This window comes from Centruroides vittatus, unplaced genomic scaffold, assembly GCF_030686945.1.
Source record: "Centruroides vittatus isolate TY-2023 unplaced genomic scaffold, ASM3068694v2 contig_89, whole genome shotgun sequence".
In the NCBI taxonomy this organism is placed as follows: Eukaryota; Metazoa; Arthropoda; class Arachnida; order Scorpiones; family Buthidae; genus Centruroides; species Centruroides vittatus.
Window position 1 is genome coordinate 456786 of NW_027122580.1, and position 141735 is coordinate 598520.

The following is a 141735-nucleotide window of genomic DNA, read 5'->3' on the forward strand; positions in this document are numbered from 1 at the left end:
TGTAATTCATCTGGGAGATAAAAATTATAAATTATTTTCAAGGCGATAAGATTGTTACAAAATGGCATCCTTTTATATTATAATTTATAAAAAATATTTTACCCGTTATCCTATAACCAGCCGCGTCGTTTAGAGCCAGTTAGCCGCTGGATTGTGCGCCCCAAACACGGTTAAACACCGCCGACTTCCGAACCACTTAAGAGTTTGTCTGTCACGCAAAATCCCAAGAGGTTCGAAATTTCTTTAATGCATCTACGAAAACGATTTGATTTGGCACGCAGCAGTGGACGATCCGACTCTGGACGTATTTCTACGGGAAAATGGCTGCTATTTAGGTGTTACCGACCACAACGATTAAAAGCGTAGCGACTAAGAATACGAAATGCGGGAGAAATTTTTGTTTACTCTTTCCATTGTGTGTGCAGTAAGAAGAGCTTCCAGTGGGTAATGGGTTGGAGCGGGCCCGCGATACAACGGGACACACCATCCCCGGTCCCCCACAGAGGGAGGGTGACGCCTTAACACTAGCCATCCGGCCGGCCAGACACATTTCTCTTATTCGATTCCTGCTTTAAAATATGGAAATTAAAAATTTCAACAATGATTTTTTTATATTAATGACATTTTTCTTTTTACCGGCGTACGAATTGATTGTCATTTTTTCCATTAAGAATTACAAATCATCCGACGAGTCGGTGCCATTTTATTTTTGCAAAACGCGTTAAATTAAAAAATTCTAGGCTTTGAACTGCGAATCCATATTTTCCGAATGCACGGACGTGCACGGACATTTTGTAGGAGGCACTTCGGATAGACTTCGGTCGCTCGGCTGTGGCTACGAACGGCAAAATAAAAAATACCCTTTACGTCGAACGTTTCTCGTCAGATTTTCAAAGAAATAATATTACGAAACTTAAATCCCCGGTGCGCAATCAATTTTCGCCAGGTTTGAGGAAATATTTGACAGAATATCTGGCTAAAAATAGCAATTGTGATGAAATAATTAATCGAATTTCAAAACGTTTTGCTAGTTTATGGACGAAAACCAACGATTCGTCAATGCGAACGTAGTTGGCGCGTAATCGCGTACTGCGATATAAAAGTGAAGACAATCGGCCGAAAAGCGAAATTAAATTTGCCTTTACGGGTTTTCTCTTCCACCCGTACGCGGGAGGGCCCAAAAATCAATTAACCACTAAAGACTTCGGCCTGGCATTTTCGCGCGTACGGGCCTAACCGCACTACCGCGTGCCCGGCGCCTACCGGACGGCTGCGAATTTCGTAATTACGATCTTAAACCGACTCGTTACGTGCCGATTTACAATCGTAATTCGCATCGTGGTTTAGACGCGGGAAACCCGCAGGTAATACACACGAAAACGTGGCTAATGGTAGCTTTTATCGCGTTTCCGCTTACGTACAGTACGTTACGATTCGTATCGACAAACGTACTCGGAATACGGCCCACCGGTGCCCGAGTGGAAAGAACTGGTAGTCGGCGTTAAATAGGGGCCAGTTTCTTACGGAGGCATTGTCTACTTCCGTCGATCTTACCGTATGGGGTTAGCCGATTTTTGGGCCAGTCCGTAACGTCGGAAATGTTCGGGTTACGGAATAAAAATACGTTTGAAAGACAGACAGACGCACGTCGGCGTGAAATTGGCGGCAGCGGAGGAGTCTGTCGAGTGTACCGGGGAAGATAATCGAGATCGAAGACAAGTAACGACGATATTTCCGATGGAAAAAAATCACTTATAGATTTATAACTGGTATTTGAATGAAATTTCTTGGTATTAATAGAATAGTGTTTCTTGTCAGTAGAAAATAAATGCGATAAGTTATATATACGTAATAGAATTTTCCATCAGAATTGATGGATGCTGATCTGTATAATATTACTGCGTAGAATCAGAACATATGGACATGTCTGGACATCCGCAAGGATGTAAGGACGAATAAATATGGAGAAAATGGCCCGAGGTATAGGAAATCGTAAATACGAATAGCCGCAGACGAAATCGGTTATAAGGCAAGATTATTGCGCGATAGTCAGGTTAAAAATCCGACGGAAGACGTCCGGGCAACCGACTATCGTTAACGAGTACCGTTTAGATATTTATTGGCTTTTTTCCGACGAGAAAGCCGTGTTTATTTATTCCTATGGAAGAAAATATCTGGAAAATATTGATCCTACTTATAAATATTTACTGTAAATAAAGTAAAAATGAAGTTAAGATGTGCCGTGTGATTTATGCCCGAGGAGGGTTTAGAAAGAGTCGAATTTCTACACACGGATGAGTTTGAGGGACTGTTCGAGAGTAAATAAAATTTCTCCTCTCTTATTTTAACTTAAAATAATAAAATAAACGCCATAAATAACCTATGTATTACTATGTATTATTCGATCGATAACGCGATAGAATCGTAATTTTAATGAAAAAAGCGCCGGAGAAGTAGGTATGTGCGAAGGAAAGAAAATACTTTCCGATATAATTAATACACCTCGTCGTTTAAATCCGAGAAAACAATATCGAAAAAGGATATAAACCGAAATTTAAATATTCAAAAACACGTGCCGTTGCGTAAATGATGACGTTTCAAACACAAGAAAATGATTTATTCGCTTTCGTGTATTCGAATGTCGTATCAAAATATCGTAATAACTTAATTGTGTTTGTATTTAAATCGGTGTTTTCTCGAATTGCGACGATTATTTGCCGTTTTCGACCTTTTCCACCGGAGTACGGTTTGGCGGCACCAACCCATCCCCCGGGGATACGCGTACCACCGGTTGAGAGTTACTTCTTTATACCCGTATAAATTAATTTAAGAAATATTTCGATAGAATTTTTTGAAAGTTGCGAAAGTAAAATTATTTATTAAAAGATTCTATAAATATTTTCAACTTATTTATGAATGGCATTATGTAATTCTAGAAGTAAAGGACCTACGAAAAATACGATATATTCAAATAAAATCGATATAAATATATACATATATATGCCAATAAATGTCCGATTTGGATTATTTATTGTATTATTTTTCCTTCTTTATTCCATTTTATTTTCCTCGATTTCGATAAACAAATATTATTATATATTTTTTTACTTTTATAAAAATGCAATTTCTTTTAAAGAGTTTACAAAATAAGTAATAACGACAATCGAGTGACGACTCCAAAAATAAAACGAGTCGAATAATGCCTGAAATTCGAGATAAAGTTTCAAATTTTGACCAGGTTCGGTAGTCCAATTCTTCGATGAACACTTGGTCTTAACCCAAGTAGAAAGTGGATATCGAATTCCGTGTTATACGCTATTGATTAAAGCAGTTTTACAACTTGGCAAACCGAGCATGAATTGCCTATTAAACCTCTTAAACTGTAATTAATCTACCCTTAAAACTTTACAGTAAAGACTCGCGTAACATTTTTATAATTGTTTCTTCGGTCTAAAAGTCTTTCTTTACATCGTATATATCCCGTTTATGCGCCGACATACGGGCACGGGATTGGATTGATGGGATGCCATCCGGAAGGATCTTATAGGGAAAACTGGTCCCTAATTATGTGTTACGCACGAATAGAAAATCTGGAAAATCTTTACGGGCCCGTTGGTCGGGCGCCAACCCACGGTGTTCGGTAATTTTAACCAATTGGCCATTGGTAAGTGGAGGGACACTTTGGTGGTTAAGGGGCAGAGAGGATCGATCTTTCCGAAATTTTACACAAAAAAAATACAAATAGACTAGCAATTTTTAATCTCCATCACCGATAATTTGTTAATCTTTGCGCTTTCTCTGGTTGATACTTTGTCTTTGCTCGGTCCAAATTTGAGGAGGCAGTTTCCTTCTCGCTCCCTCGACTCGTACGCCCAACTTTAAAAAACATCTAAAAGATAGGATCCTATTTTATATAGATTTACTCGAATAAGTAAATCTATATAAAATGATACGTATCGGAATTTAGATCCCATACCAGATCCAGTTAGGCGACGTATCTGGATCTCTACGCTACGGTTACCCGTCTGGATCCAGTTACAGGCGAAAGAATCTTACAAGAATAAGAACAAATCCGTTTTCCCGTACAACTCTAGGTATACGCATAAGGGAGCGTGATATTTTTTAACTATCCAGTTAACAACTCGTGTATGTCGCATTAAAGATAGAGAAGTAGGAAAATTTCGCGTAGCAATAACGTTTGATAGTGGGTTTTAAAGGAAATACCCAGAGGACATTCTGTAGTAGATGCGAACGGAGACGGTTACGAAGAGAAAAAACAAAAAAATAAAAAAATGACACTACTCTGACCTATCGGAACATATTGGGCCGATAACAGACCTCCCGAAAAATCCATTATGTCGTCTACGGACTATTTCTTTGGTGATGTTGTTTTTCCGTCTGCCTGCAGCACTAAACTCGACTCGAAAAAGGAAATTGCTTCGCTTTCGATTATGGCTTCAAATAAAATGTACGAGCCTGTCTTTGATATAGATTCATCGTGACGTCAAGAGATTTTGATTACGTCAAAAATACCTAAATGAGAAGACACGCTTCATTTAACGTCATTCTACTCCCTTCCCAAGAAAAATAAATAGCAAAAAAAACGGAGGATTAATCGAATTTTGTTCTCGAAATTAACTCTTCCAAATCTAAAAAGCAGTATATTTTCATTTTCTTATCCATATAAATCACTAACCACACCGGAAAAATACAGTAAACAAATATATATATATATTTTTTACTGTTACACAGATGAATGGGAGTGATGCATTTCCATCCCCTTCGGATGAGTTTTATGCTTGAGAAATAAAATACTGAAGAGGAGTTTTTGGCATCGAAGACAATTATGAAAGATGGTAGCAGATGGAGGGGTGAGAAAGATGCCGCTTCTGTTATGTTAAAGAGGCATTTGCATAACTAAACTACCAATGTTAGCTTTGTCATAAAGTAACCTTTAAATTCGGTTTGCACCCTTTAGCCTCGGGATTTTCTAATAAACGTATTTAGAATTTGTAGAAAAATCCTCCACGACACTAATTAACTGTATTTTGCCTAAAGATATTTTTCCAAATCATTACAATGGCTTCTATTGTCGAGCTGTCTCTGGTCGAACTATCTTTTCAACAAACCGTTTTAAGATATTAATGAGATTTCAAAAGGTTTGCAATCCTGACTAAATATAAAGTATACATAACACCCCTTTGTATCTCTTTCTGTTTTTGAGAAATTACCGGCCGACTCCAGAGGAAATATTTTTCTGCCCAGTATTTAGTGAAGACGGTTACTAATAAATTTTTCTTATAATCTCGAGAGGTTGCAGATAATTACCGAAGAATAAACATGCGGTCGATACGCCGAGAAGACGATTTGACTACTCTTCTTGTTTACTGCAGAAAGAGACGTGTCGTTTCCAGCAATCTTCTCCAATAACCAGAGGGACATTTTTCAAAAAAATTATTAATCCAAGGGCACTTTTACCCGCCTTATTCACCAATAAAAGGAGCGAAATAAAGTAAAATTCCAGGTAAAAATCCGTTTAGCAAACGATAAAGTAATCTCCGAATGAATAAAATTGCAAAATATACACGTCACGGGTGTTAGAAATGAACAGGTAAAGGTAGAAATTAATTGTAGTTATTTACTTTGCTGAATTGCAATTTACGGGCAGCGAATATTTTTAAAAAAATATTTAAAAATTTAAATGTAAACTTGCTAATAAAATCGAACTCTGAGAAATTTCAAAAATGGCGGATCGGACGGCCGGTGCGTTCGAAATCGGTCTACCTGTCGGGGGTCCAGAAAGGAATCCGGAGAGCCACCCCGAAATTTTTGGGGGTTGTCCCCGACTGCGGGCCTGGCCGAACTGGCGCGGATCCCGAGTAAAGGCCTACACAGCCGATATACACGGCAAAAATGAATATAATGTTAGTTAAAAATGAATGTTGGAAAATGAATCGCAGCTACGAGTTTATTTACGTTGCACCCGATGTATTTATAAAAATTTGTAATAAATTTAAAATTCTGAAAGAAAATAAGTTACAAAATAAACACTCGACAAATGTATTAAAAATGAACACAACAAAGTAATTAATTTTGAATTGCAAAGTTTATTTACAATTGCGAATTGAAATTCACAACGGGAAAATATTCAACTTTAAACACGGGCAATCGGTATTAAATGCGTTAATATTTTATTTTAAAAAACGTAGGCTTAGGGCATATTACTTACCGTTTGTACGGCGTTAGATGCTGCGCACGAAATGCGTTTGGCGCAGTTGCGAATTTTCGTTACGACAAGACCGCACTTTTTACTATTTCTACTTAAAGTCTGGAGGATTTTTGCCTCTATCCGAAAATCCACCCCTCTACGCAAAGGCACTGAAAATTTCGTTACGGTTCCTCTATTAACCGACATTAAAACCAAAAAATCGCCAAAGAATGACTAATATAGAAGAAATGAGGATCGGGGCCTGGCCTGGCCAGTCTACAGTTTACGGCCCGACATTTTTACCCGTAAATACCAGGTCCTAGCGTGTATCATTCGGTGGAGAAAGGCCTTTTATGTGTTATAGCGTAGAGACACGACTGCCCAGGGGTGAAGTTAACGGAGCGAATACTTCAATCGTCTCCTCTCCTTTCGAATCCTGTTTATAAACGAAATAAATCGATAAGTATATTTTACGTACGAAACATTTATAAAAGATAATTAACTCTATTATTCATTCGACATAAACCAATTAGCGTATGAAAGATTAGAAGAAGATAATTACTAAATGAATTGATGTAATCGAATCCAACAACCGACTTCCTTATCGTTAGCGAATATTCTAAATGATTCTTTAACAAATAATTAAAGAAAAAGTCTTTTTATCATTTTACGCAGCTTTTAAAGCGGTTTTAGGTAAAATGTTAGGAGATAACTGAGATATAAATGCGCACTATCCGTTTAATTTGAATAATTTTTTAATGGTAATTGTTTACAATATATTTGTGTGTAGAGAGAGAAAAAAAGAAATAAAACAAAAACGGGTTTTTCGTTTCTAATGCTTTTAAGGAAAAGCGGAAAAGGAGGAAAGAAGCACTTTGCAAGATTTGTTGATTGCTTTATTCCACGGGGACAGGAAAGAGAAATCATTTTGTTTAAGATATTATTGTTTTACTATTTGTTTTCCACATGACGTCAATATCAGAAAAGAGAAAGCTGTTTCCTTATTTCCATTTAAGCTGATTTGTCGCCATTGTATCAACGGAATAAATTTCAAATTGGCTTTTCCCTACCCAAACCGAAACGGCAGTTTTCTTTCCCCTGCTTTTTATTTTTCATACTGTATACGGATAATACATTTATATAATTTCTTTCTTTCTTCCCGACGTAAAATGCGTAACGAAGAAAATAGTAAATAAGGAGGTGTGAAAAATAGACGGAAAGACGAGAAAATAAAATTAAAAACGTGGGAAAATAAATTGAACGAGAAAAACTGTTAAAAACTAAATAAAACGGCGTGGAGATTGGGAAAACAAAGAGGAAAATTCGTGGCAATTAAATAAAATATCAAAAGGGAACATTTCAAAAATGGAGGTTATTTTACAGGCAGTTGCCGAAAACGTCTGATCAAACAGTCCCCGTCGGCGGGGGTTGGTTATTACCCGTTCGACCGCGTTTAAAAAATGGCAAAACATCAGAATATCATTTGCGTTACGATCGAGTCGATTCTTTAATTACGTTATCAAACGAAAGATCGGACGAGGAAAAGAGAAAGGGAAAAATGGGAGTGGGGATAACGACAAATTTATTATTGACACTAGTACAATATTCAAATGAAGAGACGATTCGCCTGTGACCTTGTAGCTCATAAATGTTAGTTACGACACCGTGCCAATGGCAAAAGCGAAGCTAATTGAGGAAAACTTCCCTCCCTTAGATTATTACCTATTTGCTATTGTGTAGCAGTAATTAAAAAGGCGAAAAAGGAACTAAATCTTTTCCTCTCGCGCACACAGATTTACGTTCCTATTTTTGCCAAAGAACTTACGAATGATTTCTGGTTGACAGACGTTTTTTGGTCGATCGTCATCGATTTTACATTTTGCCCCTTTATTAATATTATTATTTTATTTTTCCTTACAGATCGAATACGTGTAAACGTTTGGCGGCCAAGTAGGGTCCGTCCAGTGTTGACTGGGAAAATTCTTAATTAAATCAGCCTCTATCCTCGTAAATTTTTGGATTATTAATCCGGTATTCGAGATAATTCGGTAGGTGGGAAGGGGAAAAAAGCCAGAGGGAAATAATAAGAAACGTGTGGCACATTCTTTCCGGTAATGCTATGGTCATTGAATAGGGTCGTAAATTTTAGAGTTTACTGTTCCCAATATCGTTTTGGGCCATTTACAGTTAAGAAGTGTCATCATCTAAATCAGATGATGGCATTTAGCCAAACAATCATCTCGGAAGGCATCGTTGTCTTTCCACTCGCTGCATTTATTATTTAAAATCAAGTATCATTAACGTCTCGGCCATCGTAAAAGCTGAAATTTTCACTGCTGCGGTCACAGTAATGCTTTAATCAAAATTAACATTTACGAAAAAATACATTTTCCTTTCTAATTTGTCATTGGCATAAATTTCAAATATAATATTCCATCGACGATGCCAAGGTGTGCCACACGACGAGGATACGGTCTTGTTTACACGGGCAACAATCACTCTTTTATGTTATGAATGTTAATTACCAGATGAGAAAACTGTTAACTCGCAGAAACGATAATAAATGAGTTCATTAAGTGCAGGAATGTTCACGGCTTGTAAACATTCTTGTAAGATTCGCCGTTCCTAACAATTCTGTTCCCATTCAATCTTCTTACGCTTCGACTTGGCCAATCGAAACGCCACTGCCAAAAATAAAACCTTCGGAACTAATACGCCTAGAAAATTGCCAACGTCTTCCAATTTAGTCCTTTTCTTTGTCACACCATCAGATTTTGACTCGCGCTCTTACCTCTACCTCTTATATTGCCCATTATTATTTAGCCAAGGAGCACTTTGTACGTTCTAGGTCTAATACCAGAGGCCTTTTCGATAAATAATAATGGGTAATGTGTATAAACTGCCTTCGAGAGTAGAAAAAGACCCCCTAGTCGGTTCGGTGGGATACCAAACGCGGACGCAACAAATGGGCAATTTTCCAAGGGGGAAATGCCTCCCGGGAGGACTTTTTACGGAAAACTGGCCTCTATTTAGGTATTAGGCGCGTAAAGAAAACCCGGAAAACTGCGCGTGACCAGCCCATTGGTCGGGTGCGAACCCGCGACCGAGTGTTCGGTGGCTTTATCCACTCCGATATCGGCGGGCACACGAAATCCCTCGTAACTCGAGGCGGCACTAAGCCGTAATTTCTTTAGTTTATACAGTAAAACCCGTGTAAACCGGTATGGCGCAGGTTTTTATTCGGATTACGTTTTAGACAGTTTTTACTGCACATAAATGTGGTTAGGAAATGAATTTCCCGGTTGGTAACTTTTCATTCCTTTTAACTCGGGTTCTCTCGCACCAGGTCAAAATCCAATTTATAAACACGGAAACTCTTGCCAAAATAATTTCCAACGTGTTTAACATAATGATATGCGTACGAGACTCTACGAAAGAAGAAAAATTCTCATTGGAGAAAAGTAGAAAGTGTAACGGAAGAGAGCGAATCAGTGACGTGTTTGATCTTTGACCAAAACATGTTTTGTTTTCCTTAATTTGGAAACTTCTAGAAAGCGAAATTGTCCGGAGAAAGTCGAAGATGGAGGAAAACCTGTATTTACTCTTAAATATAGAAAATAAATAACGAACAGAGGAGCGCAACCTTGAACGTTTCTTTCGAAAAACAAGGAAGCCTTTTCTATTTTTACTTTCTTTCACATGCAAGAACACGGTGCGTGTATATCAGTAATTAATAATAACGTGATCGATATTTTCGCTAATTAATTATAAGAGAGTATATTATTAAAAGAGCGTGTTGTTTAAATTAAAAATATTTGCCCCACTGTTTACTATTTTTCATCTTTTTCTAAGCCAAAAAGATGCAAAATAATCATTCTTCTTACTGAATTATTGCGTAAAAGTGGAAATACTTGGAAAAAATCGGCACTTTTAAATATTTCAGACAAGGAAAATATTCAAATCTTTTGCTGTGTAATTTAGATGCAATCGTTTATTGGTAATATATATATTTTAATGCTTAATTTTTATTTAAATTGTTATACAATAATAAGTTATATAAATCATTTTGTTTGTGATCTAACTTATTCGTTGTATCTAACCTGTGTTTTGTTTTTCCAGAGATGGTTTTGCTCCCCGCATCGAGGAGTGTATCCGGTATGCGTAATAAATAAATATATATAGAGAGAGATTCAAACCGACAACAGCCAACACCCACCTCTACACGGTGCCATTTTTCGGGAACTTGTTTCTTTTTGAACAAAATTGCATACGAAATAACCTTCGGACAACGGCCAATTTTACGTCCCCGTCAGTGGCCGTTGTTCGGAGGTTTGACCCAATCGATTAAGAGTATAAGTTAACCGTTAACGAGCTTCTATTATATTGCGTTACGAGTGTGTTATCGACAGACGTTTCTTAATATTTATCGCCGGAGGAAAGATTTCCAACAAAAAAAAAGAAATTTTTAAATTAATTTTCTGAAAGAACATTCCTCTTTTTAAGTGCTAGATATAGTTTCTGAGTATTTAATACTGATGTACGAGAAATTTTAAAGACGTTGTATAGAAAACTTGTATTTATTCTTGTACAGGAGGTGCGATTACAATATATTTATACGCGAGAGCGGTATTAGCATCCGTTTATCCGTAGGAGCTATTGTTTAATACGTAGTGCATTATATACTGGAGCTATACTACCTATAGCTCCCGTACACAATACACTGTTGCTACACGCATCACACGCTAAATTATTGCCACAATATACGCTAAATCGTGCACCTGTACAGAAGCTTCGATTACTATCACACTCCAGCGATTATTAAAGTCACAGCTCCCGTACACGAATATACACGGGAGATTCGATTTTAAGAAGAATAATTAGAGTAAGAAACAGCGTAGTTAAGCATTCAAACTACATGCCCGAGTAGATTTGAGAGGAAAGAAGCCAGAAACATTCCAGGCGGGACGACAGAGTGAATAACAAGACGAAAGACGATATCGTACACAAAATGGACCCGGAATGTTTTCAACGACTGGAGCTACGGCAGAACGAAGCGATCATCCAGTCACACCGTCTCCGAAGGAGCCAATGGAAGATAACGAAACCGAAATTCCGCCTTTATATCTGTGGTTAAAGGTTCTTACCTTTAACCACAGATGCCGCTTTCTGCGATTAAAACCAAGGTAGCAATGCTTTTTTTATAATTTTATAATTAATAACGCGTGTAGAGAGTTGTAATTCTTGCGCAGCATTGTAGTTTTATGAAATTACGCGTTACGAAATGGTAGAATTATATAAATTTTAAATCGATGTCGATGCGAACAAATTAAAATATTAAAAGCATTTCAAACCATTTATTTCCTTTTTATGACGTTTCGTAATACGCTAATTGCGTATTACGAAACGTCATAAAAAGGAACATAACGCGCATCTATTTTATATATTTTTCTACTTTGAAAAATGCAAGTAATGCATAAAAATTCTACGAGTGTATTTCTAAACGTTGTTTTTATCTTTACGCTTTATTAATGTATTATTTTAGTTTAACAATAGAATGCGACGAATAAAAAGGCAGTGAAAACGAATCGGTTGTCGTAGGCGATGCCGGAGTGGATTTACGGAGTAAGGCCATCTCCCCTTTCTACGGAAAACTGGTAGCTATTGGGGCAAAGGAAATTGGGGAAACCGCCCGAAGACCGCCTAACTTAAGACCAACGTCGGCCACCGTCACGGCTGTAGCGCTAACGCATCCTCCGAGGATAATCGTAAGAATTTCCTCTCTTCTTATCTTATCTTATTATTATTATCTATTTATCGGCATCCCTTCTTAAACCCAACCTTTCATTTTACATTTTGAATATTTAATTACAAAAAGAGTTTATTTTTGTTTATATATAACGTCCTTGTTTATTTACTTAGCCAACGAAGATATAATATTACAGAAAAATAAATATTTACTTAAATTTTACCTTTATTATTTCGAAACTAGAAAACGAAAAGATTCTCGAATTATCCGACAGTTTAAAAATTCAATTAAGAAAATCAAAAAATCAAATATTCTAGTAAATAAACGAGCGAAAAAAGCACAAGATTAATTAAAAGTCGTAATAAAGTAATACTTTATTGTCTGCCAGGAGCGCGACCGGGAAGACGGCGATTTGTGGACAGGCATTCGATTATTTCGGTTTGCTTCGGACAATAAGCGGACACTCGCAGTTTATAATGTAGGCCTATATAAATATAAAAAAAGAGGAAAAGGGGACGATTTCGTCGAGAAGATCATTTTTGGAATTCTGCGGCCGACAGAAAGTGGAAATAAATCGATTTCTGCAGAGAAGGAAAAGCGTTGTACTAATGGCGCGAATGCGCTTATATCCGAATAAAACTTTACCGCACACTCTTCGTTTTGTGCCACTTCTACGTCCGTATTCCATCTGGAAACATTTTGATAAATTCGAAATATTTCCATCCTCCTCTCTTTTGTGTTTTGTCTCTCCTTTTTTTCTTCGCCTTAATCTTGAATATTTAACCTTATCGCCAGTAAGGAGATTAATAAATAAAAACTCTTCTTTTGTAATGCTTCGCTCGCTATTTAAATTATGATATGTATGTAGGCCCTATATACAGAATATTTTATATCTTTTTCCAGAAAGTTATATAAAGTAAATAAGGAAAACATGCGCCGTATTGTCTTCTCGAATATTCTAAATCTCTTATCGACGTCGTAGACGAGTAAAGTTTAAAAATTAACTGGTACGTCTCCCTGTCTAGCCCCGCGCGTGCCGGTCTACGACTCTAGAAAATTGCGAGGATGCGGAGCTCGATCGATGAAGATGAGGATGATGATGTTTTCCCGCTGTAATTAATCGACATAAGCTAAGCTCCGGTAACTTTATCGGGATAAGGAGTGTCGTAACTTCGATAATTACAAAGGATGAATTAGATACGTGTATTAAAGCGCCGACTACTTCCTTGTAATTGAATTATCGTGAGTCGCCAGCTCCCGTCAATCGTCAAAATTTGGTAGGTTGTAAAGAGGTTGGAAATTAAAAAGAAGCGTACGAGTATTTTTTAACCTATACTCGGTGCGTATATGCCGTATAACCGGGTCGTATTTAGGCGAATAAACAACGTGTTCGTCGCTTCTTAACCAATTTTGACCCGATTCTACCTTATAAAATGTATTAAGAACCCGCAATAACGGCCGCCTTTAAAGAGCAAAATAACCTCCGAATAACGAGTTTAAGAAGGATTTTCGAACTGCAAAATTCGAATTGGACAGAAATAAAATTTAATTGCATTTTTGAAGATTATAAATTTTAAAAAATCGAGTAAGAACAATGTAAAAATGAAAATAAACGGCCACTCGAACAAGTTTCCTGCGAATATTTTAAAGCGTTACGTAAGAAAAGAGAGCAATTTCTATTAAACATCGGGTGAAAAATCCCAAAAATGTAAAGTTTTTCGACGTTTAAAAGTCATTTAATGCGCTCGACGTAACTGCCCGTTTATAGCCGCGGTTACTCGAAATTGTATTGTGTAACTTCGAATCTAACGAGCATTATTACGTAGAAATTTGGAAGAGCAATTAATGGTTATTTTGATTTATGATAACTTTTAATTTAGATACTAATGATTCGTAATAATATATACATCTATATATGTTTTTTCGGCAGCCATTTGGCAGCATCGCCATGCCGAAAATAACTCTCTCCTTTCTTAAAATTAGAAACTGCGATGAAAAACAATTAATTTAATTTAATCTAAACAAATTTAACGGGAAAAATAATTATATTTTATACGAAATTACTCCAGAGAATTTTTATTGTAGCCACAGATGCGACTATGGACATTGGTGCAATAAAGATTTCTTCGTTCTTCTTCTACCTTCTCTCCCGCCTATTCGGCCCTCGCTATTCCGCATTAGAGTCTACGGTTTGGCTTTTCGAATCAAATTTATCAGGATTTAAACCAATTGAAAAAATATGCACCCGCTAAATCCGTCGTTTTAACCAATTTTGGTGAATTTCCGCGTTAAAATCCGTTAAAAATGCCAGTTAAATATACTAGAACCTTCAATAACGGACACCTCTGGAAATTTTCTTCGGCAAAAAATGCGTATAAAATAACTGCAACCCCTAAGTCGCGATTCTTTCGGGAACTTGTTCGCCGACAAATATACGTATATAATTAATTACCTGTAAACAACGGTCACTTTTAAATGTTCCCGTCGGTGGCCGTACTCGTAAACGCTTCCGCGCGGATCCGGCATTAAACATTGGTTTAGTTTGGTTCGATGGCCCTCCCAAGGGGACTTTCTATGGAAAACTCACCCTTATTCGAGTGTTAGACGTGAGGTAAACTCGTGCCAGGCTATTGGCCAGGCCCGAACCCGCCATTAGCTATCGGTATTCGGTGTTTTTATCCACGCGGCCGACGACTCCAAAAGTGGCCAAAAATCCCTCGGGTATAATACTTTTGCCCCAAAATTGGTGTTATTAGATTTTCCAAAATAAAGAGCAAAATTAAGAGTTAAATACTAACGTAAACGATGTAGACGAAGTAAAGTTACGCTATCGTCAACACTCTTAACGTTATATTAATGGGAAACAAAAGAAATTATTAAATGCAAATGTACACAGTTCTGAAAATATAGCAAATCGTCTTTATAGTTATAAAATAACTTTAAAATAAACTACAATTCATTTTTGAATACAATTAACCGCATAAATTAAAATCTAATGACTTAATAACGCCATCAACACAATATAATTATAAAAATTAGTTTCTCGTTAACATTAAAAAATTATCTAAAAAATCTATCTATAAAAATTTATAATTTTTACGAAATTAAATTCTAATTAAATTTTTAAGGAAAAAAGTATATTAAGAGGTTATTTCGTAGGTATTTTCGTAAAAAACTTGCCCAATAAGTGGCCGCCATTCGCGGGTAGCCGTTGTATGGAAGTTATCGGCCAGTTTGAGGCCGAAGTTTTCGACGCGAAAACGCGAACGTCGGACGTCGGGCGCCGCTTTCCCGTAAGCCCGGAAGTTTGACCATGGCGTTTGGAACGTCGAGCGCGATTCCACCGACTTTACGTCCGTCCGACGTTCACCTTTTCGCGTCGATAACTTCGGCCTCGACCCGGCTATTTCGTGTACATTTTGTTAAAAGAAGTTGGCGAAAAAAATGTCCTCGATCGTTGTGGGAAACGACACGTTCGACCGTAATATATCAGAAAATTATTACGATAGTTAATTAAATTGTTTACATTCGATTATATTATTTAAAAATTGATTGACGATGACGATTTAAAGAAAAATTGCAAACGATCAAAGTCGACGATTAATTATCTTCATTCATAATTACGCAAGTTGAATGAAAGAGTAGGGGATAAACAGTAAACAATGGATGTTTAGAAGCGGAACACTAGAATGGCCTTGATCTTTGTGTTTAAAACACTACTTCTTTAAAGACAATGTTACTAATATTAAATAATTCTCTAAAATTAGCTTCTGACTTTAAAATAAACCTCTTCCATTATAAATGACAACGACGATGACCTACTTAAACTATATATTTATATATAATAAAAATATACCTTTATATATACATATATAAAACATATTAACGACTGAAAAATTAAGCCATTTATAACGAATACTCTAAAATATTAATTGTTTTTACAAAATATATATATTTAAAAGAAGAGAGAGAGAGAGAGAAAATAAGAGTTTTCAATATTTTATTAAGTTTATAAATAATAAAAAAATAAGAAAAGGGAGCGGAATTAAAAAATTTCAATGTAAAAAAATGTATAATTTGAAAAAAACATTGAGATTTAATATTAAATTTCTCATTTTTAAGTTTACTTTTTTAAATTATTCATAAAAATTCGACTTGGACTGGCGTACTTTATTTAAACACACTCAGTGCGTGTAGATGCGCCCAACATTCAACAGATAACACCCCGAGTAGAAGAAAAAGAAATTCAAAAACACGGCTGAAAAAAGATCAAATGTCTTAAGTACACTACCAGCGAAATGCGTACAGTCGATAAATAAGTAACACGGGCATAATTCCGAAAAACACGTGAATAAATAATAAAGATATCAATTTAATCATTTGTGTGTTTTTCGTAGGATAAAACTTCGATAGACACTCGCTTAATTACATCGGATCCGATCCGATCCCATGTAAATATTCAATTTTAATTATAAAAAAGGAGTTTTTAGACAATTAACCTCACGCCGTTTGGTTAAAGTTACAGTATAGCCCGACACGAAAATCGGCTAACCGTCATCCGGCTTCTGGGCCAAACCGAGGTTAATTAAATTACACTTTGTATGTATATACACACGTGCATACATACATATATGACTCCTTATCTTTTATCCTACGATAATAAATGAATATCTGAACATGCGACGAATTTATATAACGGCGAGGTGAAGTATAAAGTGCGTTGTGATGAAATAAACTAGCTGAAAAAATCGAGTTTATATTTTGGAGAACTGACAGACAGATAAACGAGACTCGAATTTCAATGAGAAAATATATTTTACGCTCTCAATTTATTGTTTTAATATTTTTGGGGAATTTTATTTGATAAATTTCGCGTGTTTACGTGTTAAAAAGTTGGAGAAAATATTTTAAAAATGTGTTATACATAAGTGGCGACCAAGTGCGGACGATAAGCTAATAAATTTCATGGGCAAAAATTCAAAAAAGAAAAAATATATATTTAAAGATTTAATTCTAAATCAAAATAGCGCGGGCGAAATTCCACAGTCGTGTGAAAATGGAGATTTTAAATAAGTTTAAATACGCAAATGCCAACCCGAATACTGTAGATCCCGCGTATATAATAATGTTCCCGATACGATAAAGACGGGTGGAAAGACGACAGAAACCGGATTTACACCGGATAAAAGATAAACGCAAAATTACGGCTTAGGGCCTCGGGATTTAAATTACTATTAGTGGAAAGGCCCCTCTTATCAATCCGCGGCCCGGAGGCCGGATGCCCCGGGTGGTTAAGACGTCGTTTTACCGCTCCGGGGGCCCGGGATCGAATGCGGGAATTTTTGGGGCGGGCACTCTCGGATTTGTCGACTCCGTCCCCTCGAAACCCCGTCTCCCCCATTGTCGACCTTACCGAACCCACCATCGATACGATTAAAAGATGCGGGTGTCCGAGTGGCGGGAGAAATCGAAAAGTTCGTAGCCCTAAAGGGTATCGATTCCGATAGAGCTCGGCCACGAGTTTTTTGGAACAATTAAAGACACGACCGACCTCCGATAACGGCCGGCTTTAAACGGCTAAAAAGCGCATAGAAAATAACCTCCCAACAACGGTTATTTTTTGTCTTCCCTTTACTGGCCGTCGTTTAAAGGTTTCGCTCACCTTTATTCCAATAGGCATTTAAAAAAATGAAAATATACTAGAACCCGCGTAAGCCGTACCGAAATTTTTTCTGTTTCGGTAGGTTTCCGTTTTAATCCGTTTTAGACAGTTTTTTACCGTATAAAGGAAAATGTACTATAATTAATCAATGAGAACATTTAGGAAAAAAATCATTTTAATTTAGCTCCAAATTAAGATGGGTTAATTCAAAAAACAAAAATAATAGTAATAATTATAAATGCCAAAAATATATTTTATTACCCGAGAAGAAATAAAAACAAAAATAAAAAACCCGCCATTTTGAAAAATGACGAATTATTTTTGATTTATTTACATTTTTCTCTCGCCCTCGGATACATCTAAAAGAGAAATAACGGACTAAATCTGTTCGAATTTATTTAACTGGACAGAAAATTCTTTTTAAATAACAAGGTTCAAATTATTTTCTATATTTATAAACACAAATTTGCAAAAAATATTTCGTTATATAAAAGTGTGCGCGGCGTGGGAGAATTTGGAAAAAATTCGCGTTTTAAAAGAATTATTTACTCAATCGCTTAACCGTCACTTTTCAAATTTTTTATCTACAAAAAGAAATAAATAATTAGAAATTCGAATACGGTCGAAGCCGCCCACCGCGGTGGCCGCCATCGGCAGGTTATTTTCTAGGCGTTTTAATAGGCGTTCCCGAAAACGTGGCCTTTTGCGGAAAAAGTTTTGTAGATTTTTACAATCGAATTTTAATTGTAAAAAAATTCAATTTAAGCCAGATATATTTATCTCGATCTTGCGATAAAAATAAACAGACCGACGATGTCGTATCGTCGATCCCGAATGGAAAATAGCCAGAAAAATCGATTAACCTCGAGCCGGATCCGAAAAATCATTTATTTTTCGAGTTTTTTGAATCGAATACCCCGATTACGGCATCTATTTTCGTTAAGGTACGATTAACGGATAACCCGCGACCAAAATAGGAAATATTTGGATGTTTTTAGAATTGAAAAATTGGAGAAAAATATATCGGACTGTTACCTATTACGTATATACGATGTATTTTAATTACTGTCATAAAAATAGTAAGAGAGGGGAAGTATCATTCAAAAGTCACAAATGGATAAGATAATAAAGTATCAAAGTATTTAAGTCTAAAGTTCGAAAGTATAAAAGTCAAAACTTTATCAACGGTTTATTCAGTAACTGTTGACCATTTTTCATCGTATCAACCGATGCAACTTTTATACGCACTCTTTAAATCATCCTCTTTTTTCTAACCGCTCAAAATCCACTGGCTTTTTCTTACTTTTGTTAGCCAAACTTGTCGGTTTATAAACGCCCCACTCGAACACACATTTTTAAAACTTTCTAACCCGTGTAAATATATTTTTTACGGTTTAACAAACGGACAGACTCCTTTTTTTATTTGTTTATAAATCTCCAAGATCTGGTTTAAAGAACAGACAAACTTATAATTTTTCGTAGCCTGTAAAGGCAATTCTTTCGGCTTCCTTTCATTTAAAAAGAAATTGTACTTTTACCTCCCAAGCCGATATAAATACATTTTTCTGACAGCTTAACAAACAGGCAGATTATATATATATATATACATATATACATATACAATTCTCTTACAGTGCAGTCTAATAGACGGACAAACTTTTGTAGTTTTTAAAGAAACTGTCTTTTATTCTAAGAAGACATCGAGGAATCCAACTGTACCGCAAACGGAACAAAAAAATCCACAAATTTACGTCGTCGTCGACCGAGTAGATAGTCTATAGATGTGTTTTTTAGATTCCGAAACATACATATATAAATACGTAGCTTACGGAGAGTCAAAGAATTGGCTCTTTCTGGCTCCTTAAGTTGCGATTATAACGAGTTTAAACTGACCGAACGATTAGGGTAGCGGCCAACCGTTCCGAAGGATCCGGAATCGAATCCGGACGAGCCAAAAAATGCTAAGAATTTTTCGGAAAGTGGTCCGTCCGAATATGTCGGCCTCGTCCCTCACCACCCGGCTACCCTATCGTGGGTCTGGCCAAACCCATAACGGGCTTGCCTAAAAGGCCCTCTTAGCGCTGGCGGGGTCAAAAACGGGTTTAAACCGCCCCTTTTCGGCTATTAAAAACGAGTTAGAACCCGAGAAAGACGCCATGTAAAAAAACACACTGGATTTCCCTCTCTTCTGTTTTCGTTTTTGTTTTTTTTCTTTGGTTGTCAAAACAAAGTTTTGATGACATTTATTTTGTATTTTTATCAAAGAATTTGACCCATTTGATTGTACTAGAAAGATGGTATTGAGAAGATAAGTATCCGATAGAGAACGACACAAAAATCTGTTATAAAAATAGTTTTTCCTTTTTTTATTTACCTATTTTATCTCCAATAAAAGAAACAAACAGTAAATAAAAACAGCGAATTATTTAAAAAAGCGTCAATTTATGTATTTTATTTCCGTTTAATTAGAAAAGTTAAACGAGTTACAGCTTAGGGCCTCGCATATTTACAAATATCGTTATTTGGTGGAGAGAAAGGGCCCGTTATACGTTATAGCTTAGGACCACGAGTCAAAGTGCAGCCATCGTCTAACGGTGCGATAAATTTCGACGAGAACTCGACTTTTTGGACGTTTTATTAATATTCCAAGAAGATAAAAAAAGAGTAGAAATGTAGAATAAACTCCGAGTATATAAAATAAGAACTTTTACGATACTTTTATGTTGTTTAGCCTTATAATTTAAAAAAGTATACATCTTTGGCTCTCCGACGTCCTTGCAACGGGACAATGAACCGGACGACTCATTTGTTAACATTTAGGGGAAAAAACTGTCTAAAAAACAAGAACGGACTGTAAGAACACATCCAGAAAAAGAGCGATGCCGGGAATTATTGGAAGAATCGATCGAATGTCGAATTGCCAATTCCGTCGGTCGTAAACATGTCTGCGAAGTTGGGATTCGGACAACAAAACTGTCACCTTCCGCAGACGATACGACCGGGATAGATAAAAAGATTGTCTACAAAGGATTTCTCTAAGAAAAATGGACTCTTCTTTTATTTAGCTCCCTTTATTACCTACGGTGTAACAACTTTACCGAAAATAATCAAAAATTGGCTCCATAAAACTACGTAAATATTCCTTTCTGCCATTTAAGAAAGCGCGGCAATTTGTAGTGTTTAATTACGAGAAAAGTTCGGGGCCAACGAGCGGATTTGGTGCAAAAACGTTGCCGCAAACGGGTTAAAAAGAAAGTCATTTTCGAAGTCGACGTCGGACGAGAAAAAGTCGAAAAGGGAGCAAACTTTAGCATTTAAGTTGCAGGGAATATCTTTAAGCGCCTTAAAAGAGTCGAGACGTTGGCCGCTGCCCTTTTGGTATCGATCGCGAATCGGCAAAGATTATATATCTTCTTCGGATCTATCGATTTCTTTGATGTTGATATTGGAGTAAAAGCAACCTTTGACATTCCATTAAAGCGACGTAATTTTGGAATTAATTTCTTCAATTAAAGATAAAAAGAAACGTTCTTCTTAATTAAAACGGTTCTAACTGATGGTGGCTCCTCGGAAAGAAAGCGTTTTTTCGTATTATCCAAATGGAATTTTTTCCTTCTCCCCGCATCAATTAGACTCCGGCACGGTTTTTACTTGGGAAATTTCGTGGAAAACGGTTGTCGATTCGGTTTAGAGTAGAATCCCGACAAGAAAACGACCGTTAAACACCGGCCGAGATAAATGGCGGTGTCGGAGCGAAAGGGAAATTGTTCCCTCGTTTCCCGAAACACGGAGTCGTCGGAAGCGATTCGTCTCTTTGCACACCTATTAAGATTAGGACTAAAAGAAAATATAATTTATTTCCCCAAAGATTTCGAATAGCAAATCCTCCGGAATCACTTTCTGGCCGCACGACCGGGCGAAACGTGTCGGCTTACGTCAAATTCGGACAATAAGTCCGTCGGTAACGTAAACACAAAATAAGAAGACAAATATCCTCGGCTCAGATTTTTCTCCTTCGTCTTCCAAAGATAAGAATGGAGCGCTTCGATAGAACGATTAAAAGCCATAAATACTTTTAAAAATTTTCTATTTTCCCTCGCTCCGACTTTAATATAAACCTGTAAATATTCTATACCCGCACCTGGTTTTTGTTCCGTTTTATATTATCGCCGGGTATCGATGTCAATGCGCAATAATACCCGGCCCGTTCTCTTTCTTATCGCATTGCCCGGGCAAAATGAACTTTAAACTACCAAAAAAATGGAATTATAAATAATATATATGGCTAAATTATCGTCATTTTTTCCCGGCTACCGGGCAGAGAGAATCGCCGTGCTCCCGAACAACCATTTTTCCCGCAAAGATTAGATTCGGTAAAATTCGATTTATTTGTAAATATAAAATTTTATCGTTATTTCTTTATATTCGACGCGACTTTCTCGTATAATATCGAAGTTTCTCGGCGGGGACCAAAAGAAAAACCTTTATATAATCCGCATTCTTCCGAAAAGAGTGTTGGCTACAAAATAGCGTTAATCCACTTGACTCGATTAGCGAAAACAAATTACTAGAACATTTACGTCGACTAAAAAATGCATCGCCGAGCGCCGTGCAAAGAAAAAAGTTTCTGCCGGAAAGCCGGCTGCGAGCGTCTTCAACAAGTGGATTACGGCCGGGTTTTTGTCGACAAAAATGAAAAATAATCCAAGACCGGTCGATTAATGTCACTCGACCGAGTCCGATCGTTGCGGGTTATTGTTTTTTTACAAGTTCATTTATTTGCCAAGAAACGAATCGTCATTTGTCGAGGATTTGTTTCGTATAACGGCTCCCATTTTTAAATATTCCACTCGTTTGTTATCCCGAGAGTTTTTCTTTCTTCGTCCGGCAATCTCTCGCCGGTAAAAAATTCGGTTTTACAAAAATTGAACGATATAAATAATAATTTTCGACTTTAAATGACGATAGAAATCCGGAAAAACACGGAATTTGATCGAATTTCTGTATTGTGTAACATCGATCGATAAGGGAATTTGTCGGCAGGCGGCGCTTTGATTTTTGTTTTCGACCAATAAAATAATTTTTTCCATTTCCCCGATGACCGTCGCCGCGTGAAAATAAAACCGAGACAAAACTTACCTTTAGAAAAATTTTTAATCGGCCGCCATCGAATTTTCGGTCCGGAAATTACCCGAGCAATCAATTTTTAAATGACGTATCGCGCAGTGCGCGCACACAGATCTACGGCGGTCATTTTTAGGCCATTTTTTTCCAGATGCGAAAATCTAATGATCGTTCGGTAATTTGCTTTAATTAAATTAGCTCGTCGACGTTATCCGACTGCAAAATTTCCGTGTTTATGTTGTGTCTGCCGCCGATTTATCTCTTAAAAATAATATCTTTAATCTAAACACCGTCTAAAAAACACTTTATAACCGACAAAACTACGACTGGGTTTTCGCGGATAATTCTTAGACGACGAAGCCGTAAACGGGGACCGTTTCTCACCTTGGCGGGTTGACTGTATATTAAAGCGTTACTCGAATCCTGGAAAAAATCTCCCTTTTTTCAAAATTTATATTCTTTTTAATGTAAATTTAATGCTACTTAAAGCAACTTTTAATAATGGGGTTGATTTTTTTAAGCTTTTCGACATTAAGGTCATTTGTAAGGCTTTTTTTATTTTAAAATATTAAAACACAATTTAAGGCCTTTATAGGGCATCTGTTTTTAAATTTTAAAAGAGTCGAATAAAATGTAAGGACTCGCGACGATTTTTTTCAAAGTTTAAGGCACAATTTGCCTTTCTGGAACGTTTTATGGCTTAAAAGCCTTTGTAGTTTATATTTTCTGTAAAAAACGAAGAGCGTAGTTTAAGGCTGGGATGCCGTTTTTAGAACCCGTAGAAAAAAATCATCGGGCGTGACGTTTATTGTTATTGAAGCATTCAATTTTCAGTTAATTTAGTCAAAGATGCGTTTCCTGCTGTCAAACACGCTCGAAAGAAATCTCGATAAACCCACTAAATCGACATCCACACTAATAAATCTGGAAGCGACGCGCAACGTCGATTATAAAAAATAAATATTTATTAGTTTATTTTTCTTTAAAGCGTAAAAGAATTTCGTTAACGATCCACAAGTGAGCGACTGGATCGAATGGAAAACCCGGCTACAGACTAATTGACGCCGATGTGACATCACCGCCAGACTACGGAAAGCGTTATTTTAATTGGTTCGGACGCCGGAATACGTCACCGACGTAGAAATTAAAGTTTAATAATTTAAACGAACACACAATTTGAAGACCGTCTAATTGTTATTATTATATTATGTTAATTATTGCGCAAATTATTGTCGTTATTAATATTACCGAAATATTGTCGGAAGGCACGAAAATGGCGGCATTGTAAAGACGGAATTAAGAGTTATTTTTATTTCCAGGGGAAAACGCGATAAATAAGTTTAAAAATTAACGAGGACGTTATTTAATTTCTTAATTAAATTTCGTTAGCGAAAACAAAATGGCAATTCTTTCCGCACATTCGCTTTTTAAAAAGAAAATTATATCCCAGTCGTTTTAAACGCGTTTATGGATTTTTGTAGATGGCGCGATGATCGAGATTTAAATTATTTATTTTTGACACAAAATTACGAAATCTTTCCAATTTTTTTTATTCGAATGCAATAATAAAAATAACGTCTAAAATTTCAAATGGATTCTACGCGAGATTTAAATTGTCACGATTTTCTTTTAAAAATATTCCTTTTATATACACGCGTGTATAAGTTGGCATAAAACAATGTTTCCGTATCACCATTTTAAAAATAGCAAACAATTACAGAACCGAATCGTCAGCTGTTTCTGGAGTGAGATGCGGCATAAAAAATTTCGTGGCGTTCTTATTGGCAAAAGAAACAAACAAAATTAAACGGTTCGATTTAAAAAAATAATAAATAATCAAATTTTGTTTTAAAATTTAATAAACATTTAAATCAATTTCGTAATGGAGATTTTCCGATGTTTATACTTTCCTTCGGCAGATGGCGCCAGCCAACTTCCATTACTAACGGTTTTAAAACGTTAAATTAAAATTCTCTATAAACGATTTATCTTTTTTATTTTTTAAACTTTTTCCAAGTAAAAATTCCAGCAGGAAATTTCCTGCATTAATTTTTAATTAGTCTTTCACGAAATTCCGATTTTCGTGTAATTAATCCACTAACTTTAATTACTATCGACAGAAACAGCTATAAATAAAGGAAGTTGAACAAGTTTTCGTTTCTCCAAATCAAAGAAATGTTGGTAAATTAAATACATAATTATTACTACAAAAAATCTTGCTTAATTTGAATAATTAGACAAGGTACATTTTTTAATTACGCCTTAGAAAAAGCATACGCCCGTCTATTAATACTACTTTAAAAAATCGTCTTAAATTACGGAATTTCAAAATTTTTTCCCAGACAATTTAACCGAAGAGTTTGTTTTTGCTTAATCAGAAAGTCGTCCGACATTTATATATTTAAATTTCGTAATCGATGACGTCGACAACCCAAGGCACGTGATCGATTTATAAGAAAGATCGACCAATTACGTTTAATCGGGTCAGTGGACTAACTTAAACTTCCCAGTGTTGCCGGAAACTGTCGGTTCGATAACGAAAATAGCAACCGGCTAAAACTACAAACGTTACTAATTACGGTTACATAGTCACATACCATTTTCTAGACGTAATTTTGGAAGCGAATAGCTTCTTTGACGTAACGATGTACGTCGTCCAGAAATAGCAAAAAAAAGAAAAATAAATAAAAATTCCTTCCGTTTGGCGACGGTGGCGCCATCTAAGAAAGGCAAATCATAAAATTAAAACTTTTTAAATTTTCTTAAAAATACATTAATAATAATAATTTGGTTTTAGTTTAATGAAATTTACTTTTTAAATCTAACACTTCGACAGTCGCCAGTCTGACAAGCACGTGGTACACTCGTACGGCATTTCCTTATTTAGCAGTGTCACGATCTCGTCAGTGTATTATGTAAAGATTATCGCACTCGATCCTCCCCTATACTGAGATTTTATTGTAAATTTCTGATAACAGAATGCCTCCATTATCGATATCAACTCACCCTTTGTCAACAATAGTTGGAGTTACGGCCTGCAAAATGTTAACTTTAGTAGGGGGAGGACAAAATAAAATAACGCCCAAACCGTGACCAAAATGAGAAAAGTTATCGTCGGAAAATCTAATTATCTCGCAACTATTGTTAAGAATCAACACCTTTATTTGACATTACATATACTCGTAAAGATAAATGCACCTTTATCTTGTTATACTCAATGAGTTAGGTGTATTTCACACACCCATCTGTAGAAATATTGCAATCTTCGAATTTTAAGAAATTGCTTGCAATCTAGATGCAACTTAAATATTTACAATTTTGAAACGGTGCATGCTTCGGTATTAAATGTGTACGTAATTTGATGATTTGCCAACGTCGTGTCCTTTGTATTGCAGAATTCGATCAATTCGCTTACTAATACGTTCGAGTTTGTTAGTTATAGAAGGAACTCGTCAGTGTTTATAGTTTCCAAATTTATAGTTACATTTTGCGAGTTAAATAGGTACTACGTCGTACGCAACCGATATTCGAGCTTAATAGCGAGGATTGAGTCTAATTAATACCCCAAAAATGAAGCATCTTTAAGATGCTAAAAATCTGACACCTTCACTATTTTTCTACTTAACTGTTGAGAAAACAATACTTTTTTTTTGGCTATTTTATGTAGTAATCCTGTTTGATAACTAAAACCACTTTCTCTTTTTTTTGTATCTGTATAGGTACTGTACATTCTGGGGAAGTGAGAAAAGTAGCCTCAAAATTACTATACAATATTTTTAAATCTGAATTTTAAACTTTTCAAAAAAACTTTTTGATTTATCTTGATTATACTTAGTAATATCTTTGAATTGCTATTGTTAACAACTTGAAAAATTACAAGAATCAAAGATAAGTCAACATTAATTTGGATTAAATACAACATGTAATGATGACACTCGCTTTTAGTTTATTGATTTCTTCCTACAATACAGTACCTGACAACTTGCATTTAAACACGAATGTTTGTTAAATATGTTTTCGGTAATATTATCCTACTTATAAACTTCTGCCTTCTTGATTTTAAGGAACGGTTATATATATTCAATTCAAATCACTTTTAAATATTATTATAAATTGTAGATGCTACATAATACTAAACACCCTTGTAAGAAGAAATAATTTATAAAAAATACAAAATTTATATATATAACTGTAGATATATTTCTTTGAAAGGTTACTATTTGAAATATTTTTGGCAATTTCTTAATTTGCTACGAAGTGGAGGCCAAACGGTAGCTTGGATTTTTAAGGTATATCGTGTTAAATTATTATATCTATTATAAAGCAATATTAATCTCGATTACTGTACGACACGAAACTTCTTACAGAAAAATTAAACGGCACGTTCGAACGAACAATTATTTTTTTAAAAATCTTCCAAAAAAGTGAAATACTGTATTTTAGATATTATATGTTAAAATTCTTCATAGAAAGCCATATCCATTTGGTTAATTAGCTTAAGCACCATCTGCTGGATATAGTGTGTGTCGTGAAATCTGCAAAATTTCCAAGCTTCCTCTTCCTCCTGTTATATGAAGATTTTGCGGGAAAGTATAAGCATTTAACAAAAGGAGTACAAGGATTCTAAAAATCAGATATTGATATGCAAAAGCTGCCATTTTATATTATTTTCTTTTCTGGTTACATTTGCATTTAAAACGACACTCTCAAACAATAAAAGTACATTGTGTATGAGAATTTTACTCCTTTTTGTCGAGCACCGACGATTTCCTGCAAGTCAAAAGGGGCGCCGTGTGGATTTCGTGACAAACTTTACATATATTAAACCGACTAAAGTTAAAACTATTAATTTATTTTTTATTATTTAGTTATTTAATATATATGAAATTAATATTCTTTATATAAAGAATCATTAAAGATATAAAAAGATGGAATTAAACTATCAGAATCAGTTGGGGAAACCCTTAGCAAATATCCAATATTTCAAAAATAAAGATATTTTATTGCAAATGCACTATAATGATGTTTAATATTTATTAAAAATAACCTTCTACATTAAAATTGACATTTCATTCATAGTAAAAACATATATTTGACTAAAAATCACTTTCAGTTTAATTATATTTGTTGACAAAAGATATTAAAGGCCACATGGGGTGAGATCTGCCCATAATGAGGTCAGCCAGTACAAATGAGAGAACAAACACTGACTCAAACTATCTACAAAAAATTAGGAGGATCAATATTAGGTTCAAGTCCAGATTTCATGCAGCTATAGTCCAAAAAGGCATCTGTTTGACTTGATAATTACAAGTGAAATGGTATTGACAATTTTGTTACTGAATAAATTCATTTTTAAAAATAATACTTTATTTTCATTATAAACAGAATGATGCAAATTAAGTTCAATGTTTATCAATAAAAATTCAAAAATGGTTTAATAAACAATTCAAAATATTTCAATACACCTAGTTTCCTGTTTATTAGAAATAATTTAAAAAATTGAAACTAACTACAATTAATATAAACACAATATTATTAAATAAAATTAATTTACACATTTGAAAACGTGAATGGAAAAATGTTTTTAAGTTTTAAAATATACCAAATAATTTGGTGTTTCCGTGTATTTTTCAACAAACTGTCTTCCGTCAATGGTCGGATCCAAAAATGCAAAATCATCCACATTTAATAAATATCCATATATAAAATTGCATCTAGAATGTAATAAAATCAAATAAATTAATTATAAATTATAACTAATTTATGTCTATATGAAGTAAATATATTAAATTTGATAGTAAACAATTTTAATTTCACTACAAAATCAAACAATATTCTAATAAGGAAGGCTCCTTAATGCCGAATGAGAAAATTAGATTTGTAGTCAAGTAATTATTCTCACTATTTATTGATTATAATATAGACTAGGACTGGCCAAACCTTGTCACGATAGAATACGGCGGGTGACCGGTTAACGAACACTTTCGCGAAAGATTTTTATGTTCGGACAACACGAGAGGAAGCGACGTAAAATAACGAATATCGATCGGTCTTCCCTTGTCTTCGGGCAACGATTCGAAACCTTTCGGAGCGCGGGAGACGTCGGCGCCGACCCGGTATATACGGATCGATTAGTATTCCTCCAAACTCCGAAACTCTCCCTCGTAATTCCAGCCTTTTATTTTTCCGACAGAAACAATTCTTTTATAATATTCGCAAGAGTGGGTTTTTATTTTTGAAAGGTAAGAGTATAATAGCAAAGGTAGAGAGTGGGCAGAAGATGTCCGACGTTGCTAGGCGGTGTGGCTCGAACGGATCTACAGTAGGCCACGGTTCAATCTTATCCGAGAAAGACACAATATAATCGAGATGATTCGAGCAGCTAAAGAAGTAACAAAAATCACACCCGAGGAATAAAGAACGTCGAAGAGCTCATAATCGAACCCAAAACTAATCCGACGACAGAAAAACGACAAGTAGTCCGGAACGAAGAACACCGAGAAACTCGGCGAGATACGTTTTCTTCCGAAAAAGACGATTAATGCCGATATCTGCTATTAAAGAAGTGGGAGGATGTCAGAACAACAGTCTTAGAATGGCATCCAAACCAGGTCGAGGTTAATAGGCTTAGAGATCTGTACGGTTACGATGCTATTAATCACGTCCGAAAAATTCCGAAGAAGAGAAAAGCAATCGACATTACGCAGATTCTTTAACAACCACAAATGGGAAAAACGTGAGTAATAAAAATGCAAGACTGTGTATATATGTATTTTTATTATTACATATAAATAAACATAGTAAGAAAGTATATATTTTTTATTTTTTGGGGTCTCCCGAACGAATTAATTAAATTCCCATTAAAACCTACGGTAAGTCGATAATCGGTTAACAAAAAGTCTCGGAAAGGATTACGTTCGTTAACCGATCACCCGCCGTACGCGCCATTTTGGATTTGAAGCAATATTATTTTATTACATTACCTTTTTTCTACACCTTTCCTTCCCTGCTTTAAAAATCTTTTTGTGTGACAGTTTTAATTCATGGAATTATTTGTATTTGAGTATTTTGAGTTTTACTTAGGATATAGCATTTTAAAGTATTCACGATAAATAGGATATATATACCATATGGTAATACATCCATAATGTCCTTATATTTTTCCGACGTAATTGTTCTAGTTTTTTTATACAAAAAAATTTTATATTTCCGAAATTACTCGATCTTTCTCATTGTAATGATAAATTGAGAATTTTAAATGACTTTTACTCTCCTATATGTATACTATTTAAATCAAATGGAGAAATATTCAAATATTATACAATTTTTAGGTTTTTTCAGTATTGCTAAATTTTACTGAAGCTAAAAAACACAGTAAAATATTGTATTCAATCAAAAATGGATTGCACTACTTTCAAATAAACAGCTCATATAAGCACTGAAAAATAGTTATTTACAAACAGCATAATAAAACTTCAAGAATGAAATATGTTGTTAATTTTTAACTTATCCTGCATCTCCTCACACATCTGTCCGATGCACTTGTCATAGGAACAACATTTTCTCAATTCTCCGATCAAGACGTGATTAGGACATTTAAAATCCTCTATTAAAATTCAATAATAATAATAATATATTTAATCACAATCACTGCTATGATTATTATCAGAATTCAATACATTGTGGATACTCAATTACTTCTGCTAGTTTTTTCATTGAATATTTACACTTAAAATGATTTGAAAAATGTCGTTTTGGTTCATTTTCCAGGGTCAAAGAAAAACGATTATTGCGGTATCTGAAATTGGATACCAGTGACACAAGATTAAAAAGAAAAAAATGAAATAGTTGATTAAAAATTGACTGACCGTATTTACATATTAAAAATATGAAAATATATTTGTTTTCACAAGTGATTGTGAACAATGGACTTGTAAAGACAAATCTTGTATCTTCAATACATTTTTAATATGCTTTTAGATGGTATAGGATGATTAAGAACAAATAAAAGGTTATAAAGAGAAGTCAAAAACAAACAATATGCTAAAGATATTACAGGAATTTTCCAGACTTATATGTAAAGGCAAAATCAATACATACCTTACAGAAATATCTCAATGATTAACTAATATGTATAAAAATTAATCTACTTTCATCCTACTAATCTAATATTCCATTGCAAAACTATATAAATATTTGATACTTTCGTTCATTAAAATATAAAATTCACTCAATCAAAATAGTATCATTTGAATTATTTAACTCCACTGAAAATCTTGAATATAACCAAATAATTAGCTTGTTTTAATAAGTTTCTAGTGAAGACATGAATTATTTTTGTTTTAGAAATGATGTCATTTGCATGATAAGCATATGCATTTCCAAATTTATTACATGTTATAACTAAACTGTAAATTCCAAGTTATATGATGAAAGGGATATATATTTCATATTTTAAAACTTACAATTAAGAACCTATAATTATAAACAAGTTAAAAATGTCTATTATAAATTAAAGTTAAAACTTTGATTAATTGTTAGTGTCAATGTACTGTACCTCAAACAATCAAGTATTCTTGTAGCAACTTTCTGCCGGCGATACATTGGAGCAGTCCATAATCTACAGATTCCACATAAGGCTTGAACTGATTCAGATTCAGAATGAAGAATCTTCTTGGGTGACCCAATTTGACTAGGAACTGAAGAAGGGATGACACGATGTGCCTAAATGAAAACAATTTAAACTTATTACATATTTTTACTTCAAAATCGTTGAATAATTTAGAACAAACACAATAAATATTTGATTCTCTTCTCGTTAATTTCAGACATTTAAAAATATCGCATCCGCTCGGCAGTGAGGGACATATATATGTTCGCCGAGGGCGATCGCGTGGCAGTGGCGAGGGACGTATATATACGTTAAATTCTTTTGGGGGCACGCCAAAAACTACCGCAAAAAAAAAAAAATTCACATAAAAAATGAATTATGTAACAATAAAAAAAACTTTTCTTTACTAGACATAACTGCTTACAAAATCTTTTTCCAAAATGGCAATGAGAAAAAACATGTCAAAAAATACTTTAAAAATTTTCCACGTTTATTCTCCACTACTTTGAAGTAGCACCATACCTAACTATCCTATGGTTGAAAGGTTATCATTTGCAATTATTACAAACAACAAAAACAAAATTATCTATTTTTATTCAAATAAATAAATACATATAAACACTACCAATAAAAAATTTAAGAGAATCAATAAAATATAATATGGTAATTTAAGTTAATTAATTTATTGTTTAGGTTTTTAAAGGTGTCAACAGCAACCAAGCACAGGAATTTAACATAAAAATTGTTGCGCTTTGCTTTCATCAAAGTACAGCAAGACTCCGCTTAACGCGGAGGATGTATTCCTAGACGACAAAGTGCTAAGCGAAATGGCGTTAAATGAGGTCACTTTAACATAGAGTAAATAGGGATAGGTGAACATGCAACCAAAAATAAACAGATTTTATTTTAATTTTAAGTTATTTTTATATTAATTTGCATAATAATATATGTTAAATAATAACACACAAAAATGTAAAGTTCATTTTTTGTGACGAAGGTCCTGGCTCTTCTGAAATTCGTTTTTTTTTGCAATAAAGTCGTGAAGTTTTATTTGTAATTTTTTTCTTTCTTTAATCAAATGTTGGTAGCAGAAGATCGCATCCAAAACTTTTCATTTTGCTTTTGCACTCCTTTCAAAATTTGGATCATTTGCTACAGTTTAATCAACAATTTCGGTTATTGTGACCAAACTTTTACTATGGAAATCTGTAGCAAGTTCTTTGAGTTCTTCGTTTTCAGAATCTCTATTTTCCAGTTTTACATGAATTTCTTCTGCCAGTTCTTGAATGTCGTCGCCGGTAAGGCTCTCACCGGAAATCTGCAGTAACTCCTCAATATCCTGCTTGTCTACATCTCCTAGTCCTGCTGTATTGATTAGGTTGACAATTTGGTCAACCTAATGATACAACGATGGGCTCTTCTCATTGAGAATTCTTGGATACCTTTGCCATAATGTCTTCCACACACTGTTCACACACTTGTCGGTTAATTCTTGCCAAGCTTAGTCAATATTGCCTATGCCCTATGGCAACCATGATTTCCAAAATTGAACCAAACAAACATAATTTAAAGAAAGTACACCTTTTTGCCACCTTTTGCCGATCGGTTCGTGTTCGTAAATAATCTTATTTTATACGAATCGACGAAATGCCGCAATAATTAAAATCGACGTAAATTTTGAGCCTTTTTTTCCCGGCTTCAAGCAGACCGCGTTATTTCGAATCGGCGTTAAGCAAGGCAGTGTTAAACGGGGTCTTACTGTATCTGCCACGAGCTTTAATGACGACCACACAAACTTGTGGTATAAACTCCAACAATTTGTTGAGGTAAGTAGAAGGGAGGCTATGCCATGCAACTTGTATAGATGCCCAGAGTCTTTGGACACCATTATGTGTCTTTTGTCAAATTTGTCTATCCACAAAGTCCCAAAGCAATTCAGAAAGTTCCCAAAGCAGCAGGTGACTGTGGCATCCAGTCCATGAATTGTAGCATACTTACTGCTTCCTTTAGTTCTAAATACTGCTAACATAAGTTGGATGTTGCTTAGGGATATTATTTTGTTAAAAGATAAAATGATCTCCAACAAGACATTGACCAGAGCATGGCAGAAAAATATTTGGTGATAGCCTTTTTTGTTGTAAAACTAATAACTGGATAAAACTATAGTATAACACAAGCATAAAAACCAAAAATCTAGTAAAAAATAAATTAATGAGAAACAAACATTTTAATTGCTTTCAACAATCATTGTCAAGTTACATGCTGTTCAAAAAAGAACAAAACATAGAACAAATACTTAAAAGTGGAGCTGGCATCTGATTGAACAATGAAGTGTGAATTTTGGTGTTTACAAATTATAAAATTAATAATAATTTTATTTGCATTAAGGCCAAGCCTTGTTACAGGGGGTTTAATGATTACAATATTTATTAGTGTACATTTTATACCCGACAAAAACAATATGCATATTCATTATAGTCATCCATAACGTTACATTAATAAATTTAGAAGAACATTAGTTTCTTGTAAACTGTTTTATTTTGAGTAACATAATTGGTAATCAATAATTTTAATTCTAATAATTTAACATATATTTTTTAGTTCTTTTGCAATTTGAATAAAAAAATCCGTTAATTTTAAACATTTGACTTAACATAAGGTTGTTTAAGTTAGTTCTAAAGTCTTGATTTTTCCTTGTATATAATGTTTTTTTAATTTCATATTTTTGATAGTATGTATTTAGTCCTTCAGTCTCTTAGTAAGCAATTCAAAGAATATTCAATTGAGTTGCACCAATGATATCCGTTTTTTTTTTTTTTTTTGTAAAATCGAAATAAGTATTATTAATATAAAGTGAATATTTATTGAGTTTTAATTGGATTAGTAATCATTTTATATTCATATTGATATTAGCAGTTGTGATATTCGAATAAGACGGGATTTTTAAAACGTCGATATACCGTGGATGGTATGCCGAATGATATAGCGAGTTTTGGTCCATTATAATTGATTGGGAAAATGCCGATTCGATCGTTAACGAGTAGCCGTATTGCCAATCCAGTTCAGAATTATCAAATAAACTATTGGATACACCATAGGATTGTAGTAATTTATTAAATTTATATTGCCATAAATTTTTATTCTTGTCAGAGTTAGTAGTTTGATTTAGCATTATTTGATGTAAGAATCGTATATTATCTTCATTAGTATTTTTTAATCTATAATAAAATTTAATAAGTCTCTTTAAATAAAACGGAAACAGTTGAAATCTATTTGTTTCGGCTCGAATTGCATATCCAGGAACAGATCTTTCTATTTTATATAGTTTTCTTAAGTAAATAACATGGAATTTTTCTAAATTATGTAATAAATCTAGAGCCCATATTGGGCTTGCATAGTATATTGAAGGAATAATCAGCAGGTTAAATAGTTTCATCTGTAGTTTTATATTCGTAATTTTTAGAGTTGCACATAAATTTATAACATTGTCTATTAAAGTAGTGATTTTTTTGAATAATTTCTTCAAGTGCGGTTGAAAATTACAATTCCAATTAAATGATATTCCTAAATAATTTATTTCATTTACTAAGGAGAGAGATTGGTTGTTTAAATAGAATGATTTTTCTTGCTTTGGAAGTTTGACATTGTTTCTAAATATAACAACATTGGATTTAGAGATATTAATCTTTAAAAACAGCGAATTCAGATAGTTGTTAATAATATTTAACTTGCGTTGTAAAGCGATTTTATTTGGTGCTAATAATACCAGATCATCTGCATATAATATATAGTGATAGGATTTTCCGGAGATTTGAATTCCTTCGGTATCATGCAGAAATAATTTATCGATATCATGTAAATAAAAATTAAACAGGTATGGCAATAGCGGTTCTCCTTGTAATAATCCACGGTTTAAGTTTAGTTCTGGAAATATTTGGTTATCGTGACTAATAGTAATTCTGTAGATTGAAAACAGTTTTGCAATAGTATCTGAGAATTTTTTTTCCAGAGCCACAGATTTGTGGTTTATTTATCAGAGTTGGAACATTGACTGAATCGAAAGCTTTGAATACATCGATGAATGCCGAGTAGATTTTTCTATGCCTTTTTATTAAGTAGATTTGTATTATTGATATTAAGAAGAATAATGCCATTTCGGTTCCTTTTGATTTTTTAAATGCAAATTGAAATCTCGAGTTCAAATTAAGTTCCTCTGTACAACGTTGGAATCGTAAAGCCAGTATAGAACTAATTATAAAATTCACTCACAGGATTTCAAAATAAAGTCTTCCCATTTGTGAAAATGTTATTGTCCTTGTAATTAATGGCCTGTCTTTCCTGCATGCTTTGCATATCTCCAGTCTCTCTTTATGTGGTTGATCTCTCTGGAATGGTGAATGAAATGTCTATAGCCTATTTATTGTGGCACTTTGAGTCAAATAACCTACTGAGTAATAATCAGTATGGTTTTAGAAAGCAAAGATCAACTGCTCATGCAATCACAATAGCAGTCAACAAAATCAAAGGACTACTTGACAGAAATAAATGTGTTTTGACACTTAGCATAGACATTCAGAAAGCATTCAACAATGCACGGTGGCCACTGATTCTTTATAGACTCAGGCAACTACAATGCCCCACAAACATTAACTACTGATGAAACAATACCTTCATGAAAGAACTACAGTAGAACCTCGACTATCCGGACTAATTGGGAATGAAAGTAGTCCGAATAAGGAAAAATCCGGATAAAAAATAATACTGTAGTGTATTTAAATCGTGATCAAATTTTCAAGAAACAAACATTCGTTTTGAATTTGGACTACTACTGACCACTAACACTGCCTATTGTTTAAAGATCCTCTGGTGGCGCAATAAAATGGATTTTATAAAATAAAAAGCAGTTAAAACTGTCAAATTTTTATTCATAAAAATGCAAACTATCGTTTTATGACGAGTAAAATTTTTTTGTCGAGTTCACGGTTTTTAAGTACCGTAATGCATAAACCTTTGAGGCGCGAGGCCGTAGCCCACGTCGCCCAAGCCTTACACCGCCCTTGGTCATAGAAATGATGTAATTTGAATATAAATTATTTATAAATATGTATGTCAAGTTATATTTTTAATACGACGCAAAATGTATTAAAAAGTTTAGGACCACTGTGCTGGGTGATATGTTGTTGGAACAAAAAGTTATGCATTCCATCACGTCATAAACAGTGTCGCAATTGCCAAGTGCAAATCAGCAAATTTGTAAAATTTTTGGTTTTTTTTAACAATCCGGATAATTGAGGTCCTACTGTATTGCCATCAAAACAGAAAATATTACTTTTGAGAATGAGTATAATAGGCACTGTCCACAGGGCTTAGCCTGTGAACTTCTTCTATGGTGTGTCCTTTTCAATGATTTTTTGACCCAGGACGTTGGGAAAGACAAAATTATTGCATATGTGGATGACACTCTCACGCTGTTGACGGGTAACTCTGGAGTAGAACTCAAAAGGAAGGACAGCAGGCTATGTCAAAAATAAGCAAATGGGGAGGGAAAAACAAGCTGATCTTCAATCCAGGAAAATGACAGGAATTGTCTTGAACAAGCCAAGCACTCAAAACTTGTACAAGAGAGTACCGACAATTCGGATGGGTCAGAAAGTATAAAAATAAAAAAAAACATTAAATATTTAGGGATTACACTTGATTTTAAGCTTCTTTGGACCACACATTGAGAACATTCGTAAGAAAACAGGATTAATCTTTCAATCTTTTCTAAGGCCGCTAAAAGCAACTGGGGGCTTGATTCTCATGCTATGGACTCAATTTATAACATGATATTTATTCCAATAATTACCTACTCCTGCCCAGTTTGGGAGGAAGCCACTCACAAAATACATAATAAAAAGAAACTAACATCAGCCCAAAGGAAAGCACTACTGATTCTCACTAAAGGTTACAGAACGATTCCTATTAATAGCCTCCAGATAATTGCTAGAAAAGCCCCCATGGATCTCGAAATCAAATATCACACATTAAAATGGAAACTAAAACATGATAACGACATCATCATCGGGGATGAGAGACTTAAAAAAGAAGACTTTGAATGGAAGATCCCTTACGCACTTATCCATAACCCAAGTAAAGAAAATATTTTTACTCTGAACCATTGACAGACAATCATATAGATGTATACACAGATGGGTCTAAAATCAACAACAACATTGGTGCCAGTTATGTAATATATATAAATACATAACTTTATATTCCTATATCCTGATGAGTATATAATAAATTACCAACAATCGTCTTAATATATCAATCATTTAATTAGCCAGATTATAGCCCAATATTTAAGGAGATTGTTGGTAATTCATTATATAATATATCATAAATATATGGAAATTGAAGTAAACTTCTCAAATTAGACGATATATGCAGTGTTACACAAGCAGTGTTATGCAAAACACTGTAGATTTTCACCCCAACATTACCACCGTGTACCTCCCTCCGAACAAGACGTTCTTATACAACCAACGGATCAAGGAATCATTGCAATCTTCAAGCGTTACCATATAAAGCGTATGTTGCAGCAAGCAGTAGCTGCAACTGATCTTGATGAGTCACGCACACTTTGTGACTTTTGGAAGGAGTATGACATATATAAGGCTGTACAAAGCATAGCAGTGGCATGGAATGATGTTCAGAACATGACTATGAATGGTGTGTGGAAAAAACTATGCCCACAATTCGTGAATGATTTCAAGGGGTTTGATAATGTTGATATCAACAAAACATTGATGACCATGAGCAAAGAGCTGGAAATGGATTTGGAGGAGGAGGATTTCATAGATTTATTTGAAAAAGACAAGCAGCCCCAACGAATGAGGATTTGATAAAGCTCAACAAGCAGGAAAAAAAAAAAAAAAAAAAGCAGCAGCTGTCGAACCTGAGCCACGTCACTTTTCCCTAAAGATTATGCAGGGAGCATTTGCTTTTATTAAAAAAGGACTTCAAATCTTCGAGGATACGGACCCAAATGGTCAACACTTTTCAAAAGTTATGCATGCTTGTCACAAATCTTTTGCTCCTTATCATGTAATCCTTGAAGAAGAGAACACAGTTCAAGGAACTCTTGACCAGTTTGTTATTAAAAAGCATATTGAACAACAACAGCCAGAATCAGCTGTTGATGCTGACGATCGACGGCCATCTATGTCCACAATGTAAATAAACAAACTGAATGCAAATATTGGTAAATTTAACATCAATTAGTTTATTTTCTACTATCGCAAAATCGTCTTATTTTATAATGTCTAAGAGCAAACTGCATTCACAAATAAAGAGTCTGTGATCGCCAAATTGTAAACATGTACATTTACAAGTATGTATGTACTGTACAGTACATGTATTTGTAAATTTAGATTACTTTTTTCCCTGAACTATATTAAAAACTAAAATTTATTTGTTTGTAAGCTTAACACAAATTCTTATTAACCATATATTATTAAAAATGCCTTTATAAATAAAATACTGAACCAGAAATGGTTATTTGTGGTTTTAGCCTAATGACAAGTAAATTCGACTTAAGTCACCTCTCCTGGAACCAATTATCGATCTAAGGTGAGGTAGACCAGTATTGCTAAATACCCACATCATAATGTTAATATCTATTCTGACAGCCAAGCAACTATTTACATAATTCAGAACAATGATTATAAATAATAATACTACTATGCTACAAAATTCAAATGGTACCTTCTCCCTTAATTGGCTGAGAGGACACTAGGAAAATATTGGCAACTAGAGTTGATGAATTAGCAAAGAAGGCAGCCACCAACCAAGAAAACACCATAATATACAGCAAATTACCACCTGTGACAGGATTCAATGCTATATAAAACTATACTTTAAAAGAATAGCAAATGTTTTGGGACAACTTTCATAATGAAACAACTTACTCATACTTACCAGACATTAAAAGTATCTACAAGCTGAATTGGCTCGAAATCGATCACAATACAACCTAATTTATAAGGAACCATGGCTGCTTTCAAAACTACTTACACAGGTTCAAAATTATTGATAGTGATAAGTGCTCTATTTGTGACAAAACCGACGGAAGTGACCACTACCTGTTCGACTGCTCTATAGTCGAAAAAGAAAAAAAGGACTTGCAGCAAATTTTAGGCTATAAACATATAGATTAGCCATGTAATAAAAGTCCTCTCCTGAAAGATGAAGAAATTTGCAAGTCCTTCAAAACTCTTATTGACTTATATTTCAAATGGACTTTAGTGCAAAAATTATACTGAACACTGTCGGTTTTTTGGAAAGCTACCAGCCCTTTACTGTGTTAAGTCCCACGCGTTGCGAGTTGTGACAGAGTCCATTCTTGCCCATACCATTCATTTACTGTTACATGCACTTAACATCTCTTTTGTACAATGATGACTCTATGTAGTTTGCCATCCAGTTGTGCTGAGCAGTACTGGGTATGTTCATATCACTTGTATCTGATTTAAAAAAAAAGTATATTTATAAGTGGGCACCTACTGTAAACAAACTAATGCACACCCCCCTTTGTTTTTTGGTTTAAACCTACATCCATGATTTAGAAACCATGTTGCATCTCATTTGTCCACAGAAAATAGTTCCTCGTTATTTATAAAATACCGATCACTTAGCAATGATTATAAATGTAGTTATTTCATATTTGTTAAATGGGTATTTTTAATGAATATCTGCATATTCTGAATCATTAAAAATAAACATTTTCTGGTTCTGCACATTATAATGTTTTGATTTTGTTTTTCATTCATTAAAATAATTACTGTTGTTTCAAACTTCTGATGCAGATGATTGATGAGATAAGTTAACACTATAATTTTTTAAAAACAATTTTAATTATATAAATATCTGTGTGTACCGTCCTTGTAATCCAAAAAAATGATTCTTGGTAGACGACCTTATATCAATGGTTAGAAAATTCATGGTTTATTTTAAAAGGTTTTTGATCAAATGCATTTCGGGTTGATTTACGTTTCCAACTCCTCTTCCGTGCTGTTAAAAATACAAATCCTAGTAAGGTTCGTGACATTATTATTTATCACATAAAAAAAGGGGAATACAATAACATAAAACTTACACATTATATGATGGTACATCTTAAAATTATGTTTACATATATTTTTATATCACATAGATGTATAATCATTCTCTATAATATAAAAAATATGTAAATTATTGCAGTTTAATACTATTTGATAAAATATATAGTTATTCATTTTAGATTTTCTATGAAATCTTACATTTGCAGTAAATATGCATTATTTCCAACATCGGGTGTTTATCCGGTCTTAATAGACTAACAGTATACCGACAAGTAAAGTTATCCAATTCATTCCTAACATTCCATACAACAGGGTATGCTTTTTAAACAATGTTTAACGCGTGGAGGTGCCTTCTATTAATTTATACCATCGGGGATCAATTGACATGCCTTCTGAAATATTAATTAGATTCTATTTAGGGTGTTTTTTAATTTCTATATGTTCTTTAAATTTCCTTTTGTATGGGTCCTTTTCTGAATGTAAAACTTTTATATTGTTTTTATTAATTTAACAATTATTTTCTTTTGCATGATTGTTCCAAGGGGTGGTGTTATGTTTCAGGCGAATAGCAGCTTTGTGTTCTTTAATTCTTGTTTCTAATAACTGGTCCGTTTCACCAATGTAAGTTTTTGGTTTACGACAGTTGCATTCTAGTCTGTAAACTGTTCCTACATTTTTAAGAATGTTTATTTTATTGTTGTGTTGTTTATTAATGCTATTATGGATGTATGCGATATTTTGTTGGTCAAAGATGGTGCAAACTGATGTTGTCTTTTTTAAGGATCTTATTACAGCCCTCAAAAACGTTTTTTATATATGAAAAAATTTTATATTTTTTGTCTGATTTGTATTTCGTATTATATCCATTTTTCCAGTATTGTTTTGCCATGTGTTTAATTTCGATTTAGGATAGTTGTTAAGTAAAAATTTAATTTCTAATTCCCTTACTTTAATTTTTTTCCATTTATTATCTGATATTCTCGTATATATGTTCTTTAACTCCATGATATAAATATTAACCAGCTGTTTGCGCTGTACTCCCATTGGAGTAAGTGTCAATTTTTTTTCGTAATTAACTTGTTGGCGGCGATTTAAGCACTGACTGGCTTTTACCTACAAAGACTAAGTCCGTTTCAATGAATAAGATATTTGTAACCACCCTGTATTTTTAAATTTACTAACAAAACTCTTCCTTTCCATGTTAAGTCTACGGGAGACCCTTCTTTTGTTCATTTGACAATAAAATCCTAGTTAGCATGCCTGTTGGGCTCTAATTGGTATATTGTAGCTAAATGACTATCCTTTAACCAATAAGCATCGACTTGGATTTGTGGAGTGGGAACTTTCTTGGAAAAAGTTATACCAACTCGGAGCTACATTGTCAGCTACAAACGTAAACAAACAATTATAAATCATTATTCTTATTTATTTTTAGCTTAAATTTAATAAATTTTTATGTATATTTATTCTATTTAACAAATAAGCATGTTTTTTAAACCACTCAGCCATAAATCTTTCAAAAAACAATGTACTTCCAGTTATTGTGGTACTTCCGTAATACATAAGAAATACACGTATAGTCGTTAATATAATAAAGTAATAATCGCTTATTATAGTCTATTATTAGTACAATAATGTAAATAGTGTATAAATAGAATCAAATACACATCATCAATAATAAAAGTGTATTGACCTAGATTTAGAAAGGCCACCCCCCTGCCGTATTATTTCTCTGTTGATTTAGAAAGCTGCATTATTTTTATTTGACAGAAAATAGACATATCTAAGTAACGTATATAACAAATTAATGAAATATTTTAAAATCTTAAATTTTATTAATTTTTTAAAACATACATAATATTTTGAAGTTAACAATCGTAAAGTGTAATATGTACGTGATAGAAAACCGAAAACAGATCATATCTACAACAATTTTTAAGTAAGATATCGCAAATTGAAAAACCACTTTAAAAATCACAAAACATCTACGCAACAGCAGTGTTGTTTCGAATTATCGAGATGCACAGCTGACAGGTTAATTATAAATATAAAACACTAGTTAACAACTAAGTAACTGTTTAATTTCAACAAAAAGTAGTACATGATACGATATGTAATATATATCGAATTATATTGACTTAGCCTATCTATCTAGTGATCACGTGAGAGAGTTCACGACATTTGGTGGGGATAAATACCTTGTAGAGAATGGATATCTGATACGTGTTGGTTGGGTCGAACGAAAGAAAGTTCTAGACGACAGCTGTTATTCTGTGTGTACAATAGATAATATGGCCATAGGTGAGAAGGATGACATACCTGTAGATATAATTAAAATGATGTATCTGAAATTTGAGGCACGGAGAAAACGAGTGGCCCAGTTAAGGAACTGGCGATGATTATTGTTAGGGACCGGGTGGCAACTTCTTGCCTTGGGGAGAATTAGGCAGCAACTGCCTCTTTTGGCCACCAATTACGATATTCAAATTGGTAACGCATGGCCGAGAGGTCAAGGGATCCCGGGAAAGCATTGCTTTCACCGCCGAGAAAATGTAAATCGAGACGTTCTCGGGTAGTAAGTAGGTGACGACAATTATAGAGTAGGCATGACAAAATCGACAACCGATTTTTCTTAAAGTTCAGATTCTGAACTTACCATTTTAACTCCAAATTTCCTTTTATAAGAACCAAGTAACTTGTGACCTCTCACTATATTTGCATAAGAAGGAACAGGCAAAGAAAACATATTAAAACTAAATTTTTCAGAATTCTAGCCTAATATCTAATGTGATAGTTATGCCTGCATCTGGGCAACCAGCTTCCAAAATTTGCAGCTGAATGTTTGTTAAAGTCAATTTCACATCATCCTCAGCAGTAGGTCTGTTTCTTATTTTGATGTGAAAAAATGCTGAAAATACACTCTCACAGATATGTATGTAGAAGCAAATAAAAGTAAAACTCCAAAAGGCAAGCATTGTAACATTTGGATACGAATACTAGTTGAATATGGCAGTGTAGTGATAATGAAATAAATACACGTTGAAAACTTTCATGGTGATTCCCAGATGGCTAAGGCAGTTAAGGCATCAGGCTCCTCTCAGGGAACCTGGAACCAAATCCAGGCAAACAACCTCCCAGAAATTTTTCACAGATAGTCCTGTCCTTCACCACATGGCTCCCACCACAGGCCTGGCCAAACTCATAACAGATATGGAAAAAAAAACCTTTGTAGTGTCCATAAGATGGAGAGACAAAAAACAAACAACCTTGGTGAAATTTTCTATAAAAATAATCAATTGCTACAAATTTTCTAGTATCATTTTCAGATGGTGTAGAACTTATCTGAGAGAAATTAAGTCAAAACAGAATTATTTAATTTTTCCATTATTACATTTTTTGTTTTCAAACAGTATAAAACTAAAGTCATATAGGAGGGATAAATAAATTTTGTACACTCTAAGAAGTGATTAGTTCTTAAAGTGAGTTCCCACTGTACAATTTTCTCCATTGTAATCGTCCAATACAAGTTAAAACTGAGATTGCACATACTAGCCACTTTCTATCATATGTATTCCTTCCAATAACAGATAAGACTAATTATATACATAACCTATGCAATAATAGAAAAGTATACTTTACTTTAAAAGTTTAAAAGATAGAAAACAATTTGCTTTGTTAGCAATTATGCAAGGATAAACTTTCAATATATTGTTTAATACATGGCTAAAATAACTTCACTATGAATTATCATTAATGCACAAAAGAACAATAGTACTATGTAATGATTTTAGATTGGAATAAGCTGTTGGGTTTTACTACTTTGACATTTTCATCTATATATTACTTTTTAAATGTTTATATTTTCCTAAAGATCAACCTTATAAAATGAATATTTCCACACTAACTGGAAAAGATACTTATTCATACCACTATAACTTTTGAAAAGAAAACATTTTCAATTGGCAACTGCTTTGACAATGTTATATCATATTGAATAAAAAGGATTGAGACCTACTTGTTCTGACCTGTGATTTCAACACCTGCAAATCAGTTGTTGCTAAGTAGTGATTTATACAATTTGTTTTGCTAGACAAACTCAAACAGTGAAAATGCATCTTTAATTGATGTGTCATTTTTATTGTTTTTGAAACTGCTCAGAAAAATAATGGGACAGCACTGTATCATGTTCAAGATAAAATGGCTGTAAAAATCAAAAATCAGTTCAAGTGGATATTTTGGTGAGTCAAAATTGGCCCAATGTTAAAAATATTAATCTGTGTTAAGTAAAAAACAATAATTTACATACTAAGTGCAAGCAAGAACAAACACTAGTACATATATCTAATTTTTAAATCATTATATATATTGTTACTTAATTTAACATACCTTGAATTTTAAATTTTATTAAAAAAACATTTATGCTTTTATTAAAATTGATGTAAAACTTAAACATAGATTTCAAAGATTTAAATATTGTATTTATTGTTAAACCTATATGAGAAAAAACAATTTAAAATTATTGAAATAATTATTATATTTAGCCTTACTTGACTAATTTTTTCTACAATTGCACAACCACCAACTTTATTTTCAGTAGAAATAAACAATATATATGTCATATTCATTTTTGTTTGCATTTCACTAGTCACACCAAGATCCCTAGAATTATAAATAAATAAATTAGTAAATCACAGTATATTTTAAATACAGTAGAGCATCGATTATCCGACTCAATCGGGGACTGGGGTTGGTCGGATAACCGAAAAGTATGAAAAAATACATTATTAGTATAGTGTATTAGGCCTGGTTTAAATACTAGCCTCCCTTTTGTGGTCGAGCCAGTGCTGCCAGCTAAAACATGCAAAAATTTAACAAAAATAATATTAAAGTAGCCAAGACATAACCAAATATTGTAGCGCCACGTCACTAGCGGACATTTGAATTTGCCGACTAGAACGCGGTCGGTTAACCAATAAGTCGGTTAAACGATGCTCTACTGTATTAAACATTAAAGTAATTTTTAATTCATCTGTATGCAATTGTATTTTATTTTTAAATACAAGAAGACAATCATAATAAATTTCAGCGCCAATGTTTAACAAAGTTGAAGAACATTTTCGGCCTCATTAAACAGGCATCTTCAAATTAACTAGAGTTAGCTTGAAGATGCCCATTTAACAGTCAAAAACATTAGCTTTCACATAATTTTTGTGTTGGAAATTGATTTAGTTTGCTTTGTTCATTAAGTATACCCAGTTTTGTGTTGTTGACTAAAAGTAAATTTAATTTAGTATATTCTGGAAGAAAAGATTGGCCCAGAATGGGACTCTAACCCTGTGTTTTTCAACCTGTGGGTCGCGACCCCCAGGGGGGTCGCAAAGCCTTACACGGGGGTCGCAGGTAAAAGAAAAAGACAAGTGTTTGTAGGTCCTACACTACAATAAAAAGAAAAAAACGTTACTATTTGCAGGGCTCTTGAGACTTCTTTGCACAGTACAATTGGGTTTTCGATCGATAGTTAGGCCTCAACAGAAAGAAAATCAAATACGTAGTTTTTAAAATCACCGGCATAGTTTTAATACGGCCCTAGGGGGTCGCCAGAATTTTTTAACTTGTAAAGGGGTCGCGTATTCAAAAAGGTTGAAAAACACTGCTCTAACCCATAATTCCTGCCTACTATGCAGATGTGCTACCAATTACTAATATGTAAATTTAACAAGAGATAGCTGCTATCTCTTGTTAAATTTACATATTAGTAATTGCTATCAGTCCAAATTAATATCTTAATAATTAGCCATATTACAGCTTATTAAGATCCTACTGTATTGTTTGATTATTAACAAATATTGGTTTTAGTTTTATATGTAAAATAGTAGATATGTCTGACACTGCCTGGGCAAAACGAATAACAAACATGAAAATGAAAAGCATATTAAAAGTTTTGTTATTTTAGCCTAACATTGTCATATTTATCACAAAGTATTAAATAAATTATAAGAAGAAAAAACTTTAACAAAACAGAATATAAACAACAAAACTCTACTTTAAATAGAAAAAACAAAGTGAACATATTTAAATTTAAATAAGATCAATTTTTATATATCAAAATATCAAAGATCAAAATAAGAACAAAAATTAAAACTGAATAATCAGATTTTGAGGCAAATAGACCAAAGATTTACACCTGGCATCTTAAAAAACCCAAGTACATGTTTTTGTGCTTACTTAAAATGTGATGCTTGGATGGTACAGAATGGTGCAATCTTTTTGGTCAGGCAGATAGAAACTGATGATTTTCAGCTGAAAATAGTCACTGATTTCCATCCACACGAGACGGTAATTCAAGACATCAAATTTTTTCTAATGTTAACTCTGACATACTGTTTACAGTCAAATATCAAATGGTAATCAACCAATCAAATTTTTCAAAAAATGGATAAAATATTTAAACTCAGCACCCTCAAAAACATATTTTGTGCTTGCTGGTAATTTTGTGTTAAGTAATTTTCCTATTTGAATGCCACCATCCTGCTTGTCAGACAGAAAAGGGGGCTGTTTCAGGCAAGGGGTTAAAGCTTAAACTTTAAATATATAAAACCGATAAAAATTTAATATTCAAACCTTGAAACCCTTAAATTGTGATACAAAAACACGAGAATTTCATCACTTTCGAGGCATAGCCTATTTCTTGCCGGCACATAAATGTTACCTCCGGTGCCGAGAATTCTTCCACTTTCGATGGAAAATGCCGGGGCACTTAGATATTTCATAGTATTTTGCTAAAATTAGGAAAAAGTTCTTCTGAACTTCACCACAAAAATGGGTCGCTATGTCTTTGTATAAGAGGTAAATGTAAATGTGTTTCTAATTCTTGATCGAAACGTTTGTTCGTTCTTAAAAACATGCTATTATTCATTTTTTCGTTTACCGGAAGCTAATTTATCAAATAAATTAGAAAAATGTAGAGATTCTCCTCAATCTTGATCATCTCCAGAAATAGAAGCTTCAGGATTTAATTCTTGAGATTTTGAATTATCAACATTATCTAAGCTATTGATTATCCATTTTTTTTATTTCCTCTACCATATCTTTTTTTTTTGAAATTTTATTTTGAATCTTGAATCTAATAAAGATGACAAGCTTAAAGACTTGTTTCCTATATATGTTGAAAATCTTTTTTTTTTTATTGAATTTTCTAGTCCTATTGTGGTATTAATGCCACTAAAGGAACTACTACCCTTTGCTTTTGATAATAAGAATAATTTTAGAGTCTCTATTGTGTGAATTATTGAAGATGAGACAGTTTCTCAGTTGCTGGCTTCCACAGTAATTTCTTCGAATGGTTTTAAAAGTATAACAATTTTTTCAACGAGAGACCACTAATATGTGCTCAACGTGGAAATTTTATTATCTATATCAGGGGTGGCAAACCTACGGCACGTAAGAGAAATCATCTGGCACATAATGTATCATATGATTTCTGTCCTTTTCAATCATTCTTTCTGTTTATCACCCGATCATCCTTTTTTCAATCAGATTTTTTACATTTATTCAAATTAAAGCGTATTTGTTTAATTTCTTTAAATATCATTATTCGAAGTCTAAGACTTTGGCATGCGGACTCAAAAAGCTTTACCATCTCCTGATCTATATCATACGTGACAAGGACTTTTCGCTGTTCCAAGTTTTTTGCAACATGTAGTATGTAGAATTCCAGCGAGCAGAAACATCTTGAATTAATTTGTATTTCTGCAAACCTAACTTGTCTTGCAAATCTTCCAATTTGCTTATAGCTACAACAGAACGATTAAAATGTGTGACAATATTTCTATTAACTGTGATTATAGTTTTCACATCTTGTTGAGAACATTTGCATTCGTTTATTGTCGGCTGCAGCGTACGTGTAACGCATGATAATGCCTCTAAGTTGCAATTCCTGATTCCAGCTACGATATTTGCTCCAGAATCTCTCAGTACTAAGAATATCTTCTCACTTTTCAACTTATACTGTTCAAGAACAATGTTTATCTGTTCACTGATTTGTATAGCTTGTGGGAACCTTCAAAGGTAATAATTTGCAAAACAGCTCTTTCTTGCTGAAAATCATCCTTGAACCAGTGAGGCTGTTACATTTAAAAATAAAGAATTATTTGTAGTTGCTGTCCAAATATCAGTGGTTAAAGAAATATATTTTGTATCATCAATAGCTTGCTGAATTTTTGAAATATATCAGGGGTGATATTTTAAGAAACATATTTTTTGTTGGGAATATTGTAATTAGGAACGATTTTTCTAGTAATCTTTGAAATCCCAAATCAGAACAACAGAGTATAACTGTATATCTACACTTATCATTTCTCCAATCAAGTATTGAACTTCTTTGGATGGTTGATCATTTATATCCCACAGTGTTTTCTTCTCTATTAATTGAGTTAAAGTAGCTTGTCTTTGGATATGAGTTTCCGTTGTTACTGATAAACATCCAGCTTCTTTCGTGTCGGAACTTTCTCTTTTCATCTTTTAAGTTTATTTTAAAAAGTTTTTATGATGACATTTTTTCATATGATTTATCATGTTTTTAGTGGTAAAAGCTTTAGCATTATTTCCACCTCTCGATATAGAAGCCTGGTACAAACTGAACTCGGAAATCTTCTCGTTTTTATCTTTCCTAAAAATTTTCCAAGCAATACTGGAAGCCATGAGGGTTTGATTTGGCTAATAATTAAAATTAAAAAGTTTTCCAAAATAATAATTTATCATTTTAATTTAATACATAAATCTGAAAAAGAAAAAAATAGCCTTCGTATTGAAAATTATTTTTATAACAAATTATTATAAAATTATTTTTATCGTATAAAATTTTATATTTTTATTAAGAATATATTAATATAATTTCATGCGATAATAATTACCTATTAATACAATAAATTATTAACACTAATGCATGACCGATTGATTGGTAATAGGCCATTTTGCTTATCGGTGCATCCTTAATGAAAGCTATAAACTGAAACTCTACAAAATGATTTGCAATCCTTATTTTATCTATGTTGGGCTATTTCATTGCTTGATATTGTCCTTTTTGAAGAATTCTTTCACCCATTTTTTAAATCATAAAATGACTCCTGTCCCTCTACAACTTTTGAGAATTTGAACATTGCTCTAAGGAAACTTTCCATTAAGCCATTGGCTTTTGCCCCAGAACCAGTACAGTGGGTGATCGGTTAACGAACAAATCGGATAACAAACACTTTCGCGGAAGATTTTTATGTTCGGACAACGAACACCTCGCAGAACAAACACAAGAAGAAGTGACTTAAAATAATGAATACCGATTGGTCTTCCCTTGTCTTCGGGCAACAATTTGAAACTTTTCAAAGCACGGGAGACGTCGACATTGACACTCAACCAGATATACTGATCGGATAGTATTCTTCTGAACTTTGAAATTCTCCAGCCTTTTATTTTTCTGACAGAAACAATTCTTTTGTAGTATTTGAGAGACTGTCAAGCGGGTACTCATTAAGTTTTGCATTGGTTTTTATTTTCAAAAGGTGAGAGTATAATAGCAAAGGTAGAAGATGTGGGCAGAAGATGTCTGATGTTGCTGGGCAGTATGGCTCAAACAAATCTACAGTAGGGTGAAGTTCAATCTTATCTAAGAAAGATACTGTATAATCGAGAAGACTCAAGCAGCTAAAGGAGTAACAAAAATCACATCTAAGAAATAAAGAACATCGAAGAGCTCATAATGAAACCCGAAACTGATCTGAAAAACGCCAAGAGGTCTGGAATGAAGAACACCAAGAAACTCGGCGAGATATGTTTTCTTCCAAAAAAGAGGATTAATGCCGATATCTGCTATTAAAGAAGTGGGAGGATGTCAGAACAACAGTCTTAGAATGGCATCCAAACCAGGTTGAGGTTAATAGGATTCGGGATGTCTACAATTACAATGCTATTAACTAGTTAAGTATCGCAGTATCGGTGTGTAGTCAGAACGAAGCTGCTCGCACTTTTATTTTCTAGATTATGAGGGAAAAAGAAACAAAGAATCATTCGTTCTCAACAATATATTTGATTCTATTGGATCATTTAAAGATACAAATATAAGGTCAGAATAAACCATTAATTAATTGCTATGCCAACATCTCACAAAACTCTGTCTATCACTATGGGCCTTGGACTTACAGATTGACTCGTAGCAATCTTTATTATAACTCTTTAAAAATACTGAGTCAGTTATTTTTTTCACTCGACTCAATGAAACATAGGTAAGACCGATAGCTGTCTCTTTTTTCCCTAGATATAGGGAATAGCTGTCTCTTTTTTCTCTATATCTAGGGAAAAAAGAGACAGCTATTCCTTTTGATTTTTGGAAGAGTTAATCCATGTGATTTATGTATAGTGATCGACTATGCTAAGGTAAGGGGAAACTGTCTGCGAGATCGCAATATACTGCCATCGTTTGAAGAGCGTGTTATGGGGATTATTGGAAACATATTACCATAGATGAAAGGTCCCCGATAGCTATCAAATTCCACTAAAACGAACAAAGGAAGTGCTGGGGGCGAGCATTAGGAGCATATAGAATGTAGCGTATAGTTCCTAGTGAACCATTGACGAGACCTCCTTGCACCCATAAGTTGACTCTCGGCACGATTCTGGCATTAACTGAGAGATTCAAATACTTAGAGAGACCAAGAGTTGAGTCATCTTTGGACAAAGGTGGGGCAATATCTGGAGTGTTTTTAGATGCTATATAAGCAAGAGGGCATTCAGTTGACTGCAAGTAGTTTTCGTTGCTTTGTTTAACTTGCTCGTTTGTTGGATATAGCTCTACTGCCGTTTGAAACTGATCAAGTTCATCTCTGGATAAATAGGCTCGATTTCTTATCATCAGAATGTTCAGATCTGTATCAGAGAAATCACCCGAAGCTAGATGTTGTAAGACATCTGTGAAGGAACTATCTGTGCTATTTTGTCTATGAGAATTACTAAGTTCAATGAACTTCTCAAAAGAATCAAATGGGAATGTAATGTAATGTCCCAACAAGGTAGGGACCTTGTTGGGACATTACATCGTAAAAAACACTCGAGTAGAAGGGAGTATCTTTATCAAGAGGAAGCTGACAAAAATCACCAAACAAATAGATAAAGAATCCACCAAACGGCTCATCTTTCTCGGGGATGAATTCCCTGAATCTTCTCTTGATCATGTAAAGCATTCTTGCACCAATCATTGACATTTCATCGATGATGATGAATTTGAGCAACTTCATCTCAATCTGGAATCTGTGCAGCTTCTCCATTTAGAGATTGAAATTTCGTACTAATGATAAGAGGACAAAGGAGAGAACGGATCGTAAAGTCGAACGAGTTAAATGAGAATGACGTCATCGTTATTCTTATTTCGTTAGACTTTTCGAACAATTCGTTTATAACTAAATGGCTGTTTCTAAAATTGAAGATATGAATGTTGCTAGTGCAGCCTTATCCGAAATATTTTTCTTAGATTGCTTCAGGAGGGCAGTTATTTCAATCATTTCACCTTTTAATTCACAATTTAAGCACTCGAGTAGATTTAGAAACATCGATATCGTCGGGCGCCATTTTCTTAACGAAGTAAACTAACTCTCCTTCGTGAGCTTCGTTTGAAACATCATCACCGCAGAGCATGCGCACTGAGCAAGACTACTACTTTTCGAACGATTCGTTACTAACATGTTTAACTTGTTTGACTTTACAAACTTACCCAATATTGATCGCTGCTCCTCCACATTTTAAAAAGAAAACTTTTTTAAACTTATTATTCTATAAAAATTCTTTATATTTGTTGTTGTGTATCTAGTTAGCGATAACATTTACTTTTCAAAATTACCGTTTTAACGCTTGTCATATTTTCCGACCACTAGATGACGTTTTTACACGTGCGTGCAGGAAGCGACTAACATTTGACTTCATGCATTCCTTGTCAACAAAATAACTCTAGAACGAGTTGTTCAATCTTGATGAAATTTTCTAGGACGACTCATCATCACTCAAGGAGGAACTGATTAAATTAACAACTCTCAAAAATGATCCACACTGAAGAAAAACGTGATCTTCGTTTTGACCCCTATCTCCAGTTCTACAAAAATGGATCATTTTTTAGAGTTGAAATTTTAATCAGTTCCTCCTTGAGTGATGATGGGTCATCCTAGAAAATTTCATCAAGATCGGACAACTCATTCTAGAGTTATAATGTTGACAAGGAATGCATGAAGTCAAGTATTAGTCGTCACTTCGTTCCAACATCTACTTCTGAAAAATTCTAAAGAGAGAAAAGCAATTGACATTACACACATTCTTTAACAACCACAAACGGGAAAAACATGACTAATAAAAATGCAAGACTGTATATATGTATTTTTATTATTACATATAAACAAACGTAGTAAGAAAGTATATATTTTTTATTTTTTGGGATCTTCAGAACGAATGAATCAAATTCCCATAAAAACCTATGGTAAATCGATAATCGGTTAAAGAACAATTCGGATAGCGAACAAAGTCTTGGAACGAATTATGTTCGTTAACCGATCACCCACTGTACTAATAAAAACAACATCAAGAAAAGTGATTCTTTCACTACTTAAGACAGCTAAGAAAGACAATATAGCAAAAAAAAAAAAAAAAAAAAAAAAATTGCAAATATCACTAATTCTTCTAAATTTTGAAAATATCTTCAGAATTCATTGAAAATTTGACTGCTTTCATTGCTCATTGAAAATCCAAGTATAAAACAACAAATGGATGTAGCAATATTTGTAGACACAGTATGAAAATACAAGTAAAATAAAACAAGATTTGTACTAAATCATCACAGATTATCACATTGGTTACACTAAAATATTTACCTGTCTATAATCTGTTCTATTGTTTTCAATTTTTTCATCATATATTTTGGATCTGAAGGTAATACCATTATTATTCTTCCATCAGAAAACTCTCCAAGAACTCGTTCTTTTTTCCATCCCTGAAATAAAATAATTACAACTTTTGACATTGAGCAATATTAAAATTTCTATTACAGCAATGTATTTTGCAATGTTCCTTTTAATATTATACTTACTGGAAAATTTAATTTTGCCAAATAGGAATTGTGATATTTTTTGTGTGTTCTTTCATCATCTTCATCACCAGATGTGTATAACATATTACAGGAAGGACAATGTTTTGCTCCTAATTCCTTCTGCCCTGCATCAATTATTAATTGAGATGTATTTTTAACTTTTGAATAAAATTTTGAGGTTGTCTTTGGACTACTTTTTTGTTTTTCTTTTAAGTTGTCTGCTGAACTAAATTAAGAAATTCAAATTACTTCAATACTTCATTAAATTTAATTAATAATCAATAAAAGTAAACAATATAAACTTATGACCAAAAAATGTTCTATATAATAATACAACAAAGCAATATGTTCTTATTTTTAATTCAAAGAATTCATTGATAATTTTTCTTTATTGTCAATTTTAAAAATAGACTAGATTCAGACAGCAACTGTGAGTTATATCTCTATTACTACACTTCATACTTTCATATAAAATTGCAATAACTACATGCAGGGCTTAAAGCAGTCATGGCAATAAAAAAAGTGAGAAAAGAGAGTTCACACTGAAAAAAAGCTAAAAAAGCTAATAGTGTTAAAATGAACGAAAACAGGCGTTATTAAAAAAACACACAAACGAACACATATTTTGTATCAATAACATTGCATATGATATTAGATTGATTATTAAGTGGACTGATAAGATTAAATATGAAAATAGTTAGGCTGAGTTTATACTCCAGAAAAGTGACCAGTAAGACTGCATTAAGCCAGAACAGGCCCGCATTAAGTTTTCATGTGCCCCGTACAGAATTCCCACCGTTACACAGCAAAGCAAATGGAATAGTAACATAACTACCAGAATGTGTTTCCATATAACATGCCAAATTTCAAATGCCATTTATTTCAAGGTACATTTTTTGATTTCTTCATAAAAAAAATGTAATTAAAGAAGAAAAAAAAACAACTTCTGGCAGAATCAGTGGGTTGCATGTTCATTATATAGCAGGGGTGGGCAAGCAAAAGTTCAGTGGGAGCCGAAATGTAGGTTTTGCAAAATGCATGAAAGTCGCAGTTCTGTACTTTTTTATTCTGTACTGCAGTTCTGTACCTGGATTTTATTATATAATATAGAACAAGTATTGAATTTTTTTAATAAACATATTTTTGCAAAATTGTGAAAATAAAACTGTAAAAATAATAATAAAAAGCAGAAATTAACACTTTCGGCAAGAGCCACATAAAATTCAAAAAGAGCCGCATGCGGCTCTCGAAGTCTCATTTGCCCACGTCTGTTATATAGCAATACAACTAGTAATTGTGACCCAATCATTTATTTGGTAATTTTATCAATATTTTTTAAATGATTAAAAATAAAATTACAGCATTCATTACTGGTAATACTAGTCTCCAAATCTATTCCCCTGAATACAATAAAACAATTTGTTAGTCATTCGACCCACAACTGACAGAGAAGAGAGTTTATGAAAACAATGTAATTAAACATTTAGCAGTTTGTCGTCCTTCACAGTGGGGAACCGGCAGAGTCTATTACTTTCACCGGAGAAAATATACAAAGCTTTCTACTACCCTCAAGTTGAAAAATAATACAATCCCATGAAATTTAACAAATCTGACGTTAATAAGTAAATGATGAAATTATTTACAGAGAGTTGATATTTGATAAGTTTAGTTTTTTGCTCTTATAGATCAAATTACAGAAATTATAAATAAAAATCTCATTTTTTAAAAATTAAAATCATAAAATTTCGCTTACAAAAGATTGAGATGGAACGCACGCTTTTCATTTTTATAATCGCTTTGTTTTATTAGACACAAATATTATTCCTATACAGATTTATTAATTATAATAAACATACATTATGTATAAAATTACATTAAAATAACACTGTAATTAACGTCTGAAATGAAAAAGTAATTGAATCGAGTCTCGCCTCCATATTAATTAACACGTTGTTATGGGGGCCTAGTAGAAGCTGTAATTTTCTGGGGAGGGGCACCAGGTTAACTGGGGGGGGGTGCCCACCCATGCCCTTTCCTGGCTACGCCCATGTTAACGCGCCACAGTAATTAATTGATTACGTTGCATCAAATTAAATAATTTATAAAAATTGAAATAATAAATACGTTTATAAAATAATTGGCTGTATCTGTTCGCAATGATAATGTAAAACACACTGTACTTATAGTTTAGCATTTCCGATATTTAATTTATTTTTGAATTTTAAAATATAAGAAAAACAATTTTTTAAATAAAGTTTTACGCATTTATATCTGCAACTTTAGATAATACAACGATATAAGAATCCATCAAAAAAGTTAATTAATAATAATTAAAATCAAGAAAAAGTATAAGTTTCTTTCGAGGTAAGGAAACTTGTAAAAAGTCAGGTACGCGATCACATGATGCCCGTCTCCCCACTTTGCGTAACCAAATGGTCGAGGTTGAAATAAAACCCCAGCAGAAGTAAAAACAAACATCGGCGCGTGTATAGGACAATAAACTTGAACGGGAGCGAAGATGAGACATGACACCATGTAATTTATGCTAATTACTTTCTAATATTAAAATATTAAAATCTTCAATAAATTATAATTAAATTAATTTTTTGACTGAGTTCGACTAGAAGCATATCGAAAAGCTAGATTAAAGTGAAAATAGCGGTTTTTCGACGCTAAATATTTACAAATTAATTTTTTAATTTGGTGCCGGATTGACCGCAGCTGTTCGAATGCGCACGTGCATGAAGAGTTTTATAGTTTGTCGAAATGGAAAATGAAGGACACCGTTAGAATGCAGAAAACCATGGTGCATGCCAAATATATAAGCACCCACTTAAAACCAAACTTTTGTCTTTGTCTAAAGATTGTCTCTACAGAAGTTATTAATATTTAGGATATTAGTTTAAAATCTTGTATTTCCTGGCACGAGATTCGCTCGTTCTTTAATTTTACAGTGTTACAAAGATACAAGCTTTGAAACGAGTGTCCTACAACGTTTTATTTAATAATAACAGTAGAAATCAAATTTATTATTGCTCAACAATTATTTTTTCGGTTTTTCTAAGGTAGTCAAAAATGAGTAAATGTCATCGTTTAAGCTAAAGAATAGCAGGCGGTTGGGAAGAAGTTTGCTTAGCAACTTATTTCAGAAAGTATTGGGTTCTATACAATTTTCCGTTGCTAAAACATGAGTTTCTACTGTTAGTATTAAATAAAATCTATTTCTTTCTTTTGTCCACTGCGCTTAAATAAATACAAACGCTAAAAATAATGCTGTATAAAAATCTCTCTTAACACCGAACTAGAAGTGTACTTGACTTAATGCAGCGTGATTATATCGAAGCGCTGCAGAGATCGGTATTTCACAAGGATACAAGCAAGGAGAACCCATGTGCAAATTCCTACAGCATGTGCAGAGTATTAAGCTTTGGGAAGCTCCTCGTTTTTTTAGTCTATATAAATGTAGTACACTACATGTGTATACAACAGTGCCTTAACATGTCATGCATGGTCCATAAGGCATACGGGGAAGTGCTGGTTGCTACTTCGCTCCTGAGCGAATTTACAAAAAAAAAATTTCACATGGGAAGTGAAAAAAGCTAAAAAAGTGCATTTTTCTCAGAAAAAGCTAAAAAAGAGAGGAGCTATGAAAAAAAGCTAAAAAAGAGAGTCACTTTAAGCCCTGTACATGCTTTTTCTGGAATTCTACAAAATTTTCTATAATCTAAGCACTTTCTAAGATGAATGAGATGTCTAAAATTACTTAGATCATAAAAAAATTTCATAAAATTCAAGAAGCAGCTGGTAGTTATTGCAATTTTATGTGACTTTTACACTATAACAGGAACACAAAAAAAAAAAAGGCTCCACAGCCTTTGTAAAACTACTGTTACCAAGCTTACGTTATAAAATTGACATTCAGAGTTCACAGAATAGTTAAATTATGACAATCAAATTTAAGAAAAATGAAAGTTTTTATTCAAAATACCTATTTTCATTGACCAATGTTTCTGGCAAAATTTTTTTCCATTTGTTTACAACTTGATTTGAATTTCTGCCTTTTCTATAAAGAAAATAAAATATTAAATTTGTCAAGCTATCAAATTCAATATAAAATACATAAATTTTAAATTTCACAGTACAGTGGAACTTGGTTAACTTGAACAGGGATAAGTCAAAGTCATTTAGCAAAAAGATTTAAATTTAAATAAAATAATTAATGTTCATCCATTGAATAAACTAATCAGAAACTTTCCATAGAGCATGGAAACCATGTATGACTAAAAATAAACATTGTGTCGTGCGATTGCAGGCAGGGGGTGGTGGTTTCTAGACAGCGTGTGTGACCTGGATACTGTAAGTGCCATTCAAGTCTGAATTTTTCACCAAATTCTGTTGTTTTATATGATTGTTAACAGATTTCTTTGACTAGCAGGCATAATAAGTAAATGGGACTTTTGATAAGTTAATAATAAGAATTAAAAAAAATGATTTTAGTATGATTCTATGTAAAAATATGTAAAAATCTTTTGTGGCAAAATTTTAAAAATATAACAGTCATAACAAGTAGTACATTTGTGATAAAAAAACATATCAATTCTAGGCATAAAATATTGAAATTTTAAAAAAATCCTTACAGAACACTTAGGAGTGAATAGATCAACTATTTAGGAAAATATTTCTCAATAGTTTATTAAGCGCTTTAACTCTTGGGTTTCTGGAGAACACAGAATCATTGTATTAGGGTAAACCACTATGTAATAAGATCCATGGAAATGTATGGATTGTTTATTATGCATTACCAATAAACCAATGAACAAAATCTTAATTTTTAGTCAAGCCCCCATAAATCAAAACTCCAAATTTTCCTCACCAACCAATTCGAGTAAACCAGATTCTACTGTATTCATAAAACACAATATAAGGTATATATCAGGGCAGTCAGTAAGTTTCTGCACATTTTTATGACCTTGAGAAAAATCTTGTTTTCTTATTAAAAACACAATTGTAATAGCATACTTTTTACACTAAAGTGTTAAACTGGATCTCATTTCTTTAACACATTAACTGCCACCTGTAATATGACATTTTCCATTTTTTCAGGCCACAATGAGAAAATTTGATATTTAATATTTTATTATGATATAAATAGAAGGGTCATTATATAACAGTGGTAGAGCAAAGCTAAAAAACATATATCAACGATGACCGGCCGTCGTATGGCCTCAAACAGGAGACTATAAGACCACGGGTTATTTAATATTAATTACTTTATATGTAACAAAAGAGAATAATTAAACTAGTTTTCAATATTTTTTCCTTGTTTTAACTATTCACTATTAAAAATAAAAACACTATCAGATGAAGTGGTTTGACCGTCGACCGTCTAACCCCTTGACGAGCCTCACGGGAACGGTTTGACGGTCGCAGTCAGAAACAGACTTCGTAGACGTCCGTGAGAGGCCACCACTAGGATGTAAAACAACGTCTTACGAAACCGGAATAATTTAACCTTGAGTGAGACTACATTGGTTATAGCGATGTTGGGCAACGGGCGGCAGTCGGATGACTCCATGCGGCCCTAACTAGTACGACAGCTGGCATATCAGATGGCAGTTAATGCGTTAATACTGTTAAGAACTGGTAACATTTCAGTTGTTTATTTTCATTAAAATGGAAGTAACTGACAAATATAAAAGGTGTGTTTTATAACAGAAAGCAGGATCTCTTGCAACATGACAATGCCAGACCACATGCTGAAAAAATAACTAGGCCTATACAGAAACTTGAAAGCTACACTGGGAAATTTTACCTCATCCATCATATTGGCCAGATATTACTCCCAGTGATTATCAACTTTTTCATGGTTTGTAGAACTTTTTAAAAGGGTTTTGAGGATGAGAATACAGTAAGTCCTCTACTTACAGACTTAATCTGTTCGTAGCGGTCATTCCCAAGTCGAAAAGACAATGTTTGGCGCAAAACCTCAAATACAACGTTGTTTTTACAATTATGTAATGTTTAGGCTACTTGAATAATGTTGAATTAAGATTGTTAAAGGGAAGTATAAATTCAAATCAATCACATGTACAGTACATTATTTATTAAAATTACTCATTTAAAACAATTACAAATGTACATATGTATGTACTGTAAATGTTTTAACGTAAAACTTCAAAAATAAACTTGACTATACATAAAAAATAACCAACTGCACTTTAACCCACCATCTGTCGGCTTTGTTCGTAACTTCGCAAGTCGAATGCTCGTAAGTAGAGGACTGCCTGTAATGGCAAAAATACTATTTTTGAATATTTTGATTCAAAAACCAAAGTCAATTTATAAAGACAGGATTGAAGATCTACCATCAAGATGACATTAAACAAAATAATGGTAAATATATTACAGATTGAAATAAAATTTAAATTTTGTTTTTTCAGTAAATAAAAATATGCAGACTATTATATATATATATATATATATATATACACACACACAGTAGAGCATCGATTATCTGACTCAATTGGGGACTGGGGTTGGTCGGATAACTGAAAAGTATGAAAAAATACCTTATGAGTATATCCCATGTAATTAGTATATCACTATTAACCTACTTCGCGTCAAATTTTCATCGATGTTAGTCCCAACAAAATTTTTTAAAAATAATAATCGTCGTTATTGTATCGTTAAAAATTATTTCTTTATTTTGCACAAAATAAATACAGTACTGTACTGTATATTGAAAAATATAAAACAAAAAAATATATTTGGGTTACATATTTTACATAAAGTAGGCCTATACATTAGAAAAAGAAGTCCAAAATTTTCTTTTGCTTCACAGCTGACACTCGTTTTTTTGCCGCTAAATTTCGCACACATTTTAAAAACAGCAATTGGATAGCGTCGTCAAATAAAATTAAGCCTGGTTTAAATACTGGCCTCCCTTTCGTGGTCGAGCCGGTGTTGCCAGCTAAAACATGCAAAAATTTAACAAAAATAATATTAAAGTAGCCAAGACATAGCCAAATATTGTAGCGCCACATCACTAGCGGACAGTCGAATTTGCCGACTAGAACGCCGTCGGTTAACCGACGCGACGGTCGATCGGGGGTCGGATAATCAATGCTCTACTGTATATATATAAAAGTTCTTTGAATTTGATTGAAATGGCAACAAGATTGTCTTTAGAACAAAGAAAGTCCACTGTAAGGATAACAATTTTCAATCATCCAGTGTTTTGTAAAAAATATGTTGAAAATTTCAACTGACCCACTCTCAAGAGTGACCATTTTTTTGTAAATTTGTCAAAATTGGGCCAGCTGCTGATAATTACAAAGGAAACAGTAATTGATCACAAACAGATCCCTTGCAAGCATTGCAGTTGCACAAAAATCATCCTTGTACAGCCTGAGAAATGAACTAGATAATACATAACAAAATGTGATCTTCCTTGGACCAATGTTTGGAGAATTTTAACTGAGGATTTGGAAATGTGACTATATCATTTGTAGATTTTATAGATGTTATCTGGTGCAGACAAAACTGCTAATGTTCATGCTGAAAATGAAAGTTTTGGAACTCAACATTCCGAGTTTAGTAGCATTCAGTGACGATGGAAGACAAGAGTCTTCCATGTAAATGGATATGTGAACAAATGATTGTCTTCTGGGGCACTAAGGATCCTATTGTGCACAAGCACCAGAGAACAGTTCAAAGTGAATGTCTGGTGTGCAGTCACTATAGCAACAGTAGTAGGGCTATTTTTTTCTGAGAAGTCCACAATTTGGGTTGTGACATTTTGCATACAATGAAGAAATATGCAGATGAAATTGTTATTAGTTCTGTTTATCTAAACTTCCATATTAGTGTTAACTTTTTTCTGAAAATGTGTTTTGTAGTGCTTGCCCAAGCAAAATCCAACGATTTTTCAAGTCACATTTCTGTTACTAATTTAAATAAACAAACAAATTTAGTCTAAAGATAAACAATGTCATCATCTTAGAAAAGTTTTACTTTATAATAATTTAATAACATTTGTAGAAAAGATCTCTCAGAGTGATTCAAACAATTTTCCTTAGTACATTACTGATTACACATCTAATCTCAGAAAATAAATAACGAATTAAAATCTTGAGACAAAGCACTACTTCAATTCATTCAATTAATTAAATTTGCAGCAGAAATGTAGCCCGGAAAAAATCCGAGATTTACGAACATTTGTTATTTTTCACGTATATTTAGATTTTAATCTAATTTAACTTTCGTAAAAAAAAAAAAATTCTTCTTATTGGAGTGAAATAGAAAGACTGACCTTTCTACTTTATAAGTTTCATCTTTCACTCTTCACTTGAAAACCTAGAAAATGGCATATGGTCAACTTGTCAGACAGGAGAAAACCTGGGCCCATTCCACAGTTTTATCTACTCTTTGCTACTGATCGCACCAATTAACAAATAAAAATGTCACAATATACATTTTTACTCGTTATGTTTGTTCATGACCAATGGATGGCTACACATTATCACTCATTGCCTTCAGTACACTTATATAGCAAAAGCGCTTGGTCATTCACACTGAAGAATAAGATTAGGTTACTAAGGAGGGACAATATTGTCCCTCCTTAGTAGTTTCAACTCCTTCTTCAGCACCATCTTCTAATAAATATTCCATAAGAAACATAGTTAATCAGAGGGAATGAACAGATAACTAATCAGTCCTCATATCAGAGCAAGAGAGAATGTTGTCACAAATTATTTAAGCCTTGTACAAAAAAAAAGAGATGTAAGAAACGACTATCAGGAATCATAAAATGAAAAAACAATTTCTAAAAAAAAAAAAAAAAAACACTTACCAACCAGAATAATGCTATATATTAATTAATATTAAAAACAAGCAGTACACAATAAAACATAAAAAATATAATTATATTCTAAAAGCTTTGTTTAAACAGTATATGATAAAACAAAGTTTTAATTTGTGTTAACAGCAAATTACATAATACAGTAAAGCGTCGTTTATCCGAATCAATTGGGGACTGGGGTTGTTCGGATAACCGATTATGTACGAAAAAATTTATTAGTCTATCCCACGTTGAAATTCTTCTCTGTTGCGTGTTGCTTCGCGTTGAATTTTCGTCGATTTTAAGCCTAACGAAAATTTTTATAATAATAATTGAGGCTATCGTATCGTTAAAAATTATTTCTTTATTTTGTACAAACAAAATAAATATATTGAAAAATATAAAAACAAAAAATCATACTTTAGAAGTTAATCTAGTATCAAAAACGTTCGATTCAGCACGACATGGTCCGACTGGAAAGCTTTCGGTTAACCGACGTTTCGGTCGATCGGCTTTCAAATGAACGACGCTCTACTGTATATGAAATAATGAACACAGTAACAGTCAAGAAAATGCCACCAATGACATTTATTAAAAAGTTTTTAATATAAAAAGTAATTACCAAAGTTAACATTTTTGACTACTTTGAGTAAAAAAAACCCAGCAGTTTCTGGATTTTTTTTATGTTTATGAAACACTAAGACACTAGCATAAAGTTAAAATTGCATGTGGTGCCAAACAATGTTACTAAAAGCTTATATTAATACACTCAAACCTGTTTTTGTGTGGTCTTTTTTTGTGCAATTTTTTATCTGTGTGGTTAATAATAACTTCCCTTAGTTTTGTTGTGATTGTTTTGTAGTTCCGACAATTCTGACAGTTATAAATATCGCAGTAGAAAGCTTTAAGACTTTAAATCTCGCTCTTTTTGGTCTCGAGAAATTCGTCGTTTCAGTCGGAGACAGATATTCCTGGCTGGGGGAAAAATTCGACGGAAATGACGTCAATGTCGATGTCGGTTGCGTTTTCTGCTCCGGGACAAATAAAAAATTGCACAAAAACAGGTTTGAGTGTAATTATTATAAAAAAGACAAAGGTTTTAAGGGTAGAGGCCCAAATTTTAAAAAATTGTAAATGTAATCCCACTCCAGATATGACCCATGACCCCTTCAATCTTCTCACCATCTTGACTAGTAACTACTAAATTTTAATAGCATTAATGTGCCCTATATACCAGGGACGGGCAAGCAAGAGTTCAGTGGGAGCCGCAATGTAAGTTTTGCAAAATGCACGGGAGCTGCAGTTCTGTATTGTCGTGGCCGATAGTATGGTAAGATGTGTGATTTTATTATATAATATAAAACAAATATTGAATATTTTTAATAAACATATTTTCACAAAATTATAAAAATAATAATAAAAAATAGAAATTAACACTTTCAGCAAGAGCCGCACGTAACTCAAAAAGAGCTGCATGCAGCTCTTGAAGCTGCATTTGCCCATGCTTGTTATATACAAATTACTATGCCAAATTTTGTTTGTTAACCTTTACCCCATCCTAAGATATTAAACAAAATAAAATCCAACACACACACACACATCTCCAAGGAATTTTTTTTCATTTTTTTTGTTTTTTTTTTACTTTTTTGGGTTCAGGGGTCTCAAAGCATCAAAATTTGCAAAGTCAAAACTCAGCAGGTCAAATTTGCCATGATTCCAATACTTTCCCATGCTATATATATAACAGCTGAAAAAGTAAAATGAACCAAACTTTTGGCATAAGTTTTATTACACAACATACATTTTTACACATATCACATCAAAGTAAATTCCTCGTATTGCTACACTCTTCTTTCACAATTCTAACCACTTATCAAAGAAGTTTTGGAAAACATTTTTAAGAACTTTTGTCGTTACGACTTCCACATTTGCTGTCAACTGAAACGTAATCTTTTGACTCTTCATTTTAAAAAACAGAAAAGTCTGAAAGATACGATCGTGGGAATGAGGAAACTGAAAATACACTGTAAATCTACCCTTCTTGGTCAGGTATTTGTTGACCAGGAATGACTAATAGAATTCAGAGCTACAAAAGCAGCTAGGACATTACAAAAAAAAAAAAAAAAACTTTTAGAGCTGTTTTGACAAGTGGTATGGAAGCGGGAAGAAGTGTAACCGTTAGGAGCATAGTTTGAAAAAAAGTGTGTTGCAGAAATGTGTGGTGTAATAAAACCTATTGCAAAATTTGTTAAAAGAAGTAGACCAATGAAACATTTATAACTTACTTTTCAACTGTTTCTTCACACGAAGCATTTGGGATTGTTTCTCCTGGTTTATTCTCAACTAAGTGAAAAATTTGAAATATTTTAATATAATTCTCAAAAACAAAACACACTCCATTCTGTTTTTTATGTTATTTGTTCTGATATAAACATTTGAAAAAGTTGCCTTTCTAAAAACTTTCCATTTAGAATTTAATTCTAAAAACAAAAAGATTGCTACTTACTTTTAAAGGAAATTGCAATTAATTTTGAAAAGAAAAATCTCAATCTGCATTTGTAAAGATTCCCTTCAATATTATCTCACTTTAACATGTCATAGTTTTTGCATGTAGAAAAAAAATTGAATAAGAATGTGCATACATAACATCAATTTATAAAATTTTGTTGAAAGATTTTCCATCATCTGATTTTTATTAATTATTCAATTTTTCAAAAATTTCCTAGATAAGCCTTCACCAGCAATTTTTTTTGTCAAATGTTTTCAACTGTTCTAGCAGCCATTGTCAGGATATATATGAAATGAATATTAGAACATAACATAAAACATTTAAAGTTTAAATATACTGTACAATAAATACATATAATGAGATGTTGGCTATTTCAATTTGAATAAAAACATTTATATAAGTATCAAGAGAAAACAAGAAAAACAAAAATAAAATAGAAATTACAGTCAAACCTGTTTTTATGCGGGGGATAGGAACCGCATTAAAAAAAAAAAAAATCGCACGAAACTTCACGAGGGGCTATAAAAAATAGTTTTCGCAACACAATTAAAAAAAATATTTTTTTATGCGGTCAATAGGGACCGCATAAAAAAAGTCTCACATAGAAAATAACTCAAAACTGTACGAAACAGAATTTATTGACAACAGATGTCAGCACTTGACTGCATCGTCTGGTCTATCGTCTGTTTTACATAGTTTGGTCCAGGTGGTGTTTTGTTGACTTAAAAAGTAAATTATTTCATTTTTCGCATATTCGTGCAATAATATTACTATAATAAGTGCATTTATGCTATAATAAGTTTATTTAGCTATAATAAGTCAACGTGAGACATGACGAATCGCACGAGACTAGTCGCCAACTATACCGCACAAATAAAAAATCGCACAAATTAAAAATTCGCATTAAAAAAATTGCACATAAAATGAGTGCATAAAAACAGGTTTGACTGTACTTGAATACGCTGTTACATTAGTCAATAGTCACAGCAAAATTCATATAATGTATTTCCATGTCAACTTAATTTTTTTTAAAAGCCTTTACCACAATGTTAGATAATTCAGCTAAAAAGAAGCCAGAAAGGAAAGCTGTCTCTTACAAGGGGAGGGCACGACCTGGGAAATTCACTTTGGGATGAGACTTGGTATATAGGTAGTACTCCTTTAGGATGTTCAATCCTCAAAACAAGAAAGCGCAATGGCCAGCCAATTTTAAGAAAAAGGCCTTTAAAAATTCGAGCTCAGCTTATGTATTAATAAGTTTTGCTAGATCAACACCTGCTGAGCAGCTCAGTTGACATCGTTCTCGGCTACTGCCAAGTCGTTCAGGGTTCAAATCTCGGTCTCTATATTTTTTTTTCTTTCTAAAAATTTTTTAAAATAAGTATTTTGAATATATATAAATATTAAAATTTTATTATAATAAATAATTTCATTTAAAAAATGTTTAACACTTATTACGTGTCATTTTAATTATAATAATACAAAATTATTAATAAGTATATTAATAATCATCATCATCAACTGTTGGTAAACTGATAGTATCTTCATTCACAGACATTTTACTGTAAAATATTGAAACTATTTGTATTACGGTGTGATATATTACGGAACACTATGATCTCGTGGAAATCCAAAAGTAAACTTACACTCCAAATATCAGGTCAGTCCATATGTCCATGCCATTTTTATGACCTTGAGAAAAATCTTGTTTTGCTGTTGAAAATATCAGTCTAATGTGATACTTTTCACACTGAAGTGTTAAATTGGATCTCATTTATATAATACTGTTGGAATTGGAAACATTTTAGTTGTTTATTTTTGTTAAAATGGAAGTAAAAGATGAATATAAAAGACATGTTTTATACTTTTTATTTTTAAGTGGTGAGAATTAATAAGTGTAGTAACCATCGAAAAATTTGATACAATAGAATAATAAATGAAAACTGTTGTTTCATAACTATTATTATTAATTATTTTGTATTATTATAATTAAAATGACACGTAATATGTGTTAAACATCTTTTTAAATGAAATTATTTATTATAATAAAATTTTAATAATTTATATATATTCAAAATACTTATTTTTAAAAAATTTTTAGAAAAAAAAAAAAATACTAATTGAGACCGAGATTTGAACCCTGAACGACTTGGCAGTAGCCGAGAACGATGTCAACTGAGCTGCTCAGCAGGTGTTGATCTAGCAAAACTTATTAATACATAAGCTGAGCTCGAATTTTTAAAGGCCTTTTTCTTAAAATTGGCTGGCCATTGCGCTTTCTTGTTTTGAGGATTGAACATCCTAAAGGAGTACTACCTATATACCAAGTCTCATCCCAAAGTGAATTTCCCAGGTCGTGCCCTCCCCTTGTTAGATACCGAAATCCAAATTTCAGATAGTCTTGCACTGGAGAAGGTCCAATATCTGTAGGTAAGCATTTTGATTTGAATGAAGTTACCTTAAGAACTTTAATGGTTTTATGGTAGTGGAGTTGCTATTAGAATCCACCAGGGATATACGGTAAATATTAAGCAAGGGAGAATTTTAACTGTATATTTATTGTGTAAATAATTATTCACGGAATACGATATGCACACCAAAATCTCAGGTAACATATAGGACACCTCTATTTTACTTATAAAGTAAAAAGCTTTTATTTCATGATAAGAACAATTTATTTTTGAACAGCTGACAGAATATTTATTTTTTTAATCACCTTATGTAATGCTTACCATTCATTCATTCTGTATGTCTAATTGCTACATTATCATCATTATATTCTCATAATTAAAAAAAATAGTAATAAGAAAAGTAATAAGATTTTTTTTTGCTTGTACATTTCTTTGCATTGTAAAATGACATTGCGCATGCATCAGGAACTTCTGTTCGAAGAGGCAGGTCAGGTTTGTTCACCTGACCTGCTTCCCGAGTCAGCGTATTTGTATTTAACATGATTTAATTTTAATATTTCGTTTGGCCTGTGAAAAAGTTTTTCTTTCCAATTTGGCCCAGGGGCAAAAACTATTGGACACCCCTGGGTTAGAGTGTGCTGTGAATCAATTCTTGCCAGGCCAATGACAAGACCATCTCCTCTTTAAAATTTATCCACGTGGTTGAGATGGAAGATTTAAAGATGTGCATAGCCGCTAACCGTTCGAAGTGTTCAATGGGAGGCGCAGCGAGGAGGAGATTGACCAGTGTAAAGTCTGCTACTATGTCTGGATCTGTTACATAAGTAGCGAGGGCCGTGGAGGTTCTCCCGTGACGAATATCCGCCTGATGTTCTTGCATTCTGACGCCCATGGATTGTTTAGTAGAGCCTATATGTATCAAGTCCCTATCTCATCTATTATCCCTTAAAGGGACACTATAGACTCCGGGTCGTCTGCTGGGGTTAGGAGGATCCTTCCCATTATGCAAGATGTTTAAAAAAAGTAGGGCACCTCCTGAAAGCAAGACGTACCTGGCATTTCCTGGCAACCTCGGTGTATATAGATCTTATATACGGGTTATAGGTGATGGAGATCTATTCCATGTCATCTGGATGGTTATCAATCGGTTGGTTTACCTCCCATGTGCTATCCAATCCTAATCAGAAGAGCCTTCACACATTCTTCTAACATCCAGACTCATGATACTGAATTAGCATATATAGAAAGTGTAGCTGTTGAGCATGGTTGTCACACATTTATTCATAGGATGATACAATGTTATTGCCGTAAGCATTTGGATAGCACACGGGAGGTAAACCAACCGATTGATAACCATCCAGATGACATGGAATGGATTTCCATCACCTATAACCCGTATATAAGATCTATATACACCGAGGTTGCCAGGAAATGCCAGGTACGTCTTGCTTTCAGGAGGTGCCCTACTTTTTTTAAACATCTTGCATAATGGGAAGGACCCTCCTAACCCCAGCAGACGACCCGGAGTCTATAGTGTCCCTTTAAGGAATAATAGATGCGATAGGGACTTGATATATACAGGCTCTACTAAACAATCCATGGGCGTCAGAATGCAAGAACATCAGGTGGATATTCGTCACGGGAGAACCTCCACGGCCCTCGCTACTTATGTAACAGATCCAGACATAGTAGCAGACTTTACACTGGTCAATCCCCTCCTCGCTGCGCCTCCCATTGAACACTTCGAACGGTTAGAGGCTATGCACATCTTTAAATCTTCCATCTCAACCACGTAAATAAATTTTAAAGAGGAGATGGTTTTGTCATTGGCCTGACAAGAGTTGATTCACAGCACATACTAACTACTCATTGTATCTGGGCAGGCCAACGCGTTGCACATGCGTGATGTAAATTTTTTGTAAATCGCTTGAACTCAAGATCAAACTCTTAGTTAATGGCATTCGTTAATCGAATTTCCATCTGAAAACCATTACGAAACCGAAGCAGAGCCCAGAAGGGGTTGGAAAACATTCGTTTTTTCGATCACATTGTATATTGGTTCCGAGTACGTAATTTGTAAGTTAGTGTGATAAGTAGTTGTTTAAATCATTAAATAATTTAAATTTAAATAATCATAGTTGAAAAAAAATATTGCAAACAGATAAAATATAAAATGATAATGTTTAATCTTAAATACCAAAGTAATTTCTGTAATTCAATTTAAAAAATTTTACCATTAGCTATGTCCTGATCCAAACCAAGTTTTGAATTTTCATTTACCACAGCAGTTATATTTGAAATGACACTTGGATCTTCTCTAATTTTTGGTAAGTTAGAAAATTCATCCAATTGTAATTTCCTAGAAACAGTTGATTTGATTGGAGTACTAGTCTTGACAAGAAAATTATTTCTCTTAGCAATGCTAATGGGAATGATTACATTTTCAGAAGCTATTGTGTGGTCATTTAAAATTTCATCAGCAAGAAACTGTTGATTGATATCTTTGACTTCTTTATCTGGAATGTCACTTGTTTCTTTTGTAGCAACTAAGTCATTTGAATTTGATAACAAATTTTGTTTGTTATTTGATTCAATTTTTCTTCTGTTACGAGATACAGATTTAATATTTACTGTTAACGGAACTTTTTTCGGCTTCTGTGACTTTTTCGACTTTGCATCTGTTTTCTTAATTGCATTCTTTTTAACAGTTCCCCTCTTAAATTCTAAATGGAATCGTCCCTTGTTAACGGCCATTATCATTTTTCCTTCTAAGCTAGACGAAGATCTTTTCGACAGAAAAAATCTTTTACCGGTGTCGACGGGTTCATTGCAGGTGTTGCTTGAAAGATTTTTTGATAAGCTTGGTGAAGTTGTCACTTCACTACTTATTTCAACACTACTAGATTCAAATTCAAATTTACAACGCTTCTTAGGTACCAGTACCTGTTCTTCAGTTTCTTTGGATTTATGTTTATTATTATTGTTATTCTTTTTATTAATATTCTTAGTATTTTTTTGCTTTACATTTTTTTTATTATTTTCAGTTTTCTTCTGAACTTTGGAGTCTTGTAATAATTTAATTGATCTTCTCAGTCTTTCTTTCTTTATATTAGATAACTCAATATCATTATTAGGACCATAAAACTTTGTAGTACCAAAACCATCCTGTTTCAAATTTGAAACATTTTCTTTTCCACCAACTTGAACGAAGTGACTTGTAGATTTCTTTAAAATTTTACCATTAACTCTTTCTCTAAGAACTCTGGAAGTCATCTTTCTGTTATGCTTCCAATTAATTCAATTTGTTTTTTGAATGTCTGTAAATAATAATAATAATAAATATTTCTGAAAACATACAAAGTAAGAAAAACCAACTGTAAATATAAAAATAAAAAATTAAATTTCTGTTGTTTAATTTGTGATTCCTAATACTACCACTTTAATGGAAAAACAACCAAAGTAGTATTGCACATCAAGTACTTTTGAGCCATCAAGCTCACTATCAAGAGGCAAAACAGCAAACAGCTCAAACAAAAACAAAATTAGAATGCTATCAGACTTAAAAATCAAAACTGTTTAAAATTCTATTAAATTCCAATGCCTGGGCAGAAAACTAATTGTAAAGTTTCTGCTATCTTTCCAGACTATTTTTCTTTTAACAAAAAAACAAAAATGGTATTGATTTCCTGATCAGAATTTTTTTTTTGCCTAGGCATTTGGAATTCAGTGGAACTTTAGAACAGTTTGACTTTTAAATTTAATCGAGTTCTTTCTTTTTCGATGTACTGTTTGTTGTTTTGCTTCCTGATGATGAGCCAAAAGGCTTGAAAGTATTAGGGTTTGGTGTGTGGTAATTTTTCCATTATAGTAGAATTATTTTAGAATTATATTAGATCGGTATATAAGTTCATATACCAAGTACATTTTTATAATCTTGAGAAAAATCTTTTCTTCTTGTTAAAAACACAAGTGTAAAAGGATATTTTTTACACTAGAGTGTATAAAAGACATGTTTTATACTTTTTAAGTGATGAGAATGGTAGGAATGCAGCAAAAAATATAAAAAAACTGTACATAGTCAAACTATAATTAGTGTAAGGACTGCAGAAAAGCAGTTTGAAAGATTTAGAAACAATAATTTTAGTGTGAAAGATAAGGCTCATACAGGAAGACCAGTTGACTTTGATAATAATGCTCTCTCTGCACTAGTTGAAGCAGAACTATCTTTAACAGTTGATGAAATTGCAGAACATTTAAATTCATCCCATGAAATTGTTTATAGTCACCTACAACAGATTGGAAAAGTTTCAAAGCTTGGAAAATGGATACCACATGGATATCACTGTCAAATACAACAAAATTTAAACATTTGCATATCTTTTCCCAGATTGCTTTAGAACATTTCTATAACAATAACAACAACAACTCTCCCGTGGTCACCACCTGGTCGTGGTGGGAGAGCCCAGTAATTTTGCTGATCCATAGAGCAATGCAGGCTGGAACACAAGCTCCTGGTAGGGACACCCATGCCAGTAAGGTCTATGGGGAGAAATGAAGCTAAGAGTGACCAAACCCACATTTCACGGAGATATTTATCATGGTAGTAACCAGATCTAAGTTTGATACTGGCTTGGACGTCTCCCAGCTTAACAAGGTCCACGTTCGTGGGTTAGGCAGAGGCTCACGAAGCCACAGTCTCCTTTGGTTACCGGTGGCAAAAGCAGCACCGGCCCAAGCATGGCTACTGCAATCCCCTCAACAGATGTGAGGAATCAATCTAGTCTTGGTGTTTCTATGGCAATGCAACCACAGATCACAAAGGCTGGAAAACCACGCCAACAGATGAAATGGACAACAGAAATGAACGAGTTTATCATCCGTACTTACTATGCCATCACAAAACTCGAAACAAACATGACAGCATACAGATAACAACTACACCATACATTCACACAACAATATCCACAACTCACTGTCACTGAACAAAGGGTTGGGTTGTTGATCATAAAAGAATAATTATACACAACAACCTTATCCCACAAACAACACTTGAACTTATCAAACAATAGGTTGCTGATCAAATACATCAACAGACAGTATTGGAAAACAACACGCAGGAAATGTACTACGACAGAGCCATAATAACAGATAAAATAATTTATCACAACAGACCAGACATCACATTCATTGACAAACACAATAAAATCACATACATTATAGACATATCCATTCCAAACAATGTACGAAACACATGCACTGAAAAAATTGTGGGCAAGTTCTGTGCACTTGCACAGAACTTGCCCAAGAAATAAGGCATCTGTGGAGGATGGATAAAGTGCTTATTGTACCTGTCCTCTCCTCTATAGGTGTGATACCACACACACTACACAAAAGTCTGGGAACATTACAATTGAATAGAAATACATACATCACACTACAGAAGGCCACTATACTGAATGCATGCCACATTGTTAGGAAATTCCCAAATACAGATACTGAAACACTTATTTAATTTTAGTTTTGGTTGATACGCCTAGACTCTGGTCCGGCATAATACACAGCCACCGATGTCAACTGAGTATAACCCACTAAACCCAACACAATAATAATAATAATATAATGAGAAAAGACAATGGACAAATTCTAACAAGCAGCCAAAACTGACTACAAATGGTAAGTTGCATAAAAAAAATATTAAAATGCTTTTGTCTGTTTGTTAGGACAGGTTGTCACATGTCAGGTTTAATTCACTTTGACCTAACTTTTAAAACTAAATCACACTATTACAACTCAAATTTATTGTAAGAAATTAGTGTGTTAAAAAAAATCAACCACTATTAGTTAACAGAAAGCAGGTTCTCTTGCAACACAATACAAGACCACACACTTCAAAAATAACTGTACAAAAACTCAAAAGCTACAACTGGGAAATTTTAGCTCATCCATTGTATTTGCCAGATATTACTTCCAGTGATTATCAACTTTTTCAGGGTTATAGAACTTTTTAAAAGAGAAAAATTTTGAGGATGAGAATAATGTCAAAAATGCTATTTCTGAATATTTTGATTCAAAATCAAAATCATTTTATGAGGACAAAGTTAAAAACATGACAACACATTATACAAAACAGTGATGAATGCATTATAGATTGAAATGAAATTTAATTCAAATTTTTTTTTGGTAGATAAAAATACACACAAACTTATGGACTGACTTAATAGTTTATGAAGATTGATACAAGTTTTAAATTTATTGATTTTACTTTTATTATTAAACATCATAAGTATGCACAATCATTTAAATGCTTTAATTATTATTTATAACATTATCATCAATAAATTTGTTTTAATGGTTAACAACAAATAACAAAAATCATAAAAATGAGGACAAACTGTCAAAATATACATTTTAACAGTTTCTATCCAAATTTTGATATTTAATAAATAAATATTAACATCTTGTGCTTGAATTTTTATTACTGTACTATTTTTAATTAGCTATATTTATATTAATTTTTTTTTTTACATATATCCATAGCTACATTACTTATAATTTTAAGGTGTGAGATGCAAAACAGAATTTTCAATTACAATAACATCTAGTTAATGTTTTAATATGAAATAAAGATTATTATTTAAACTGTTAAGAGTTTGATAGTAAAGAAAACAAGTTTGACATTTTTAACCTATTTTTAAAATGTGAAATATACAGACTAAACAATTTCGATGAAATATTTGTATTCGCACGATTCTTGTAATCTTAAAACTTCTTGTCCAAGTTGAGAAATTAATACAAGATAATTATTTAAAACTTTGAATATTAAAAGTTAAAATAACTTTGTTAAAGGCTTTCAGATATAAAATTCACTAATTTTGAATTAAGTTAATCTACAGACTACAAAAAAATTTATAATCTTTTTCACATTTGATGATAATAGTATGTCTGGCAAACATTAGCAGAAAACCATTAGATTAAACTTTAAGCAATGGTCACACACAGTAATTTTCAGCCACGCAGGCAACTACAACTGCAATGAGCACGAGTTGCACGTGTTTTGTCACGGTCACGTTGTTCGTTGGCGTTGCAACTCTGAAACATGTAACCTTATAATAAACCAACATCCACTTCAACTGCTATATTTTTTTCTTTAATGCAAAAGAATATCATTAACAAATGGTGATACCTTCTACTTAGTTCTTTAGCTATATTTAAAGTATTATCATCATTACTAAACTAAAAACAATCAACATTCTACATCCAAAAATCTAAAAATGATATTTGCAATCAATGGCGAAACTTTCACTTAGCTCACGCTAAGCCTGCACTCGTTTATCTTTTATTCAATAAAAATTTGAAAACTAACGTTTTCAACCGTTAACTCGGTCTTCATCAGGTTCTAACTATTGAGATTCAAAACTGTTCCAGAACGTATTCAAATTTTCGAATAGAACCGTTGCGCATTCGTGTTACGTGTTGGCATGCGTAATACGTGTGGCGCAAAACACAACGAAATTACAATGCATATACAAACGAATTAAATGGAGCTATGGGGAACATCCCCTTTGTAACAAAACTTCCAAGCTTGAGAAATGTTACACGCATCTTTAGAATTGATGCAGGTTGTGTGCAGTCCAGCCTTGTATATTTCCAGACTTTCCAGGGATCGCAGATGGTCCAATCGGTGGGATATTTTAATCAATTCCGCGTTTTGCAGATCAGCACTTATGCCCGGGGTCGAGGCATAAGCAGAGAGGGTAGTGGTGCCTCTGTTGCGGTCGATATCATATTTATGCTCGCGTAGACGCTTGTCGAGCGACCGTTTCGTTGAACCGATGTATACAAGCTCTCTTTGGAATCTGCTATCCCATAATGGAACAGAGTATACCCCCGATGCCATTCTTTTATCTGCGATGTCCTTGGAATTGCGCATGAGGTCATATATAGTGTTACGTCTCTTGTAAGCGATCTTTTTGTTGGTGTATGCGGCAATTTCCCTGTAAATGGAGTCTAGGTGTTTATTATATTCAACTACTACAAGTGCTTGAGTGGTATTGGAGTCGTTAGTGCGTGTGTTGGTGTTGTCAGTACGATGCAAATGTGCAGACGCAAGGTTATGAACTAATGTACGGCTATAGCCGTGTCTTGTGGCTATGATCTGGATGCGCTCTAATTCAGATATGGTGTCCTCGATTCTGGAGTGGTGCGTGAAGGCTCTTTTCGTAAGGGCACGGAAGGCAGCTACCTTGTAAGAGAAGGGGTCCTCCGAAACGGCAGGGATGAATAATGGAGTGTAGCATGGTTTGTAATGGACTTTAGTGGATATTGTGTTGCCATCTATTTGCATATGGATGTCTAAGAAGTTTGCATTTGTGTTGCTTATTTGGTCAAGCTTGATGTGGAGTCCATATGGGTTGTTGTTCATTGCATCGATGAATCTATTTATATTGGGCTTAGTTTTCCATAAGATAAAGATATCATCGACGTACCTCCTATAAATATGTATATCTGAATTAAAGAGGGGTATAATTCTTTGTTCCAGTTTTCTAATGACCAACTCGCATAAATCGCCCGACAGCGGGCTGCCCATCGGAACACTACGTTTCTGCAGATATGTTTTGTCGTCGAAACGGAAAAAGGAAGTGTTGCACAGAATGTCGGCTAGTTCCAGGACTAGTTTACGGTGCGCTCCGTGCGATGTTAGTAAGAGATCTCTAATCGCGCAAAAGCACGGTTGGATTTTTATCGACGGGTAAAATGACAATCGACGGGTACAATGAAACGAAATCGAGAACAGTGATGTATGCACGGTCCGTTACGTTGAGGGGTCTCAATACGTCTAACAATTCTTGTGGGTTCCTGACTGTCCATGGATAATTGTTTAAGTCGTGAATTATGCGCTTGTGCACCGCCACATCCAGCTCTCTAGTGGGGGATCTTGCCTTGTCAAGGACAGGTCTTAAGGATGGCGTATCTTGGTGCGTTTTAGCGAACGCGAATAGCCTGGGGGTATCAGGGGAAGGTACCACTGCTCTGCTAAGGTTCAGCTCTCTGGCTAAACAAGTTTGTGTAAATCTTTTCACACGTGCTTATAGCTTGTTGACAAATCCATCATCGATGCGTTCACATTCTGTGTCGTTGATGTATGTTTGCATTATGGAAGTTAAGTTTCTTTCTTCAATAACACGAGAGCCTTGCTTTTATCCGCCTTGAGGACGATTATGTTATGGTCTTCCAACCATTTTTTGGATTTGGTGACCTGCTTCCAAATCGTATCCTTTTGTTTCCGGTTGTTAGCAGCTATTATCTTGAAGGCAGATTTCCATCGGTAATATTCCTTGTGTACGTCATTCATTCCAGAAATGAGGTTTTCGACGTCAGGCATGATCTTTTCCGGTCGTATGTAGGAACCAGGTGGTGCACACATAGGACCATACGTTAAGGAATGGAGGAGGAAATCAGGTGGTGAGATGTTGTCCCAGCATATCAAGGATGAATGTTGTAGTGATCCACGCGGTCTTTGTTTGTTAAGAATCCACTGGAATTTCTTTTCATAACGTCTGGAGAGGTTTCTTTCAAGCTTACATTGGAAAGTAACAATCCTAGTATGGATCTCCTGTAGTAATTCAGGATCCTGGTTGTGTATTTGATTTTCCACGTTGATTACGCTATTGAGCTTAGAGAATACAGTCTTGCGTGATGAGCGTATCGCCTTTCTTAAACATAATATTCTAAGCTTAGGTAACAACGACTCACATCCATCTGGAAGGCGTATACGTTAGATGGACATGGGGAACAGCTCTTCGTTCTTGCACATCGTAAGGAATCTCAGTTTAGCCCTAGCCCTAGTTAGGGCTAAAACCATCTTTTTGTATAACTTAGCCGGCATAGCTTCTATTAAAGGTTCGACTTCTGTACTGGTGTGAGCAAATAATTCGCATTCAACCTTTTAAAAACCAGTAATAAAAATTTGAAAACAAACGTTTTCGACCGTTAACTCGGTCTTCGTCAGGTTCTAACTATTGAGATTCAAAACTGTTCCAGAACGTATTCAAATTTTCGAATAGAACCGTTGCGCATTCGTGTTACGTGTTGGCATGCGTAATACGTGTGGCGCAAAACACAACGAAATTACAATCCATATACAAACGAATTAAATGGAGCTATGGGGAACATCCCCTTTGTAACAAAACTTCCAAGCTTGAAAAATGTTACACACATCTTTAGAATTGATGCAGGTTGTGTGTAGTCCAGCCTTGTATATATGCTTATGCGAGTTGGTCATTAGAAAACTGGAACAAAGAATTATACCCCTCTTTAATTCAGATATACATATTTATAGGAGGTACGTCGATGATATCTTTATCTTATGGAAAACTAAGCCCAATATAAATAGATTCATCGATGCAATGAACAACAATCCATATGGACTCCACATCAAGCTTGACCAAATAAGCAACACAAATGCAAACTTCTTAGACATCCATATGCAAATAGATGGCAACACAATATCCACTAAAGTCCATTACAAACCATGCTACACTCCATTATTCATCCCTGTCGTTTCGGAGGACCCCTTCTCTTACAAGGTAGCTGCCTTCCGTGCCCTTACGAAAAGAGCCTTCACGCACCACTCCAGAATCGAGGACACCATATCTGAATTAGAGCGCATCCAGATCATAGCCACAAGACACGGCTATAGCCGTACATTAGTTCATAACCTTGCGTCTGCACATTTGCATCGTACTGACAACACCAACACACGCACTAACGACTCCAATACCACTCAAGCACTTGTAGTAGTTGAATATAATAAACACCTAGACTCCATTTACAGGGAAATTGCCGCATACACCAACAAAAAGATCGCTTACAAGAGACGTAACACCATATATGACCTCATGCGCAATTCCAAGGACATTGCAGATAAAAGAATGGCACCGGGGGTATACTCTGTTCCATTATGGGATAGCAGATTCCAAAGAGAGCTTGTATACATTGGTTCAACGAAACGGTCGCTCGACAAGCGTCTACGCGAGCATAAATATGATATCGACCGCAACAGAGGCACCACTACCCTCTCTGCGTATGCCTCGACCCCGGACATAAGTGCTGATCTGCAAAACGCGGAATTGATTAAAATATCCCACCGATTGGACCATCTGCGATCCCTGGAAAGTCTGGAAATATACAAGGCTGGACTGCACACAACCTGCATCAATTCTAAAGATGCGTGTAACATTTCTCAAGCTTGGAAGTTTTGTTACGAAGGGGATGTTCCCCATAGCTCCATTTAATTCGTTTGTATATGCATTGTAATTTCGTTGTGTTTTGCGCCACACGTATTACGCATGCCAACACGTAACACGAATGCGCAACGGTTCTATTCGAAAATTTGAATACGTTCTGGAACAGTTTTGAATCTCAATAGTTAGAACCTAACGAAGACCGAGTTAATGGTCGAAAACGTTTGTTTTCAAATTTTTATTACTGGTTTTTAAAAGGTTGAATGCGAATTACTTTTATTCAATAAAATGAAGAATTAAAATCCCCCGTAGTGAGTTTAAATAAGCTCGATCAATCTCGATTCTGTAAACAAATCAATCCTCTTACTTTCTGCCGTGATGATGAACTATTTTCAATGTTGCCACCATATGAAGTGGTACAAAGGCATTTGCCTATTGGATGCGCATTTGCAATGAGCAAAACAAACTTTTTGTTTCTAGTTGCGGTTGCAGTTGCATTGGTTTTTGAAGGAAGTTTACTAGTTAATGGGAACAGCCGTTGCGATTGCAGTTGCCCGAGCGGCTGGAAAGTGCAAGGTGTGACTGCAACTTTAGATGTGCAGATAGTTCTGATAACAATAAACAGTCACAAACAAAACCTTTTTACCAGTGTTGTACTTGACACAAAAACTTACTAACATTTTCGGCCTCCACCAAGGCCTTCTTTAGGTGCTGAACTAACCAGAATACCCCTTGGACCGTTAGAACGATGCTTCCCGAGTTATAAACATTGTACGTATCGCGTTTCACCCCTCTGCCTGGATCCGTTCGAATTCCCCGAACAAGTTCCTCCACGCATGTGCAATCGTCTCCCCGTCCTTAAAGTTGATACAGGTGCTCCAACGTCAGCTTTATAGATTTCCCAGGCCTCCAGGTGACAAATGTGATAGATTTGAAATGCCTGTCTAAGTAATTTGGTGTTCCGGAAGTCCGCTCGAATTTCCGGGTCGGTAACGTTCGCCGTCAAGGTGGTGGCGTGCCTGTTGTTTTTAAGATCAGATTGATGCTCCCGTAACTGTTTTTGAGTTGAACGCACGGTTGAACCAATATAAACCAAATCTCTTTGGAACCTGATGGGAATGAAGTAAACCCCTGGGGCTCTGTTAAGACCTATCTTGTCTTTAGCGTCGTGTAGCAGCTCGTAAATTGTTCCGGTTCTCCCGTACGCGATCTTCGTGCGATTATGTCTAGCAATCTCCCTGTATAGGGGTCCAGATTGATTAGACAGGCATTTCAAATCTATCACATTCGTCACCTGGAGGCCTGGGAGATCTATAAAGCCGACGTTGGGGATTCTGTATCAACTTTAAGGACGGGGAGACGATCGCACATGCGTGGAGGTACCTATTCGAGGAATTCAAATGGAGACAGGCAGAGGGGTGAAACGTGATACGTACAATGTTTATAACTCAGGAAGCATCATTCTAATGGTCCAAGGGGGATTCTGGTTAGTTCAGCACCTGAAGGCGCCGCCTTGGTGGAGGCTGAAAATTTTAGTAGGCTTTTGTGTCAAGTACAACACTGGTAAAAAGGTTTTGTTTGTGACAATGCTAATAGTTAGAAGTTCTGACAACTAATGTACATTTTGGCTATTTTTATTGTGAAATTCATCATAATGCAAAAGTAGAAAAACTATAAGAATTTTCTATAAATCAAATTTTGATTTTTTTTAATCTCAAAAAACAAACAAACAAAAATCTTTATATCAGTAATTGACAAATTTAGGTTCCAATGCAAAAGAAATCAGATTTTTTGAATCTAAATTCCATTAGAGCATAATTTTAAAAGTGGACAACCAACTAGCTGAGCTGTTAAGGTGCTATTGTTCTGAAGACCCGAGAACAAACCCAGACAAGTTGAAAACCCCAGAAATTTTTTAGTAGTAGTCTGTCCTAGATATGTCAGGTGTAATATCTCATCACCCAGGTTCAGCCAGGCCCATAATAGGCCTGGCTGAACCTATGACACACTTGATAAAAGGCCATTTTAATGCCCACAGAATGAAAACAGTAAAAACAAGTCTTAAAAATTAAAAAACATTAACAATTTTAGAAAGAGGGGGGAAAAAATTAAATTTAATCAAGATATAGATTACTTTGTATAACACGGCTGGCAGAAATACAGTATTAACAATGTAAAAACACTTAAACAGATACTAAAAATATCTTTACTCGCCATGTCCAGAAGATATTTTCAGTATCTGTTTAAGTGTTTTTACATTATTAATAAGATATAGATTAATTCTAAATTAATATTGGGAATAGACATAAAGAAAGACGGTTAGAAATGCCTTAGGGCCATAGTTCCCAATGAGTGGTACACGTACCCCCGGGGTACACGAAATTGCACGAAGGGGTACGCATGGCAATCCGAAATCGGTCGATTTAAAATTTAAATGCACGAGACGAAGCAATCGAAAGAATAACGGGTGGACCATCAAAAATGCGGCAATTTACAACACGACGTCGAATGCACAAATTCGTTTACTCATAACTAAAAATATTCTCGAAATTTCATCAAAAAAACGCATTTATGACAATACCTAAATGAAATTCTTACGCAAGAAACAAAAATTGTACAATTAACACAATTTGTGTTTGCAAAATAAATTTCGAAAATTTTTGTTGCCGTTATTTCTCACGCGCGACAACGCGACTTCTCGCAGAGTATTATAACGAGACTTCACCGAGTTTAATAATCGATCGTGACATCTCGCTTCTAAATCGAGCTAGAATCGATCTTTTTCTCAAAATAAAAAAAAGTATTGGGAGAAAAAAATTAATTCTCGTGGAAATAAGATATTTTCTTGCAGTAAAATGTAGCCTACGTCCATCTCCAACACGTAAGCTATCTCCGTGCCAAATTTTATTAAAACCTGTTCAGTCATTTAGACAGGAAAAGGTAACAGACAGACAGCAGAATTATCTTCGAATTTATGCTATTAATATGGACTAATATGAATTTCTGCTATAAGGGGTATGCGAGTTTGAGCTCTTTCTCGAAGTGGTACACAGGAAAAACTAATTGGGAACCACTGCCTTAGAGGATACAACATCAACACTGCATAGCTGTATGTCTAAACATAAAACAGGTTAGTTCACTATTGTGTAAATATATCCAAATAACGGAAGTAGTAATAATAGTTGTAATTTTATCGTAATAATTGTATTTATGCCAATTTGTAGAAATGTAACACCCGACGAGGGGTGCAAGTTACACAAAAAAATAAACGCGAACTGCATAGTGAATAAAGAATAACGGAGATAACAGTCAGAAGTTTTTGTCTCCGACGAAATGCGGTCCAGACAAAAAAAAAAATCGGTTAACTTCTTCGGATTTAACCTACGAAGACTCATCATTTTTTCGAAGAAATATTTTGGAACATTTTGTAACCGATGTTCTAAAAATCGGCCACTCAAGTATGACCTATAGATTAGGCTGAAGTTAGTGTATAGCATACAATTACCTAACATTTAAATACAATATATACGATTAATCAAACAATATATAAAACTTACTTAAATCTGATTACAAAGTCTTTTTCTCAGTTACATTCATTAGATTAATCATTAATTTAAGATACTTAAGACTGTGTCCACAATTCTTAACTTGTTTCGACTTCAGACTACCACGAGAATCTATCCAGCTTAACCTTGGCGCCAAAATTACGTAATGACTCGTTCGTACAAGTCCGTTTCGCGCAATATGGACATTGTTGCCAGTTCTTCAAAAGAAATGATGTTAGAAACAAGTTTCAAAATTTCTACGAGACAATAAATAAACAGTTAATGAAAACTTATCAATATTAAAGAAAGAAAACAAAAATGTATTAAAGCTTTTGATGTTTTATAAATAAAAAAAATGGAGTTTTGCTGGTTTTTTCACCAGTTATAGTTAAGTCTTTTTTTAACTTTTTCCGCCCAGGGGGCACTAAAAGGGCCTCTGTCAGCGAGCCGATTATAGATTCGGCCAGGCCCACAATGGGGCGGCCGGGTGGTGAGGGACCGGGCCCCGACATATCCGGACGGACCATTCCCAAAAAATTCCTGGGGATTTTTAATCCGTCCGGATTCTATCCCGGGTACCCCAGAGCGGTAGGCTACCACTGATATATTATATAGTATTCCACTGGTAGGTCGGATAGCCGAGAGAGCCTACCGCTCTGGGGTACCCGGGATAGAATCCGGACGGGTAAAAAATCCCCAGGATTTTTTTGGGAATCGACGACCAGCGACTTTTATGATAAAGTAATTAACGAATCGGCAGAAAAAATCGCCGAATAGAGTTATAAAAACTTTTTAAAATTTTTTATAAACTATTATTGTTTGTATCATATCAATTTGTATTATTTGTATTTTAGAACTAAAATACATAAATTGTTTATTTTTGTCATTTCCAGTATTTGTTTAAAACTTTTATGGAGATGTAATGTACCGGACAGGTCTGACCCGTCACGAATAACGCGAAAAAACGATTAATTAGAGAAAAATTTATTAGTTTAACAAAACATAGGTAAAAGTCGTTTGTAGTCGGACACCCATTGTTTATATCAAACTGCCAGGCAGAAACCACAAATCGCGGATGGAACTCGTCCTACGATCGGTGGAAGATCGAATTCGTCTTCGATTTTGACTTTTCTCGCGCTACAGGTAAGAGTCTCGTTACGTTTATTAACCAGGGACCAACCACTCGGGAAGCTCGATTGAGGGAGAACGACCAATCAAATGGACGAAAGAAAGAACGGAGGTTGATATAATCGCCGACAATCGGGGACACCTGGCACTCGGTTAACGTTCCGAATAATCAAAACGCCGCGTGTCAACGCGCAAAAAAAAAAAAAAGTTTCTCGTCTATTGTGCCAACCCGTAACCCGTGCCACTTCGGACTTAGACCGTGTCCCCGACGCCAACGGACGAAGTCTCCCCGTGCTCTACAGACTCGTCGACGCCACCTTCCATCGACCATCGAAGAACCACATCGACGCCCGGGACGTCCGAACGGCCGATTGTCCTAAAGCAAACTATTTTGTACATAGTATATGTTTATTTTTGTCGGTTTTTGTAGATACGTCTCTTCCGCCACCACGCACGTACGAATGTACTGTACCCTAAGCCATCACCGACGCGCAATTAACCGATTGCCCCTGAAAGTCGGCTTCTTACAGAAACGCAGCTTCCCTATCATCAAATGTCACGGCACGCCACTGGTGTATGTGGATATTCCCCTATCTTTCACTATCATTTGCACATTATGGTTCTTAAAAATTCTTGCCTAGTGTTGTTTTCTTTGTTCGCGATATTTTCTTCCTTGTGGCACTAAGAGGGCCATTTTATCCGGTACATCGTGAATTCGGCCAAATCCGTAATGGGGGTGGTCGGTAGTGAGAAATGGAACTAGAACTCTTAAAAATTTCTGCAATTTTGTTTTTACTGTCCAGATTCAATCTTGTCTCCCCTAGTACAGTAGGCTACCTTAATAGCTTATGGTCGTCCATCCAGCAATTTGAAGCAAATTCAAAATCTTTGCCGGTCAATTTCATTTACAAATATTAGACTTAGAACGAAGGTTTATCTGGAAGACGTGATAAATCACTATAGCCGATAAAACTAGAGATCGGAGATTTTTTATTAAATAAAGTCAGTATAAGCATCTTTCCAAAAACTGATGTTATATGCAGGGGATCGGTAGACACTCAATATATTATTTTGTCAAATTTTCATCTTTTGCACTTGCTGCAATATTTGTTTTAATATTTAACATTAAATCTATCTAGAGAAAAAATTAAACAATAAAATATTTTCAACAAATTTTTATTAGTCTAAATATAATTTTGATATTTAAACTGCTTTGCTCTTTAAATGCTAACTATACGAAATCACGTAGTCTTGTCGTCTTTGGATTCACATTTTTTGGTTATCGACGATTTTATAAATTTTAATGCATCTTCATTAATTGGTACATTTGTTTCGCCTTGCGTTAATTCCTGGACCGTGGCAGTTTTAAACGCGTCCGATATGGATAACTTGAGAGCTTCGGAGGTTTCTGCATCTTTTGCATTATATCTATCTTCGTCTGGGACGACTTTCGACCTTGAATATTGTTCCATTGATGAAATTTCTACCTTAACTGTAGATGTAACTTTTTCTATATTTTCCTAAAAAAATACACATTGCAATACAAAATGTAAAAAGTATTTTGAAAATGAATTTTTTTTATTTCATTAATTATAATACATAATATATATCTGTTACTTTTGACATTATACAATAATTTAGCTATTTAATTGCATTATCTAATTTAAATAAATGAAAAATTAGAAAGGAAAAGATCTGTTAAAATTTTAAATTTTGTCATTATGTTAAAACAAATAATTCAAAATCAGTGTTTAGATCTAAATTAGTTGCTGTTTTGTATTTAAAATTACAATCTCGATTCTGATTCCTTCTTAATATTGCAAGCATTATATTAGTAATTTAAATCTCCCCATTCTTTCTTGTTTTATCAGAATTGCATATTGTAAATTAACAAAGTTATTGTTCACAATATATTCAAATGAAAAATTGTGAAGTCTTTGTAAAAAAAAATGCAGAATTTATAATGATTTTAGAGATACTATCATAGAAGAGATAGATATTTGTATGCTAAGACAAAGATGATGTAACAGTAGAATAAACACACTAGTCAAAACAATTGGGAAACGAGATGTTCGTTGTAAATGATTTTCTATGCAATAAGTGCGAATACTAGATGTCGTTAATTTTTGTACTCTACGTATTAGGATATACAAAGAAAGTGTTTTGAAATAAGTAAACTGTTTACTATATCCGTAGAATTCGGCACTCGTTACAAAGCAACACTCGTTAAAATCGACTGTGAATTTTTATCCTACGCACTTTGGATAAGAAAAGAAATTCGAAGTTGACTAAAGAATTTCTTAGGAAACTAAAAAACTCCGCGAGTATTATCGTACTAAAATAATCAAATATATCCTGTGACTAGTGTTGCCCGTCTGGTTTTCACCCGGGCGGCCCGGTTTTTAATTCGTTGTCGGGGTTAACGATTAATTTCGTCCGGGATTTTGTAGAAATTGGGAAATAACGACAAAACAAAGTACCGTACTAGCAAATATTTTTATAAATTTACTTTATTTTAACGGCGAAAGACTTCGCACTCTCGCCGAAAGTTAATTCGCCGTATTACGCCGACGTACGCTGGAACCCGTCGACCCTTTTTTTTTTTTTTGTTCTCGCTTTAAAGCTAAGTTATTTCGTTTCTTAATTTAAGTTGCCCCTACGCAAATCCCTAACTGGTTTAGAACTAGTGTGCACGTTATTCTTCGCATGGTAAAATAACATTGCGCACGTGTCGGGGACTTCCGTTCGAACGAACCCGACCTGCCGTCCGGCTCGGCAATTTTGAAAAGGTGGCAACACTACCTGTGACGTGTTTTGTATCTAAAGAGAAGTGCCTCAATTAAATTTAAATTCGGCTAAACAATTTTCTGAATAAGTTAAGAAGGATTAAAACCTGACTTAAATTAATGATTTAGGACAGTAGTGATTAATACAAAGGGTGACTATTAGCTTCTTTGTTATACATATTAGCTTCTGCTATTGATGCAGATGTACAGTATAGTACATTTTTTGGGAATTACTGCATATCTTGAAAATAAATATTTGTAAAAAGTGCAGAGATCAATAATCGTTATCGTGAGTATGTTCAGATAAAACAAAAAATAACTTCCAATATTGTTACATTTTTTATTGTATCCTATTAACTCTTATTCTTACAACCTAAAATGGAAAAAATGAGCATAATTTTGTTTCTTTAAGAATTGCAGTCTCTTATTAAAAGTTTTCTTAAAAGTTACTTAAAAGTTTAAAATTTATTATGGTCTAAAGACAGTAAAATTAACATTTAAATGAAATATAACAAGCTAAGTTTCATATAAGAAAAAATCATTTAAATAATTACATAGATTACTGATTTTAAAAACTTAGAAACAATTATGTTTTTTATATACCATATTTTCACAGATTGTCCGTCGTGCCGGTCTATCCGAGGAGGCCATAAGATCAGATATTTCCGTACGGTAATAACCTGCATGCCAGTTTAAGTGAGGTTATACATCCCTCTGTAGAGGGCGCACAAAAAAAAAAAACTAAGAAGTTTTTATTCTAAAACCATTAAACAGCACTACATCGAAAACTACCATTATATTTTTAATTTCTTCATTTTGTCTTCTTTCTAACAAAGTAAAATACTGCAGGGAATTCCAAAAGTGCTTTTTGTGTTTATTTTATTGTTATTTGATTCAAAAATGTAAACATTTTTGAACTTTAACAAAAAATTTAAGAAACTCATTGTGAATTATCTCAGCTTACACCAATTAACATCAGCTTTGTGTGAACTTTGAGAGAAAAGTGTTATTGTTAAGGTCAGGGTGACCTTAAAAATAACACCCACTAACTATTAAAACTACTACTACTGTCAATAAGTTAATTATTTTATTGTCTTGTAAAGGAAAACTCTCTGATTTTAAGTCAGTCAAATTACAGTGTTATTATTTTATTGTACTGGAAAGAATGTTTTCTTTAATGTTTAATTAACAGCTAGTTTTGTTAAATTTGATTAATTTTATATTTTAGTTGCCGTTTAACTGGCACGCTGGTCTCCTCCATTTATGTGCGGCATGCCAATCATCCTGTGAAAATACAGTATACATATAAAACATTACTGATCTAATTGAAGCACTATTTTCAGCTAATTTTTTTATCTTTGTACATAATAAAAATGAACAATTTGACCAAATGGCATTGCTACAAATATGGAATGAAAACATAGAAATGAATTAACCAAAAGCATTTGCATATTTGTTTTTTCTTCCAGTATTTCAATTAAAATGTTTTTACATATATAGTTAAATTTTCCTAGCACTTTTCACTGTATTGCTGGTTTGCATTTCCTTTGCTAACTAAACATCAAAATTTCAATATAATCTTGTTTTACATGAGAATTGTGTGTTAGTAGGTACTGAATAAAATGAAATTCCTCTTAAATTTTTTCTTCACTCCAACTAGTTCTAGATGGTTGTCTAGACATGCAACCATTTACAATTAACTTCTAATTCTAGCTCTCAATCTTGGTGAATATGAACATTAGTCATTCCTAAGTTTCTGAATACACAAAGCAAAATTTTGTTATACCATATTGAGTACACTACTTGATAAAAAATAAGCAAATCAAATTATTCATCACTGTGAGTAGCAATTGATAGTTTTCTGTTTACAGAATAAAAGAAGATGAAGTATAGTTAGCTGACTTAAGAATAAGAATCAGTGGCACTAGGAATGGATTAGCCTAACCAATCCCCATCTGCATATAACAATCCAGTGTAAAACAAGTCCCTACTGTACTAAATATATTTTATATGTCATTATTACTATTATTTATAATTAGAAATAAAATATTTAATTTATTCTCATGCATTTTATAATGTGAAAGTAAATATTTAAAAACTTTTAAAGTTTATTTTAATACCTTTTTCACTTCCTCTTTTCTACTCAATCTGATTCCTTTTTGTAGGAGAGCTTCTTCTGTAGCTTTCTCAAGATTATTTACATTTCCTTTCTTTTTCAGTTCTTGATATATCTGTACATATCTTTAAATAAAACAAATTTTTTTAAATTTCTGTTTTTCTACGTCGAAAAATTCATAAATATAACAAAAACCTAATAAACTTAAAAATGTTTTTTGAAGGATAATGATTTTAATTTGATTCATACATTTCTATAAATATTGATGTTTATTTATACTAGACAATCATACAAAAAATATTTCTTACAAGATATAAAGCAAGCAGTTCGACAATTTGAGAGTTAATGAATCAACATCACCAAACCAACTCGTCGTAACAGTCTTTCAAGTATAACGTTACCTTGTTATTGTTATTTATATTAAATGTTGTAATGACTGGAAATATTTTGCACTATAAAATAAGAAATTTCCAAAGTATAAAGTTATATAAAATAGAAAAAGTTACTGAAAATTAAAGTAACACTTTCTGCAAAAATATTCCAAATTTTCTGGGATAACAAAGTTTTAATAAAAAATATTACACAGATATGTTGCACTCTGTGTAATAAAACCAGAGATGTCAAACAAAAGTTGTCAGAGGAAAGTCTTCAAGATATTTGGATACACTTAGAAGTAAGTACCAGAAAATCTTTAAGATGTTTATCTCGAGTCTGCTTTACCTGTATTACTAGCTCTGTTCGTAATGAAATTTTACTGATAAAATAAGGGTTGCTCTTTAATTTTTTACTTTCCTGACTACAGCAGAGCATCGATTATCCGATCCCCGATCGACCGTCGCATCGGTTAACCGACCGCATTCTAGTCGACAAATTCAAATGTCCGCTAGTGATGTGGCACTACAATATTTAGCTATATCTTGGCTACTTTAATACTATTTTTGTTAAATTTCTGCATGTTTCAGCTGGCAACATGCTAAACGTGTTGCCAGCTAAAATCGATTTAAACGAGGCTTAATTTTATTTAACGACGCTATTCGATTGCTGTTTTTAAAACGTGTGCGAGGTTTAGCGGCAAAAAACGACGGCCAGCTGTGAAGCAAAAGAAAATTTTGGACTTTTTTTTTCTAATGTATAGGCCCACTTTACGTAAAATATGTAACCCAAATATACATATATATTTTTTTGTTTTATACTGTATTTTTCAATATACAGTACGGTACTGTATTTATTTTGTGAAAAATAAAGAAATAATTTTTAACAATACAATAGCAACAATTATTATTTTTTTAAAAAATTGTTAGGCTTAACATCGACGAAAATTCAATGCAAAATAGTTTAATAGCAATATACTAATTACGTGGGCTATACTAATATACTATACTAATAATGTATTTTTTCATACTTTTCGGTTATCTGACCAACCCCAGTCCCCAATTGAGTCGGATAATCGATGCTCTACTGCTTTACATACACATTAGGGTGGTTCGTGCTTAAATAGCGAAAAAAAAATTTTCAAGTGGAAGTCATGCCACCCCCTTGTTTTGTTACACCTACCATTCCTATTATGTGTGCAAAATTTCAGCCTCCTGTCTTATATACAAGAAGGTGCTCATCAGCTTTGAAATATCTGAATTTTATTAAAAAATCCTTAAAAAGAACTAGCCAGGATATTAAGTAAAAAATATAAACTATGTATCAAAAGTAAGTTTTTTTATTCAAATATAGTATTTAAACACACACAAAATGTTATAAACAAAGCAATACTTAAAATAATATTAATTACAGTTCTTTTTTCTCAACCGAAAACTAAGTTTGTTAGCACTTTTTTGGATGTTTCAGTAGAAATGATCTTTCTATTTTGTTCAATGACATGAAGTAAGAATTGTTTTTCTTCCTCAATCTTAGTGAGTATTGTATTGTAATCTTCAAATAGTTTTATACTCGTCTCCGCAGTGTCGTTAACCAAAAGCAAATTTCTTATGCAACTTTTGCCTTGAAGGTAATCAACATCATCATCCCAAGTCTCAGGAGGTAATTGCAAGTCCTTGATGTCTAGAACTGAGAGTGTTTTCAGCATTCTTTGCGATGCAAAGGCTTCTAATGAGGCTTCCGTGGATAGTTTAGCAGAGTCACCTCGTACTAAATGAGAACCACCATCAACATCCATTCTTTGAATAATGGCCATTTTCTTGCTATAAGACAGCTTGTCAGAAAACAAGGCAAAGACAACTAGCTCATCAAACAAGTACCACAAGTGACACTATAAGACACCCCTTGCTGCTGCACCGATTTCAGAATCAATGGCTTCGTATAATTTTAATCTCTTCCAAAGTTGCAAGTCATTAATCGGCGCATCTGCTGCCAAAGGCACTTTGATCCAAATCTTGGTGTATATGAGTGCACTGAAACTAACAAATCAAACAATTTGTTTTCCTTCTCTTTTGGTTAGCTTAAATGCTTGTGAATTACTCCTAAAAGAGAAAAATCTTCATAGCATAGAAGTTTTGCTATCCATTGAGCATGATGTATTGTTCCCGGGGCACACCAATGAATCCTCACAGTTGGTCTGTTTAGAACAATCATTGTGAGCTCTATTGGCTCGTTGTAATCATTGCAAATTTGTTTTTCTCCAGCTAAAGAAGTCGTAAGACTCTCAACAGTGTTTTCAGCAAACTGTTCCATGCTAGTATTGGAGTCAAGACAATCGTAGTGCTCTTCTGAAAATGTATCCCAAATATTGCTGAATCTCTTGAATAATGGAATCATAGGGGAGCTTGATGGCCCAAAGCACAGTGTAAATATTTTTGAAAGCATTATTTCAAACACGTGATGATGACAAGCCAGCCATAAAAGATCACGGCCTGTCTTTGCTTCTAGGAGAGTGCACTCTCCTTTTTTGGCACCGGTGTTAGAGGCAGTAGTGTCAAAACTCATAGCTCAAACTTTATTTCTGATATTCCACTGTTCCATTGTGTCAAAAACAGCATCAGACATGTTTTCCCCCATTCTAGTAAGTTTGGGTACGCCTAACAGTTTTTTGCAATCATTACCAAAGACAAGAATCAGATGGCACTCTACTTTCATATTATCTGTTATATCAGGCAGTATTTTCCCATCCCAATGTATTACAAATGGATAAGTCAGGTCAAATGTTTCTTTTATATTCGAAAATTGAATTCTGTCCTTGCTTTTTTCTTGCACGTTGAATTGTGCTTCAAGAGATTGGGAGTGAAGTGGGATTACAGCCAAGTGCGGCAGACAATGGAATAATCAGTCGCACTACTTCTCAGTCGGTTATTTTGTTACGATCAAGAGCACTGGTAACATGTGTAAATATACCAATAGTCAATTGCACAATGTCACTGACACTGGTAATGCTGTATGTCCTTTTTGGTAAAGTAACCACAAAATCATCTTCTTGCTTATCCTTTAAAGTGCTATCAGCACTAGAAGTGCTACTGAAGCTGAAATCAAGTTTTAGTTCTTGACCTGACACTACTGAAGTTGAAGCATTACTTTTAGCAGCCTTTTCTCTTAATTCTTCAGCTTCTTGTCAATCAATGTCATAATATGCTCACCTCTTTGAACAATGAGAAACTCTGTGTCTTCTGAAATTTTGATTGAGTTCATGGCATTTGCATGGGCAATATCAAAAAGTTTGTCTAGCTCTTCTATAAACAAATGCTCTCTATTTTTCTGTGCTTCTGAATCTCTTGTTTTATTTTTTATTAAAAGCCATTTCTTATGAATTTTTATAAGTTTTTCAACACAGTGATTTGGTTGTCTGGTCGAAATACTGTTAGACTTGGCACTTATCAGAAAGATTGGTAAAAAGGCAGTTATGTAACAAAAGAACAAAGAGTGCACAAAGATTACACACAGTCTTGACTCATGGAAGGTCAGCGCTGGAAAGGGGAGAGTAAAACGAGGTCACCTTCCCCAAGGGGTCAACAACGCCATCAACCTTTTATTACATCAGAAGAACATCTACGAAACATTGCAATCATTGATTCCAACAAATACCAGATATGCTCCATACCTCTATGACTTCTTGAATGAGCATATGTGCAGAATCTTTCACATTTTTAATTCATTTAATGTGTGGTGATAACAAAGTAGAACTTGCCAAAGAGTTGGAAGTTGGTTAAGCCTTACCAATGGCTCAAGATCCCGACATCCAAGTAGAAAAATGTCATCTTTTTTTTGAGTTGATTAACTCGTTTTAATGCACCGATTCACTCACAGTCTAGTAAATAAGTACAAAAGTTTTTTATGTTTGTCTATAAAACAGTTTAACAGTTGTATTTAAAAGTAGATTTGATTAATTTAACACATGAAACTGACCTGTAACAAAAAATCAAGATCAAGCATTTTTCACAAAAATTTCAAAAACAGCACTCGATTGAGCGCCCTCTTCCGCTGAAGCTAGCCAACTGAAATTATACAATGTTATTGCCATGGATACATGTTTCAAATTTACGGGGTGGCCAAACTGAAAAACAAAAAAAAAAAAAAATTTTTTTATGGACCACCCTAATACACATAACATGGGAAAATATTGGAATCATCAAATTTGACACCCCGAGATTTTTGCAAATCTCATATTTTGAGACTTGAATTCAAAAAAGTCAAAATTGAGGGAAAAAATTCCATGGATATGTATTTATGTGCATGTTAGCATCTATTTCATTTAATATCTTGGGATGGAGTAATTATTGAGAAGAAATTTGGCATGGTAGCTTGTGTATAAGCATTTATGCTATTAAATTTTGATAGTTAAATGTCAAGAGGGTGGGAAGATAGAAGGAGTCAAGTGTCATATCTTGAGATGTATTGGACTTGATGAAGGTTTTACTAATTATTAACATTTACAATTTATTTTTAGAAAACTCATCTCTACCCTCAAAATTAAGCATTTTGCCATTTTATAATAATTAATATAAAATTTTTTTCATGATAAAATCTCATAGCAGAAAGTGTTACACACAATTTTAAACTTTGCTAGTGTTTCTTAAACAAATATTTTTTGCCAGGAAAGTTATACAACTCATTGCTGGATTTTTTAAATTTATTTAAAGCTTCATATATTATCCCTTCAAGTCCATCACAAATGTATATTCAAGAATTCAAGTATTTTTTGCATGCATAGCAGAATAATAATAATTATGGCTGGCTCACCAAACAACTCATTGCTATACTTATTGCAAGTAAAATTTTCATAATTTTAATAATTATAAAATATTAAAATAAATGACGTACATCATTTTTAAAAAATTTTAACTGTAATTTTAACTCGAGGAATCGGTGAGAATTACGATCCAAAATGCATTTAAAGAAAATATCTGATAATTAATTGTCTTCTGAATAATTCTTGAACTTACTTGAGCAGTGGATTTGAAAGACATAACATTTTGGTTTATTCGCCCCAAAAAACCCCTTTTTAAGTGGTTATAGAAATAAAATTTTCATTTGACGATCTGGTATTATCCAATTTTCAGTTTATATATATAATAACTAGCAAACAATTTGGATGATTTGGTAAATATTGTATGTTTGGAAATTAAGTTATTACTATCAAAAACAAAAAATTGCATCTAAAATAGTACAGTAGAAGCCGTTCTTCAGGTTAAGCCGTAATCCTCTCCCCATCTCCCCCGCAGGGAATTTTCCAAAAATCCCTTCTTAGTGTGCATTTTCACGATGTACCCTAACTGTGTACCAAATTTCACTTTAGGTTCAGTGGTTTGCTCTGGACAATGATGAATCAGTCAGTCAGAACATGTAATTTTATATATATAGATTTATTCCTAATTTTAACTGAAAATTTGAAAAATAATAAAAATTAATATTTGATAAACTTTCTGCAATATCAAAATTCTCTGTGCTTATTATAAAAAAAGACAGAAAAACAACTTACTGTTCAGACAGTGTTGGTGATGTATCAGCCAAGTCAATAATATCAGAACCATATTTTCTGTAAAATTTCCTATATAAAATAAATAAATAATTTTGAATTATTCAGTTTTAAAAATTAGACTAAAGTTTACACATTAACTTACACTCTGTATATATCTTCGGGATAGAATATCCGAGTAATTTCTTTCTCGGATACCTCTCTTTTAAAAATCGGTTCGACGAGAGGAGGAAATGCTTTATAAATACCATACCAAATTGGCTTATCTTCCTTTTTAAGAGCTCCAGAACGGAGTAAACCAGTCATTCTAACATAGTTTACATTAATTAATAAAAATCCAGTTATCTTAAATTCATAGACTATAACAGAATACCCGGGTCATTATTAAACAGTAATTTTTTGTATGTTCAAATTAAATTTACCTCGAAAATATAGTTCCAAGTTTTTCTAATCTGCTTCCTGCCATGTTTCTATCAAAGAAAACATTCAAATATTAATAACTTATTGTTTTAAACAACAACAGAGTTTTCATTTTAAAAACAGTCTTTTTAAATTTTAGAATGCTCTTGACATAGCAATTTAAAAAATCCAGCAAAGTTACAAGTTGTGGCAAAAAAGTTAAAATTGTGTGTGGCACCATCTGTACCTGGAATTACCCAAATATTAATTAAACATTAAAAAGCAAACACGATTTTTACAGTAGACGAGGCTAGAAAAAAAAAAAAAAAAAATCTATCATTCCGAGTTACAGATCCATTAAAAGAAGATAAAATTACATCGACTCGTCGGGACGTGGCGAAAAAATCTATTATATCGAGAAATCCGTCGTTCTGCAATCTCACAAAATAAGATTCTACCGTATAGGTTGGCGGGAAGCGGGTAAATCTAGACAGGCAAAAAGACGTAAGCGGGCAACAGGGGGAAACCGGAGGCAAGGTACCGACAAGACGGCGACCGCAAGAGAGGGTCGGGGTCATCGACGACCCTTCCCTTTATTATAATGGTTAAGAAGAAAGAATTGCATTTAACGATTTCCAGATGTCGACACAAAGTGCAAGATTCATAGAAAAGTTTTCTTAAGAATATTTCCAAGCCTTTCTCACTCAAGAGAAAATGGGTTAGGGGCATCGGGTACACGTTTACGAAACTAAGGCGGTGGTGGCGACTGGAAAGTTTGGGAATCGTCGGTATAGGCTATATGATATTTAGGCACAAAGAACATTCTCTAACGTATGAAAATCAGCCGTTTTCGAGTGTTTGAAATGCATCCGGCTTTGCTTATCAGAGCATACTCTTACGTCAGTCAGCTTGTTTTGGCTTATATTGCAGTGTCAATGTAAATTGGGTGTAAACATACCGACAGTGGCATGCCGTCATTGGAAGCGATGGAAGCGCCGATTCCACCTTCCAATGACCTTTCCTTGTATTTTATATAATATAAATTTTCATATTTTAACATATTATGCATTAATTAAAATTAATATTTTATTATAACTGCATTATGTATCTTTTACAAACCTCTATACTACGTGTGAAAAAAACGATAAGATTGCTATTGTATATTCAAATAATTCAGTGGCGGAAAAAGTGTCGAAACCGGGTCTGTTTCCAATCAGCCAGATTACATAGGCATTGTCACATGCAGTTTATAGAGCACCAACCTCACCCCGTTTAGCCGGTAGAAGCGACACACGCGTAAAGCGTCTAATTTTATATCCCGGACCGGTTCTCAGCTGTTAGCCACCTGCCTGTCAACTTCCAAGCAGCCAGATTATAGGCATTGGTGCAAGCACTTTACAGAGCACCAACGTCACCCAGATTAGCTGGTGGATGCTTCACATATAAAGCTTCTAATTTTATATCCTGGACCGGTTGTGGGCTGTTAGCCGTCTGCCTGCTAGATATTTGGCTGCCCTCGCCCGATTATGTGAATCACGAGTAGACTAGATCAACGGTGGACAACCCCCGGCCCACGGGCCAGCTACGGCTCGTGAAAAGTTTCTATCCGGCCCGCGAGATCTTTAATAGATTATTAAATTGTAAAAATAACTAATTAATAGTTATTTTTCCAATTCTTTGTAATTTTCAAAAACGATAGAGAAATAAATGTAGTAATTAACTTTTTATTTATTTATTTCATATTTGCAGACTAAAAAAATTACGAGTCACAAGAAGGCGTCAATTAACTACTACGGCCCACGGAAAAAACGTAAAATTTATTCTGGCCCGTGTTATAAAAAAACTTGCCTACCGTAGACTAGATTTATAACTTAACCCAACCGATAGGAATTTACTGGCATGTTTTTATGATAGTTCTGTATAGTTGACAGGAGTTTTAAAAAAAATCCATTAAAATATTTAATATATTTATTCTGCGTTTATTCCGCTCTCCCATCTTATATTACTTACAGATTTCAATGTTAAACCAGTGATATTACGATTTAGTATGTCCCATCTGTAAGGGGATGCAGAAAAAACATGTACAATTCTAGTACAGTGTTAAAGAAAATTAACTGTTACTTTGGCAGCATCATTTACAACCAAATTTAATGAACGAGATGTACAATGGTACAGAAAAAGCTCTAGAATTTATTTTCCTTAAATTTATGATTTATGTATCAGTTGTCATAAAAATTTCTTTCCACTTCTTTCCTGAGACTACAGATATTCGAGTACAAAGTAACTAGTTTCGACTTATTTCTACTTAAGTAGTAGTTAAATAATTAAGCGACTAGGGAATTAGAAACATAAATAAAACCCCAACGAAAGAGCCGAAATTTTACTTAAACAGAAGCTTAATGGAACCAATCTCTTGCCGAGTACAGTGGGGTCTGTTCTCTTCGTAATATTAGATGTAATAAAGACAGAAATTTTTCCAGTTCAACGAGAGTGACTGAAAAGTTGTAAATTTTGCAAATTGCCGTGAACACTTGGTCCTAAAACGAATTAGTTAGAAAACGAACGACAGACAATCTGTTAAGTTTAACATATTTAGATTTTTACAGCTATGGTGAGAAACGTTTAAAATCTACAACAACCCTGTCGCGTCCTTTGACATATACTAGTGATGCGACAAAAGAGGCATTCGACATCGACCAGTATCGGCACCCTCAAGATTTGGCACGCACACACCTACCCAGACCGTCTCCGATTCCATTCATTAGCCACTCGTAGGGAGCTACAGTATTTTACTAAGTGGATTGTTTTAAGATTTAAAAAGTAAAGAATATTTTGTTATTTTTATGTTTCTTCACAAAGTTATATTTAATTATAAGTTTCTTTAAAAGTATATTCGTACAATTGAAGAATTTTTTGTACTAGGTATGTATATTCGTCACACATTTTGTTTTACCAAGTAAGTTTTTCTGATAATTTTAATTTTAGCCCTTACATCGTGGCTAGTGATTCAAAAATTTATTTTAAAAAAGTTTTGGCTCGAGACCGTATAATGAAAAAGAAAACATTATTAAAAGAGAAAGACCGATGCCTAAATTAAATATAAATACGTCGACAATAAAATTTCGACATTTTGACGATAAAATTTATGACGAATGACGATTCTTTCGTAAAATTGAAGCAATTTGGAAAACAAAGCGGAATAGAATTTAACATTGGTAGACAATATAAAATAAATATTGAAAATTATAACGAGATAATTACAATTAATAGATATATCTAAATTAATAGATGTTATATGTTTTTTCCCAAAGCGAGAATTGGCATTTAGGGGGTATAGGGAATTTATTGAATCTAATAACGGAGATAATTATATTGAACTTTATTGAGTACGTCAGATAATCTATTAAAAATACACTTAAAGAAGTATACGGTTTTTAGTGGCTTATCGAACAAACAAATACGAACGGGCCCCGACGCGCAATTAATTGATTGCCCCTGAAAGTCGGCTTCTCACAGAAACACAGCTTCCCTATCATCAAACGTCACGGCACGTCACTGCATACCGATACAATAACTATTCAGTGACATCTCTACGGTAACCATTATTAAAAACTAAAAAAAAAAGGAAAGAAAACGTTGGTGTACGACTTATATTTCTGGTCACAGTTAAAGTGTACCTAGGTAACCGCAATGGCGGCACTTCCGAAATTTCGATATCATTTGTGATTAGAAACGCGAATTTTTAATTTTCGTGGGCCCGAGGATGCACGTTCTAACCTAACCTATTCTATTCCGTAATAAATTACTAATAATTTGGTCATTTATTAAAATCGGTTTTTTTTTTTTTTTTGTAAATCTTTCCGCCCAGTGGGCACTAAGAGGGCCTCTTATAGCAAGCCCATTATGGGTTCGGCCAGGCCCACAATGGGGCGGCCGGGTGGTGAGGGACGGGGACCGACATATCCGGACGGACCACCCCCCGAAAAATTCCTGGGGATTTTTCGACCCGTCCGGATTCGATCCCGGGTCCCCCAGGGCGGCAGGCTGCTAACCTTGACCGCTCGGCCATCCGGCCCTATTAGAATAGGTTAGAACGTGCGTCCTCGGGCCCACGAAAATTAAAAATTCGCGTTTCTAATCGCAAATGCTATCGAAATTCCGGAAGTGCCGCCAAAGCGGTTACCTAGGTTTACTTTAACCTGGTCGCTACTTATTAATATCTAATATTTCCATTTATATATATATAATAGTCATATTTGAATACGACACGGATATCAAATTTTCATTAAACTCACCTCCGATTTTTGATAATTTAATTGCTATATACGCAAATATTATTCAATTTTAATGCATCGTTTACTTCTAACTCGTTCAACAGTTTCCACGTGTCGTATCGTTATTTCTAATAAGTAACACTAGATGGCGGGAAATGCAGTGCTAATTCGATCTTATTTAAAAGAGAATTCGAATTTTGCATTTAAGAATTGCAAAAAAGTTTTATTTATAAACATTTCTAGAATTATTTATAATTCACTTATAATAGCAATTAAAAAAACAAAAACGAAATTATTAAAGCTGGGCCCGTGCCTGGCTTTAATGCAACTTTATAAAGTCACTATACCTATTATAATTTATTAATTTTTCAAATTATACGCTTGACAAAATAAATAAATAAAATTTTAATTACGTACATTAAAAGCTTTTATTTCTATTCAAACTCAGAATTCAATAGATTAAAACATTCTGCCAATTAGTTTTATTTTTAAAATGTATACAGATTTTTCATGTATTCGAAATTTATTTCTTTACAATCAAAGGTAATGCGGTATGTACTAAACAAAATAACTGAACGATTTGATTAATCTTCTTCGGTTCTGCCCAGTGCCTTTCCGTCTAGAATCTTCAAAGCAGGTCTGAGAGTTCGAGCCATCTTGCTCCTCCATTCGTCGGTTCGACTCAATTGCTGCTCCAGAGGATTCCCAACCAAAACGATGTGTTCCAGATAGGGAAGCTCCGCTAATTTCAAAATTTCGCTCCATTCTTTGATTCTGTTATTGGACACGTAAAGCACTTTCAATTTCTTCAACGCTTCGATCCCTTTCAATTTGTCGATCTGATTGTAGGAAGCCCAAAGTTCTTCTAGAGATTCCGAAAGCGCTTCAATTCCGGAAAGAGACTTTATTCTGTTTCTTCCTATGGATAGAATCCTAAGATTTTTTAATCCTACTAAATTACTAAGTTTTTCGATACAGTTGGTTGATAAAGATAATTTTTCGCATTTAACTAAAGTGGATGCGCTGGCATCTAACTTCTCTATGGAAGGAATGTGTCCGTAAAGATGGATGACCGTTGCTTCCGAAGCCTTTTGTTTATGTTTTTCTTCCCATTTCTTTAAAGCTTCTTTGAGAGAAATTCCTCTTTCCGACATTTTTGTTTATAGTTCTATTTCCTGTTATCATCCCCAGTTGCTATGACTACCGCTATAAACAATTCCAGAATCTATAATTTATTTTATTTTTAATAAACAAAATTTTATTTTTTGAATTTAAGATAAGATGAAACGAAATAAATGATATCTTTTAAAATTTAATTTGATAGATAATTAATCAAAAATAATAATAAATATAAATATTTGTTAAACTTGTAAGGTGTAGAGGGCGCAGGAGATATGCGCGTGGTTCCGACGATGTGGAGAAATATTAAATCTCTATCTTTTGCCAAAAATCTTTGTCTTAGACAAATTCAAACATCTTGTAGATTACTTGAAAGTGGTAAGATTTTTAAATATGAAAAACAAAATATTCACGTTTGAATTCTATAAATTACCTCTACTTCAAAGATAAAATTTCATTTCTTGTCCATGAAATTCAGTGTCTCAAATTGTCTTTATATCCTTAATTTCTTTAAGGAAGTATCTTTATAAATTCTTACTTTCAAAGATACTTAAAGTTCTCTTTTTGAGAAGTCAGATCTCAAAGAACTTTATATAATTTAATTGGACTTAAGCTGGATATGCAAACCAATGACAGTTAATGTTACCTATGGTTCCAAGATGGCGGCTCGTCTCTGATTCCAGCAAATAGAAGAAGGGAAACAGTGGGGTCACACATTCTAACCTAACCTAACCTATTCTAATAAATTACCATAATTATTACCAACAAAATTATTAGAATGGGTTAGGTTAGTTTAGAACGTGCGTCCCCACTGTTTCCTTGCTGGAATCGGACGAGCCGCCGTCTTGAAACCGTAGGTAATATTAATCCCAATGACGTAGTCCGTTACAAATAAAATAGGCTACGTCATTGGCTTGCTTATACAGCTATATTAAAGTTGCTTCACTAGGCAAAATGCACCTATTGTCAATGGATAGGTTTAACGAATGGTATCGATTCTGCATGCGTGGCCATTGGGAGAGAGATCTGAGGATTTTCCTCCTGGCCTAGAGACCTGTAGTGGGTTCCTACCAGGGCCGAATTTACATAAGGACATTTGGTGCCGGTGCCCGGGGCCCCCATGAAACTGTGTTTAAACATAATTTTTTTTTTCTATTACTGCGACAGCCTAGTGTGGACAGCCTAGTTTCTGGTCAATTTTCACATGAATTGACTTAAGTCAATTGAAGCCATAAAACATAATTTACTCTGGGTTCTGAAGGGGTTTCACGAAAATGACTTCAAAGCATGTTTCGAGGATTGGAAAAACCTGACAATGACCATTTAAAACAGAAGAAAATGTTTGTTTAGACGACAATTACTTGCTGGTTTAATGGTAATTGCTTATTTTTATTATTTACCAGTAGTATCATGGTGACTGTATTAGGAAAAACCTTGACATATGTGCATATGTGCACCTTGCAGTGGAAGGGGATTACTTTGAAAGAAATGAAATAAATTTTGATGTATAAATTCAACTCTGTGTTTTAATGAACAATTCCTGATACTTTCTGATCATGGGTATTTTATATTTCAGAAGATACCGTACAGCAGCAGTGGCTTGAAATAAGCACTATAGGCCCCAAAGAAAAATAAAATTACAAAACGAATGTCTCAATTTTTATTCTATAATAATTATAAAAATTATTATAACTATTAAAATTAATGTTTTTAGAAAAAACTAACGTTTTTGAATCTTCATCGAGATCTTCTTCAGGTTTGTTAATGGAATGACTTTATATGTACCGGTAGTCACGGGTGAAGTTTGTTTTTAATGTTTTTATCAAAACTAATACCAATCAAAACAGTATACAAAATAAAAACATTCTATTAGAGCAGTTGTGTGCCTTCTGTCTTTTTGTGAGAGCACTGTTAAAAATGAGGACCAAAGAAAACCAAACCTGGGAAAAAACCTATGAAACATTGGAAATTTTCGGGGAAAAAATGTTACATAGGTATTTTTCAATTAAATTAAAATAATTAGTTTTACACAATAAAATATATGTATGTTTACAATAACCTTATTTTTAAATGAAATGTACAACTTCCTAGTTGAAATTTAGTTGAAAGTACAGTGTTTTGTGTAAATTTCTAAATCATCAAATTTGCCTACTCTTAAAGGGAAGCCCCCACCGAATTTGTGCCCAGGGTCCCTGGATTGGTAAATCCGGCCCTGGTTCCTACCCCCTATAAAGTTAATGTTATTTTTACTAACTGAAAATTACCAAATAGGTAAGATTTAAGACTTGTTTTTAATAATAAAGAACCATTCTATGCATATCATTTATAGAAAAAAAATAAACAAAAGAGCCCTGCTCTATCCCTGTACCCGATATAAGCTCTCGACAGCCCTGCGTGCGTGCCCGTATGCAAAGCTGGATTTAGATTTGTGACACTAAGTTACGACGGATTAATAAGCCGTATAATTGAGCGACGATATTTTACGTTTATCCGTCGTCTTCGATATCTTTGTTATTTTAAGTTAAAAAAATATGATTATAAACGTGCCCTCGATAATTAAAATAAATTAATCTAGAATGGAATAGTTATAAATATATTTACTTTTTTTATTTCAGAAAAAAGTAAGGTTGTTCCGGAAGAACCGCTTGGTGAAAATGATGTTTTTTGCGAAGGATTTGTTAACAGAAATCCAAGAAATCTGGAACAGATGTTTCTTGCACGAAAACCTTCGGGATATGGGCTTGAAATGATAAACAAATCCTATTGGCATAAGTAATGATATATTTTAACTTTATATGTTTTTTTAGAATAATATATATAATATAAACATTTTTTTATTTTAATTTTTTTAATGTTACAGAATATATTTTAAAATGTTCAAATTCTTTCTTAAAATAATAATTCTAAATAAATATTTCAGATTGGAATTAAAGAAATCTAGTCGTTATGTAACAGGTAACGTAGTTCATAACAGTGGAGAGATTGTTATTTCAGCTTCATCAAAAGAATGGGGAATTAGTAAACAATTGTATAGGTAAGTTCATAACTAAATGATTATATTAGAAAATTCCTCACATATATATAAATAAATTATAATTCATTGTAAAAAATATTTAGAAATTTTAATCTCAAAATTTGGAATTTTTATTTTTAGGAACTAATGAAATAAATTATAAATGAGATATGACAGCCAACGTTAACAGAGTACAGTAGAGCGTCGTTTATCCGAATCAATTGAAGACTGGGGTTGTTCGGATAACCGATTATGTACGAAAAAAATATATTAACCTATCTGAGGTTGAAATTTTTCTCTGTTGCGTGTCGCTTCACGTTGAATTTTCGTCGATTTTATGCCTAACGAAAATTTTTATAATAATAATCGAGGCTATTGTATCGTTAAAAATTATTTCTTTATTTTGTACAAACAAAATAAATATATTGAAAAATATAAAAACAAAAACATCATACTTTAGAAGTAAATCTAGTATCAAAAATGTTCGATTCGGCACGACGCGGTCCGACCTGAAAGCTTTCGGTTAACAGACGTTTCGGTTGACCAGCTTTCGGATAAACGACGCTCTACTTTAGTTTTAATGAGTATTAATAAAACATTTGATATCTATCTGTACAGTTTCAGTATATTTTGCATATTGATTAAATATAAAAAAATATGAGATAATAGAATATAAAAAAAATCCAGCAACAAGTTGTGTAACTTTTCCAGCTGTTTTTTAATTAAAAATACCTTTTATATTATTAAGCAAAAAATTAGTGTGACACCATCTGTTATGAGATTTTGTTATAAAAAACTTTTTATGTTTTTATTTACTACATAATAGAAAAATGCTTAATTTTGAGGGTAGGGATGAGTTTTATAAAAAAATTAATTTTAATAATGAGTAAAATTTTTATTAGTCCACCTCTCTCAAGATATGACACATGACACCCTCTTGACCTTTAACCACCAAAATTTAATAGCATTATAAATGCCCCTCATACACAAGCCACCGTGCCAAATTTCGTTTTTTAATCTTTACCCCATCCTGAGATATTAAGCAAAATAGATGCCTATATACATATACACACATTCCACAAAATTTTTTTTACTTTTTTGGATTCGGATCTTAAAACACGGAAATTTGCAAAAAAACTCGGAGAATCAAATTTGACACGATCCTAATATTTTCCCATGTTATGTATATATAATAGCTGGAAAAGTAAAAATATGAACTCCATTAAAAAAAAAAATAACTTGCCATAACTAAAAACAAGATATCTCAAAGATTTCATAACAGTATGGTTTTCAGGCAGATTACTGACAAAATTTAAAATATATTAATTGTAAGCATAGTTAAGATATAAATTTTTAAAATATATACTAGATTTTCTGTTTGTAGAATATTTTTATCTATTTTTTAAGCTGAAGTTCTCTAATGAAAATGCTAAGAAAAAATTAAAAGTATAATTATTTTCTGTAATTTAATGAATATGATGACAGTGGTACTTTTACTTTGAATGCCAAATTTGACAAAAATTCAGAGTTCAAATGATGCTTCAAAGTTCAACTGCATGCAGAATGAAAAATGCACTTGAAGCGTAAAATAAGCTTCTGAACAAAGCATATAATCTCAAATGAGCAATACTGTTTTAAAATTCACAACTGTTATAATTAAATTACACATCTATGTCAAGTAACCTTAACTGTTAGAAAAACTTCACAAAAACTTTCTGTTCAACCCAATATAACCTTTACTTATTAATCATGGTGTCTGAGAAGTGTTTTGAAGCAACAAAGTCTAACCAGTAAGCGGAAGGCTTGAAAAAGACTAAGAGGAAAAGAACTTATTGTAAATCATGAAAACATGGCTGCCAGATCTGCCATGTGTATGTGTGGTGGATCATGGCAGCCATGTTCTGAAGTTGGCAATTTATTTTATTTTTCATGATTTACATATTTTATTATTGTTCTTGTGTTTTAATTTATTACTAGACATTTAATTGAGTTATTTTTTACCTTAAATTGTGTTTTTGTTGTTTTAAGGTTATTGAAATGAGTGTTGTTTAGAGCCTGGAAATGAATTAATTTGCTTTCCATTATTTCTAATGAAAAAAATTACTTAGGAGTTCGAATGGCCTTCTGCAATGAATTAAATTTGAAGTACGAGGCACCACTGTATCAATAATTTTGAACAAACATAAATGCAACTGAAACACAGCTTAAAAATAATTAATTGCAGAACAATAATTTTCACACACAGTGATTTAAACAGAAGCAAACATGCAGATTGGTTATTAATTTGAAACTGAATGTCTAATAGCCAGATTTATAGGGTTAACCCTATAAATTCATTGTAAAAACTAGAAAAAAAAAATCTAGGACAAAAATATATATATATTAAAATTGTACAAATAGATAACATTGAAGACTTATAGAAAAAAGAAAATCTTTTGAAGTCTTCTAAATGTCCTTTCACAATCATCGGGACACAATCAACACTGGCAGAATTGACCTTCCTTTATAGGCTCTTTCTCATCTATACTTGTACAATTTTAAAATATATATTTTGACCTGGATTTATTTTTAAAAAGTTTTTTTACAATGAAAATTTTGAAGATATCCAACATCATAGAACTTTTATACAATTTACATAAATATAGGTGGGGAAGAGCCTATAAAGGAAGGTTAACTTCACCATTCTTGATTGTATTCTTGATCAGTGATTGTGAAAGGACATTTAGAAGACTTTAAAAGTTTTTCATTTTTATATAAGTCTTCAATGTTGTCTACTTGTAAAATTTTAAAGCCCTATTAATTCAATTAATTAAATATATAATATATCTAAAACTTAGTTTTTTATCCTGTATCATTATTCATAATTAGAAATTAAATTTATTCCAAACTAATTTATTTAATTTGGAAGAAACGATCAACCCATAGTGAGGTGTGAATGTACAGTACATCTTCCTTACACCGGATGTGTTAACAGTTACACTATCTAAACCTTTTGCCTGATCTTTGCTTCCAGGATTCTATTAATTAAAGTACTGTTCATACTTGCCAACCTTTAGAATGGGGAATAACTGGGATGTTGTTAGAAAAACTCTGATTTTCGAATAAAAACACTGACAGCATAAAAACTGAAAAAGTTCTTTATTAATTAACATTGATATTGCACCAATTCTTATATTAAATACCTTTAATAAACAAAATTTAATGTTTAATTGATCATTTCCATTACCAGTTTTTGTGGATTTTTTTAAGCCTAAAATCATTGGTTTTTTTCAATAACTTAGATGAAACAAGGAACTTTTATTGATATAGTCTTTATTACTGGATATGGAGATATGGATATGCATTTTGGGTTTTAATGACTCCTCTTCAGCCCTTAGATCTTATCAAAACATATAATAGTTATAAATTACATTACGCATGTTTAAAATTTAATGTTATCTCTGCATATGATATAAAGCTATTGTCATAAACACTGTCAAGAGTATAGCAATAACTTTATACTCTTTAACATCACAACTTAAAAATGGTCAAATATTTTATGGGACACATCATAAATCTACACCTAGATTTGTGATATGTCCCGTAAAACCTACCACACTTCAAGTCAAACTTCAAATCCAAGTTTGGATAGGCGCTATCCCCCTGGCCACCAGCAAGGCTTCGGCTACAGCAGTATGACTCCTTGCCCCACTAGCTTCGGCATGCAGGCTGTGGCCCCCAGGTCAGCACTATGTGCAAAGCCCAGTCTTTCTTCTGAGAAGCTGATTCTTTGTTTACTGGACAGAAGGAGCTTTACGTGATCTGTGTTATCATGGGTTAAGGCATAGTCGACTGCATTTGACTGCCTTTGCATTCAAAACATCAGCCCCGTGCCACTGGGGTGGATGCGGGAGTTTGCTTTGTGTCTCTCAGATTCCAGAGGGTAAGGATTGTCAGATCCATGGCCTCCAGTCTCTGTACCGATGCAGGAATTTAATCCAGAAGTTTTGGTGTCCACTGTGTGCTCTTATGTGTAATCAGGGACTTTACTCTTTAGCCCAGGGTACAGTGTCCATCTCACTACAAACAGACTATTTAACTGTTGCAAGTAGGGGGTCTCGGGACCATTCCACCGAAGTGGAGGGTTCCTACCATGTTTCGGCAGCGCCCCTGTCGAGTGCCACCACACCGCAGGCCATCGAGTGCCTACACTTCCATCGGCAGGACTACCAACTTGCATCAGACATGTCCAAACAACTACACTCTGTTTATTTCGTCCGAAGACAAGACCTTTCTGGGAATCCTGTTTGTTACGGCTACACCGACCATCCTCCAGCTCTGGACTTACTGAGGGCTCATTTTGGCCCTCTTATTGCCAATACTATTAAGAATGGCCCCACTCCTCGACCACACCAGTCTCCCTTCTGTTTTGATGTGAATCTGCCATCCACTATGCCAAATTGCAGCTCTATTTGCTGTCTGCTCAGAGATAGGTTCCAGTTTAGAGAGCTGTTAGAAACCCTGACAGGCTGTGGATAGGGACACAGTGCACGGACAACAAGCTTTATTAAGGCCTGGTACACAGACCCAAAGCCCATGATACTCTGACACGTCTGGAACCTTAGGCTCGAGTCAAAAGACTCCATCAATGGCCAAGACCAAGATGAGTCTTTCGGGACCCCAATACTTGTCGCCTCTTGCCGCTAGGCCCCCTGCCTCATCCAGGCCAGTTCCCTACCTGGGGGGACTGTAGCACTGCTCCAATAATTTGGTGAACTGTAAGAGTAATTCATTTCCTTCCATTGATGAGTCTGCCATAATTGATTTAACTGCCAACATGATGGCACTAAAGTTGCCAGACTTGAGGATAAAATTTATCTTATCTGCCATTTAAAATTATCACATTTGAGCTAAAATTCTCCTACATATACCAACATACATATATAAAATATTAATCTTGTTTCTTTTCCAATTGAAGGAATCTGAGAACATTTTTCTGTTTTGCTTCAGTCATTAGTAATAAAATAAAATGTCTTTGGCATATATATTGGTGTTAGACTTGTTAAATGAAGTGTTCATGTGATAATATCAAATTTAGAAAAAAAAAACAGATAAAAAGCAACCCATCCACTGACTGAGCATACAAAATGCTGCTAGTCAGTGCCAAATGCTGATGGTTGGCAACTATGTCTGTTAATCATCTTGCTAACAGATATTTCTTTCAGATTAATCTAAATTATGTAATTTATTTTAAATTTAATTTTACAATTATTAATCTTGATGCAAGCTATCAGCCTAACTACCCAACTTTGGACAAATCATTTAGTTGATTAATGAAATCAGTAGCCCAAATGTCCAGTAAATCTGGTAATTAGATAATTTGGTTTAAAAATGATTTATAAACAGATATTTCATATGATTATACGACAGTAAAGTTTGGTGAATGGAAACGGTATTTTTAAGATTAGCGATTTTGGAAAGTGAAACTTCATACAGAGTACAGCTCAGACATTGCATTAACAAGTCAGGTCTTGTTTTTGACTGAAACCTGTAGCTTGTGTATGTGCATGATTACATGAGCTGTGTATGCGATGATTATCATTAGTGAGAAATGGAGCAACAAATCAACATTCTGCTTTAAGTTGGGTAAAACTGCACCAGAAACTTATGACATTCTGTTTACAGAGGTGAAACAATGACAAAAAGGTGTTGATTCAAACATTTCCATGAAATTTGCAGACATTTCAGACATCCAAATGAATGTGACATCCATCATGAAGGTGATATCAAAAGAAGATTTTTCTAAAGTTTTCTGGTATTTATACAAACATTGTCAAAAGTAGATTGTATCACAGGGTGATTCTTTGAATGCCAGTAAAGTTTTGTTTTTTTTTTGTGAAATGCAATCATTTTTTTTGGTCATTCACCAAACTTTATTGTCACACCTTATATTACATTTGATGTGTAAATTTTTTTTCTGACAGAAATTATTGCTTATTTTCACATATCAATAAAATAGTTTAGAGAATTTTAAAAATAATCTTGAAACTATATTTAACTTACTATACAAAATTCAATATGTTTGTAAACTAAACTGTATTACTTACATAACATTGAATAAAATGAAATTGAGTATAGTTTTAATAAAACATTTTACTTGTAAAATATATATACAGGGTCTTCCAAAAAGAATTCTGCCATTTTAAATTATTGTAATCATGTTAATTACTGCCTGAGAACATTGTAATGTACATTAAAACATTGGAAAACTGTCCAAGTTTTACATTTTCCCATTACACCTTCTCAATTTGTGTACCTCGTGTCACATGACACATATCCAACAGACACTCAAATTCTTCCTACACTTGTTACAGTATATCCATTGTCACTCCTCCCATGGCAGCCATAATTCTACAGCTCCTGCAGAATACACAAGTTGCACAATGACAAGTGATTCCAACTTTGTTGCAGAACATAAAATGCCTTCTCTGTTGTGGAGTTGCCATATTTGTTTAAGTGCTTTCTAGAGGCAGTAGACAACAAGATGATTGAATGCAGTTGGGACTTGGAGAGTCACTTTATTAATTGGGATGCATTGCATACTTCTAAGATAATAATTAACAAAATTACAATAATTTAAAATGGTAGAAATTATTTTGGAGTACCGTATATTGAAGTTTTTGATTACAGCGAGTTGAGGTAATTTATGTAATACATATTATACAATTACATTTTTACTTAGTGTTAATACTTTAAGATTTATTTTATGTAAAACTTATTACAGATTAATTTAATAATCAAACTTTATTATTTAAAATTTAACAAGATTCAATGTATAAAAGTTTAATGCAAGGATTATTATTTTATTTTAGTAATACAGATTTGTGTGCTGTAGAAAATGTAGGAAGAGTATTAGCTCAGAGATGTCTAGAAAGTGGAATTCTTTTTGTTTATTGTGATTTTACTGCAGAAGAATTAGCATCTAATAGAGTATGAACCATTTTATTACTTCTGTGGTTTTATTTTTGTTTTGCTCTGATTATTTTAGTGTTTTGTGAATGTTTTTGCCATATGAACAGTTGCCAGAATTTTTGTTTACCTCTGATCATTTTATTGATAAAAAATATAATACAAGATATGAAATTCATGTTTTAAGGGATGAAAATAAAAACAAAAATAATTTAATATCAAAAACATTTTAATCGAAATATTTTTGAGAAAGGTCAATATGGTTCAAAGTTCAATGATGGTGATTAATTTCTTCTTACACTTTAAAGAGTGATAATAATAAATTAATTTAAAATTATGATAATTTTTGAATGAATTAAAATATAGCGTAGTCAAATCTTAATACAGGTATACCTCGACTTACGTCCCTCTCGAGTTACATTGTTCCCGATTTTACGTCGTTTGTCAAAAAAGTATATGGAAAAATAAAAATCAAGTTTAAGTCATTTTATTCGACTTTAAATCCATCCGCCACAAACACTGAAGTTGTAATATCACTAGAAAAGCGTTGAAAGCACATAAAATCATATTAAAATATGTACATTTACAGTAAATGTTAATATAATCATCATAAATCCTAGGGAACGAACCATGAAAACATCCGTGTTTCTGTGTTGTCGTCTTATTTAGCGGTCTTTAAGTGCTCATTATTGGTGTTTCCTCCATTATTGGCGTTTAGTTATGACGTAAGTCGAAACTACAACTTACGTCGTAACTACACAAGTAAATTTGACTTACGTCGCCGCTCCTGGAACCAATTACCGATGTAAGTCGAGGTATACCTGTATAGCATCCTCCTTTACAATGCCATACTCATAAATACCAGTGAATTACTCACAAACAGATTTTTCCCTTAAATATTAAATAGAGAATGTCTAGATCTATTACTAGATATACAATTTTACATTGTAAAAGGCATTGTTATCATCAAATTTTGTGACTTTCAAACTCTAACTTCAAACTCTGTAACTTCAAACTTGTGTGTAGATATCATTGTTTTGTATTATTATTATTGTTTGAGATCCTTTGGTTTAGTGTCCATTTTGGAGGCGAACAAATTGCACTTTATTGAGTTTTGACTCCATCTTCTTGATCTTGTATCTTATTATGAGTATATTTAACATGTTTATTTAAATGTATGTATGTATGTATGTACCAAACATTGTCATGATAGGAGCTGTATACTGTGTATCGGCAGAGACACTCATCCAATATATATAACCTACAGAGTCATTATGGTAAATCTGGAATTTCTTCACAGGCAATCTTAGGGAGTCTTGGAGATAATATTATTAACAAAAGTATATGCATGTCAAGTCACTCAAGAAGAAAGTACTGATAAGTCAACAACTAGAACCTGCTTAGGCGTGTTATGAGAAAACAAGTGAAGAGCTGCAATACTGGAAATGTTTTGCACTGGAAAGTTGCTCTGTGAGAACAACTCACAAATCATGGTTTGGTTGCAAGAAGACACAAGTTTACAACATGGCCAAAAAGTTCAGGGAATCTGATAACAAGGAGAATGTGACTCCTTACACGGCAGTTCACAGTAGGTGTTCTGATCGCAAGAGAATTTGGAATTTAAAGCAAGTTGAAAGAGAAGATCAATCAGGATGGTGCACAGAGTGTGAATGATCTTGTAAAAGAAATGGGCATGGGTGGTTGATGATCAGTCTGGTAGTGCATAAGGACCTGCAATACTTGACTGAGAAGAGCAAGGACAGAAAACCGAATGCTCGGATTCTGATCCTCTGACTCGTGGCTTCCTATCCAGCCCTGACTGCAGTTTCCTTGACAATTACATGTAGGGCATAATCAAGGCAAAAGTAAATGCCAAGGGTGCTTTAAAGGCTTTCATTACAAAGGGATAATAAACATGGACAGGGAGCAGGTCAAGTGCACCTGCAACTGTTTCAGGTCAAGGCCAGAGAAGGTTGCAGAAGCTGATGGAGTATACATAGAATAATTTCTTTCTGTATGTTGTGTACTATTTTTGTGTTAGACTTGGCGCTTATCGGAAAGATTGGTAAAAAGGCAGTTGGACTAGCGTAACCGGTTATGTAACAAAAGAACAAAGAATGCGCAAAGATTACACACGGTCTTAACTTACAGAAGGTCAGCGCTGGAAAGGGGAGAGTGAAATGAGGTCACTTTCCCCGAGGGGTCAACAACGCCACCAACCTTTTATTACGTCAGAACATCTACAAAACATCGCGATCGTTGATTCCAACACACCCCTCAACGATTGATCGTTAATACAGTTCGATATCGCGAGTAAATTTATTAACCTTATTCGCGTCTAGCGGCTTTGTTAACAAGTCGGCCGTCATCCGTTCACTCGGACAATAAATTACAGTAATTTCTCCCGAATTCTTTAAATCGCGTACAAAATGGTATTTTGTGTCGATATGTTTCGTGCGCTGTTGTGCTTTTCCTAATTCTAAAAGTCGTATACAACTTTGATTGTCCTCGAATATTTTGATAGGTGTCGTAATCGGTAGATTTATTTCTTCTAGAAGTCGTTTCATCCATACAGTTTCTTGAGTAGCTTCTGCCAAGGCTACATACTCCGCTTCAGTGGACGAAAGTGCTACACACTGTTGCTTTTTACTGACCCAATGAATAGGACTTCCTTTTAGCAAGAGCAAACATCCTGTGTTTGATTTGTGGTCTATACGATTGCCTCCCCAGTCGGCGTCTGCATAACATTTAAGTTCTAATTCTTTGTCGATATTTCCTAATTTAAGTTTCTTCTTTTTTGTCGAATTCAGATAACGAAAGATTCTTTTTACTTCCACCCAATCACTTTCCGAAGGTTTTGTTACTTTCCTCGCTAATATCGATGTACTTATCGCAATATCTGGACGCGAGTTAGTCGCTAGATATAATAAAGATCCAATAGCACTTCTGTATACACTGTTGTTTTTGAACGTATCAGGCATTTCATTTCTTCTTAAGTATCCTGTATCCATAGGAATATTAGACGGTCTTGAATCGGATAAGTTAAATTCTCGCAATTTATTTTCGATATATCTTTCTTGGTGGAGTGAAAATATTCTGTTTTCGTCTCTTTCCAATTGTATTCCCAGATAATATTTTAAGTCACCTAAATTCTTGATTTTAAACATATCCTTCATTTCGGTTTCAAATTCGGTTAACGTATGTTCGTCTGTGGCCATTGCTATTACGTCATCTACATGAATTGCTAAATACAAACATCTTTTATGGCCTCTGGTGTAAAGACAGGGATCGGCCACGCTTCTTCTAAATCCCTTAGATAGCAATGTTTCATTGAATTTTTTATTCCATTCATTCGCTCCTTGTTTCAAGCCATATATATTTTTCAATAATTTGCAAACCATGTCCGGTGATCCTTCTTCGTATCCTTCGGGTTGTTTCATGTATACCTCGTGGGATAAGTCTCCATTTAAATAAGCTGTTTCGATGTCATAATGCTTAACTTTCATGTTCTTAATTCCGGCTATAGTTAGGAGTGTTCGAAGGGTGGCAGTTTTGATCACGGGGGCATATACGTCATCGTAGTCGAAGCCATACTTTTGTGTGTATCCTTGAGCGACTAAACGAGCCTTAAAACGGTTAACTTTATTGTTTTCGTCCCTCTTAATTTTATATACCCATCTGCTTCCTACTGCAGTTTTACCTGGAGGTAATTTCGTAATTTTCCATGTGCCGTTATTTTTCATGGCTGCTATTTCTTGATTCATGGCTTCGCTCCATTCTTTGGAATGTTTGCCTGCGATTGCCTCGCTATATTCTCTCGGTTCTACTGCATCCTCTGTCACTGATAAATTTATTGTTTCAATTAACCTTATAGGAGGTACTCCCTTAGTAATTCTTTCCGATCTCCTTAAATGTATGCCAGATTCTTCCATTTCTTGTTCCCTTGTTTTCGTTTTGCATTCTTCTTTTAAATTCGTGTTATCAACAATTGTAACTTGTTTCGAATTTTCATTATCATCGTGTATATCGATTTCGGAGTCTCTGTGCTTGACGTTTTCCAGAAAGTGAACATTTCTGCTTATTGTTATCTTATCAGTTTTCGTGTCAATTAATCGATAAGCTTTCGATGCTCTCTCGTATCCTACAAAAATTAGTTTCGTGGCTTTAGGTTCTAGTTTCTTTCGATCTTTAGGTTTAATAACATAGGCTGAGCATCCAAAAATTCTTATATGCGAGAGGTTTGGCTTCTTTCCATGCCATTTTTCGAACGGAGTTGTTTCACTCGCTTTAGTAATTAATCTATTCTGTAGGTAATTTGCACTATTCACCGCTTCTCCCCAGTATTTATTCGGTAATCGAGCATCAATTAACATGCATCTTGTCATTTCTGTCAGGTATCTATTCTTCCTTTCTGCTACTCCATTTTGTTGCGGGGAATAAGGTGCCGTAGTTTCCCATAGAATACCTTCATTTTTAAAGAACGTCTTTAAGTTGGTACTTGAAAATTCACCTCCTCTGTCCGATCTGATTCGTTGAGGAGTTCTTCCAAATTTTGTTTGTACATATTTAACATATTCCTTTATTTTATCGGGTACTTCACTTTTATGTTTAAGAAGATATATTTCGGTGTACCTACTGTAATCATCTATCATGGTTAAAATGTATTTGTTGCCTCTCGGTGTTGCTGTTTGCATTGGTCCGCATACATCAGTGTGTATTAATTCAAGTAATTGATAGGTTTTGGTTTCCGATTTCCTTGGAAAACTTTTAGTAGTCATCTTGGCCTCGATGCAATACTCACAAGGTTTGAATATGCGACATTTCTGAATATTTATTCCTGTAGCCAATTGTTTATTCTGCATCGAAATTATAGAGTTCATGTCACAGTGCCCTAATCTTCTATGCCATAAATGGATGCATTCCTTCGTATCATTAACCACTGTAAGCGCTTTATGTGATTTATCAAGCTCATACAAACATGTGTTTGCTGTTGCCGATGCTACTGTTACTCCGTTTTTCTGGATAGAGCAAATGTTCCCTTTAAATTTTATGGTAAACCCTAATGTCGTTAGTCTTCTGACTGAGATTAAATTTCCTTTAAGGTGTGGCACATATAGCACGTCTTTCATATATATTCGACGTCGTTCGTTATTTTCATCCAAGCAGGTTATCATTACATTGCCTTTACCTTCAGTGTATAGGGCTTGACCATTGGCTAGTATTACTCTCTCTCTCTATGTTTACTATTAATGGTTGTGAATAAATACTTCTCGCAACACATATGTGACGAAGCTCCCGAGTCTACGTACCATTGATGAATCTCGTTTTGTGTTCCTGTCTTAAAACATACATAGGATTCCTTTTCCGGGTGTTGTTCATCACTTTCCGCATAAATTTTGTTGATCTGATTTGGATGTTTTTCTTTCCATGTTGCATATTTCCTACATTCTTTCTTTACATGTCCCTGCTTTTTGCAAAAATAACAACTTTTGAGCAAATTTCTTTTCTGAGTTACTGGGTGTGCTCCCACTTTAAATGCTTTATCCGCTTCACATTCTTCATTTGATGAGGTCTTTCTTCTTGAGTGTTCTTCGATTAATTTATTACGTACTAACTCCTGAGTTAAATCTTCTTCTGGACGAGTCTCTAGTGCTGTTATTAAAGTGCTATAGCTGTCTGGCAAGCTACTAAGTAATAATGCTATCTTTAATTTCTCAGCTAGAGTTTCTCCCAGTGCCGTAAGACGATCAACCATTTCCTCCATGTTGGCCAAGTGTATCTCCATGTCGCCGTTTTCTTCTAGTTTTAAATTGCAAATTTTCTTCAATAGGTAAACTTTATTTGATAGTGTAGACTTAACATGGTGTTTCCTTATGGCTTCTCAAGTTCCTTTAGCTGTAGTTTCCTTTCTTACTAATGGCAGTTGATTGTCTTCCATCAGGAGGCCTATCATGGCGCGTGCCTTTCCGTCCTTTGTTAACCAAGATGAGTCAGGATCCGAGGGTATTTCCTTTTGTATTACGTCCCATAACTCATCTTTTATCAACAGCAATTCCATATATCTTATATTTCCAAATGTGATAATTGTTGTTGTTCAATTTAGTGATGGCAACGTAACTTTTATCCGCCATTGTGAAGTCTTTTGTTCTCACCGAATATTCTTCTTGCGTAAATTTATTTAGTTTATATTATTCCTTGAATTTACCTTTATCTTTTCCTTATGCTTAATTAGTTGTTGCCGTAACTGGGCCCATAACCTGTTAGACTTGGCGCTTATCGGAAAGATCGGTAAAAAGGCAGTTGGACTAGTGTAACTGGTTATGTAACAAAAGAACAAAGAATGCGCAAAGATTACACACGGTCTTAACTCACGGAAGGTCAGCGCTGGAAAGGGGAGAGTGAAATGAGGTCACTTTCCCCGAGGGGTCAACAACGCCACCAACCTTTTATTACGTCAGAACATCTACAAAACATCGCGATCGTTGATTCCAACATTTTGTACCAATTTTCGTAAAAATATATTGATTTTTTCCTCAAATTGCTTTTCATTGTATTGTAACTTCTTCGGATTTACATCGACGACTCTGTATATATTACATATATTAGGTATTAAAGGGGAGGAACTGCTGTATATATTGGATGATATTTGGAAGCTGCAGTAAGAGTCTAGAAGAGTTGCATGCGGCTCACAAGCCACTGTGGATATATGACATCTTATGATATTTTATCAATTATTTTTTAAAAAGAGGTAAACATAATTTATAAAATCTGATAAAGTAACAAGCAAATATTTATTATGACATCATCACAATGCTGGGCTGCAATTTTTAATCATATTGTTAATTTATTTAATTTAAAATGTATGCTTTTTACATGAAATTAGTGGTGGCTTTCCCCTGTACCTCATACTTTTCCTTCAATGATAGAGTCTTGCCGGTCATCTATCTAACACCTTCCAGGGAAAGTTTTGAATTGAAATAATGTGACTTCCAGTTTTCGTCGGAAGTTCTCGTAAAGTTAATCGGGGCCTTCTTCCCTTAAGGTTTCCATATCTGGTCTCAGATTTCATTTATCTAATTCTGTTCTCTAGATTAAGGAAAGACAGAGAGACAGATGGATTACTATGGATATTTATAGATATAAAATTTTTTAAAATTGCAGCCTAATAATTGTTATTTAATATAAAATGCTTATTTAAAGTATTTTTACAAATATTTTATCTAATACTATAATTGTAATAAGTGTTGTTTTTAAAAAAAGATGTTGTCTATTTTTTTATAAAAATAAATAAAATGCAAAGTATAAACTTTAGTGCAAAATGTGGAGAACAAGATTGATAATTCTTGTTTTGGTCCAAATATTTGTGTATTTTTGATAGAGAAGAGAATTTTCAAGAAACCCCTGGCTGGAGAAAGGATTTGCAAAGGAAGGAAGCACTAACAATTAGATCAGCAGTTGTATAATTGAACTCTGATGAATTTTCAGTTGAACAAGGTTTTACAAATATTTGCTAACAATCTCGGACTTTCAACAGTTCTCTTTTAATTGTGGTTACCAAAAATTCCTCTATTTTTCTGGTAATAAAAGAAAATATTGGTGTAATTATGAAAAATGAGTTGCACAAACAGCATTCAGAAGTATTATAGGGCAAGATTATTTATTAGTGGACACCATCCTCCTCCTTTTGCTATTCTTGCACAAAAGTTGTTTTAAAATAAAAGAACTTTGACCTTGATCATTGTATATTTCTAAACTAATTGTTAATAATGAAACTTTTTGTTTATATCAGGACAATGATAAAATAGTCAAATTAAGTGATTCAAAATCTTTTAATCCCTCTGGAAATGGCTCCCAATGTTCTATGTCTAATAATTTTTTTTTTATAAATGAGCTTTATGGCAGTTTGTATAAATCTTCTGCCAATGTTATATAAAATTGTTTTTTTTATAACTATTTGGATTAAATAAATTCTTTCTTCTTTCCTTTTGATAATTTATTTCATCACGTCAGTATATTTTTCTTGTCGAAATCCGGGCGACCTGCAATTTGAAAAAATTGTAGATCTATAAATTCCCACCGTCGTTCGTCCATCCGTCTACGTTTCCTTAATCTCGAGAATGGTGTTAGACGGATAAAAGTCGAGATCGGGTACGGAATGCTTAGGGGCAGGAGGTCCCGATTAACTATATACGAATTTCCGGTCCCGACCAGAAATCGTACGATTTCGATTAAAAAATTTTTTCCGAACGGATTTACGTAGACGACCGGCATGACTCCGTTGTTATCGGGAAAAGTACGGCGTATAGGGACAAGACACTACTAATTCAATATTCAGAACATATATTTTTATTTAAATTAAGAATATGATTAAAAATTACAGCATTAACTCGTACCTTTTATTTTGTCTGACTTTAAATTTGCTGCTTCTGGTAGAACTAGTCACAGAATTTTATTCATTATAATTCTTAAGTTGATTAATATGAATAGATTTTGACTACTTGTTAAAGTGAATATTTTTTATTTTTCTATTATATTGATTGCTCGCTCTTGTATTCCTCTTGCTATAATCTTTTATTTTATAATAGTTGAATTTTTTTTAATGCTTTGTCAGGATACTGTACCTTATTTAAGAATTTATGATGCGAGCATTAATGCTCACAAGTTTTTAGATAGTTAATGATGAAACTATCTTCCAATATCAAAGATCAAAATTTTACTGGATATAAGTTAATATAGTAAAATTCCAATTATCCGGATTGCTCTACGACTTTGTTAAAAATAGACACGTATATATACAAATAGGCACGTATACGTACCGGTACATGCCCATTTGTATATATACCGCACGTGCACATCATATTTATAGCAAAAGCAATTTTTTGCTAAACATAGAAATTAACTATATTCACTTGTAAGTACATTTCCACATTTAATATCAATATTTTATTTGCATATAATTATGTATATGTCTAGGTAATGGGGTTTTAGATTACAAAAATTATTATTTTAAGCAAAAATCCAATTACATATATCCACTAACCTTTTAATGCTTTGCAGTAAATTTTAACATATCGCAAACGTTTTTGGCCCACCCTAGGACTTTCTTCGGGTGGAATTCTACAGAAACTTTCCGGTGCGATTATCGTCTTATTTTGTTTCCGACGCATTCTAATTTGTATTCGAATTTCTTTTTAAAATTTTAAATGCACACCTACGTCAGTTTACTGCAAAGCATTAAAAGGTTAGTGGATATATATATTTATCAATGCTTTGTTTCTTGGATGACTCTTATTTTATAAAAATCCAATTATCTGGATATTTCACATTTTCAGACAGCTTGAGGTTCCAATTAATTCAGATAATTGGATTTTTAACTGTGTCAATTTAAAAAATATATATTTTTCTTTGCAGATAAAAATATTTTTGAAAGCATTAGAAGAAGGTGGTGTGACATTGAGTGAGCCAGATCAAATTAAACCTAGACAACATCCAGATCTATGATTATTGTTTAAGTGATTTTCAAACATTATGTAAATAAAATTTTATCCTAAATCTATATGAGAAATATTTTATTACTAGTATTTACAAAATTGTGCAATGATTTAATTAAACATTTTTAGTAATATCACAGGAAATACAGAAAAGGTTGTATTTGTCATTTATTTCATATTAATTATTTGGCTAATTTAAAATAAATTTTGTGTCTTTAATTGAAAACCGTTCTGTACAATAATTCATTATTTAATTTTCTGCAAAATAGCACATGTTGAGTCAATATTGCATTTGTTTGCTTATATGTATATTTAGAAACTTTATTGTAAAAGCTAAACCTATGATTTTTGAATCATTTTTAACATTCACATTAATATTAAATTTCATAGTTTCGATCAGTTTCTTTTTAATGACTTCTTTTTATCGACAATTTGAATTAAATGTGTTTGGGGTCGTCGAGAGCTCGTACGGAACTCGGCGTAGAACAATCCATTTTGCACCTTACTGGACTTCTTTAGCCTTTATTTATTTTATTTTTTTTGAACAAATGCAATACACGGGGTGTTTCTTTATTAATAGAAAAAGTCTTAAAGGATTTTATTTTCTGTTTGTAAAAATAACATTAATTTTATAGGGGATAGGAACTACTTGGCCCCTAAGTTCTCTCTGGATCTAGGGAAAAATCCCTAGCTCCCTCCTCTCAACAGCACTGTATACTACAATATCTAAGATAAATAGGAAAAAGTCTGAAAGTACTTGTAAAAGTTGGTGATCCATAAAATTAAATCCGAAATTATTTATTGTACTTAAATCTATGAAAATCCATTTTTCTCTGATTGAACAAAGTAGAGAAGGAAGGAATCAACAGAATCTGTACTGGGTAACTGGTATCGCGCAGTAACCAAGAATTAATGCCACAACTCCAAATATAGTAAGATATTTACGTTACCGTAAACTGTGCAGCTATAAAACTCGGCAATTTAGACAAGAGGATAAACAAATACGAAAATAGATCGAACGAACGGGCGAGCAACCTCTTGAAATTTCTGCCGGTGGCTAACATATTTTGGCTATCTAAAAAACTCCCGTCGTGGACCTAGCCAAACCCAAAAGGGAATGGCAGGAATCGGGAGTACTAAAAGGAGCCCTTGCTTCCATACCCATTGTGGGCCTTGCTAGGCCCACAATGGGTATGGAAGCAAGGGCCCTTTAATGCCCACGGAAATAAGAGGCAAAAACGGAAGAAACATCTAGTGAAGAATCTAGATTGTTATAGGTTTTGTTAAAAACTGTTTTTGAAAAACTAGAGAATATGATCAGTTTTCTAAAGATGATACTTGACAATGCTAAACTGTAAAAAGCCCTTCTCTTCCCAAGAGAAGGTAAGAAAATTCAAAATATTGACATATATGATTTTAAATATATGCTATACTTGTTTGGAATTAATCTTTAAAAATCAACCAAGTAGATTAACGAGTATTTAAATATTTCTTTAAACAAAGTGTAAAAGCTTATATAGAAATTAAGTTTTATTCAATGGTTTGAAATGCATATTACATAAATGTAATATGTATTTTTATAACTGGCTGGCGTTCATTTTCAGTAACAGCGCCATATTTCTTCCGGTGGTGATTTTTGGAACAAATTTCATATAATTCTCATTCTATAAAAAACTAATGTTAAAAATGTCCTTTTAAGTTTTGCGAAAAATTTTAGTGTGAAGGATCGAATCTACGTAATCGTGCCCAATTATTTTATTTTCTATTTCACTTTTTCTTGTAACGAAAAATCACGAAATCGAATCGAATTGAATTGTTTGATTTTTAATCACAAATTCTACACATTTAGCAATAATAAAGTGTAAAAATAACGGCGTCAAATACAATTTTTAAACATAAATATGATATTTCCGACTAAACGTCGCGTCATCGAAATTTATCACGAAACAAAAATGACGCTTTCTATATTAATTTAACGAAATAATTTAAAACATTATCGCCGAATATAAGCCAAACGATAAAAATTTCGACATTTAAAATTATTAAATATTGGATATGGACACGAGAGGGCGCCGTCGTAATCGTAAGGGAACGTGGCATTCGGTTCGGATGGAAGTGATACAAACATGGAAACGAAGTGTGGTTCGGTTTGTTTCTTTGCCGTTTTAGTTTTGATTTTAGCAAATCGGGCTCGATGCTACTTCATCACGGTCGATGCTCACGCCGAAGAATGCTTTTTCGATAAAGTAACTACTAAAACTAAAATGGGATTAACGTTTGAAGTTGCCGAAGGTGGATTTCTCGATATCGACGTCAAGGTGGGTTCTCGACTTGGTAAAATATGTTTTGCTTTGCTCGCTTTAAATTCGTCGTCGGAAGTAATTAAAGAATAGCAATTCCCTAACAAACGGCTACTTAAATGCAAGATTTAAGTTGCCCGGAAGTAAGAGGGCGGGATGTAAGATGCAACTTTTAGATACTTTGCACACGCACATGTATCGTTTGCCTAAAGCTAATTGCTTAAATTATCATTACTTATAAATTGTAAGGTTGATGCAAAATAATACAAGTTCCGTTAAGAAAGCCCAGAATTTATACTGTAAAGCTAATTAAGCCCATGTACCGGCATATTGTTAACGAAATTAAAGTGATTGATATTATTTGAGAGGTTGTAAAATATATAATTATATCATTTTATCAATTTTAATTACATAATCATTTTGTAATCGTAAAAAAATACCAAGAATTTTGTTTTTAAATGGTTTGATCGGTTGAAACTAATCAAACTTACCTTTGGTGAGCTTTACGTATGTGTTACCGCTAAAGCTCGAAAGCCGTAACGTGTACTGTACGTCACCTAGCTAATCTCCGGATTAACTAGGGCAGGGATGGGCAACCTTTTTCTGTGTAAGAGCCGCATTTTAAGACTTTTGAACTGATGCGGGCCGCATACAAGAGAAAGAGAAAAAAATGTTGGTAAATCAGAATTATTTATTTATATATAATTATAAATTAGCATAGGTATACTTAATTTAGCTTCTGGAACTGATGTAAACGTAATATATTGGAAATATTTGGTTAAATATTCGTCACTGTTAGCTTTAAATTAGTTTCGATGTGTCTGTTAGCCGGTTTCTTGCTTTAATTTTTACTAAATTCGTTGCGGGAAAGACTATTCGCACACGTAAGTTGTAGAAAATAACGTTCGAATTTTTGCTGCATACTTCCTTATTAAGCTGGGAAATTGATACAGTTATTCACATTTTATGCGTCGCGGGCCGCAAAAATGTGAACGAGGGCCGCAGGTTGCCCGTCCCCGAACTAGGGTGATCCGTTAAAGTTTCGAAAATTGTTCCGTTTCTCAAATTACCTCGGTAAAGTGAAAAAGTAAGAAAAGTAAAGATCTTAAATTAATGTAATGTTATTTATTTAATTTTCGATATCTAAAGAATCGAGTTAATACGATCAAACAATCGACAAATTAGTCGATAGAATCGATTATCGATCGATTAAAAAACTGTAATACAAAAATTCGAACGGTTTAAAATATTATTACAATTAGGGAAATGAATTTGCAAAACATATGATGAAATTGTGCTTACTTATTAGTGCAATCTAAAGATTGGTGACACTTTGAGTTACGTAGCAATTGGTTTTTGCCACAAGCACACCTATTTGTGGTACATTTAGATTTGCAGTCGCGTTTTCTTAAGCCCTGCCCGGTACCGAGGTATTGTTTTATTGCCGTTCGACGTAAAGATATTTCTACGGCGGGGACGTCTTCTTTCGTTAAAAATCTCTCTTTACGGACGCCGAATTCGGATTTTGCGTACGATTGTTTTAAAATATCCGTTTTGGTACCGTGTTTATAAAAGCCGTCCTCTGTTTTGCTAAGAACCGCGGCTAAAATTGAGCGTGCGTCGGATTTGCTCCGTCTTCTTTAGGAAGTAGTAGGGAAAGGAAACGAGATAAACAAACTTTAACGATACGGAAGCCGTTAATGTGCAGATTACCTAGGTAAAATGCGGAAAACTCTCGATTCCGCACGTTAACGGGTCGACCCGGTTAATCTGGAGATTAGCTAGGTAGTGTACACGTTAATGGCTTTCGAGCTTTGGTGGTAACGTATATACGAAACGGTTTTGTATTGGGTTGGCAACTAAGTGATTGCGGATTTTAAATAAGAAGGAAAATCCAAAATTTTTGTTTAAAAATATAACTTTATTCTATTAGGTAGTATCCGTTTTTGTCGACCTTTTGCCGTCTTTCGGGCAGTGTCGTAATTTCGTGTCCGTAATACTTCTGATTTTTGCCGGCAAAAAATTGAATTAAATGTGATTTTACATTGTCGGCGTCGTTAAAAATTTTACCATTTAAGGAGTTCTGCATGGAATGAAATAAATGGTAATCTGAAGGTGCAAGGTCGGGGCTATATGGTGGATGTGACGACACGTCCCAACCTAGTTCCAATCATTTTTGGCGAGTGACCAAAGATGTGTGGGGCTTTGCATTATCGTGCTGGAAAATAACATCCTTACGATTTGCCAATTCTGGCTGCTTTTCTTGAACTGCAATGCTCGGTTTGGCGAGTTGTTGAACGTACACGTTTGAATTAATTGTTTGGTTTCTTGGTAGAAGTTCAAAGTACATAATTCCTTTATAATCCCACCAAACTGACAGCATAATCTTATTTTGGCAAATCTCGGTTTTTGGTGTCATCTGGGCTGGTTCGTCTTGCATCACCGATCTTTTCCGATTAACGGTGTTATAAACTGTCCACTTTTTGTCGCCAGTAATCAGTTGTTTCAGAAATGGATCAATTTTGTTGCGTTTCAGAAGCAAATTGTAGATGCTAGTGTGTTGCGTCAAATGAATTTCCTTAAGCTGACGAGGGACCCATAAATCCAGTTTCTTGACACAGCCAAGCTGTTTTAATTTTTTTTTGAATGCATGTATGCAATACATTGAGCTTTTCTGCAATCTCACGCGTTGTGCTGTGACAATCTGAATCGATAATGGCCTTGATGTGGTCTCATCAACTTCAACTGGACAGCCAAATCATTAAGCATTGTTCAGTGAAAAATCACCAGAACGAAATTTGGCAAACCAAGTTTGACACTGCCTTTCTTTCAAGGTTTCGTGCACATAACTTCTCGTCATTGGCGTAGCCAGGATTTTGTTATGGGAGGGGCCTAGTAGAGGCTGTAATTTTCTGGGACGGGCACCAGGTTAACAGGGGGGTCCACGCTGTAATTCTCTGAAGGGGGGTACCAGGTAACTGCGTGGGGGCCGGGCTATAATTTTCTGGGGAGGGGCATCAGGTTAACTGGGAGGCCATGCCCACCCATGCCCCTTCCTGGCTACACCAATGCATCTTGTGTGCTTTTGTGATGCGTTCTTGCCTTTTTGGAAATAATACAATAAAATATGTCTGAAATGTGTGTCTTGTTCTTCCAATTTTAAATTGGGATTAAAAACGAAACTAAATAACTAATTGATACAATTTTTTTACTAAATTAAAGGTGGAAGTCCAAACAACAAGAAAACAATACAAGTTAGGTGCTTTGAACACATTGACAAAACAAAAGAATGTGCTAAGACCACCTATTGACAAAATCTGCAATCACTTAGTTGCCAACCCAATAGAAAGATTATTTTGGATTACCTCGATACTTCTGTATTAATTTAACAACTGCCAACGAGGATGACCTTATGAATCGTTATAATGCTATTAACTTCTGCAAACACTGATTAAATAGTAAATATGGCCTGTACCACTGTTAGAGCTGGGCAACTGGGCACTTGCCCGGGCCCTACCCTTATAAAAGATAAAAAACAAGAAGTTTAGTTTCTTATTTTTTGTCATCCTGTCTTTTTGTGGTAATTAGGCGTAGTGCTCTGTAGGAAATACGTTAAACCACAAGAATTTTCTATTTATGCATATGTAGGCATCTATAACATGGAAAATGGTAGTAATTTAAAAGAACTGAACATTATATTAATAGCTATGATGAAAATGGCTTAAAAAAACTTTGTTGCAATAAAATTTTATAAAAAATTGAAAAATCTAAAATCGAAATTTCTGTAATTTTGAATTCGTGCTATCGGCTGTTATTTGGTATGATCTTTTATCTGCAAGTAATGTTGTACAAAATGGCATGGATTTAAGTTTAGTAGTGTCACTATTGAGAGATTAGCAGATTATTTAAAACATTTTAGAGAGAATAGTTTCTTAAAATCAAAATAAATAACAAATGAAATTTACTCAAAATGTGACATTCCTGTTGTATTCAAAGAAGTCAAATTGAGAAAACAAAAACATTTATTTCATTATGAAGAAACTGATATATGTTCAAATACTTTTGAAACAAATATCTATTAATTAATATAAATACTAAAATAGCATGATAGAGATTATGGGATGATCTCAAATTTATACTATAACCGGTGGCGTACCGTCATAGAGAGGTTTCATGTCGACATCATGAGTGACGTCATGAGCATGCTCAATTGTCCAGCGCCATCTTTGTGACTGTTTGAGACTTGTTTACGTTTTGTGTGTGTTCGCGTGCACTTTAACTGGAGTTCTTGTGTTGTTTTTTTTCGTCGCGAATATCACTATGGTGATTTGTTGTGTAATTGGGTGTAATGCTAGTTCACTCGAGAACAAAGGAACATCATTTTTTAAAATTCCCGGCATTATTTGTCATCAAGGATCCCAAACTGAGGAGCTTTCACGACGAAGGCAAACTGCATGGCTCTCGAAAATAACCGGAAAAAATTTTGTTACGAATAAAGTGAATATCAATACAAGAGTTTGTCAGAAACATTTCATTTCAATATTTACGTTAATAAACACTAAGTTATATTTTAAAACCTAAAAGAGTTTACTGATTTGCTTATATTAATTTAGTTAGGTATAGTGCATTTATAAACGAATAACTAATGTAATTTCAGGATTTAGCTAGTACAAACTTATGAACATTACATGTTAAAACTAAAAGCAAGTAGGCTTATTATATGCTAGTTTCAACTAGAAAATAAAGGTACTGAACAATTTGAATTAAAAAATTTCCACAGCTGTTTTTAATTAGACTTTTACTTTCAGACAAAAATTCTTAGTTAAGAAATACGTAAAAACACGAGTTTAAACAAACAAAAGAAAACTTATCTTTTCAAGCAATATTACTTTGCTGTTATTCATTACTTTTACTTTTATATCAGGAGAAACCCAGCCACTTGTTAAATAGTTATGGGCCTCTAAAGATTTATAAGCTTTCATTTGTGACAGGGTGTAGAAATTTGTTGTCAAAACCAAATAGTTTATAATGTCACCAAATTCTACTTTCGGCCACAACTCTCGATCTACGACGAAGTCTGATAAACTGGCTTCGTATGGATTGCCTCGAAATAACGAAATTTTCTCTTCGTACAGAGCTGCATCTCGTCCTGTTAGACTGCTAGAATAGCCCGCAAGAAAAGAATCTTTTTTAACTTAATCCACGATAATAGAACTGCAGTATTTTTGTACGTTTAATCTAAAAAAAGACGTCGAATAACAGACCACGTGCAAGCTAAGCGAGCGAAAACTACCACAAAAATGGTGAATGGGCAGAGCAAACGTGTGTTTTATCACGTGACATGCGACCTTGAAACCTCTCTATTGGAAGTGGTGGAAGTGCTGCCGCTTCCCTTGTATTTTCTAAAAAATAAATACATATTGTGCGATTATTTTCATATAATTAAAATTAATATTTTATTATAACCGCATTATGTATCTTATTACAAATTTCAATACTACATGTGAAAAAAACGATAAGATTGCTATTATATATTCAAATATTAGTGGCGGAATAGAAGCGCTGTATTGTCAGCTTCCAAACAGCCAGATTATACTCATTCGCGCATGCGCTTTACAGAGCACCAACCTTACCCGGTTTAGCTGGTGGAAGCTACACCCACACAATGCTTCTAATTCTATCCGGGTCCGGTCCTAGGCTGTTAGCCACCTGCTTATATTTGGCCGCCCTCGCCCAATTATGTGAATCACAAGTAGATTTATAACATAACTCAACTGATAAGAATTTACTGGTATGTTTTTATGATAGTTCTGTATAGTTGACAGGAGTTTTAAAAAATCCATTAAAATATTTGATATTTTTATTCTGCTCTCCCATTTTATATTACTTACGGATTTCAATGTTAAACTAGTGATATTACTATTTCGCATGTCCCATCTATAAGGAAATGTAGAAAAAAGCATGTACAAATCTTGTACAATGTTAAAAAATTAACTATTACTTTGGCACCATCATTTACAACTAAATCTAATGAAAGATGCATAAGGTACAAAAAAAGCTTTAAAATTTATTTTCCTTAAATTTACGATTTATGTATCGGTTGTCATAAAAATTTATCTTTCCACTTTTCCCAAGACTACAGATATTCAAGTACAAAGTAACCGGTTTCGACTTATTTCTACTTAAGAAGTAGTTAAATAATTAAGAGATTAGGAAATTGGGGACATAAATAAAACCCTGCCGAAAGAGCCGGAATTTTACTTAAACAAAAGCTTAACCAAACCAATCTCTAGCCGAGTACGGTGTGGACTGATTTCTTTGTAATATTAGATAATAAAGATAGAAATTTTTCCAGTTCGACGAGAGTGACCGAAAAGTTGTAAATTTTGGAAATTTTCCGAGGACCCCGGTCCTAAAACGAATTAGTTAGAAAACAAATGACGGACAATCTATTAAGTTTAACATATTTAGATTTTTACAGCTATGGCGAGAAACAGCTATGGCGAGAAACAGCTATGGCGAGCTATGGTTTAAAATGTACAACAACCTTATCGCCTCCTTTGAGGTATACGAGCGATGCGACAAAAGAGGCATTCGACATCGACCGGTATCGGCACCCTCGGGATTTGGCAGCCCGCGTGCATGCACCTACCTGGACCGTCTCCGATTCCATCCATTAGTCACACGTAGGGAGCTATTTGTCTAAGTGGATTGTTTTAAGATTTAAAAAGTAAAGAAGATTTTGTTATTTTTATGTATGTTTCTTTACAAAGCTATATTTAATTATAATTTTTGTTTAAAAGTATATTCATACAATTGAAGAATATTTTGTACCAGGTATGTATATCCATCGCACATTTTATTTCACAAAGTAAGTTTTTATTTATAATTTTAGCCCTTATATCGTGGCTAGCGATTCGGAATGTACTTGTGATATTAAAAATACATTTAGAGAAGTCTACGGTTTTTACTGGCTTATCGAACAAACAATACGAATGGAACCAAGATCATCACCGACGTGCAAATAACCGATTGCCCCTGGAAGTCGGCTTCTCACAGAAACACAGCTTCCCTAGCATCAAATGTGACGGCACGCCACTGACTATAACCATATACAATTGAGACCTTGTGGATAGTTATTGCATTTAGAAAGGTATTTATTTTATTCGACAACATACTTTTTTTTTTAAAATATGCAGTTGTAAATTAAACTGAGTTTACATATAAAAACTTTTTTGGTTGTCATAATTTTTCTTTACTAATGTTTTGTTTTTTTTTATTTACTAGAATTTTGGATTTTCGTTAAATTTTTAAAAAGGTCGAATTCTTATCGTGTAGTTAAAGTGTACTAGAAAGCAAAGCTGTAATGTCAATTTTTTAAAACTTCATAAAATATATACTGTACATTTTTAAAAATGTAATGAAAATTTGAAATCTTAGTAAATAAAAGAACTTGAAACATTTTTAAGGAAAAATTAAGAAGCCAACCAAAAAAGTTTTTTATATGTAAACAGTTTAATTTACAACTAAACTACAATATGCATTTTGGCCAAATAACTAGAAAGGTGTGTTTTATTCAATAACATGCTTCTTTTCTAAATGCAATAATTATCCACAAGTCTATTTTTACTATATCCACAAGTGGTTAAAATATTTTGTGCCATTAGCTCAATGACATTACTAATAAGACTCCATTACAATGTTCTAAATATGCTGTCTAAACTGCAGATTCCTTCCCGAATCTAACTATTAACAATAGAACACAAAATATGTGAAAAATTAGATTTGATAATATAATTAAGGATTTCATTGAAATCAAAGAATAAGTTTTATGATATAATTCTAATTTTTGTCTGTGAATTTTTTTAAAACGTATTATAAAATATTTTAAATTATATAATGTATGCAGTTTTATTATATTTTTTATATATGTAGATTAAAGAAATATCTTTGTTTTAAAAATTATTATGTTTTTTGAATAAAAGTTATACAATGTATATTTTTCAAGGGCCCCCTCATTTCATGATTCACCCAGGCCCCACAGTTTTTAGTGGGTGGCTGCCCTGAATATGGCAACCAGTTTCTTTTGCACTAAATTTTAGGTGTGTTATCTGATAAAGTGGGTTTAATACAGTCTGTTTCGTTTGAAATGAACTGTCATTTGGCTTGCTTATCCAGCTGCACCAAAGCTGTTTTACCAAGCAATACACCCTTTGGAATTGTTGCAGGGCAGAATCTAGTCAAATATTGTATATTTTATGATAACAATATTTAAGCTACCAAACAAATAATTTTTTTAATTAGTTATACATTAATCCAAATTATAGAAAATAAAATAATAAAATTGCATATTTTGTAAGTGTCATATTTCTGTTCATATAGCTACATGAAGTATTCAAAAGAGGGTTTGAATATTTTATTGTAAAAAAATGAAAAAATGTAGTAAACTTTGCTAAGCTTACTTGACAGGTACCGTCGTAATCATAAGGGAATGTGTGATTACTTTTTTAGCAAGTCCACAACGGGATGGCTGGGTAAGTGAGGGATGGAACCTGACATCTGGATTGCTCACCCCCAAAAAATTCCTGGGATTTTCTTGACCTGTCCAGATTCAATCCTGGGTTCTCCCAAACCATAGGCTGCCACTCTAACCACTGAACCGTCTGTTATGTGATTTGCTTGATATAATGTTTATGGAAACATGGGCTGTGACAAGGTGTTATCCACCTATGGGTGGAGCAAGATTGATGCATTAATGCAGCAAGGGCTGTCCAACAGAGCCATAGAAAATAGGATTAATCGTTCACATAACGTGGTAAACAATTATGTACGTATCCAAGAAGATTACAACCAAAAACCCCGTTTCGGGAGTCAACGGGCACTTGGCGAACGTCGACTTTGACTGGTCGTAAACACCCTAAAACAATCAGGATCATCACTTGGACGGTTGGCACACGATTCAATGGTCGACGTTCATAAGTGAACCTTATCGAGAGCTGTAAGGCGCAGTAGACGACTGCCGTACAAGAAGAAGAAACATCGACCCAGATTAACACTAGCCCATAAGATAGCATGGGTAAAATGGGCTAGAGAACATTCAAGTTGGAATACAGAATGGAGGACGAGTAGTATTCGGCGACAAAAAAAAAATTAATTTAGATGGTCTTGATGGCTGGTGCTACTACTGGAATGACATCAGAGAGGACGAGAAGATCTTTTCCAAACACTAAATTGGAGGAGGATCAGTAATGGTCTGGGCTGGATTCAGATACAACGGGAAGACTAACATCACATTTCCGAGCGGAGTACGAAAGCCAGCGATTACCAGGAACTGTTCAATGTGCACCTCGTGGCATTTGGGGAGAGGGTTGGAGGAACATTCGGGACATTCCAACAGGACAATGCACCAATCCATGTAAGACAGTACAGGGGAGTGGTTCTTAGACAATGGTGTGCATGTAACCTTAACCCCATAGAGAACCCCTGGGGAATCCTTGCTAGGAAGGTTGTGTGACCGATTATGGTCAACGAACCTCAGTTTTCAACTGTTGCAGAACTGCAGACAGCCATTACTTCTATATAGGACGACACAAGTCAAGATATGCTCCAGCAACTTGTAGACAGCATGCCTGGTCATGTTTTTGACATTGGGGTGCAAAAAAGGGGGTTTTTGGGCCAATAATGTGTAATTTTACATGGTGGAACTAAACTTTTGCAATACATGGATTATCTCACTTTGTGTTTATACATTTACAGTTATTTAATTATTATGACATCATTAAACTAGCATATTTTTTTACATGTTTCTGCTTCCTAGACAAATGTGTGTCGGTTTCATTAGATGTGTTTGTGTTGTGTTTGCTTAACTGAATGGAGTGGACCTAAACTTTTGCAATGCTATGGAGGGTCATTTGATAAGTCATGACAATTATTTTTTTATCTCAAAAACAGTAAGAAATTTTCAGAAAAAAAATGCACATGTAAAGTTATATTTGTTATATTTTGAAATTGATACATAAAATAGTAATACCATAATGAAATCCTTGGATAAGACATCTCACTTCTACCTCCTGGTAGAATGAGAATATCATGTGAAATACTAGATGATATTCTCAGACTAAAAAGTCTGAGAATATCAGTTTGGAACATTGAAACTAAAAATTGTTTAATCTGTATATATATTAAAAGCAAAATATTCCATCCTCACCGAAACTGAAACCAACACTTTACAAAGAATTAGTGTGTAAGTATGTCACACATGGTCACAGGTGGAGTCTACAATTCATTCTTCTAAAGGACCATCCGTTAACTTTCTCTGTGGACTTAACTCTTTCCACGAATTTGTGCCAACGAAGGAAAAGGAAGGTCTGCGTAGAGATAGGAAACACAAAGACTTCATTGTTGATTCAGACTTGGAGTTGAAGAGACAACTATTCATTTACTCCCATAGCAACTATTCTTCAAGTTTGATATTTGATTTTTGACTATATATATTAAAAGCAAAAAGTTAAATTTTAATTTTTACGTGAGTTAACATTAATTGATCTTTTGGGCTACCTAGTGTTGATAAACTGCAAAACAGTTTCCACAAGGGACTGGTAGAAGCTGAAGATGACAATGCTCTGTATTTGACAGTTGCATGGTGGTACAAGTATTTTCCAAGTGGAAAAGCAGACAATGACAAGTAGGTTTAACTCAGATAATATTCCTCCAATTATAAGTCATCTGCAATTAAAAGTATTATTTTTCTCTACAAATTCTATATGAAGATAAAGCATTGGTGAAGATTACATTTGACAATTGCAATGTTGTAATGCTATATCAACAGGATGTTGTACAAACTCCATCTATGGCTGTTTTGTCAATATAAAATAATAATTACATTGTTAATACCTGCAAATATAGAGAAATAATATAGAGATTTGCAATGTATCCTTCATGATTCAGTTTAGTGATCTCATCATGTTTTTGTTAAGTTTTACATGTGAATTAGTTGTAATTAATACATACATTGATTGTAATTTGACAGAAATGATTTAATTTAAATATATTTACTTGTAATTTTAATACATGCAGAGTAGATTAAAAATATGAAAAAGATTGAAATATCTTATAAAAATTTAAGTTGCAAAATGCATACTTTTTCATAATAATAGAATTTATTTATATTTATGTCAACCAGTCAGTACTATTAAAAATTATTAATGGTATATTATGTTTCAGATAACGGGTCCAGACAACAAAGTAATTTATCAAGGAGAAAGGGAGAGCAATGGAAAATATACATTTGCCGCTCATATGGACGGAGTATACACTTACTGTTTCAGCAATGCAATGTCTACGATGACACCGAAAATTGTTATGTTTTCCATGGACGTCGGAGAGGCACCCAAGGAGAAAGAACTGGAGACCGAAGGTCGGTAGAAATTTGTAGATGCATACACGTTTATCGTAATCGGTTGTTGAAATCCTAATTTTATCTAGCTCATCAAAATAAATTGGAGGACATGATCAAAGAGTTAGCCGTCGCCCTGACGTCCGTGAAACACGAACAAGAATACATGGCCGTCAGAGACCGCATTCATCGTTCCAGTAAGTATGCCTGCATTTTCAAATTCGGTGCATAGAATGCAATTTTAAACTAATTCTGTTTTCCAGTTAACGAAAGCACAAACTCTAGAGTTGTGATGTGGGCCTTCTTTGAAGCGCTGGTGCTGGTTGCCATGACACTGGGACAAGTTTATTATCTGAAACGTTTCTTTGAAGTTAGAAGGGTTGTATGAAAGTTTGTAAATCATTATTTAATAAATTTTTTGTTTTTGAAGGATGACAGTATGTATTTTACATATCTCCAGATTTTAACTTTCTCAAAAAAACTCCTTTGCTACTACAAAAAATCTGTCATTGTTTGTGAATATAACTTAAAAGTATTTTGTTGTAGTACAAATCTGGTCACCTTTTGATATTAAAACAATATATAAATCATAATTGTTTGTTTAGATATGACATTTTATTAAAACCTAAACATCAGATTTTGTAAATATGGCCTCTTGGTCCTCAATCATATAAATTACAGTGAATGTTTGAAATGTTGAGGTTTTTGAGGGCCTCCAAATATATTGAGAAATTTTAGTCAGAATGCCCTACGTATACAGGATCTTCTAAAAAAATTATAATTAACATTATTATAATTTAAAATCGTAGCGTCGGAGAAGTATGCACCGTGTGCCAATCGATAGAATAACCGAGTTTTATCTTCCATCTGCATTCAAATGTCTCGTTATCTGCTAATTCTAGGAGGCACCATAAATGAAAATGGCAACTCTGCAAACTGCAGAAGACAAAACACTTTGTGAAGTTGAAATTGCTTGTCGTGGTGCAACGTAATCTGCAGGAACTATGGCTGCTGTGGGAGGAGTGACAACAGATGTGCAGTAGCAAGCTTAGGAAGAATTTGAATATTGGTTAGACACTGTGTGACACGATGCGCTCATATTGAGAAAGTGTAGTAGGCAAATGTGAAACTTGAACAGTTTTTTGATATTTTAATGTTTATTACAACACACTCAGATAATAATTAACATAATTACAATAATTTTAAATGGTAGCATTCTTTTTGGAAAACCCTGTATACGTGTATATAAATACAGTTCATTATTGTATTATCAAGTTTCTTCCTTTCATGTTACGATGTTACTTTCCATCAGTTGGAAACTATATTTGAAACAGTTTAATTTTCATTTAGTTTAGAAAAAAATTTGAAAGTTATAAGTACGTTCCGATAATTACAGCAGTTAGATTGGGCCATAAAATCATCAAACTTGTTATATTTAATGTTTTATCACTGAACAGAGTATATGTGAAAGTTAAGCAGCAAAATCATAATCCACAAAAATATGATGCATAAGTTTATCTGTATTTGAAAGGCATGCCGATTATATGTCAGTTTTAAATTGTAATTACCAACTCTTCCTTTTACAGAAAGTCGCTAAAAGAATTTTTATAAAATGTGACAAATCCCTTACGCTGTAGATATGTCACTGTGATTTATTCCAAACATCAAATATACATGTATAGTTTGTTTGTTTAGGACAAATCAAACCTCACATTTGTTCTTTTCTCTTTATTTATTGTACTGTAGACTGAATGCGCACAATTACAAATTATTACAAGCACCTTATTAATAAGATTCCAAATTATCACTAGGACAGTACACAACAATATCAAACAAAGGACTATTCACAAGGTTTTTAATAGACATCATCTTTATGGTTGTAATTTTCTATTTTTCTGTCTCCACCACATTTGTAGGGTATGCTGGTTCAATTGCCTTTTCTTGATTTTTATTTTCCAAATGAAAATAATTATATAATTAATAGAACAATTATTACATACGTTAATGTATCTTGTTGGCAATTGTCACCTTAGAATCTGTTTTTTTGTATGTCATGCAATTGATAAGGGTCAGTAAGGCCAAAATGCATTTTGGATACGCTAATTAAATAGGCTGGGTGTATAATAAGTTCATTCACGAGTCATAAGTAACTAAATTGAAATATGAATTACAAAAACTACTTATCTCAAAAGGAGATATCTTTCATCAGATACCTACAAAATGATGTCATTTCAAAGAAATTTGACGATTAAAGCACGTGACACAATATTATCCTAATAAACTATAAAGTTGCTGCTCTTCGTCGCTACTAGGTGAATTTTGACGACTAAAAATAATTGCACACATTTAAAACACTAGCCTAGCTGGATCCAGCAACATTTTGTTTTGTTTACAGAAGAGCATTAGTTTCGATTGGGTAATAAAATGGCAAAGTGATTATAAAGTAAAATGGTAATGACTTATTTGCATATTGAGTTTTTTAATCTCGTAACTCAAATAGATAAATTTTCATGCAAATAGTAATTGGATAAAGGAAACAATCTTTTCGTCCCTTCGGATGACCTAACCATTACAAATCCATATTGTCTTTATCATATAAGGAAACATATTTTGTATCAGCTGCTAAAGGATAAATGAAACAATAGAATAAATGATGTTTTTACATCATGTAAAATTTACATATTAAAATCACATATACAACTGCAAAGGGAACCTAATGGTACCGAACTTTGTTAGGGTTCAAAGATGAGCCGTCGAAGAACTCGGGACGATCCGTACCAGACGTGTAGTCCGGCAGTCCACATTGTGGATCTTCAGAAACTAAGGATGGGTAAGATTAAATCGGCGCTCTCTTAGTGCCCTCAATAAACAAAAACCAGCAGCTGCCATATTGAGAGTATGATGAAATATACGATGAGCACGAACATCTTTCACCGTACTAAATTTCTAGATTTAACAGAAGAATTCACCACAAAACGATTATCGATGCGAATGTCTGAAATTCCATTTAATCCACGCAAGTTGCGATTGCCAGAGCTCCTTTGGCTGCCAATTTAAAGTCTTTTAATCTTTAAAATTGGCATTTCCACTTCCCAGGACGAGGACCAGGGGTTGGGGATTTGTGGGAAGCGAGTGTCTCATTTTGTCGAATTACAGAGAACGAGGTGTGAGAATTCGAGTGAAGGTTAAACGGTATATATCTTCGTGTACGGTGATGTTGTGTCTGTGTGTGCGCGATCCAAGAACATCTTTCCGAGTGTCTGAAAACAGAAAGACAGTAAATTACGATACGAGAATACGATGTGTAAAAAAAGAAAACGAAAGGGTTCTTACCAGTGGAGATTTCGGGATATATTCGCTTGCACGATAAATGGCCGCTTCGTCCTTTTCGTGGTAAAGTTGGGGAGGGAGAAGAATCTCCCTCCCAAATGTTCCTAGAAAACACAAAGATGGGGAGAAAGCGAGAAGTCATTTATTATCTAAGGTCAACATTATTACCTTTATCAGAGTCTTTCTTCCCGAACAACCTGTTGTGAGAAGAGCGAAGCTAACCTAAGCCTAACCTACTCTAACCGGAAGCACAATCCTCAAACTGCTGTTTGGGAAAAAAGGTCGGCCTAATGTTTCGTTCGGTGAGTGTCGGGTGAAAAGTGTTTCCGGTAAGAATGTCGCATCTGGGTAAAGAAAGACGAATTGGGGAAAATCAAAGGAGACCTCCGCTTGGGCCGAGGTAACCACAGCGACGACACCACGGTCCCGAGACTCCGGCGGCTCTCTCCTCCGATTCTTACCCGTTTCCACTTCCGCGAGGCAGTGGCGTCCCGGTCGACAACGAAGAGGTAGAACACGAGAAAACAGGAAGTGATAACTGGCACGAGCTGTCATTCCCTACATCCTCCACAACGAGGTCTGCAGCCAGACGACCCCCGAAGACCTCGGCCAAGTACGACGGACCCAGAGTGTAGCGTGGCATAATCCCGACTCCGGGAGGATGCCACGCCACGCGCACTCGGGAAAGGTCTTCACCCGCTGCCTCTCGCTCGAGCCCCCGGCCCTCCAACATCTTTTCGGGCGCGGTAAGAGTCCGAGAGACTCGTTCCGCGCCGTCGGAGCCAGTCGAGGAACCCTTCCCTCGGGCACCACCGTGTTCCTTCCTTGGAACCACTCCAACGTCTTCGTTGTTTAAGTTATGGCAATGCAACACTTGGGTGATCTGCCTAGAGGGATGCTTTCTGTGAGGTCTTAATTAAGGGAAACGGGCCCCTATTTAGGCGTTACAGACGTGGAGAAAACCCGGAAAACTTCACGTGGCCAGGCGCGAACCCACGACCGAACTTGCAGTGTTCGAGTAACGAAGACCGCTCGGCCACTGGTGGGCCTCCCAACGTCTTCCTTCTGTAAAAAAGAATTTGCAATTAGTCGAGTGAAAACAAAAGCTTAAATTACGTGACGAGTAAAGCAAAATGCTCAACACAGCTCCCTTTCTAAATGTAAACATTCGAATCGACCGACCATCGAACGATGGGCAGAGATGTCTTCTGGCAGACATTAGCGAGGTTGAGGCCGAAGTTTTAAACGCCAAAACGTGTACGTCGGACGTTCGGCGCCGCTTTCCTGTAAGCCTGGAAGTTTGACAATGGCGTTTGGAAAGTCAGTGTAATCGTGCTCGACATTCCGAAGGCCATTGTCAAAACTTCTAGGCTTACAGGAAAGCGGCGCTCAACATCCGACGTACACGTTTTTGCGTTGAAAACTTCGGTCTCAACCTCGCTAAGACCGCGACTCCACTAGCCGTAAAAGGGCCGTAAAAGCTTTTAATCATGTGACCTATTTTCGTTCGCGCTCGGATTGCGGTGGAGGTCCGGCTAGCGAAGCTTTTTACGGCGACAGTACTATTACGGTGTATACGTGATATATCGATATAAAGACAATGATTAGATTCTACGAGTTTTCTCTGTACTATAATTACAAATGTAGTAAAAGTAATATCTTGACTTTCATATGTTGACTTTTATTATTATATTATTAAGATAATATACAGCACTTATAAGCTTAGCTTTTTTATTATATACTACTTTAAATTGAAGGATTTTCCTTTGGTCGTTCATATCGCGTGTTTTAGGCATCCATTATTAAAATCGGGATACCTCTCGTCGTAGATACACAAATACTTTCGGATGTTTTCGATAAATCTTTCCAGATCTTCTAGAGTAGCCACGAGAGAGCGTACACAAAAGCTCGTTTTCCGCCATTTTCGCACCGTGTCACGATGACCTAGATTTAACTAACTTCCGATTGGTGGATGGTACCGGTTTACGGTCGTATTCGCTTCGAAAGTCGAACACTGCTCGACTCGCTTTTACGTTGGTTTTACGACCTGCCCGGGCGTAAAATATCATGGTCACGTGATTAAAAGCTTTTACGGCCCTTTTACGGCTAGTGGAATCGCGGCCTAATGTCTTGTTAATAGAGGTTGAGGCGCAAATACAAACGTAAAACTTGTACGGCAAGTAGAAGTACACGTTCGAGGTTCTAAGTCCAAGTAAAGACCTTGCGGCATGCGTTCTCAACATCACGTGACTCGGTGAACGTCGCGCATTGATTCACGGGAAATTTGTTGGAAAAAATGGATACATTTAACATCAAGAGTTACAGCGAAGGTAATAAACAAATTAAACTGTTTAAAAGTATTTATAGGATGTTCAATAACACCGAATAATTATTTTTAATTCTCCTACCGTACGATAGGACTACCTCATACTTTCGTCCAGGGAAGCAGTGGCTTACGTAAATTCGGAAAATAATTTTTAGAAAATTTACAAACATATTACGCCGTTGACGGAAGAAGAAACCTTCCTTAGATAGAGGTTGAGGCGCACGTATTCACCCCCTCACTTTCATACTTAAATGACTAACAAGATTTTTTTCATCGTGTGGTCAGCTTATTTCCGACAATTCACTAGAGACTTTTACATTAAAAACTTGTCTGATAAATAAAAGTACACTTTCGAGATGTCTGTTTTTTAAGTTTTTTAGTGATTCCTTACGCTAAGTGTGTGTGGGGTCCTCCCCTTTTTCGTGTCGGAACTCCCGTTCGGATTTCCGAGTTCGGGAAAAGCCAATGCGCAATGGCGCGTTAATCTTTCCTACGGCGCTACGTTTGATTCGGTAAGTTGGTTCTTCATTTTCGTTCGTTATAGAGCTAGTGGAAGGAACGGCGAAACTAGATCGAGGCGCCTCTAGCGGCGACGCTTGGTAACAGAATCGGGGCTACAAAGGCAGCACCAGTGTTGTTTCACCCAGTACTTTTGTACTAATCTAATATCTTTTTACTTGTTCTAGTACCAAGATACCCAACACCATTTTCCTAGTACTATTTATGAAATCCTAATATCTTTCCTTTCAATTTAGTACCTTTCAAAACATTCATTTTAATCCTATATTTCTATATTTTTCTACTTTACTTTGGCAGTAAATAGATGTTTTTATCGCTTCCTCATTCGAGTGCAGCAGTTGAACGCATTGTTTTGCAATTAAATTTAATAAAAATTAAACTACAAAATCGAGTTCTTAAAAGCAACGACGATAAAATGTTACACTTGGAAACCATCATCCGCTTCGACCATACAAAAACATTCTAGTGAGGAAGATTCTGACGACGACGATCTTACCAGTGATTTTTCAATGCGATAATTTTAAAGTTCAGTACTTCTTGTTCATTACTTTAGTTTCATCGTTTTGTTCATTTGATTGTCGTTGAGGAATAATAGCATTCTCGCAACATACGAATTTATCCTGTATGAATTTTGTATGTTACGTGTAAAACTATTTATATTTTAATAAGTAGAAATTTGATAAATTCTAAATTTATATATTATTTATAAGTATATATTTAATAATATATAATATATACATACATTCTGCAGTTGAAGGTCAAAGTAATGCCTGCATTAGTCAATACAGTCACTTCTCGACTTACGACGGGATTCGGTTCCGCAACTTCGGACGTAAGTCAAGAAGTGACTGTACTTCAACAAAACAGTCAGCCATCTTACACAAGCACACGCGAAGGGCAACTAACTACACAACAAAACTGAAGATGACGCAATCAATCGCCAAAAGCGTGCAAGATATATATTCCACGAAACCTATAAAAAATTGATACATTTTAAAAATTTTTCGTCATAAGTGCGAATGGTCGTAACTCGAGAAGTGACTGTAGATCATTGGGACCGAGCAGTATTAATATTCTTATATTTATTATACTCTTAATTTTGTACAATTTAAAGGGTGGTGCGGAAGAAGTAAACTATATATCTATTTCGTGGTAAATAATGAAATTTGTAACTAACCATATATATATAAAGGAACTTCAATACGGACCATAGCAATAGCTAATAGTATTGTATTAATAGAGAAATTCTGATCCCCATTTCCTCAAAATACTAATTTTGCTTCTTACTCCTTTCTTCCACAGATCTCGTAAATTCAAATGTCACATCACGTGTTAATTAATATCTGTCAGATTAACAAAATAACATAAAAAAAGAAAATTACTAAACTTTACATTAGAGAACTAAATTTAAAATAGAGCCAACTAAGGTTAACGGGAGATTGGAGAGTGGTTAGAATGCAACACATCATTATGTAATTAACCACGGGAATTAAATTGCAGTCGGCCATTTCTCTTTCGTGCGGGGTAGGCCTATTATTCGTGCGGGAACGAATAAAACTTTGTACTTGGCGGCTCGGTAATATAGGTAACGCTACAACCGACCACACAACAGTTATTTTTTGAAGTTTTGTTGGCAGAAAGCTGTTTTTCATTATCGCGGGCAGAAAACAAGCACCGCGTCTCAGTACGTATCAAACCCAAAGACGCTCGTGTTTTCCCGAAAAAGTTTCCTTTGCCTGCGTACAGGTGGCGCTCAACGCAGTTCCACTAGCTCTGTAGAGGGCGAGTGGGAAACCTTCGCCCTAACTAAACATAAGCCCCAAAATAAAATATACGTAAAGAAAATAAAAATACAGCTCGGACTCGGTTCCTTACACATTTCACGTAACGAGTTAGAATATTCTAGCTCGTTGCCTTTACGCAACACAAACGGCACGCTTCCTCGACTAAAAGGAAAATGGCGGACGTGTTCGATATTCTTTCGACACGCCGTCACTACGGCCACTCTAGCTCGTCGGTCGGAGCACCGAACAGGCGAGACAGACTTTTCTCGGTTGTGAAAAGCGCGAGGGCTACAGAGAGAGTGATTCGGAAGAATGCGTGGCCCTTAACCAGCAGCGGCAGTATCTCCTAGAATTTCTATCCCCGCCTAGAAATCGTTCTCGTTCCACCAAAATTTTTCTTACGTTATTTTCTAGACCAAAAATTTCCCCTAAATCTAAAATAATTTTCCATAACTCGGCACGTTCTTATATCGGTAATCGGGGAGTCCGGACCCTCGGCTTTCCTTACTTAATCTCGATTTTCGTCTATCTAACTGCGTCGAGATTGGGAAAGAACGGACGAACAGAGGGACGACAGTGCGAATCGATAGGTCTGCAATTCGAAAATTGCGATCCATTAACCCCCTATTTCACCAACAGACGATTAGGCAAATCGCCGGATTAACGACTATCACTAATACAGGATTGCCGATTTTTCGTTCCACCGTTCTACGATTAGACGTAATCCGGCATTAGTAACTAATCCACCGAATTCGGGCGATTAGTGTACTAATC

The 141735-nt window shown here is 34.0% G+C and overlaps 5 protein-coding genes across 5 annotated transcripts; 2 read left to right on the forward strand and 3 right to left on the reverse strand.

The window, feature by feature from the left end:
- Positions 1-27760: 27760 nt before the first annotated feature.
- On the reverse strand, positions 27761-82181 carry eco (Establishment of cohesion). The gene is made up of 9 exons (XM_067280665.1): positions 82132-82181; positions 69566-70648; positions 64697-64754; positions 57561-57635; positions 53573-53798; positions 53358-53476; positions 45006-45117; positions 31301-31467; positions 27761-28457 (listed from the first exon to the last, which is right to left on the reverse strand). Exons 2-9 carry the CDS (start codon positions 70602-70604, stop codon positions 28328-28330), a joined length of 1926 nt encoding a protein of 641 aa, XP_067136766.1. The 5' UTR covers positions 70605-70648; positions 82132-82181; the 3' UTR covers positions 27761-28327.
- Positions 82182-84407: 2226 nt separating this feature from the next.
- mRpS23 (mitochondrial ribosomal protein S23) lies at positions 84408-98851 on the reverse strand. The gene is made up of 6 exons (XM_067280690.1): positions 98758-98851; positions 94486-94533; positions 94209-94370; positions 94067-94135; positions 88154-88274; positions 84408-84767 (listed from the first exon to the last, which is right to left on the reverse strand). Exons 2-6 carry the CDS (start codon positions 94527-94529, stop codon positions 84489-84491), a joined length of 675 nt encoding a protein of 224 aa, XP_067136791.1. The 5' UTR covers positions 94530-94533; positions 98758-98851; the 3' UTR covers positions 84408-84488.
- Positions 98852-99201: 350 nt separating this feature from the next.
- On the reverse strand, positions 99202-99961 carry LOC136983829 (dynein axonemal light chain 1-like). Its single transcript, XM_067280698.1, has one exon. It carries the CDS (start codon positions 99888-99890, stop codon positions 99321-99323), a length of 570 nt encoding a protein of 189 aa, XP_067136799.1. The 5' UTR covers positions 99891-99961; the 3' UTR covers positions 99202-99320.
- Positions 99962-100075: 114 nt separating this feature from the next.
- mRpL18 (mitochondrial ribosomal protein L18) lies at positions 100076-119372 on the forward strand. The gene is made up of 5 exons (XM_067280694.1): positions 100076-100233; positions 102471-102627; positions 102776-102889; positions 109720-109837; positions 119228-119372. Exons 1-5 carry the CDS (start codon positions 100131-100133, stop codon positions 119315-119317), a joined length of 582 nt encoding a protein of 193 aa, XP_067136795.1. The 5' UTR covers positions 100076-100130; the 3' UTR covers positions 119318-119372.
- A 2010-nt stretch (positions 119373-121382) lies between these two features.
- Positions 121383-133434, forward strand: CHOp24 (transmembrane p24 trafficking protein CHOp24). Its single transcript, XM_067280691.1, has 4 exons — positions 121383-121625; positions 132831-133023; positions 133092-133199; positions 133266-133434. Exons 1-4 carry the CDS (start codon positions 121434-121436, stop codon positions 133388-133390), a joined length of 618 nt encoding a protein of 205 aa, XP_067136792.1. The 5' UTR covers positions 121383-121433; the 3' UTR covers positions 133391-133434.
- The last annotated feature ends 8301 nt before the right edge of the window (positions 133435-141735 follow it).

Coding starts and splice junctions, on each gene's coding strand:
- eco (XM_067280665.1), bottom strand. CDS start 70,604: ATGACTTCCAGAGTTCTTAGAGAAAGAGTTAATGGTAAAATTTTAAAG. Junction 64,755..69,565: donor GGATCAGGACATAGCTAATG/GTAAAATTTTTT, acceptor TTTTTCACTTAG/TTGAGAATAAACCAGGAGAA. Junction 45,118..53,357: donor ATAGAACAGATTATAGACAG/GTAAATATTTTA, acceptor TTATAATTCTAG/GGATCTTGGTGTGACTAGTG.
- mRpS23 (XM_067280690.1), bottom strand. CDS start 94,529: ATGGCAGGAAGCAGATTAGAAAAACTTGGAACTATATTTTCGAG. Junction 88,275..94,066: donor TCACCAACACTGTCTGAACA/GTAAGTTGTTTT, acceptor TTTTATTTAAAG/ATATGTACAGATATATCAAG. Junction 84,768..88,153: donor GAAAAGAGGAAGTGAAAAAG/GTATTAAAATAA, acceptor GTATTTTTTTAG/GAAAATATAGAAAAAGTTAC.
- LOC136983829 (XM_067280698.1), bottom strand. CDS start 99,890: ATGTCGGAAAGAGGAATTTCTCTCAAAGAAGCTTTAAAGAAATGGGAA.
- mRpL18 (XM_067280694.1), top strand. CDS start 100,131: ATGCGCGTGGTTCCGACGATGTGGAGAAATATTAAATCTCTATCTTTT. Junction 100,234..102,470: donor TTGTAGATTACTTGAAAGTG/GTAAGATTTTTA, acceptor TTTTTATTTCAG/AAAAAAGTAAGGTTGTTCCG. Junction 102,628..102,775: donor AACAAATCCTATTGGCATAA/GTAATGATATAT, acceptor TAAATATTTCAG/ATTGGAATTAAAGAAATCTA.
- CHOp24 (XM_067280691.1), top strand. CDS start 121,434: ATGGAAACGAAGTGTGGTTCGGTTTGTTTCTTTGCCGTTTTAGTTTTG. Junction 121,626..132,830: donor TTCTCGATATCGACGTCAAG/GTGGGTTCTCGA, acceptor ATTATGTTTCAG/ATAACGGGTCCAGACAACAA. Junction 133,200..133,265: donor AGACCGCATTCATCGTTCCA/GTAAGTATGCCT, acceptor TCTGTTTTCCAG/TTAACGAAAGCACAAACTCT.